This window comes from Pseudopodoces humilis, chromosome 1, assembly GCF_049639895.1.
Source record: "Pseudopodoces humilis isolate 2021_Gansu_Grassland_sample_001 chromosome 1, ASM4963989v1, whole genome shotgun sequence".
In the NCBI taxonomy this organism is placed as follows: domain Eukaryota; kingdom Metazoa; phylum Chordata; class Aves; order Passeriformes; family Paridae; genus Pseudopodoces; species Pseudopodoces humilis.
Window position 1 is genome coordinate 7,376,835 of NC_142200.1, and position 144,179 is coordinate 7,521,013.

General features: G+C 43.7%; 1 protein-coding gene across 2 annotated transcripts; it reads left to right on the forward strand.

Moving 5' to 3' along the window:
* The first annotated feature begins 6,295 nt into the window (after window positions 1-6,295).
* ST3GAL1 (ST3 beta-galactoside alpha-2,3-sialyltransferase 1) lies at window positions 6,296-83,583 on the forward strand. 2 transcript variants are annotated; one of them, XM_005516895.3, is made up of 8 exons: window positions 6,296-6,460; window positions 31,154-31,298; window positions 58,436-59,216; window positions 68,828-69,024; window positions 72,181-72,360; window positions 76,363-76,408; window positions 78,594-78,713; window positions 80,143-83,583. In XM_005516895.3, exons 3-8 carry the CDS (start codon window positions 58,905-58,907, stop codon window positions 80,314-80,316), a joined length of 1,029 nt encoding a protein of 342 aa, XP_005516952.1. In that variant the 5' UTR covers window positions 6,296-6,460; window positions 31,154-31,298; window positions 58,436-58,904; the 3' UTR covers window positions 80,317-83,583. The 2 variants fall into 2 exon arrangements, with proteins under 2 accessions (XP_005516952.1, XP_087919696.1); XM_088063570.1 differs by lacking the exon at window positions 6,296-6,460 and adding an exon at window positions 29,037-29,121.
* Window positions 83,584-144,179: the final 60,596 nt, after the last annotated feature.

Genomic DNA, 144,179 nt, shown 5'->3' on the forward strand with positions numbered 1-144,179 from the left:
AAATTGTTTTTATATTATTTTAATCTTCCTGTATCCTGACAGAGAGAGAATCATAGAATCATTAAGGCTGGAAAAGACCTCCAAGATCATCAAGTCCAATCTTTGAGCCTACCCACTAAGCCATATCAAAAAGTGCCATGATCACTTGTTTCTTGAACATTTTCAAGGGTGGCTATTCCACCCCTTCCTGTGTTATGGTTTTTTTTCTGTTTTCATATCCTATCAGTGCCTTTTTAAATTTTTTTATAAGTGTGTATTATTCCTTTCAGGCTTTATACTGTCCTTATAGCAAAACTTCCATTTATCTAAGAGCAGAAAAGCGAATAAGTATTTCATAGTACAGAGAGGTTTTTATGTGAGTTTGTGGGAGCTCCAGATTTGCTGAATATTTCTGCAAATCCAGCTTTTGGTGTTTACTGTGTGCTTTTGTGTGCTGCAATGCTGAAAGGTTTCTCTGACTTTCACAGACATTTATTGAGAGCAGATTGTACCAAATCACAACCTTTACCCATAGCCAACGCTCCCATATACAGCACTAATGAGTCCTAGCTGGTAAAAACACATCTCTGTGTGATAGTTTGGCCTCACAAGAAATCCTTCCCTGATGTCACAGCTGTCTCTGATGTGTGCCTGCACCCAGGTCCTGCCAAGCAGATGCAGAGACCCCTGACTGTGTTTCAGTACCACTGAGCTCTTACAGCTCCTCACCATTTGAATTCCAGGAGCAAGCAGGGAAAGTTGTTGTTTCTTGTTTCTCTTCTCTTTGCTCTTAATGCACCTCGGTGCCAGAGCCTGGCTGTGTGAAGTGTGGAAGCTGAGGATGTGATCTAAAAGCTTGCTTTAAGCCTGCACTCTTACCACTTGCTTTTAGAAGACTCTGGATCAGGGAAGGCTGTTACAGTCCTGTGATATCTGTTAGAAGTGTGGAATGTGGTCTGCAAAAAAAAAACAGCGAGAAGACCATGCCAAACATGATAAAACCATGTCAGTTATGGCAAAGTGTACAGCCATCAAATAGCCTTATCAAGGTTATTAGCATGGTGTTTAAAAGTGCTACTGTTGCAAGTTACACAAAATAAGGGCAGTGACTCTTCAGGGTTTGAATACAGAACACAATGTACCTCCTCAGTGGAGGTAAGGTAGGTATACACATATCATCTGTCATGTGTATGGATATACATACACCATCTGTCTCTTCTGCCAGACAGAATAAATAAACAGTGCAGTCCATCTGTGTCAATCTTCTTAGTTTCATATCTATAAAGTTTGGAAGTGTTTAATCTCTTCCACACCTAGTCATACTGATCAATAGATGTGCTTCCGTATAGTATAATAATAATAAATATACATTATTATTTATTATTTATAAATATATTAAATAATAATAATAAATAAACATTAATAATTAGCTAATATAAATATAGATTACCAGTAAATCACTTTCAAAGGGAACCAGCTGTGCAGAGCTTGATCCTGACCTGGGGGCACGACCAGGACGGTCAGCAATCACTCCTGCTCTGTTCACTGAGACAGGAACTATCCAATGGCATTTTGGCCTGTGCAAGGAACAGTCCCATTCAACAGAATTAGTGGGAGAAGCTGGGGATGGGGCATTAGTTGCCCCATTATATATAACCCTGGATCTTCTCTTTCTTCCCACTGGGAGCACAGTGCAGTGGTAGCAATAAGTGCATCTTTTAAAGCAAGCCAACAATTTTTGAATGACAATTTATTTACATAGGCGAGGAGAAATAGCTTCTTGGCAACTGTGTACATGCCAAATGCTGATTTTCTATTTTAACTTCTAGACACAATGGCAATTGGCTTATTTGGAAGATGACGGATTATGAACTGAAGGGAGAGCTAATGAGGGAGGAGCAAACATGAGCCCAAATCTGCACTTTCCCAGTGCACCACCTCAATTTACAGCTTGGTGAAACACCTGAAATTGGGTTTGGGTCCATGGAGCTTTTGAAATAACCAAACAAATTTACTTTTAGCTGCAAATATGAAGTAACTTTAAAATAGGAATGACAAGCTGGACAATCCAGGAAAACAAGGAAGAGTGTGGGAACCATTTGTTAAGGCTACCAGGCTACCTTTGAACATCTGCAGGGTAGATGACTCCTCCCTTTTTTGTTACAGGCACTTGGGAAGGGACAAGAAATGAAATCCGTAATAGGTGAATCATTGTTTTTCACCAGCAATTAGCGTTGCCTATTAAAACTGTCAATAATTACTCAGATGGTGTTCCTAGCACAATATTTAGGGAGTTAACAGGAGGTTGGCAAAAAAATACTCCAGCCATCCTTCAAAAAAATAACCCAAAGACAACATGTTTCATGGCTCCTTCTCCGGCATCACCTGGGTCCATCCCTTTTGCAGCCTTACAGCAAACAAAACACAGCTCCTCTATCTCTACCTTGGTATGAGGCTTCTCAAGATGGGAGAGCCATAGTTCTGCCCACATCTGGTTTAGCAGTGTGTTTAAGAGGAAAAAAGTGCTTCAATTGCTTAATTTCTCCTTTTTTCTGATCAGTGCTGGTGATAATGGTTTCCTTGTTATGGCTTGTAGACTCCAGCACACTGCTGTATTGAAGCACAGGAGGGCTCAAATCTGACTCTTAAATAAAAAAGGTTTTGGTTCCAGCACAGCATGTTTGTAAAATATCTACTAACAAGTCAAAAACTGTTCCACATGGCCTGTAAAACATATGTTAAAAATTATGCATCATAGACCAGCTTTAAATTATTCATTTTTAATTCCTTCAGCCTTGAAGGGCCTTTAAACATTGACTACTAAGAAACAATCCTGCCACTGAGGGAACAGCTATAAAATAAAAAACTGGCTACTTGAAAATATAGAGAAAAATGCTTTACCTAGGCACAGTTTCTGAATTTTAAAATATGAATAAAGGTCTGGATCCCCACTTGGTAAAAGCTGATACAGCTCCTTTGAAGTCTGCATAACTATCCCCCATCAGCAGTTGAAAGTCCTGGCCCAGACTTTAGAATAGATATAGTTTCTCTACATAAGACGACAAGCAAGATTTGCATGGTTAGTTCAAACTATTCCATATTCACTGAGCTGTTGAGGAAATACTGTCTGTGAAACAAATCCTGGATTCTTTCCCAAAACCATCTAAATGACACTTGCTAGTGAAATGCTACAGCAGGAGAGGGATCGGATCCAGCACACTGGGCTGGACCCTGCTGTAATTCCGAAGGCATTATCAGAGAGCACTTGTTACCTCCACGCTCATTGGGCTGCATCAGGGAAGTTGAGAGCATCTGAAGGAATTGAGTGTAATACTGATATAAAAAGGAGAAATAGGCTCTACACTTGCTGCTTCATGTGGATTTGATCTTGTTCTCTTCTCTTGGCTCAGCCAGGTGCTGGCAGAGACCTGCAGATCTTCCCCAAGCTCTGCACTTCTCCATGCTACACCAGTATCACTGTGTCATGCCTCCCTAAGGCATCTCTGGGGCAAATACATTCCTCTTCTGCTTTGCTTTACAGAAAGGAGCCTTTCTGAGCAAACCCAGCCACTATCTCCTCCTTGCAACTTGTGACCGAGGTTGTTGTGGCTGGAGAGGTGCACCATATCTTTTCTCTTGTGTGCTTCAGATAAATGGTGCAGAGACAGGACTGAAAACACAGAATAAAATAAAATAAATTTTAAACATATATATTTATATATCACTCCCTTTCTTCAGTCACAGAATCATAGAATAGTTTGGGTTGGAAGGCATCTTAAAGACTATGTCATCTCACCCCCTCTGCCATGGGCAGGGACACCTTCCACTAGACCAGGGTGCTCAAAGCCCCATCCAGCCCAGCCTTGAGCACTGCCAGGGATGGGGCATCCACAGCTTCTCTGGGGAACCTGCACCAGTGTCAACTCGATTAAGGACATTCTTGGCTGCTGGGTCCAGCTTTCCTTGATACAACCTAGTGAAACTTTATATGTTGTATGATGATAAATCAGCTTTTTTACTAGCTACATTTTTTTTTTTTTCTGTTGAACTCATGGAGAGACCAGGTGTGGTACAACAGGCAGTGAAATGCAGAGTGCTCAGACTCTTCTTCCTCATCCCTCTCTCATTCCCTCCCTCCATAAATGCTTGGGAGAAATCTCCAAACCTGATGCACAACCCTATTACTAGTGAGCTGTTCCCCAGAGATTCTTTTTCATAAATAGTCCCACTCACCCATTATTATTGTGAAACAAATGAAGCACCAAATTCAGCCAATTTGCCTGAAAGTATGAGAGAATCAAGGCAAAAAGGTAACAGAGACACTACCAGACGGTCAAATTGGAGCTCCTCATCTCACCTCCAGCAAAATGTCAAGCAGCTCCTGGGAAAAAACAGTGAACAGCTATTTAATAGACTGTTTCCACCACACAGTAATTCCTTGTATTGATACAGTCCTCGTAAAAGAAGACTAATGTGCTTTTTTTTTTCTTTTTTTCTTCTTTTTTTTTTTTTCTTTTAATGCTCATTACTGTAGATTAAATCCCTTCCAAACTCTGTTTATGAAGGATATAACACTATGCTGCTCTTCAGTATTCAGAGGCAGGATTTAGTGACGGGGTGAGTCCCTCGAAGGGCTTGTACAGGCTTATGCTCCCTCAGCAGAAAGCTCAGGCTGTCACAGGTGCTCTCACCCGCATGCAAATGTCTGCACAGCACGGTACACGATGTGACACCGGTCTAAATCCACACTCAAGCTTTTACTAATATAACTCTATGGAAACAAGCTCAGTGGTGATTGATGAATTACAGCTCCCACATAGCACGTTACAGTTTCCAGTGGAAGTACCTTGTGCTGGATTTAATAAACCAACAACGTGGGCAGTTTCAGCAAGTAGATTAATCACCTGTAAACTCGTCTGCCTCACAAAGGGAGTTGTGCACTGGCTGTCCAGTGTTACGGAACATGTTTTTCAGAGCTCAGGAATGCATTCTCCTCTCTGATATGTGCTGTGCATGTTCACTGTGCATATTTGCCTGCCTACGGAAGGGTGGAGGAGAGAAGATCAGAGATCATTTGCTTCTTTGGAGGTGCTATAATCCCCCACTTCTAGTCATGACCCCAGTCTTTAAACATCTCATGGCTCCAGTCTTTACAGATTGACACTAAAAAAGCCAGCATTATGTTGTTAAATAGTTTTAGCAGACACTTTATCACTTGAATGTATCTGTCTGGGGGATTCTTTAATGATGCTGCTTTCTTTTTAATTCTACAGGTTTTTATAGTCACCTTAAAAATGTCTGGTGCGGGACAGAAAGAAGAGGGCTGAAGTACCTGTCCTGTAAAAACAGGCTAAGGGCAGGGATTGTGCAGACCAGAGATGAGAAGTCACTGGGGAAACCTTACAGCACCTTTCAGTAGGGCTGCAAGAAAGCTGGAAATGTTTTTTTTGATTTTTTGTCCCCCCAAGGGAATGTAGTGATAGGACAAGGGGGAATGGCTTTAAAATGAAAGAGAGTAGGTTAAATTAGATATTCAGAAGACATTCTTTCCTGTGAGGGTGGTGAGACATGGGACCAGGTTGCCCATGCCAGTTGCAGATGACCCATCTGCCAAAATGTTCGAGCCCAGGCTGGACGGAGCTCTGAGCAACCTGGTCTAATACAAGGTGTCCCTGTCCGTAACAGGGGGGGTCGAAACTAAATTGTCTTTAAGGTTCCTTCCAACCTAAACCATCCTATGACTCTGTGAATATCGACTATGAGCTATTTTTATTAGCGATGCCACACAGATTTTCTGCCCTGAGAAGCGCCGAATTTCTTTCCACTTTCCCTGCTGCCTTTGGGATCCACGCAGCCCAATTTCAGACACAGCAGTTTGGGGCTTGTGGCAAACACAGACATTCCTGGCAGATGACTCTCGGGAGGACCCGAGAGCCGGATTTCATCGCGGCGGCGCTCGGGGTGAGTCCGGGTTCGCCTCGCACCTCTGAAGAGCCCGGCTCCGCGGCCTGGGGATGGGAGGGGAGCGGGGCGACATGGGGGGCAGCGACCGGGGCAGCGATGGGGGGCACCTGGGGCCTGAGCCGGGGCTGCTGAGGGCTGGAGGGGAGGTGGTGAGGGGAGGCGATGAGGGGAGGCGATGAGGGGAGGCGATGAGGGGAGGCGATGAGGGGAGGTGATGAGGGGGGGCTGGGGGGTCCGCCCCTCCCGGCCCGGCCCCGAGGAGGAGCCGGGGCCCCGCGCAGTCCACGTGGCCGAGGGCGCGCTATATGAGCGGGCAGGAAGCGCCGGGGAGGGAGCGAGGGGAGGGCGCCTGGAGCCGCTCGGCGGGCAGGGCCGGCAGACAGACAGACACACAGACGGACAGACACACGCACACACACACCCAGACAGACAGCCAGCTCGGCGGCAGCCACAGCAGTGACCGTCCGTCCGTCCGTCCCCCCGGCCATGGGGCTCGGCCGGCCCCCCGCACCCCGCCGTGAGTACCACGGGACCCCCTCCTTCCTCCCCGCTTACCTGCGGATCCCCCGCGGCTGCAGAAGGCTCGCTGGGAGCCTCCCAGCCTCCTGACTCCTCGTTCGGCTCTTGAGTTGTTGGGGTTTTTTTAAAAAAAAAAAATATTTCTGTTATTTAGAAGCAGGGGTGGCCCCGGCGCTGGCGGAGCTCGCAGCATCCTCCGGTTCGGTGCCCCGGAGCGGGGAGGCTTCTCCCGATCCAGCCGGGATTTCCCCACTGGAGGGAGGCAGAGGGGAGGCGGCGGGTGCCAGGGTGGGCTCCGGAGCAAAGGGGCCCCTTCGGGCGATGCTCGGGGGGCGACAGCGCCGGGGATCCCCCCTCCAGCTGCCCCTCGGGGACCGCTGGAGACCGGCACCCTGCTTGTTCTGTGCCATTTCTTTCTCCCCTGGGTAAGCTGTGCGCCGAAAGAGTAAAGCCAGCGTTACTCCTTTAGAGGGCAAAAAGCTAGGTGTTTTTGGTATCTGCTCGCACATTCATCCTTGCAGAATTAATTTTTAGAGGAGCATGAATAACTAATCTTCGAGGTCAGCAGTTTGTTTTTATTGTACTTGGTATATTTTTCTCGGTAGCAAACATCCATCCCAGGTCCTTAGAGTGATTGTGTGTAGTCTTGGCACAAATTAAAGCAAGCTAGTAAAAAAAAAAAAAAAAAAATGCCTCGATGTACATTTATTCATTTGAGGCACACAAGATTTTTCAACTCTTTGTAACGATTGTGCTTGTATGTATCCAATATACTGAAATAACACATTCACGTAATTGTAAGTCTAAATTATATATTTGTCTGCTGGGCACATATGTTGAAGGAAAAACCTCCCTAATTATGGATCTTTCAGAGAGATTGGAAGGGTGACAAAGCCCTTGTAATCTTTTGGGTCAATTTTCATAAGCTCCAAAAGCTCCCTTTGAAAAGGAAATTAAATTTCAGTGTACAAAAGGGACAGGAGATTCAAGGATATAAAAAAAGAGTCTCTTATTCTACTTTGATCTTGTCCTCAGGAGTTCATTTACTTTGGTGCTCTTCAGTGACACAAGTTAAAATGAAGAGTTGTCTTTAGCTGGAGTCTTCCTGCCTCTTGGCATTTTGGGAGGTACTCAATTAGCAACACACACTCCTGTATATTATTTACACAGCTTCAGCTGGAGGGGTGGCTCTGTGTGGAGCATCTGCTTGGAAGCACTTGGCTTGTAACATCCACAGCATCCTGTGGCACCCATGCCAGCCAGAGCCTTCCACAAGTGTGCTCACCCCTCCTCAGTTCTTCTGCCCCAGTCTGGAGGCACTGGTGCTCTGCACAATGTCTCGACAGAGCTGCTCTCGTGTTAGAAGCTGGGGGTGGCCCTGAGTTCCTTCTCCTGCTTTCAGCAGAGGCAGAGTGTTATCTGCAGGGCAAGGCTGTGCTGAGGTCCTTTCTGGGCTCGTCTGGGAACCCGACAGTTTTCAATTGAGTGCGTGTCCAGTTGGTAGCTGGGGGTAAAGGAGGGAATGGTTGGATGTGAATGAAATTAATGGATCTGCTTATTAGTTAATTGCATGTGTTTTCTTGATTATCCTGGAAACCAGAAAGACCCAACATAGGTCTATGGTGAACTTGGTGCTCTTTTCCTCTACCAATTTCTCATTTAATTTACTCTGTAGGGTAACATTTCCATGCCAAGAGATTTAAATTCTGTGCCTCAACAAAGTCCCAGTCTATGGTTCTGCCAAACCAGCTTTAAAGTTATCACTAAGTTTTTAAACTACAGTTCTGCTAATACACATTTATTTTACCTTTTTGCTTAGTAGAAGCATTGTCTCTGAAAGTGTAAAAGAAGAGAGAAATTGTATTATTTATTCTTTTGTCTCACTCACTTGGTGCACAATTTGATTCTGCAGGGGAGACACCAAGTTGCTCTGTTTGTATGAGTTGGTCACACATCCTGGCCAGAAACGAACTTGAAACCTTCTTTGCAGTTTTTCTTCCAAACTTGATTATATATTGGTAATGGCCTCTCAATTGAGGAAGGTTGCTTTTCAAACTGAACATAATTTTATATAAGTCTTGGTATGTGCTTATCTTTTTTTTTTTATGTTTATGTAAAACTGGGAGCAACTTGAGAGGAAATTAAGGTCATGCAGATGGCAGTTCCATCTTCTAGGTTATAAAAACATCTTTTATGTCAAGTGAGTTGCAAATGCTGCCATTAAATGATAGTAGAAGTAAATTTTTACTTGGAACATCTTTTGCACCCATTTTTAAAAGCATAGCGAAGCAGAAACCTGCTTTTAAAAAGCAAAGGAGAGAAAGCAAACTCAGCTCCACAGCATATTTCAAGTGCTGTTAATCTCACCACCTGGTGGAGCTTTTCATGGCTCTGGCTGAGGGAACTCTGAAAAAGATGCATTATTTTGTCTTATTTCAACACAATCACATGCCACATGTGGAGTTCCTTCAACTTTTTTCTTATTTATACCCGACTTAATTAATTTTCCATGTCTTCTGTATCTTTTATACTTTGCAGCAGGCAGCATAGGACTGTTGGTGTCTCACCTGAAGCAGCAGATAGATGAACTGGTAAAGCAGGAGATAAAGTTTTCACCTACAAATACTTAAGTGGAAGAATTATTTTTAATAACCAGACCCTCTCCCAGGATACTCAGGTGTAATCTTTCTGTGCAAGCCCAGTTAGCTTTGTACTAATAATTTTTATATTTTTATATAAATATTACTCTAAAATATTTTTATTTACTATAAAATATTTTCTAAACAGCCTGTTTTCAATTAACCTGGCAAGGAGCAGAAAGCAGATGTATGTTGAACTGATCTGAGATTCCTGATGTAGGTAATTAAAACATGGGAATGAATTCCAGGAGATAAGGTGCAGTATGGCAGATACACTTTGCCTCCCTCTGCCACAGTCTTGCTTGACTGCATCAAAACCTGTCTGTTGTGTTTATGGTGTGCCTCCTAAGTGATAAATGAAAATCTAACTCACAGGTATGCAAGCTGAAAGTAAACTCTGGGGTTATCTTTCAGCTCACAATTCAGAGGAATTGCTTACAACAGCGAGAAAGCTCCCTGACCCATGCAGACATTTCCTGCACAAGACATGCAGCCTTGTGGGCAAAACACTGCTCTAAGTGTTTGTATTGCTCTTTTTGCCACAGAGCCTGTGGCAGCAGCCAGCAGACCAGTGGAGGCCGTGGCTAGCCTAGGAATGTGACAGCTGCCATCTGCATCTCCAGTCCTGGCAGCAGTGGTGTGCCTGGTGCCACTGGTGGAAGGGACAGCTGCCTTGCCACCCATGCAGAGCATGTCTGCATCCCTCTCTGGGCTAGCTTGGTGTCTGATCCATTGCCTTGTGGGTATCTGCTCTGTATCACCCAACATGTGTCTGCTCCAGGGAGCTGGGAATCTCCTACCAGGCTTCAGGGATCTTGGTTTCTCAACCATTGTCTCTTAGTGCCAGGTGGTTCAAACAGCACTATCTGCCCTTGTCTTCTGGTGCCAGTACAGAACAACGTGGCTGGCTGACACCTGGGACTGTATTTGAGACTTCAGGAGGGTGGGTTTGAGGTCCAAGGTATCTTCAGTGGCACCTAAAATGTGTTTGGCAACTGAATTGACCCTATGGGAGCTAAGTGTGTTTTCTGAGCACAAACCTCTATGTTATGAAATAGATAATATAAATAGATAACGTTATCTACATAAGCAGTCTCTGTTCAGGCTGTATGTCTGTTAGCATACACTTCTTGTGACCCCTCTTGTCCTGATAAGGCCTCTGAGCTGACCTGGCACTAATTAACAGCAACCACAGAGCAACTGCTGTCACTTTTCTGGTCACCTTTCCCACTCCTATCCCAACCTTCTCTTCCCACTGGTGCCGAGAGTCCCATGCTCTGGTTTGTAAATAGTAAGCTCAAGTCACTTTGTCTAAAATGTCCCATCAAACTTTGAAAAGCTCGTTTAAGTTACACAACACCCTCAAGCTGTGGAATGTGGAAAATGGGGGGTCTTGACAGAAAAAATCACTTGTTAAAAATCTCCCCATAGTATTGGTAGAAGCTTGCTCTGAAGCATGAGTCAAGATTAGGAATGTCATCAATTGTAAAGACTGTAGTAATTGTTAAAATGCAATTCTGGGGGAAAGGAGGGTGGAAAGCAATTCTTTCCTGGCTTTGCTTTAGTTTGAACTGCCTGTGATTAAGTTGCTTCATCTGGACTGACGAGCACGTCCTTCCTCAGGGAGAGGAAGATTTGTGCCCTGTGTACAAGATGACCAAACCTCTGAGCAGAGAGGAGTTGAATTATTTCAGGAAACCTGTTAACCTCATCAAGCTACATCTGTTTCACTGGGCCAGTCCCACAGCTCCTTCTGCCAAGCAATTGCAAGGTATCGTGGAACGCAAGAGACACAAAGAGACGAAGTGGTTGAAACCTGCACCTGGGGACAAATGTTGGAGGTGTAGCTGTCTGTCTCTGAGGACATCATCTCAATAGAACTCCTTTTTGTTTGTTTTTTCTTTTCCATCTCTTTGGAAAGTCCTTTGTCCCAGCAGGTTTTCGGTTCAGGCTCAGCTTTCCATCCCAAGAGATTTGAGGGGAGGACAAAGGAGGAATGGGTGGCAGGTTAGAGCCCACAGGATTCAAGAACAATGTTCCCCACCTTGCTGGTGCCTGACAGAGGACTGCTGCTGGCATGGAGGTGACCACACATACTCTTGGTATCCCCAAAACTCCTGCAGTGGACTCCTTATGCATCCCTTTGGAGGGTTGTTCTGCAGAGTAGAAACTGGCACAGTGACACTGAGGTATTAAATCTGATGCATTTAGAATGTCTCTGGGCTAAATAATTGCACTGACATTTTCCAGGATTCGTGGAGTTTTGGATTTTTTTTTTGTTTTTAGAGCTTTGGTACACCAATACAAAACAAAGGTTTTTCCTTTTAAAGGACACTACATTATTTCTAGAGGCTGGATCTTCAATCAATGACTTAATCTTACTTATCTGAAATACTTTGTCTGCTGACACATCACAGTGCTGTACTAGCTTGAAAAAGAAATCTAATTCTATCAAATCTGCCAGCTCAGTTAATATGACTGCCAGGGAAGCATAAGGCATCACCTCCAGTTCTTTTAGGAAGGTATCAGATTCCTGCTGCCAGCTCAAATTCAAAGCACAGTGCACGTGGCCAGGCTTGGATTTTAAAAATATTTTCTAAGGTACTTCTTGCATCTTGGCATACAGAACTACAGAACAAATTGGACGATATCACCTGAATATTTGGGTTGAAACACAGAAGTTTGAGTCCTACAGACAGTCCTTTGGGATTAGTCTTGAAGCTGAGACCTGTGTTACTTTACCCTGAGACTTCTACAAACCCATGTGTAAAGAACATGGTGTAGGGCTACCTGCAACTTGAATCAGAGCTGACCTTTTGTCTCTTTCTTGACACTCTAAGGTGCATCCAAAGCTGCCAGGGTGTGATAAGGACACCCATGCCTGTACTTTAAATTGCTTTTGCCTGATGGGATATGGTGATGCCATCTAGGGAACCTGCAGCCTGCATGACTGCAAGACTTTCGCTGTAAATGCTGTTGCTATGTGCATTTAATGCTTTCTCTTACTAGAGCTTCACTTAAATCAATTTGTGCAAATTGTCTGACTTGTATTTTTTCTGGTGACAACGCTGAGAAAAATACTCATTTACATTGAATTGAAGCAATTTTTAGTTAAGCAAAGGCAGGTCAAAATAATTATGGTTTTGAGAAAGTGATGCATTGTTGCTTTTGGATTTACTTCGTCTTAATTCCAGGTCCATTTCAAACCTCTCAGGTAGTCAAAATTACTCATTTTGAAAGAACCAAGCTTGTCTTCAGAGATGTCAGAATGATTCCTCTGAATTTGATGTGACCTGCATTGTCACAGTTTGTCAGTCAATGGCAATACTGATATTATAGCTGAATTTGGGGGTTTGTTTCTTTTCTCTTTGAAACTATTTTTGTAGTGAAGTTATTATTCTTTGGAAAGTTTACCCTGTTTTTCTCTTCAGGGACAATTCTATATGTTTCAAGTAAGAAAAGGATCTCTCCTGCTCCTCAGTCTGGTGCTTATTAGAAGAATTAGAACTCTTCCTCCTTGATCTCTCTTCTCTTTTCAGCTCCTGTATCCTCTGCTTTTCCCCTTCAGTTAAAATCTGCCTTTATCGAGAAGCATTGACTTTATGATCAGGTCTCCTGTGGCTTCCCTCTGCCTATTAAAACAGACCTGCAGCTCTTCTCAAGCAGCTGGCTTGATTCTAGCCTAAAAATTTAACCTGAAAAGTGAAGAACTTCTGCTTGGCCCCCATCCCAGTAACAAACATTCAGCTTCAAACTTCAGACTGTGATACTGAGGGCTGCCAGTGTCTGCAGGGGTCTGAGCAGTAGCACTGGTGGGAATATGGAGCATATAGATACTAAATTTGCAGGCAGGACATTGATGCAGCTGAGAATGCCACAGCCATTGGAAATGTGCAAGTTATCTTGGAATCACAGAACATCCTTAGCTGGAAGGGACCCACAAGGATCATTGAACTGGCCCTGTGCAGGACATCCCAAAAAACCCACCCTGTGCCTGAGAATGTTGTCCAAGTGCTTCTTGAGCTCTGTCAGGCTTGGTGTTGTGATCACTTCACTGGAGAGCCTGTTCCAGTGCCCAGCCACTCTCTGGGGGAAGAACCTTTTCCTGCTGTCCAACCTAAACCTCCCCTGACCCAGCTTCAGGCCATTCCCTTGGGTCCTGTCACTGTCACCTGAGAGAACAGATCAGTGCCTGCCCCTCATCTTCCTCTTATGAGGAAGCTGTAACTGCAGAAAAGTCTCCCCTCAGTCTCCTCAAGGCTGAGCAAACCAAGTGACCTCATCTGCTCCTCATACAGCCACTCCTCAAGGCCCTTCACTGTCTTCATAGCTCCTCTCTGGACACTTCCTAATATTTTCCTACATTTCATGTGTTATGTTGCTGCTGTGATGTTACGATAAAGTTCTCTCTTGTGCTCTGGAGATTGTATTTTTGTGTTGCCATTACAGCACAAGGGAAAACTGCATTACCCTTTGTAAAAGGTCAGGAGTTAAACAGACCCTTGCAAAAATTTCTCTTGCTTAGGAAGGCAATATTGAAATGTAAACTGGCTTTTACAAAATATAATAGGGAAACCAAAGTTTGTCTTTTCTGGTGCTAAGAGGAAGAAAACAGTTTGGGAGAGTAGTGTGGGGGTGCTTTATAAATTTGGTAAAAGGCAGCTCCCTTCCCTTGGGCTGCCACAAATGCCTATGGTGTGGCTTGCTGGTGTAAGTGAGGAACTCTACAGTGGATTAATGGAGAAAATCCAGGCAGGGGACACAGCTGTGGGCTCAGGATATGGTTTTGGTGCAAGATCACAGCTACAGGCAAAAAGACATCGGCTCCACCAAGGTTATTCTGATGTCTGCAGTGGGGTGATGTGAAGGGCTCATGGAAGTACAAAGTGTGTGTGAGATACTGAGAGCTTTTTCAGAGCTTAAGGGGAGTTTTTTCTAGTTTAATCTCCATTTCTCTTCTTCCTGAGTAGGTACTGAAATGTCCTTTAGTCCTGCTCTTCAGGCTTTTTTCCCTGTCATGGTTTAACCCCCCAGACAGCAGCTAAACCTCACACAGCCACTCTCACATTCCCTGCAGTGGGAGAGAACTGGAAGGGTAAAAGTGAAAAAACTCACAGGTTGTGAAAAATTTGACATGTAAAGCATAAACTGCACATGGCCAGCAAAGCAAACCAAGGAATTCATTCATCAGTTCCCGTGGGCATTTGTTGCAGTTGTTCAGCCATCCCAGGAAAGCAGGACTCCATCCCACATAATGGTAAATGGGAAGGTAAATGCCATCCCTCTGAAGGTGCCTCCCTTTCTTCTTCTGCTCCCATCTTCATGTGCTGGTCATGATGCTGAATGACCTTGGGTCACTTGGGGTCAGCTGTCCTGGCTGTGTCCCCTTTCAGTTCCTTGTGCACCCCCAGCCTCCTCGTGAGTGGTGTGGGGTGAGGAGCAGAAAAGGCCTTGGCTTTGTGTAAGCTCTGCTCAGCAATAATGAAAACATGCCTGTGTTATCAACAGTGTACCCAACACGAATCTAAAACACAGCCCCAGCTACTGTGAAGAAAATTCACTATCCCAGCCAAAACCAGCAGAGTCCTTCTTTCGCACTTTCTTCCTCTCATCCATCCTTTTTCCACAAATTCTCCTTGCTCAAAGGGACAGGCTATTCCTGTAGCTTCCACCATCCCCCTTCCTCTCTCTTGCTTTGTTCTCTGTGTGCCAGGATCAGAGGGAACCAAGACAACAGGAGAGACAGGGACACTTAAACTTTGCATCTGAGGACAAGTGTGTGGTGTTGGGGGACACACCTGTGGCTGAGAACTTGGAATGAAGGCCTGCCCCTTCTCAGCTCCCTGCTCCAGACTTTTTGGCTGCTAAGGACAGTATTTCTGTTTCCTGGAGGTTCAGCCTGTAAAGTGTTTGGGGATTCCAGCAAAGATGTAAACACTGCCCTTTTGACGAACAGCTTGATTTTTGAACTATGAAAGTAAAAGGAAATCTACCACATGGAGAAAAGAGCTTTAGAGAAGGGATTCACTCTCTGCCACTCCATTGAGTGGTGCAGTCATCAAAGATGTGCAAAAAAAGCACAGCTGATGCAATGTAAATCTATATTTCTGTTTTGTTTACTACAGTGAGGTTATCACCATAGTGCTACAGGATTGTGCAATCTGGTGCTTTATCCATGTTCATGAGCTGATTTTGCTTGCCTGGATCCTACGACCTTACAGAGGAACATAGTGTCATTGACTTACTGTGCCTGTCACAGGAGATTTTTACTGTTAAAAAGTATGCAAAAATAGATAAGCAAGAGTAAAAGCTGCTTCAGACCTGGAGTTATAGAGAAAAAGCCTGTAATGTGGTGGCAGGATGTGTGAAACTGCAGCAGCTTCACAACTTTGTGATAAAACTGTGAGGATGCTGGAGCACAGCTGTCCTGCATCCTGCTGTTAAATCCTGTCTCTCTGGTTCAAAGACAAGGATGTCTTTGATGGGACAGTGTGTCAAATGCTGTGTGCAAGTTCATGTAGATGATGCCAGTGGCTCTTCCCTCATCCCATAGCATTGTAAGACCCTTGTATGCCCATTGTAGAAGGCCACCAAATTTGTCAGGAGCAATTTGATATAATGCTCACAATTCAGACAAGACTGACAAGAGTTGGGTGTTAATGCCCAGCTAAGACACTGGTTTGTAATTCTGCAAAAACTCTGTAACTCTGTTGTGTAAAAAATGCTCAATGCTTTAAACAGAAATTACCTCAAGCATCTGCATAACTGGTTATGAGCTCGAAGAGCAGGAGATGGGTACTGGCTGTTGAAAAATACAAGGTTATTGAAAAACAAAAGGTGATATAGCAATTGCAGAAGTGGCTGAAACACTTGGAAGTAGCAGTGAAAAAAAGGAGTTTAGGATAAGCTGCTTCTCCCCAAGGCCAAAGTCTCCTGTTGATACTGAGTATTGGCAGAGGATGTTGCTATGTAATTGCAGTTCATTTTGCAGTGTTTATAATAGAGGAAAACTATGGAAGTCTGTGGAAAAGAAACAATAGGTTAGAAATACCAATCAAACTCCTTTGGAAGGGGATGTCTCTGTCACAGAACACCAGAAGAGGCTGCTTGTCTCTTCCTCTGCTGCTGCTGATTTTTCTCTGCTCATTTGCTGAGCTTTGTTTCTGCTGTCTTAGGAGGAAACACATTTTTCCTTTGCCTGTAAAAGGTCTGGATGAAGAATTCTGAAGTTGGAAAATATGTCTAAGATCTTCAAGTCCAACCATCAACCCAGCACCACCTTCACCATTAAACCATGTCCTCAAGTGCCACATCCACAAGTTTTTTGAAAAATTGCAGGGATGGTGACTCCACCACTCCCCTGGGCATCCAGTTCCAATGCTTTACAACCCATTTAATAAATAAAAAAAAAAAAAGTCCCAATGTTGAGTGTAAACTTCTGCTGATACAACTTGAGGCCATTTTCTCTCATCTTGTCTCTTTTTACTTGTGAGAAGAGACCGACCTCCAGCTGGCTACAACCCCCTTTCAGGGAAGGTCTCCCCCCAGCCTCCTTTTCTCCAGGTTAAACACCCCCATCTCTCTCAACTCATAAGATTTGTATTCTAGCCCCTACACCAGCTTTATAAAGCTACAATTATACCAGATTAAAGCAGTAGTGCTCAGTGTGGCCACTGTCTCTAATTTTTTTTTTTTGATAAAAGCTTCCCACACTCCAGTGACAGTAGCCCTTTGTCCCTTTGGCTTAAAATCCCCAAGTCCTGTCTGTGGTGACTGTCATCATACTAATTGAGGAACAATCCTAAGAAATTTGCCCCATTTTCAGATTATTTTGGAAAAAGGAGAGTTGTCTTGTGGGAAGCAGCTGGACCAAGAGTAATATCTCAGTGCAGCAGAAAGCAATCCTTACATTCTCCTCAGGCAAGCTGTCAGAGACTCACACACCCAACTTTTCTTCTTTTGTGTGTGCATGTATTTTTAAAGAAGCATTGCTCCAAGTGTGTTTTTTCTGACTTATCTTACCCCATGCAAACTTAGAAGATTTCTGTATTTTATGAAATAAACCCACCAGGCACAGCTCCATTTTGGAAAACAGCTTTTCATTAAGGTGTAACCCTCCCCTGCCTTGCTCTCAGAGCTGCTGACCTTACTTTTTTCATGTCTGTGAATTTGGAAAATAGTATTATGAGTCTGGCTGTTATCTGCCAGTACAATTTTTACACCTTCACTATCTGGCTCTGATGATTAGAAAATATCAGTGTGTCTTCAGTGAGGAGCTTCTCATGGAACAGACTGGAGCTGGAACAAGACCCCAGGGCAGCTTGATGCACTTGCTATGGGAGTCCCAGGCTTGCTTGGCAGAGGGGCTCACCCTGAGGGTGGGATTAGTGGGGTGCCATGTACCCCTTCCCACTCTTGGAAGAGACCAGCTGGCTTTAGGAGGCAGCTCTTCCTCAGGGTGAAACCTGGTGCCATTGGGACTGTGCCACCTGCTGTGCTGCTGCCACCCTCCTCACTTAGTGAGATGTGGCACGCTGCCACCCCTGCCCCAGGGCTGAGGGCAAAACCTGCAGAGATTTGCTTGTTTTGAAAAGTATCTTTCACAGCCCCTCATCCCTACAAAGGGAACCCATCCAAATTTGCCTTTGTTACTTTTGTATCTGATCAGGCTTCAGTTGACAACTCTAGTTCTTGGAGCTGGAAATTCTGTTATTAGGGCACTGACACTTTTCTGAATATTAAAAACCTCTTGCTTTTATAGCTGTCAGAATCAATCTTTCAGATCTCCCCCTCCAGCTGCTGTGCTCTCTTGTGAGCTGATTGCTACTCCTGGGCAGGTAAGTGTCTGCATTATTTTACCTGGCACCAACAATATTGACTTCCAAGGAAAGGAGGGTGTTTCTGCATCTTGGATCAAGTCCTGTGTTTTGTTTTTGATACTCTCTTATGTCAGAAAAAAATGCTGCATAACACTTTCCCCTTTCTCCAAGAGAGAATAGGGTCGTGCTCAGTAACCTTGAGTATAGACTTGTCGTATCGAGTGAGCTCATTAGAGCTTGATCTGCTCATTAACTGGAGACTGTTGAAGGCAAGACCAAAATATTTCAGAATTCAGCGAGGGCAGCATGCTTCCCTCTGAGAGAGCTGGAATGTTGTTCAGCACATGTATTTGAATTGATTGCTGAAGCTGACATCTGCTTTCTGAGGTTTGCAAAGCTTGTGGCTTCTCATAATCTGTAAAACACATGGCATTTGTGTGAGGTTTGTCAGTGATAGTTCCCTTACCCAAAACCAACAGGACTCTTCCTGTATAGCAGAGCCCTTTCCTTAGAGCCATCAGTCATCACTGTCTAAGAGTCTATCTGAAAGTGGGTGAAAGTAAAATTTTCTTTCTTACTCTTCCCTTCCCCAAGGAAATTCTTTCATAGGTGTGACAGCCCTTCACAGTCCACTTATAGCTCCCATTGAATTTAAACTTCCTGTTCAGAATTGTTAGGATATGAGAAAGTTAAGAAGATGTTCTTCCTCAAAGGCCACAGGACGAGGGATCCTTGTCAACAGTACATGGTGAAAATTTTCAGACTTGATGAGTGATCTTTATGGCATGCAGTAGGCACCCAGAGAGTGTCTTGGGTGTTGAGAGTTGAAGTTGGTTTGGATTTCTTTTCAGGAGGTGCAGAACAAAGCCACAGCACTGGCATTAGCATTAAAGATGTCCTTCAGCCTGCCCAGCTGGCTATTTTAGGAAGCACAAGTGATGTAAACGTCATGGCAGAGAGACTGAAACACTTGTGGTTTAACCCCAGCCAGCAACTAAGCACCACTCTCTCACTCCCCTACCAGTGGGACTGGGGGGAGAATCGGAATGGTAAAAGCTGGAAAACTCATGGGCTGTGATAAAGACAGTTTAATAGGGAAAGCAAAAGCCAAGCACACAAACAAAACAAGGAAATAATTTCTTGCTTCCCACGGGCAGGCAGGTGTTCAGTTATCTCCCAAGAGAGCAGGGCCCCGTCACAGGCAGTGGTGACTTAAGAAGACCCTCAACATCACCCCAAGTGTCCCCCCTTCCTCCTTGTTCCCCAGACTTTATATACTGAGCATGATGTCACATGGTCTGGAACATCCCATGGGTCAGTTGGGGGTCACCACTCCTGGCTGTGTCTCCTCCCAGCTTCCCATGGACTCCCAGTCTTCTCACCACCATGGCAGTATGAAAACCACCCAAAACACAGCCCCATACTGGCCCAAATCAGACACCACACCAAATGGAGTACTGTTTATGCAGCAGGATCATGCTACCCTTCTCAGTGGGTGACTTCACAGTTCCCCATCACCTGTGGGATTTGTATCTTTATCTAAACAGGATGGAGATTTGTCACTTGGCTTCTTTCACCAGGATGCTCTAGGTGCACACTGAAAACCGGTGTGTTAGCAGGGCTGTGCCACAGCATCCTGAATGGCCAAAGTTACATCCTTTTGGTTTAGCTGAGCAGAGATGAACCTTTCCTTAAGGTGGTGACTTGATTTCTGATCTTACCTGAAAATAAACAAGGTGCTGACTGACATGGTTATATTTTCATTGCTTGATCCATCAAAGGAGACAGTGGCAGGGAAAGGACACAAGTAACTTTCAGATGACATTGCATTAATTTGTAGCAATGCTGGAATTTCTGTTGAGATGTTTTCTAAAGATGTTGCAGGCAACCGGCAAAGACTCTGCTTGTTCTTTCCCAGAACCAGAGACAGATGCTGTAAAATGGAGTAATTAAATGTGTTGATTTCTTGTAAAAATTGGTTACTGCAGTTCATTTAATAGTTTGGGGGTAAGAGAGATCTTTAAACATATCTTCACTCTGTGTAATTTGAAGGTGGCCTTTTTTCTCTTTTTTTGGTGTTGGTTTGTGGAGGGGTTTTTGGGTTGGATTTTTTTTTTTTTCTTCTCTTTAAAGCACAACGTTTATTTAAGAACTTTGTAGGCAAAAAATATTTTATGATGCCAAACATCTTCTGCTGTGTGTTGAGAGCAGGACTTTCTTTGCTCTTCAGCTCAAAGTGCTTTAGACAGAATGGGAGAAGGACATGGGGGAGAATTGTGTTGTACTTAGTGGAATTAGAATAAGCCCACAAGCACATGGTTTGTACTTGTTAATTCCAAGAGCCTGAATCTGATCTCACTCCTACTAATCTCTAAAGGGATTATTCCTGGTTTACACCATCCTGAATGAAATCAGAATCTGGCCCTGAAAGCCTGTTTGTACTTCAGACATTGTCTCAAGGCAGCTGACCTGCAAATATGAAAAGGAGACCTGACTTCCCGTGGGTTAACTGTTTAAATTTGTCAAGCTAAGTTGACTACAGCTTGTTTAACAGGGAAATGGTACTGCAAAACCTCAGGCTAGAACCCATTTACCTCTATTGGACTAATAAGAGGTAATCAGAGAATCCTTTTTGGTGCAACACAGTGCTCTGTATTTGCACCTTTCATGTGAGGATATTAAATAACTACTTCATTGCACTTCTGGAAGCTGTTCAGACAGACAAATCTCTTTAATGACCTGCCGCGACTCTGGTTGCTAGCAGTGAAGCAAAAGTAAGTTAGTACATTGAGTCTCTGGTCATGAGTGGCATCTGTGAGAAGAGGTCTGCAACCTAGAACAGTGTGAAGCTGTTAGCTGAAAATACTGGGGTTTCTGGAAAAAAGGCTATGTCATACTTAGCTGCTGAGAAGAAAACTGATTTTTATTAGTGCAGGTTCAGTTAGTGTTCGCTGAGACAGGTACCAAAAGCAAATTTACAGTTTCAGGGTGGGAAAGCACAGGTTACCTTTAAGTCATCATGCCAACTCCTTTATGGCCCCAAATTAGTATTCTTTTTGTTCATGTTTTAGTTGTCTACATGCTCATTTTTAAAGCTGTGTTTATACTGCAATTAAGGGAAAGTTGAAAACACCTTTTCACAGGGCTGCTCTAAAGGAAACTGGTATATTATTATATACCTGTGCATATTCTCAAATGAACACATCACTTTTGTCATTCTGCAAAGCACAGTTTTGGTGTAGTGACACATTTGCACAGCATTTGAACATACTAAATGCAGCCATACAGTGGGAACCAGATGGGTAGCCTCATGCAATGGCCCACCTATTTCCTTTTAGATTTTGTTCTTGAATTCTGTTATCAGCTGAAATTTCTTAGTAACTGTCTCTTTGCCATGTCAGTTTGAGATGCTCCAAACTTTAGACCACAGTAGTTGATGACTGTGGATGGTCCTGTCTTTATGGGCTGTAGGATGCCCACATCCCATGATTCACCCAGCACAATGGAAAAACACTGAACTCTGGGACATTTACCGAAAATATTCAGTATAGGAAGACTTTGCTCACACTGCTTCAGTTATCCCATGCAAACATCTGCTCCTGCTGTGGAGCTGAGCTGCTTTTTCCTTTCCAACCTGAAAGCATGGTTATGACATTAAATATATTGAACCAAATTTGACATACACAATCATTTGTCTGGAAAATACCCTTAATTTCCCTTACAATAAGTAAGAAAGTCTTCTACTTCCTCAAAGTTGTATTTAGTTTCACTGCTAGTCACTCCAGGTTGTTAGCCAGGATGTAAACCCTGCCTGCCTATCAGCAGAGACTAGAGGAGCTAATGACTGTATTCCTGGAGGTGAGACTTCATTGATTCAAGCTGAAACAGCTGGTGAGCAATGCTCTGAGGAGTTGGCATTGGAATAAAAAACTCAGTTGGCTTTGTGTCTATAGTTTATATGAGGAATCCAGAAAACTCTGTAGTGAGATCTCTGCATTTTTCTGTTTTCCAAAAAATAATAATCATCATCATGTCAGGTCCACATCTCTCTACTTTTCTGTATTTACCTGATATAAACCAGAGTAAGTGCCATGTAAACAAATGTGGGATTTACTGGGGGAATGAGAACTCCTGGTTAATCTCACACTCTTCAGCAAAGCTCTCCCTTCAGTATTGTCTCTGCAGCAATGTGTGCATCAGCCTGGGTCCTCTTGAGTGAAAAAGAGTGATACTGGACCTTCCTTTAAGCTTTTCCTGTTTTATTGAATCAAATTCTCTAAAAATTCTCTCCATCTATATATCCACTGTAGGGTAAGAGACATTTTTCCCTGTTTGTCTCTGCTCTCTGCTGGTCCCATGAAGTTTGTTGTCACAGCAGATGTAAAGGTGGAGAAATTTTAAAATGCTGCATATACCAGATATAAAATCTACTGCCTTGCTAAACTGGTTAATGTTGCTTAGCTGACATTTCTGCAGTGTAGGAAAAGCTGCATATTACTGGCCAAGCACTTTGTAATTTTCTCTTATTTCTAAAATGGATGCCAGCAATTGGAAATATTGAGCAATTTTTAATTGAAGTGATATGATCAGTGGGTGATTAGTTTTTGGAGTGCCTTGGATGTATGGTATGTTGAAGAGACAAGCCATCTGGAGCAGGGCTGTGGTTTAGCTGCTGTAATGAGTACCCATGGACTGCAGTGCCAAAATGACCAGGTTTATTACATCGATGAAGATCTTGAGTAATTCAATTCATTTTCACAGATCTAAATGAACTAAAATGAGAACATAATTTGGCCTGAAGTTTTAGTTTGATGCTCTTAATTATTAAACCAAGGATCATCGATGTGTTTTCCACTACGCTTAAAATAACCAGCCACAGCAAATCAGGATGTTGAGTTCCTTCCTCTGCCTGCAGCTTTTACCAAATGTACCATGGCCAGGATTTCACCACGTTTTGCCTGGATGGCCAGTGTGACTTCATTAGGTGCTTCTTGTATTTGCTGCTCCTCTGACCTACAAGCATCACACTCTGCCTCTGACCATGGGGATAGGCAGGGGAGAAGAATCATAGAACCACAGAATGATTTGGGTTGGAAAGGACCTTCAGAAGTCATCTTGTCCCACCCCCCTGCAATGTGCAGGGACATCTTCCACTAGATCAGGTTGCTCAGAGCCCAGTCTATGCTGACCTGGGGCGTTTCCAGGTGTGGAGCACCCAGCACTGCTCTGGGCAGCCTGCTGCACTAATGCTCTCACTCCTGGGGATTAGTGGGCAGATGAGTCCCACCATGAATCCCTGACAGTCACAGAGTTTACAGCTTGCAGTGCTGCAGAGTACCTGCAGCAGCCCTGTTTGTGTTGCCAGGCTTGTAGCTGCTGGACTTAATTACTCCAAAATGAAGACTGGTTTTTGGTATCACACCAAAATTAATCTCCCTCTTCCTGAAATTTTCATTACACAGTCTTTTTTGCTGAAGTCTGGTCAGTCATGGTGATGCACAACCCTGAAACTTCAATCTAAAGTGCTGCCCTGTTTTCAGTGTATCGAGGAGTGTTTGGAGCAGTGAGGGTTACTCAAGGAAGTGACTGGAAGTGGCTGAAAGAAAAAAAAAAAAACCAGAAAGCAAACAACCTTTGAGAATGCTTTGATCTGAAATCAAATATCTGCACCAAGGAGGCAGTGTATTTTTAGGAAGAGGGCACAGGCTGCATGTAAGTAGATGCATTCTATTTGATGTGCTGAGATCAAGGTGTTGGAGTCTTTAACTGCTCATCTGGCCATCTTATATTGTGTTTTCCCTCTTAATTTTTCCCTTGTGTTTTAAAATGGTTTTTCCCACTTGTTCTGTGAGATATTCTTATGCAAAGCCAAGTCTCCTGCAACTCAAGCAAGCTTGTTTGTATCACAAGAGCAAAGATGTGTCAGAGTTTTAGTTTTTCATAAAAACACATCACTTATTTCCTTTTTTTTTCTCCCCAAGCTTGTTATTAAATGAGCAGCACTCTAATGAAGCATTTAACGGAGAAAACAAAACAAAACAATTTCTATATCCTCTAGATTGTTCCCAAATCCCTGAATGAAAAATTATTTAGAGATTAAAGCCCTTGCTGTTTCTTGTGTCATTGCAAAGCAGTAATGAGCAGAGCTTGAAAAGCTCTGCTCTCTCCTGGTTTGGAGTACCAGCTTCTATCACAGCATCAAACAGCCATGCCAGCACTTTTTCAAGGTACCAGATGATTAAGTTTCACAGCAGATTCTCCCCTGATTTAATGCTGCTAATGACTATGTGAATGAGACTTACAGTATAAGCACAAGTTTGAAATCTCAGCTTCAGCATTGGAGCTTAAACAATCTGTACAGGAAGAGGCTGTGTGAATGTAAGCATCAGTTTAAAATTGTCAAGTTTTCCAGTTTTTATTGCAATTTCCCCAAAGGCACACAATCCACAGCAGACCCAGGAATAAATTGCAGGAATCAGGTTCTTGCTGTAAGCAGGGACAAGTGGCATGCCCTGAGCACTGGCACATGATGAGCAAGCCTGTGGTCTCTCACTCAGCAAGAGGTGAGTCACTTGGGTAATTCCTACTTTAAACAGCAGATTGGATTCATGCTTCAAGCAGCCTCAGACAGCCAAAGAGGAATAAACTTCAGGTTAAAACCTTGTGTTTTGTGTCATTGCCACCTTCTTCCTTTTTACCCTTGCAGTGACAGTGTGTCAGAGGGTAACAATGGGAAGAGGAGCTTTGCTGCGTGTGGGAATAATAAAAACCAGCAAGGTCTACACTGTGAGGTCCCAATCTGCAACAAGAGAAATAGAGCACTTGTCTTGCCTTGTGATGTACAGGAAAGAAAAACAGAGGCAGCTTTAGATGGAATTTTAACTAAATGGTTTTAGGTTTTGCAAGCTATTTAAATGGCTTGCATGGGAAAATGAATGGCTCATTTACTGTGAGGGTGATGGAACACTGGAACAGGCTGCCCAGAGAAGCTGTGGATGTCACATTCCTGGAAGAGTTCAAGGCCAGGTTGGCTGGGGCTATGACTAACCCACTCTAATGGAAGGTGTTCCTGCCCATGGCACGGGCTTGGAACAAGAATATCTCAAAGGTCCCTTCCACCCCAAGCCATTCTGTGATTAGTAGCTCCTGATACCTAGCAGACATGGTCCCAGATGACAGTATGTGGTTGACAGCGTGCTGATGTTCCTCAGCAGGATTTGCAGTCACTGTGACAAAGATGTGGGACATGGTTTGAGGCACTATCCAAGTGGGATGCTGCCGCCCGCCTGCTGTGAGAGCAGAGCTGAGATCCAGCCAGGATGACCCTGGAGCAGAGAAGGGTGCATTGATGCAGGAGTGAATCAGCCCAGGTGCACAGCAGTGCCCCATGGGATGGGAGCTGGGAGAGCTGCCAGGCCCAAAGTATCTGCAAAAGTGTCATCCTTTTAAGCAGAAAGCCTTGGTGGCCCGAGGAGTTTCTGCTGCCCAGGCAGCTCCATGACCTGAGGTGCTGTACATTCGCAGTGACCCTGGTGACCAGAGATGTTCTCCTACTGTACTAGACATGCAGTGATGGAGAGTGGAGGGAGCTGCCACCATGGAACTCTTCTTTGGCAGGATGAAGCCTGACAGTGTTTTATCTCTGTCTCCTCTTGCTCCCAGTGCTGGGAATGGGGGTTGAAATGTGCAACTGCACCCGTGCCAAGGAAGGTGTTTTTAGGTTTTCAGGGCTTCCTGAACATTGCAGCTTTAGTACATTTTGTCCCCAGACAAGTCTTTATTCTTCATTTCTGCAGCTTTTCAGGCAAGGCGGCTCAGAGCACTGTCCTCCCGGGTGTCCGGGGTTGGGGGTGAGGAGAGAAAGGCACAAGAGAAAGCTGTCAATTGGAGCCAGTGGTCAGAGAAGCCAAGAAAACAAACAGCTAGGAAAAACACCTGGCTTCTGGGACTCATTTCCTTAAGAAGCAAAGTGGAGAGCAAAAACATGTGGGATGACTAAAATACGAAGAAAAACCGTGCTCATGTTTGGCGACAAGCCCTGCCTTTCAGCACTGATGGTAGGGCCTGGTTTCTCCATCTTGCTCCAGGGTTAGGACATATGTGGCTCTCATGGACAAGACTCCCACTCCATCTGCCCCTTCTCCTTACTGCTGGCTGACAGAGCCACTGGCAGAATCAATATTGGGAATAATACCCTGCTGTGACCCTGTAATGTAAAAACAATTTTGCAGAAACAAGTCCTGGAGGGACTTGGTTTTCTTTTAAGAATACTCTAGATTCTCTCAATCAGGACAAAACTGCTCTTCTTATGAAATGAAAGGCAGTGAGTGCATGGAGAACAGGCATGGTGCAAGGTGGAAGCTGTTCATGTTCCTTTTGGAACAAGGAGAGTTTTCCTGTGTTAGAACTTCCTTAGAGTGCAGATCAGTGTTGGGTACATTTGACAGAGTACAAGCATCTGCAGAGCATGTGCTGTTGTTAGACCCGGTAGTCTGTCCTCCTTTTATGGGTCACAACGAGAAATAGTACTTTAATATGTAATTTATATCATTTAGAGGAGACATTGGAAAAATAGGCTCTGGAGGTGGGACTTCCTCCATGCTGACAGTTCAAGAAGCCTTGATGTCTTGCTCTGGCGTTGAGGTGTGACGTGAGATCAGATGGGTCCTGCCCCAGCACAGCTGGGAGTGAGATCCTATTAACATCTTAGCTGGGGATGCAAGTGCCAGAGGGCAGAGGCTGGGGTGTCTAAATGAGGGAGCTAATGCTGGGTCTGTGGTTACCTTCCTCTGTGGAGAGCTGAAGCACCAAGGTAGTGCCCATCTACCTGATGGGAGACTTCCAGAGCCCAGACACCACTGAGTTGTCTGCACTTTAATTAAAGTCAGTGAGGGGCATGCTGCCTTGCTTTTTTTATGTCATTAAAAAAACCCAAACCAACAAAAAACATATATATATATATATATGTGTATGTTATCTATCTAACACATAGGTGTTCCTTTTAGACAAATGTGGAAGAGATGGAGAAGCTTTGTTATGGTCCAAAATGAACAGGATCTGTTCTTCTTTCTGTAGGAAGAAAAAAAAAACCAAGTCACTGGCCTTGTTGACTGAGATGTGTGCTGCAGAACTGAGGACCCAGACTGTTTTCCATAAAACCTAATGCATGAAACAGAGTCAATACCCAAATACTCAGTTGTGCTCAGATCCATGGCTCAGCTGAAAACTGGTTGGTGCCTTCCTGCTGCCTACACCTGTACACAGTCATGGATAGATGGTCCAGACTGACCCGATCCCAAGTGCCCACACATCCAGTGACTGAACCCTTTTCAAAGTGGTTTTTTCCACATGAGGAAACATCTTCCTCAAGTATTTATTACTTTGCCTTGTCCTCTGATTGAAAGGATGCTGTGAGCCCTCTGCACAGGGCAAGTGTTTGGGTGTTCTTTTTTTTTCTCAAATGAAAGAATAGCAACATTCAAGTTCCAGTGGAGCGATGATGCTTCATCAAAGTCTAGTTGACCCTGAAACTTGTGAGTTTTGAGTAAACCAGAAGAGCAGGGTTTCTGATACACCAGGTGCTGTGTCTCATGTCTGGGCTGTATTGCTGCCTCCATAGGGTTAAGGAGGAAATGCCTCTTCCTGCCTGAAAGGGCCTTTCATAACATTCTGCTGGTCTTTTGGAGCACCAGCTGCTGGTGATAACCTGAGGATGGAATTTCTCCTGTACAACCATCTGAACAGTTGTAATTTCAGTGGCAATTTCCCTTTGCTCACACTGCTCAAATGCACTTTTCTGATGATTTGTAGCAGGGGATTCATTGGCTCCTTTTTCAGCAGGACAGCTCTGCTGTGCATGCAAGTCAGTGTTGATATAATTATAACACATTTGTCTTTAATTTGATAGCCCATTGCTCTTATGCATGTTCACTGTCACTGCAAAAGTGTCCTTTTAGGTGGCTTTTGTCAGGAAGGGATGAGGGGATGCAGAAGTGAAATTTGTTCAGTAAAGAAACATTATTTCTGTTCTCTGTTAACAGCTAAGCATGTAAAAGAATAAAGCAAAAAATACTGGTCAGTCATAGAGAAGTAAAAGAAGCAATGCTTTCCAAATGCAGCTGAGGGATGTGAAAACATGATTCATTTTCAGAAGATTTTGTGTTGTAATTCTGCATCACACCTCTGGCTCTCAACACTCTGCTCTCTGTCTCTCTGTGTGTTCAGTTCATAATATTCTGATTATTTGTCACTAGCTGGGCAGCTATAGCCTTAGTTATTATGTGATCTAAAATCCCCTAAGACACCAAAATACTTGAAGACAAGGAAAGATGTTTCTAAATAGCACATGATATAGCTGGAAAATCTGACCACAGAAAGCCCAGATGTCTGCTAGAGGCACAATTTTCTTAATTACCTAGTTTTGGATACTTAAGGAAGTGCATTAAAAATAAATGAAACTAAGTTGTGGGATGTTCTTTTGAGGTCTAACATGACTGGTATGGATGATCCTTAGACTTTCAGATGCTTCCAGAAAAAACAAAGTATGGCCACTGTATGCCATTTTAGCGTGTTTATTATTTTATTTATTAATTTATTTTTAACTCGGGAAGCTTTTAAATCAAAAGTTGCATTTCAGGTTGGGGAGTACTAAGTCTGTTTTGGAATGATGCTTTCCTTATTTGCAAGGTTTTTGCTGAACCTTTTATGAATATTTGACTTTGCAGAAACCCCCAAATTCCCATCCACCCATGTGCAGCTTTGCTCTGAGGTGCTTTTCTGGTGCTCTGGCTGCCCTTTTTCAGTGCCAGGCCTCAGGGAGTCACAACTTCCCAGCACAAAGTACTTACCCTGTAGTTCTGCTTTTGCTTTGTTGTATTCTAGGTTTTTTTTAACTTTTTCCCCTCTGACCTGCTGCTGATGACCTTGCTGAACCTCTGTCCCGATCCGTATCTTATGCTACCCTGAAATATCGTGCACAGGAAGCATCTGGCTGTTCCCCTGCTGTATGGGGCATTTTTTCAGCGGATTATCTCTGTTTCATTCTGCTTCGTTCTGGCACAAAGCCTGCAAAAGTCATTTGACAAACCTAAGCTCTCTGCAGATCCAGATCATCCATCTCTCGCCGCTCCCAAGACGCCAGCGATTCCCGCGGCGTCCACCTGCTCGGAGCTGGCTGCCTTGGGGACGTGGGCATTTGTCAGGTTTGCTTTTTTCCCCTTCTCATTGCTTTGTCAGTCATACCCCCTAGAAAAGGAACTGTGAGTTGCTAGGAGAAGGTGAATCAAAATGTGTTCAACTTTGGGAAGTGAAGTGTGTGATGGAGATGGGATTTTTAAACATCTACTGACAGTCTTCATGGTGGCAAGGAGGGGGTGTATTTCTCACAAGCTTCTGGCTTCTGCGCTTGCAGATTTCCCATTGAGAGGGAAGTTAACTTTGATTTTGCAGGTGCAAGAGAAAACAAGTTTCTGTGGCTTCCTTCCGATTTTACACTGTCTTTTCCTTTTTTAAAATAAATTTTGTTCAGCTGCTACGCACAGCCCTGGCAGGTACCCAGCCCCCTTTGTGTTTCTTTGTTGAGTCAACAATAAATCCAGCCAGAGGAGAACAGCTTAATGGTCTGTAGTAATCATCCATCCAAACTCCTGGCTACAATCTTCATCTCTCCAGCCTGTGTAGCTCCTTTCCTCCCAAAGGGGAACCATTTGTGTGTGTGGTGCATTGCCAGAGGGTCCTTGTGCCTTGGTGAGTGTTCAAGGCTAGGCTGAATGAAGCTTAGAACAGCCTGGTCTAGTGGAAAGTGTCCCTGCTTGCAGCAGGGGGCTGGAATGGGATGATCTTTAAGTGTCCTTCCACCCCAAACCACTCTGATTGTTGATCACAAGTAGTGCAGGTGATGTTGGTGCAGCATAAAATGGCTGGGACCCCTGGGATCCCCACATCCTTGGTGAAGTGTGTGCCTAACATGTCCCCTTTTGGAAAGTCAGGAGAACCTTCAATTGGGATGTAATACCTTTTTCCAGGCTAAAATATAATCTGCTCAGTTCCAGATAAATGGGTTTCACTTTGATGCTGCAGGTCTTGTGCGTTATTGCTGTGTTGATAAGATTAATGATGTTGTCATGGTCATCTTAGTGGTGTTTCACTGAAATGCCTCCTTTTCAGGTTGAGTAGCAATGTGGGAATCTCTCCCTTCATGTTTTAATTTTTTTTCCTGACTTTCCTATTAGCAAGATAAGCATTGAGGTGTGATTCCCAGCGCTGAGACCAGAAGGTCTGTTCAAAGAATTCAAAACCTCATGGTTCCTGAAGGGTATTTAATATTTTGGGGCTGCACCAAACCACTCAGAATAAGCTGCAAGGAACAAAAGCTTCTGAGAAGTGTACTTATTCATTACTGTGTACAGTCATACATTATAAAGTTTAATACTTGCTTGCAGACTGGGTGACAGGGACTCCATTTGCGCTGTGTTTGCCTCTTAATCATTATGATAATTTTTTATACATCATCTCTAAAAGGCAGATTAATTCCAAGCATGACAAAACCTCCCATGGCCTTGCTGCTGAGATCTGCCCAATAAAAGCAGCACTGGGTTTATTTTAATTTTTTTTTTTGAGGCAAAGTTCTTATTTACCTATTATCAAGCCATGCAATTACTTAAAGACATTATTCTTCTGCTCAGTGATGAAATAAGCCCTGAAGTCACACCAGTGAGGTCACCCAGGTACCTGCAAACACGGTGCCTGAGCGTAGCTAGTTTGCTGCTTGCAGCTGGTGCTGTGCCCTGGAAACAGCACTCATGTAGAGTGAGATACATATATATATATATATATTTATATATCTCACTCATCATTAGTGAGATGCTGTTTGGCTGGGGCAGTTCCCAGCCAGGGTGTGTGGCATGCTGAGGCTGTGCTGCTCTCAGCATCACGGAAATCCTGAAGTGAGCCATGTCTCTCCGGTCAGCACACGGGCAGGAGCAGGGCAGACATCCTGACAGAGACCAGACAGCGCTGCTTCGTTCACAGCACACTTCTTGTGAACTGCAAGAATTCATTTTCCCTTTCGGGGCCCCTGAGCTTGAGTTTCAAAACGAGAACCATATTTTGAGCTCTTTGTTCCGATAGAAAGTCAGCTCCTCATCCCTGCTGAAACCCTCTCAGTGCTGCAAAGCTGTAAGAATAAGCCAGGCTCCAGCTCATGCCTTAAATGTCATGTTTTGTGTTTTCCAGATTGGCTCTTTTGGTGGGTCCTGTGCCCCATGCAGGCTGTGGCTGAGCAGGGGAGGTCCTGCAGCCCTGTCACACTGTGCTGAGTGTGGCTGCTCTCCCTGCACAACTCCTTCAGCTCATTTCGTGTGAGATCTCTCTCTTCCAAGTGAGTAAACCGCAGATGCAACTTCCTGCAAAATTACCAACTTTTACGGAACACTTATGGCTCCCTGCATGGTCTCCTCCTCCGCTCCCACTGTGCTGCTGCTTTTCTGAAGGCAAATTAAACAGATCTATTCCAATCTGACTGAAGCCATTGAGTTACTTAAACAGATTGACCTGACTTGGACTTATCAATTTCTTTAATGAGGTGTCCCCTGCAACTTCTGCTTGGCTTTTTGCCATCCTTCTCATTAAAAAATTTATTTTGGAATCTCTTTTTTCCAGGTGGAGTCATTGCCAAATAGTTGGCTGGGTATATGCCTGACCCTTACCCCCTAATAATGCTTTAATTTTCATTTTTAAATCTAGCAAAGGCACTGTGAAATTACCTTGCTTATAGATGTATGATTTGGAAAATGTTTTAACACTAAGTGAGGAGCAGCAGTGAAGAGGGTGCTTCTTCCCTCTGGCTCCATGGAAATAATCCTGCATAACAGTAAGAGTTTCACAATTAAAATGCTGGTTTTTGCAGCCTGGGTGAGATGTCTTTTTATGGTCACCTTTTAAAACAACAACAGTGACAGATTCCACCCAGGCTGGAGGGATAATGATTTCCCATTGAAACTTTATGAAATGGAACCTTCAGGATCAAATGGTGGATCACCTACACCCAAAGTGCAGGGGGAAAAATAAAAATCATTGTTGATTTGTAGAAAAGCTGGTGTGCTTCTTTGGGATGAGTATGCATCAAAAATGGTTGGATTAATCCAGATTTACTCCAATAAAACTGTATTCTGTCCTTGAGCATCCCCCCCAGGCACATCATCCTTGATGCTGATGGTCCTTCCCCTAAAGCTGTTAAATTGGCTGATGTTTCGTGATTGTTTTGGTCTTTTCCTTGAGCCATTAAGATCATTTATGTATTGTACATCAGTCAAGGCCAGATCCTCCACGTGTGCATGAGGTCACAGCTGTTTGAAGGCCTTACTCAGGCCACAAGGACAATGCCTGTTTTGTACTCCAGATCCTTCAACTCGAAGGATCAACTTCACCCAAAAGTACTTCCCAAGTTCTTCCTCCTCTTCAAAAAAAGTAACAAGCTGTGACCTGTCTTCTTTCAGGTCACAGATTATTAATCCTTCAGGTGTAACCTTGACCAGGGCCCCCGGTGGTGGGAAGGGAGGATGTTGAGTTTTCTCAACAAAACTTTCTGCAGCCCATCTTGTCCATGTATGTTGAGCACAAGACATACAATGTGGGAACTCCAAGGAAGCACAGGCAGAGAGAGAAATGAGTGATTTTTGGGTGCCTGCTGTATGCAGCCATGAGGTATAGGGCAAATGCTCACTCTTCCAAGGTGCAGTGTGCACGGACATCACACCAGGGAACATTACCACTGCTACTGCTGCTTTAGGTTTTTATTTTTTACTTTTAAGACAAAGTCTCTGTAGAGTTTAGGTGCCAGTGTGGGAAGAGAGCTACTGACCAGAAGGTGTTTGATGCACAAGTTTGCACCGAGGCATCTTCTTGTTGTTGTCTCTCTGACTCTTTCCCAGAGCAGAGTCCAGAGTTCCATCTGAGCTGACCAGGTTTAGCAGGAACTGGTTTTGCCTTCATCTTCTGCATGTTCTGTCTGTCTTAGTGGGGGCAGGTTCCCAGCTCCACTGAAGTGGTCTGTTCTTTCATCCTGGTAGAAATAAATCCAACTCATGCAAAGTTGCTGCAGAAGAAAAGCCTTCTGCCCTGGCCAATAAACCACTTCTGCTCCTGTCTCTCCTGCTTCAGCCAGCCAGCCTTGCTGCTGACAGTATTTTCATCTCAAATGCACAGTTAGAAAAGCAGGGCAGGGAAACCCAAGATATATCTTGGGAAATAGCTACCTTCTATGCAGAACTACATCTCATTCCCAGACAGAGAGAGGAGGAGGAGGGTGTGTGGCTGTGGGCCCTGGAGTCCAGTGGGATGCAGGGAAGTGGGGGCATCCCAGTGGCATTAGTGAGGACGCTGTTTCAGATCCCAGCAGCGTGCTCCAGCCTCCTGGCTGCAGTCACAGTCACAGTATTTACTACTGACTGCTACTGGATTTTTACAAAACTGATTCAGCAGGGCATCTGCACTATTTAAGGGAGTGGGGAATGACCGTGTGGTTACAAAGTTAGATGTGTGCATAAGTGTCTTGCTGAACTGGTATTAATTTAGAGAAAATAAATAGATACTTCCTGGCTTGAGTCTGGGGCCAGCATGTGCAACCTGGTTAGATTTAGGGTGTTTCAGTTCTGAGTGCCTAACTTAAGATACCTCAACACACAAGTTAATAAAAAAAAAACATGAACACCCACAAGAAAAGCAGAGCCTTAATGGCACTGAACCATATCCAACACTCGTTTACAGAGGGATTTCCAAGGTGTGCAGTCCAAGCAGTTGGATAGTGAATGTAAAGATGTCCAGAGGACCATGTATATTGCATTTGCAGAAGTATTGTTGAGCTGTGGTCAGAATGACCACAGATAGACCCGATGTGACTCAAATAATCAGGTAATAGTCTGCATGGAAGCCACAAGAGTTTGGAGAAGGTGTTTTTTTGTGTGTGCCCAGTGGGCCTGATCCCACATTCCTGTGCTGGTTCTGAGGAACTGACCATTAAAATCAAGGAGGTTTTTGACTGACTAAGGAGTTAGACTGTATTGCTGTGGATTTTAGTTCCTTCCATTCATTTTCCTTTGATTATCAGTACAATGCTTTATTTTTGCACAGTGTAGTATTTTATTAAAGGCACATTTGTAGCTAATAATATTTATGAAGAGGCAGCTTTGACTGAAACTGCATCTGAATGTCACTTGAATAATGAATGGGAATGCCATATAGCCATTAAAATTTCAACAATGATAACTGTATGTCTGTTAGAGTCCCCTTTTTGATGGATATGGCCAGCAGCCATTAAAATACAGTGAGAATCCTTGTTCACAGTCCCATAATGGGTGATAATAACACTCTTGATAAGAATTTGCAGCTTAAGATACCAATTTTACAAAAGGGATTTATTGCAGCTAACAGCAGCTCTGAAGATGAAAATGTAACCATCATTCAGTTCTACTTTTACCTTTTTTTTTTTTTTTTTTTTTAAGTCTCATGTATGTAAAGAAAGGATTTTACTTCCCCATCACTCTCTGGAGTTGGTTTCCTGCTGGCCCTTATTAAAACTTTCTCACTTTTTGAATATAAAATGTTAGCCAAAATCCCCACTGGTTTAAAAGAAAAGAAAACCAAACTTCTCATCCTATTTTTAACACAGAGGGTTTGTAGAATTTAGAAATAGATGTGGCCTACTGTGTCATCCAGTCAATTTTCTACACCCCTCCATTATTTCTTGCAAGCCTTCATGTTTCTGGGCTTTTTAATGTTTATAGATGCATTGCTGCTGCAGCTGTTCTCCAGCTCGGTGACGTGTGGATGTCACTAGGCTCTAACAAGGAGACTCATGTGGCACTTTGAAGTTGGAGGAAAATAGGGAAAAATCTTCTTAATAGAATCTATCCCAGAAAGTGACTTTGCTTAGCTTACAGTAAATAGGGGGTGCTTCAAAAAGTGTATTAACTGTAGGGTAACTGTTTTCTTGGACCTACAAAGCTGATGCAAGAGGCAGTGTAGTACAGTGGCTGAGATGACTGACAAGTTTTTATTCTGTTTTTTGACCTTCAAAAAGTCACTTAATCAAGCTTTTCCTTTACCCCCTCATCCCTTCTGCAGAGCAGGGTTTATCTGAGCAGAAAGTGCTTACTAAGCATCAATTGAACACCTACTGTGCCAGGACCCTGAGCTTTATCTCTCAAGCCTGGTCAAATCCAAAATAATAGGTTGGTCTTCTGAAGAAATAGGTTGTTGAAAGAATCATGTAGGCTTGGGTTTTCGACTGGTACAAAAAACTGGATTTCTTAAGGATTTGGCAAACTGAGTTTAGCTTTCCTTCTATAATTATGGATATAGTTTGTTGACTTTGCTGATTCTTTACCTCCATTCCTGTGTTCAGTTCCGATCTGGCAGCAGGAGCTGGAAGGCTCACATCCTTCTGCATTAAACAGGGTGCAATGCCTAGTTATTATAATGATTAAATTTGGTGATTAAGTGATCTGTAATTGTGTGTAAGCTCAGACATCCCAAGATATTCCTCAAAGCCATGGTGGCTGATCATCTGGTCAGGGTTGGGGTGTCACTGTGTTGATTAAATCTTACTTTAAGGAGAAGCTGGTTCACATCTCTGCAAACACTTAAAGCTCTGTGGAATTTTGCTACATTTCTCTTTGCTGAGCAATACGTGAAAGTACATCAAGTGCAAGGCTAGATAAGTAATAAATGTCAAGAAAGTATCGATAGAAGGATGTATTTGTAAAATAAATTAATGGCTCCTTGTTTAATTTAAGAAGACAGAAAAATATCACATTCATGATAAATTTCTGAAGTACAAAAAAAAAGAGAAAATAAATATATGCCAGTATTATAACTTCCTCTTCATGGCTAAAGCTATGGCATTTTTAAAGCCAGGAATGAAGCAATTTTAGGTATGATTCAATTGAAATTTCTGCCTTTCTCTGTCCTCTTGGAATAAATCAGCCATGCATTTTAAATTTTCCTCCTTTCATATGCTATGGGATATTGATAAAAAATGATAATAACAAAAAAGCAATGCCTTTTATAGCAAAGAAAAGGCAGTCTGGTAGTCAAATGTTTTTCAAGCTTGGTGCAACTTGGACTGAAAGACTGGAATATCACCTAGTAATAAGTTTGTGGAGATGAAATCCACTTGGATAATAAGTACAGAGCTATGCAACTTGACAGGCTGAGTCCTAAAGGGCAGCAGTCTTGGATCCAATAGTCTCTCTCATTTTGAATAATTGCTGTGCAACACACAATCAAACATTTATTGCTGAGTACAGGTGCATTTGCTCTCCCTGGTGACCCTCTATAAGCAAATGTGCAAGACGATTTTATTACCAGGAATGCAATTCACACAAACTGTTTGCTTTAGAGAATTAAATAAACCCAGACAAAGGACAGTCAATACTGTTGTTTTACCTTCTTGCATTTAAATGTCGCCTCCTGCATGGTTCAATAGCAAGCTGGAAGACAGAGAGGTTCTGTGTAATGATTCATGTGAAGAAATTTACCTTTGAGGAAAAGGCACAAGAGCACCAAAATCAAGGGGTTACTTTGCTGTGGACAAATTTAGAGTATCAGCTTCATCTGAGGCTGCTGTGATTGATGACTAGTGAGAATTCGGTTGACTGGAGAAATCTTGGATAAAAAATTTGTTTCCAAACTAGAATGGCCGAGCAGTGGCAAAGCTTTGATTTTTCTGCCAATGCAGCATTTGAAGAGTGAAACCATATTTGTGGCTGTGGTTGAAAGAGCTTCTAGGAGACATTTGAATCCATGCCATGAATTTTTGGACTAGGAGCATTTTTCAGTGCAAGGGAAAATGACATCTCGGAGCAGCACTTGCCTGGGGAGGGGCTGTGATCAGTCCTGCCTTTGGGCAGAGCCTTCCCTGAGACCAGTAATTCTTCAGTGCAATTAAAAATAAAGGCATCTGGTGCCTGGCTTGTAGTGATGACAACACATTACAGGGCTGTGGAGGGACATTAGGAGCCATTTAAAGTGCCAATTAGTGCCTTAGTCGTTATTCTACTGTATTTGTGCAGTGTTGACTATCTCTTGCTAGGACAAAATTAGACCAAGCAGAGTCAGAAAGGTTCACACCTTTGGTCTTCTCCTTTCTATCAGCTTATGAGCACAAGAGGGCTAAGGCATCCCAAGCCTTTGTTGTCTTCATAAACCCCTGAGAACTCCATTGAGAGGTACAGATCCAACACAACACCCAGGATTCTCAAACCTTGTAATTGCTTGCATTCAGATACAGGCTGGTGTTCTCTCCCCCAGCACTGTGTTTTGTACAGTGATAAGTTAAAGAGAAGCACTAGAAAAAATATCTTGGACATGACTGATAGCACCTCATGGAAGCAAGAGTAAATACTGAAATGCTGATTTATCTTTCCAAGACCAGCAGCTGGGCTTTTTATGAGACTTGAACTAAGGAATATAAACACTGGGTGACAGCCACAGTAGGACTGACTACTCAGACTGTACCTCCAGTCTATCCAGTTATTAAGAGCCAGCACAGAGCAGTGCAGAGAAGCCATCAGAACATTGCACAAGTCCTCAGCTGTTGCAGATCTGTTTGTGGGGCAGGGATGAGATCTCCTAGGGCTCAATCCCAGCCAGTATTCTGGTGTGCTCATCCTCTGCAGGGCTCAGCCCCATGGAGCACAAGCATCACAGGCATGGGATGAAAACCATCATGGACCATTTTCTGTGCGTCTAACCCTGGATTTGGAGCAACAGGTGTTGTCCCAAGCAAAGATAGGTGGAAGGAGATGTGTCTTCTCAGCACTCTTGAGAGTGTGTGATCTGGCAGAGGGGTCTTCTCTGCCAAAATTTGCTTTATAATCATTTGTGAGGTAAATAAACTGCAGGTGTCACAGCCAAATTAAATGGAAGCTATGGCAAAGCTGGTCAAGGGCGCTTTCTCCTTCAAAAACTCATGTAATGGGTGACCCAGACTTTTAAGACAAAATATTTGGCAAGTGAGTTCAAACAGAAGAAATTGTCTTATTCACTCAAAAGCTCGTTCTTCTTGCCAACTCAGTAATGTGCTGTTGGGACAGGTAGAAAGGGCTGCTTTCCAAAAATAAGCAGATATTATGCAACAAGCTTAGTTATATTAATAAGTGAAAAAGGGATGTACTAGTCATTATCTGCTTTCAAATCCAAGTAGACAGTCTTACTGATGATTACTGATTATTTTTTTATTCTTACAAAGAGAAATGTTTGAGGGAAGGCAGAACTCAGTCTTTAGCATTCTTTTTATTCCACATTGTAGCTTGGTAATTGATGAAAGATGTTCCATGTGTTGAACACGTTACTTGAAACTTTTCTGTTGGCTTAGTGATCTGAACTAGGTCTGACAAGTTACATCAAGAGTCCTTCACAGGACACTCCCTCTAGCAAGAGTAATACCCTTCTTGCAGGACCTGCTCTGGAGTTCTCGTTGAAGTGAATGGACTTGATGTGGATAGACAACATTTCTCTGTTCTGTTATTTTGGGGGTTTTGTCCCGATTCTGTTGAATATAGGAGCTGTCCTGCATGCAATGTCCACTGTTATAAATAGGAGCAGTACTAAAATTCATCCTTAATTGTTTTTAAAGAAGGATTTTGGATAAAACAGCTGGTGGAAATCATTTGAAAGACTCAGCTGGCTTTGCGTGAAGTTGGAGCAGGCTCAAAATACACTGACAAGCCCAGCAGTGAAAAAAATCTCTTGTCAGCTGATGTATCTCCTTCCCCTGCACTCTGGGTTATTCTCACTGTCTCTCCTTAGGCACTGAATTACAGTGTCTACATTGGGAGCCCAGTAAATGGGAATGCAGGTCTGTTGGGTTTGCCTGGCAAGCTTTTGGCAGTGGGGGGACCACAGAGGTGGCTTCTGTGAGAAGCTTCTGGATGCTTCCCCCTATGTCCAGCTGAGCCAGTGCCAACTGGCTCTAAGATGGACCAAGTCCATCTGCAATGCTGGTAGTGCCTCTGGGATAATGTGTATAAGGGGGGAAAAGTTCTGAGCAGCAGGCAGAGGAGAGTGGAGGGAGCATGTGAGAGCAGCATCTCTGCAGGCACTGAGGTCCTGGAGGATTGTACCCTGTGGAAGGGTCCCATGCTGGGGCAGTTCATGCAGAACTGCAGTCCATGGGAAGGACTCACATTGGAGAAGCCTGTGGAGGTTTGGATCCCTGAGGAGGAGGGAGCAGCAGAGATAAGATGTAGTGACCACAGCCCACATTCCCTGTCTCCCTGCTGCTGGTGGGGTAGTAGGAAGAGAAATCAGGAGTGAAATTGAGCCTCAGAATAAGGGAGGAATGGGGGGAAGATGTTTTAAGATTTGGTTTTATTTCTCATTGTCCTGTTCTGTTTCCCAAACTCAGTCTGTTTTGCCTGTGATGGTAACTAGTGAGTGATCTCTCCCTGCCCTTATTTCAGCCCACAAGTTTTTCATTATATTTTTCTCCCCTGTCCAGCTTAGGAGGGGAGTGACAGAGTGGCTTTGGTGGGCACCTGGCATCCAGCCAGGGTCAACCCAGCACAGTGAGTAGCAGACACATTACTTTGGGTGGCTATCTTATGTGACTCCCCACATTTCCAGTGGTGGGAGTCTCTGCACTGTGATCTCTCAGGGGAAGAATTGAACTCCAAAATTACCAGTGTGCATTGAAAGTGTGAGCTTGAGGCTTCTGTCTCAGAGATGGGCTGGAATTGCACATCCTGGCTCTTACCCTGGGTGCTCATGGGCAGTGACCCAACAGCTTAAACATCTCCATTCACCTGCTCCACCATCACAAGGACACTTACATTACCCTGTGTAGGACTACTTCTCTCTGCACGAGCAGCCTGCTGTTAATATCACACTAAGCACCCAGATTCATGTCTTTGCAACCTCAGTGGCTTAAAAGGGGTTGTGCAAATGTGAATAGCTGCATGTGTTTACTCTGACCCAGGGAAAGGCAGTATGTGAAATTTGGACTTGTATGGCCGTACATAGCTAGAGGAAAACAAACAAGAAACAAGTTGGTAATATGTTCCCGTGTCACACTCAAATGCTCTTGAATAGGGTGGGTGACAATAGCATGGTGTCTTCTAGATGCAGGTGGAGGCAGCAGATAACTGTGGTGACTGGTGCCAGGCGAACCAGCTCCTGCTGCCAGGGCCCAGCATGGAGCCCTGTGGCTCCTTCGCAGGCATCACCGTGGGTCACGGAATCGCTGCCAGGGAACCAGCTGGTAGCTCTCTGCAGCTTTCTTTATCCCATGAAGAGTTTCAAATGCTGCCCCCTGTTCCTTGTTTTTTAACATGACATTGAAGGACTTTCACTTTCCCCACCCAGTTTTTTTTAAGGCTCTCCTTGCCTCAGCATGTCATAGGTGACATCCCTGACACTGATTTCTGCACCACCAAGATTTTCATGGAATCATAGAGGCATTAAGGTTGGAAAAGACCTCTGGGATTATCAGGGTCAGATGTCTGTTTTTCTTGTCCAGAAAGCAATCCGTGGCAGGGCTGCCTGAAGCCCCCTCCTCCCACTGCAGGCACTGAGCCCTCACCCCACCCCAAGCGCCTGCTCCATTCTTCTGCCGAGGCATCAGGGATGGGGCACACCCGGACCCTGGGAACAGCCTCCCTGCTCAGCTGCCCTTGCCAAGCAGAGCTGCAATCTGGCCTCAGTTCCTGAAGCAAAAGGCAGCTGAAGCAGCTCAGTGTTCCCCTCTCCAGAGACCGGCTGCTCTCACCTGGCGCCTCGCAGCTAATCATGGTGACAGCAACCATTGTTTGTTTTCCTCCATCCTTGTCTTCCTTATTTTATGGAAAATTAGAGCAGGCAGGCAAGCCATCCATCAGCCTATAAATGCTGCAGAGTCTTTTGGCTTTGTGCTAAATAATTGTGCATTTTATTGCTATTTACACATTTATTTTCTGAGGCAATAAAATACAAACTGCAGTGCTCAAGACTTTATATTTTGCATCTGTATCGCAGCAGCCGCACAGGCTTCAGCAGCAGCACGCAGCCTGCCTCCATAAATTCACTTTCTTATTTTAGTAGGTCTAACATTTATTTATAATTAATGTCAGAGACCTTACACAGGAATGCCAATTATTGATTTTTTTTCCTTTTTTAAGAAAAAGAAATTACTTTTTTTTCTTATTACTGCCATAGCAGCACAATCAAATTGCAGAGGCTAATCTTGTCCACAACAGTGGAAGAAAAGGCTCTTAAAAACTGAGTTGGTGGTAAAGTTATAAAAAGCATTGTGCAACCCCTTAACTCTGGAGTTTGTATATATGGAGAACGTTGTGTGGGGGGCAGGGGACAGTGATTTAAATCAGCAGCTCTGCTGGTGTCAGTGAAGGTGTGTGGGAATGGGAAAGATCTACAGCAGGAGCCATTGTAACCACTGCAAAATGAGAGCCCTTGGAAGTGGCAGGGGTGCTCAGTGTCCCGTGCAGCTGGGGATGGGGGCACCCAGGGTCTGGGGTGGATCCCCAAACTCCATTGCTGTGATTGAGGAGTGAGAGCTGTGCCTGCAGGTTTGCACTGCCAGCAGTGCCCGTGGGGTTCAGCACTTCCCATACAATGACAGTGCATGGAATGCAGCTCCACTTGCCACAAGCACGTGCATGAGGATGTGAACTGGACCAAGGAAGCCTTGGAATGTATTTTTATGGTTTGACTCTCTCATTACCTGCTTAGTGCTAAGATATCTACCCATGCATTTGAAAACTAAATGGCCCTTACCAGTAGCCCTTGCACAGCTGTGCTTCTCCTCCAGTCCAGCTATGCCAGGAAATCTGCTGAGGGAGGCATCAGACTTGGCAAGGAGTGATGGGAACAGCAGCCAACTCCATCTTAAACTAATTTTTACCCCTGTCAGGGATGGCTGCCTATCAAGTGTTCAGAGGCTGAAACACAGCCCTGAAAAAGCTGCAGGTTGGAGGTGTGAAGGGGCTGCAGAGTAATGTGTATCGTGTCTGCTGCTGCACCAGCTTCCAATTCCCAATGATTTACCTTCAAAATGCTGAGCAGCTGTGGCAAAGGGAAGAAGTGGAGTTAGGAGCAGAGTTGGGACCTAGGGATGGATATTACATTTCTACCTCAAGCTCTGCAAAGGTGAGAATAAAATGGGTGCTTGCAGGCTCACTCACCCCTTCCACATCTACAAAGCAGAGCTGGCAACAGCATGTCTTGTGTATGGTGGTATTTTTGGAGGGGTTAAAGAAAGGGCTTGTCATGAACAGTGGCCATGGGGGTTGAATAACCCACTTGTCTTGTGCCAGCTTTGCCTCCAAGGGGTTCTCCTCCCACAGCAAGTGAACCTCAGTGGGTCAGGAAATAAAAACAGAGGTGATCAGTCCATTTCTTTGACACCTTCCCAAAGAGCTTTGAAAACAGTAAGGAAGCCCTGTGTCAGCTGAGAGGGTTGTGATGTCTGTGCATGAATGTGGCAAGAGATGCTGTCAGAGCAAAGCTGGATGTTGCTGAAAACAGGGGTGAGCTGTGTGATTCAGTCTGAGGAGTAGCAAACCAAACCTGAAGGATTCTGGTCTGCCTTCCTGGGGGCATTGAGTGGCAAAAGTTGTGGAAAATGGTGAGGTGTGGATTCTTAGCATCTCTGGAAACTCATAGCTCAAACATCTCATGTGGAGTACCTCAAATGGAAGCAGTGAGTGCTTTGGCTGTTACTTGTTTGTCATTGCACAGCCACAAATGCAACCTGAATTTCGTCACTTAAAGTCTGGCTTTTTTTTTATTATTATTATTTTTGTCTAGCACAATTAGGGATTTTCTTTATTTGCTTGCTAATCAGGAAGACAGCTCTAATTTCATTTCTTAATTAGCTTGGTATTTCTACACTCATCCAAGGATGTCTGGCCAACTTGAAGTAACCTGCAACTCCTGCCAAACCAAAGGCTTTGCACACCAGGACGGGATAGCCTGGGGACAGGAGAACATGTGCTTTCACAGAGCTGTATTGTCTGGGCTTGGGACAGGTATCCCCCACAGGAACCCCATCTTGCACAGGGGGAATGTTGCTGACAGGCATCTGGACATAAAGGAGATTTATTCTTGCCCAGTGTCACTGGTGGGGCTTCAAAGACTTCTTCATCTGCTCTGTCTGCTGTGACAGTGCTGGGGAGCTTGGCCACCAAATGTGCAGCTCACCTCTGTGGATTTTGTAAAGTTGTTTCTGAAAGCTAATCCTGTTTTCATTCTGCTTGTGTTGAACAAGTTGAGCATTAAATCGTGCTTCACCCCATGGATGCTATTGCAGACCCAGCCCTACTTTTTTGGGTTGGAGAAGGCACCAAAACCATCCAAGGGCCTGCAGGAATGGGACAAGGGGTAATGGTTTTAAACTAAAGGTGTTTAGATTCAGACTAGTTATAAGGAAGAAATGTTTATGAGGAGGGTGGTGAAACGCTGGCAGAGGTTGTCGAGAGAGGTTGTAGATGCCCCATCCCTGGAAACATTCGAGGTTAGGTTGGATGGAGCTCTGAGGAAGCTGATCTTGCTGAAGATGTCCCTGCTTATTGCAGTGGAGTTGGACTAGGTGAGCTTTAAAGGTCCTTTTGAACCCAAACCATTCCATGATTCTAATAAAAGCTATGGGGAGGAAGAAGGGCAGTGTCTCTCTCATTTTTTATCCTTTACTATAGAAGAGGGGTTTTGTCTCAGAGAGAAGTTGGTTATTTCAGACCAGCAGAAGTTTGGACATCCCTGTGTGCCTCCCACCCTCCTTGCATGCAGCAGCATGACCCATATAAAGGTTAATTCCAGCAGTAAGCCCTGTCAGCAGGTCAGTAAACCTGCTCCCAGACCCTTCCTGCTCCCTGCTAATCCAGACAAATCCTCTTTCCGAGTACCTTCTCCTGTTTCTTCCATTACCTTGGAGTAAAAAGGTGAGGATGAAGGAAGGGAAGTTACAGAAATACACTTTTGCCACTTTGGTAGGTGCCTGAGAGCAAAATCAGTCTCCTTGAAGTGCAGGTGACTCCTGCTGTCTCTGTACAGATGTCTGTGTGCAGTCTGCCCACTCTACCTGCTCCTCCCACCATGACTGCCTGGACAATGCCATCCCAGGACTTCCACTGGCTTTCCCAGCACAGTCATTTAAATAAGGTTGAGCTTATTTCCCAGGCTGCCTGTATCTAAAATCAGGGGGACATTCCCTTCTGGGTTCATTTAGACAAGAAAAAAGGAGGCTGAGGGGAGACTTTCTCTGCAACTCCCTGAAAGGAGGCAGTAACCTGGTGGGGTTCAGTCTCTTTGCCCAAGTAACAAGAGATGGAATGAGAAGGAACAGCCTCATGCTCTGCTAGGGCATGTTTAGAGGCGTGTTTAGATTGGATATTAAGAAAAACTTCTTCACCACAAAGGCTGCCTAGAGAAGTAAGGAAATCACCATCCCTGAAAATGTTCAAACAACATATGGATGTGGCACCTGGGGACATGGTTTAATGATGGCTTGACAGTGCTGGGTTAACTGTTGGGCTCTGTGATCTCAGAGGTCTTTTCCAACCTGAGTGGTTCTGTGATTCTGCTGTGCAAGCCAGGGTGCAGCTTCAGCTCATTGACTCTGCAGAGGGATGCTCTGAGGTGATGCCAATGAGTTTGGTTTGTATTCAGGACCAAGAGGATTGCAGCATAGTGTTTAATCTGAAGGCTAGGCTTCTTTCAGTTTCTTCTTTCAGTCCTTTAAGACTATTAATTAAGATTTTGGGGAAGCACATTTTTTGCTGCTGTCTTATGATCTGGTACTGATAACGAGAGAGGCAAGAGAACTTCCTATACTGGTTGTTTGTGGGGAAGAAGTTACAAAGTCATCTATTAGTTATGTGTGACTGGTTGGTACTGCCTTCGCATGGGAGGAAACCTCTCAGTGCCTCACCCAGCTGAGCCTCCCACGAGTCTATGAACAAATGTCCAGGATTAAAGCCAAACCATCTCAGTTTCGGGTGTCAGCCAGGAACTGCCCCTCTCCGAGTGGCTCTGAGGGGTGAGCAGTCTGGTCCTTGGCTGGTAGCTCCATGAGCAGAAATGACTGCAGATATTTGTAGAGCTCAGGGAGGATCACTTTGCCTGCATATGCCGTGTGCTGTCACTGTGAGCCTCACTCTCGCACTTTCCTCGCTGAGGGAATGAGAGATGCACCAAATCTGCCATGCACATAAACCAGAGCAGGGGCAATGAAATTCAGAAGCAAGAAATACAGGAGGCTGCAAAATGAGAACAATTTCCATCAGCTGCAAGTTTGGAAATGTCTTGGCAGCAGTGATGCTGGGAGCTGGAAACTTGGAAACTTCAAAGATCTAGCAATCCAGTGAGGGACAGGAACCCCTGGTATCCATTCCATTTTCTTAAGGATGGAAACTCCCCAGCAATTGCCAAGTACTGGATCGTCCCCCTGTAGCTGAGTGTGACAACACTTCTGGGGATGGGAAATCACATCTCATTTTAGAGGAAATTAAAAACAATGGTGCCCTTCAGCCCATGCATCTCCTCCATAAGAAGTCATAGGTCAGTTCTCCTCTGGGAATGTCTAAGTTCTGTTTGTAATGACTTCCCTTTGGATGCAGTCATTATTTTTCAGCATTCACTTCTTATTTTTGAGCAAGAGAGGCGTAGTAGAAAAAGATTAAAAACTCATATTACCCTGTTTTAAACCAAGCCAAGCAGAACAGCGCATTTCCCAGAGTTTTGTGGTTTACATTTCCTTGCAAATCTTAGAGAGATTTTAATTAAAAGTTTCTTTTTCCTTTCCTTAATAAAAGCAAAACACAAATAAAAATCTTGTAGCTGCCACTTTTTTTTTGGACACAAATTGGTGGCTCATTTAAGGGAAAACCCAAAGCCCCAGGGCACTGCTGCCTGTGGTCACTGGGGATTGTTTTTAACAGTGTGCCCATTAAACTTGCCAGGAGCTTTTTTTGCTAGAGCAAGTGGTGACATTTTCATAAACTCCATTTTAAAAGTTACCAATTTTTCATCTGAGTGAGAGCAGGATCCCACATTCATCACAATACTCATATGCACAAAACCTTGCAATCCCAAAGAGAAGCTTCCCTGTCCCACTGAAAATGGAGGGATGATTTAGGTGGGGAAAGGATATTGCAGTGAGTGTGGGATCCTGTTCTCAGTGTTTGAATGGGAGCTGTGATCTTGAACCCAAGGACAGAATTTCGCTTTAGATGTTGCCCTACTGTGGGTTTTGGGCTGACAAAGGGCTCTTACAGTCATTTCAGGACAGTAACACTGAGGGTGAAGCTGAAGTTTCTGACATGCACCAAACCAGCCCATGCTGGACTGGTGTTTGTCTTTTGTTTAAGCAGCACAAGAAGTTGTTGGTTTTCTAATGTGTCACTATCTGGGAAGATGCTGGAAAGTACTACTGGGGAAAAGTCAGCAGCCAGGGCTTCCCCATCCTGACTCAACAATCAGGAGCCCAAAGGACAGAGATCTCCCTCCCCTCTGCCACTCTTTGTCACAGGTAAAAGGGTAAATTCAGGCTGATGTTTCCACAGCATCTAGCCTGCTACAGCTTGATTTCTAGGTAGCATGCTGGCAGCACTGCAGAAGGCAAGACCAAAACAATATTGAATTGGTCACCACTTTCTTGTGTTAAAATTTCTCCTTTTACAAAATAAATGATACCATTTTAGAATTGAAAATTTAAGTCCTCAATTAATTGAATCTTCCTCTGCTAATTATTTCTGTATGGCTAAGTGATACTTTGAATTTCTCTTTGAACAAGTGTCTTAGTTTAGGGCAAATTAGGAAGGAAAACTCCAAATGGGGATTTCCCCAGGGAAATGCCCCTCCCCACTAACTGGTCCGGGAAAAGAAAAAAATTCCTTAGAGAGAAGTGGAAAAAGCTGTTTATTTAACAGAAATTGAGTAATATTAAATAATAAAACCTCTTGCTGTTCGATGGGATGGCAAGTCTAGGAAGAAAAGTCCTTTTCATGTGGTGTAGCTCGGCTCGCTCAGGTTCTTATCAGTCCCTCCGGCGCTGGAAAGTGCCGAGGCCCAGGCCCCGGTGGGCCACAGGCGTGAGCTCCCGGGGTTTAGCTGGGTGTTCAGTCCAGAGCAGGCTTGCACAGATCCAAGAAAATTGGGAAAAAAAAGACAAACAAAGGTCTAGGGAACTCCTCTGCCTCAGCTAGCTAAAACTAACTAAAATCCAGAGAGAAACTCTGTCCCGCTGTCTGTCCGTGCTGCAGACACCACAGTCCAGGAGCGGGATGTGTGGGAGTGATGTTTTTCCTTAACACAAACTGCGCGCTTCTTCTTCCCCCTCTCTTGCTCTCAAAGCCAGTCTTAAAGGTGCAGAACTTAATATATAACATAAACCAGACGATTGGGGATACCAGTATCATAAAGTCACCCCAGGACAACAAGGAAGCCCTTAAATATTCAATGATTGCTGGCTACCTTAGCAGACTCCCTGTTTGTGTTTTAGCCACCTAAGTAAGGCAAGTGGAAAAGATGCCATAGTTGTGTGCATGTCTGTGTGTGTTTCTCCAGCATTCAATTATCAGCATCCAAAACCTCAGTATTACCATTTTTGATGCAGTTCAGGATGCCCAGCTGAGTGCTGTATGTGTAGCTCTGATGTATGCAAATCCATTTTGCATGCAGCTCTTGACATATTTTCATATTCAGGATTATGGGAAGCTTTTTGTGTGCCACTTTGATGTATGCTAATCTTTGTTTCTCTAAAAACACTTTAAAAAGTCCAGAGAAGTAGACAATATTTCTTCTTCACCAAAACCCTGTGTTTTTTCTGTAGCCAGGCCCTCACACAGCTCAGAGCAAAGCTTCCACCAGTGGTGTGCTGAAGGGCCAAATTCATGTGCTCTGCTCTGGGCAGCTGCTTGTATCCATCAGGTGTGAGACAACCTGAGATCTAGCAGTCCTCTGGAAAAAAGGCAGCCTAAATCATTCATTTCTTCATTGACTGTCACCTCTGTTCCAGATGCAAGGCAAAAGCTGGAATGGGAACCTCACACATGGAGGCTGGGGGATGCCTGGGCTGGTAGCAGGAGCACACAGTGCATGCAGTTGGATCCAAATAGGTCAAGTACCTATTGAGGACATAAATGATCAATCACTTAAAGTGGTTGCCTAATGGCTTTGTCATTCTGGCTTGTAACATAGTATATTAATTATCAAATGTGTTACTTATATCTCTAATATATTTTATTGTATCATTTATAGACTTCTTGTAAACTTTCTGTGGCTGCCAAAACTATCATAGTGTGCACAGTAGATGAAAAACTTGGAAGTATTATTTTGTTCTTGCAAGGTTTGCAGTGGGTGCCAGGTCCAGACTATGCACAGATGCTAAAACACTTCTGAATTTAATTGTGGGTAGTTTAACACCTTTGTAGCACCATAAAGACTAAATGTAAATCCCAGGTTAATGAATGAGAAAATCCCTGTGGTGTCATTAAATCTTCCCCAGAGTGAACTCAGCCTGCCCAATGAATAAATGTTTAATGCAGTGCTGTGTCAGATGGAGCCATCGATTGTGAGAGAAACGCTGTTGGTTTAACGAGGATCCCATCAGCTGATCTCCAGTTAACAACCCCACAGTGCCAGCAACTGCTTGGTATTGCTTCAGGGCAGGAATCCCAGCAAAAAGAGTCAGAGGTGCTCACTTGGGCACAGAAACATTTTTCCTGGATTTTCCTAGAGTTTTGGGATTATTGACAATATCATCAATATTATCATCATTACCATCTAATCCTTCTTGGCATTCAGGATTGTAATGCCATGAGGTTCCCTGCAGTGCATTCATCACTTTCTTAATATCAGAAATTAATGTTCCTCACAACACATTCTTTGAAGTCACGAACAACTGTATTTATAGCCACATGCATTTCCCTACAGCTTTAACCAAGGAATAGATGGGTGAATATTTTTGAGCTGGGTATTCACAGATGGTGTAGCAAAACACCTGTGTTTGGGTTCCATTTTATATTGGGATTGCATGGACAGGTTTTGGTAGTGGGATTTGGGTTGAGGCTACAGGGTTGGCTTCTGTGAGAAGCTTCCAGAAGCTGCCCCCATGTCCAGCGTGGGCACCTGCCATCCAGACAGAGTCAACCCAGTACACACCTTTGGTTCAGAGTATTCTACAGTCTGAAATAATCCTATATCCTCACTTGTAATCCTGTAAAATTAAAACAAATGCAACTACAGGATTTACTTTTCAGTAGTTTTAATTTGCATCTGTTTCTTCTACTGCCACTATTTAATTAGTCACTGTGTACTTGAATTACATTAAAGTAGTTTTCTTATTGTCTTTAGTGAATTAGCAAGACTTTAAAAGCAATCCATAGTCATCCCAACATAAAGCTAAAACCAAAAATTAGAGGTGATTTTTTTTTTCCTTTCTCTTATGAGGAGTAAAAGGAGTGCTTTGTATTTGGAGGGTGGTGGTGTTTTTGTTTGGGTTTTTTTTAATTTCTAAATGTTTTGCTTTCCTTTAATTACCAAAATTACACATTTTCCAGAAAAATCTTTTGCAAAATGAAAAGTAGATTTCTTCATTTAAAATGTCAAAGATGCTTCTTTTTGAAAATTTCTTAATGCAGCAAATCAAGATGAAAAATAGATTTAATTTTGACAAACTGATTTGAAACAAGACAGAAATAAAAATAAATTGTGCTTGAGAAACACCTTACCAGCTCCAATTCTAGACTTGTCCTATCATGAACCACTTAAAAATTCTTCTAGGTGCAAGCACACATAGGTGTCCTGGAAATCCCTTTGATAACTCTTGCAAGCAAAGGGTAGCAGAGCTTTGATCACAGCCCACTAATCACGTAATGGGGACGCATGGGAAGGATGTGGAAGCACAAGGGCAGTCTGTCCACCATGGACTTTGCTATCAAAGTTTGTCAACAGGAATCAAACAGCAATTTTTATGTCTCCAGTTGTCTGCTTGGATGTTTTTAAAGAACTCTTTGAAGTAGACCAATTCACAGAGATAGAGGGAATAAATTTAAGTGAGCGAGTGAATTTTAGTTTAGGATTTTCACCACAGAGTTATTCTTTTCATTGTCCCAGCTTTGGACTCTTGGCATGCAGTCCAAAAAAATCCCAACCCATGGTGAATACTGGCCCACCACAGAAAAGCTCTCATCCATCAGGTTAAACCTATGTGTCTGTCCAACATTGCAAACTACAGCATAAGGAAAGAAAAGAGTATTTTTTAAGAACTTGTAACAATATATTTGCGATTTAAAACATCAATGTGTCTGTGGGAAAGGGGATTTGGAATATATAAAAGAAAATGAAGTACAACCAGGGAAGCAGAGGTGCCATTTTCTGATTAATGGAGTGTGTGCAAAGAGGTAGAGCTCCTCCAAAATCACTTTCTAGCAAGACAGAGGCTGTGGAAGATGTTCTGACTAGCAGCTTATTTTTCCACTGTTGTTTTTCAACACATCCCTGGCTGACCTGGCAGACTCCAGCCTCTTGGCCGTAAATGCTGCTGTTCACGACTTGGCTGGACAGTTGTGTCATTCCGGTGCTCCTATTTTGTCCTGAAAATATTTGAATTGAGGATTAAGCCAGGGGAATGGATCATAAACAGGTCAGCAGCAGAGCTGCGTGTTAAATTTGAATTCACCAACAAATTCAGGCCTTTTCCCTGGCCTTTCCCAGTTTATCTCATGGTTGTTTCATGGAATGAAGATGAGGCTGAGTGCTCCCTTGGCACCGTAATGACCTGGAAAACTTTAGACCAAGCTCCCACTGGCAAGCTGTGGTGCATTACCAGTGTGCTTTTCTTCACTGAACCTGGCATGACACCAAGCCTGGCTGCAGTAACAAAAGGCCATTATATAAATGGTGACTTACATTATAGTTCCCAGTGGAAATAAATTGATCATGAGTTTATCTCCACGGTCCCAGACATTCATGTGTTTCCGAATGATAAGTGATACCCAGGTGAATGTCATCCTTGCAGAGCTGGTGCCACAAGTGGAGGGAGCTGGGCTCTCCCCACCCTCTCCTCTCACCCCAAACCCAGTTTCACACCTCTCTCAAGGCTGGAAGTCATGTGCTGTGTGAAGAGATGATGGCAGGGGACATGGCATTTATCAAATAGGAGGAAATTTTATTGGGATAATAGAGTGATCATAAGCATTTTTAATTCTTAGAATCACAGAATCAGAGTCATAGAATTGGAGTTTGGGTTGGAAAGGACCCTTAAAGATCATCTTGTCCAACGTGGCCTCTCTGCTTTGGGCAGGGATATTTTCAACTAGAAAATCTGGAAAAGAGAAGTGTCTGGGAAACCTGTTCCAGTGTTCCATCACTCTCACTGTAAAAAATTCTACCTTGTATCTAGTATAAATCTACCATCTTTTAGTTTAAAATAATTTTGCCCTATCTTGTCACTACAGACTCTACTAAAGAGTGTCTCCCTACACTTCTTATGCCCCCTTTAAGCACTGTGAAACTGCTCTGAGTTTTCCCAGATGCTTCTCTTTTCCAGGCTAAACAAACCCAGCTCTCTCAGCCTGTTCTTCATAGGAGAGGTCCTTCTTCTCAGATCTGCTCTCAGTGATTTTGTCCCCTTGCCCTTGTTGAACCTCATGAAGGAGATTTTGGAGCCATATAATCCTTCATGGCATTTGCAGTCCCATTCAAAGCAAAATTTCCCACTTGGCATGAAGTCATGAGTACAGAGTGTAGCCCATGGAGGACAGCACAATTAATCCTGGGTGTTAACACTGTGACATCTCCAGCCTTTGCTGGAGTGAACTCTTGGAATGCAAGGGAGGAGGATGTGGTGGATGAAGAAATGTCTTCACCATGGTGAGAGGTGGGATGGCAGTTCTCTGCACACAAGGATAAGGGCAGACTCGTGACCTTTTCCAAGCCAGATCCTCCAGCCCTTTCTTCAAACACTGCAAGGGAGTTTTCATTTCCAGACCACTCAGCAATAAACCTGATAAAGTCTGTTAAGATAAATACTTTTTCTGAGGCAACAGAATGAAAATTCCTCACCCAAGTTTCTGTTGATCCCATAACATCTTGCACAAAAAGGTGCTTGGTTACCCTGACCACGCAGACCTGTTACTCATGTAGGCAGGGCTGGCTGTGTCACAGTACCAGGGAAATTCCCTATTGCCCTGGCCATCCCCAGCCTGCTGCCAAACTGCTCACTGATAAGGCACAAATTGGGTAATGATTTTTTTCAGATCACTGGCACCTAAAATGCTGCACAGGTTATGCTCCATAAACCATCTCCAGTTTTTTTCTATTCACTGTGATGGATGAAACACTGCCCAATAGCTGGCTTCACATTCAAGAAGCACAGAGGAGCTGCTGCATTCAAATCTTTCTGAAGCTACTTTCTCTCATGGCTTAAATGTTCCTGAATGCTTTTGTTTTCCAGGCAGGTCTGATTAGTTTGAGTTGCTTGGAGTGAACGTTTTAATAAATCTGAGAACAATATACCAAGTACCTTGCTGGATTTCAGTGCTGTGATGCCATTTGACAGTGGCAATCAAACAGATTTATGCCTCTCAGCATGGTCAGTGATGGGACAGAAGAGTTACAGATCATTTTCTCCCTGATTAAATGGCAGGTGAGACTTGGGTCTGCCTTTCTGTCTGTGGGCACACAGGAGAGCAACACACATTCCATCTCTGTGAGGACGTACTGATGGACAGAAGAAAGGAGCCAGTGAGCTCTGAGAGACAAAGCACAAGATGATTTGAATTAATCATAGAATGGTTTGTGTTGGGGGGGGACTTCAGAGATCATCTGTTCCAACCCCCCTCTGCTGTGGGCAGGGACACCTTGCACTAGACCAGGCTGCTTGGGGCCCCAGTCACACTGGCCTTGAATACTTCCACACTACATAGAATCCATAATGTAATTAAGGGATGGATGGATGGATGGATGGATGGATGGATGGATGGATGGATGGATGGATGGATGGATGGATGGATGGAAAGGGATGTGGCAGCTTGTGCTTTTCCAAAATTGTGTCATGCGGTGGCTTTTGGTGCCCTATAAAGGCAGGGCTCACCTTTGCCTGCCACAGCATCGAACTGAAGTGGCAGAGGCTGTGCTGGGGCACAAGCAGCACCCTGTCATGTCTCCATGAGGCCTTCAATGCATGGTGAGACTGATCTGCTGGAGCTGGAGGACATGGACCAGAGGTCTGACAGGGGGTCCCAACATCATCTGGGTAATTTCACGCTCCCTCCCCGTGCTCAGCTCTGTCTGCCAGGCTGTCCTGTAATTCACACTCTGTCTCGCGTAGCAGAAGCTCAGAGGTCTCTGGTGAGGTGTCAGACCAATGAAGTGTTTCTTTCTAAATGTCAGCCAGCCCCAGTCAGGGGGGGGCAGGCAGTGATGAGCCAGGGTAGGGCAGACAAGCCTGTGGTTTGGAGCTAAACAGTTCCCTCCATTGTTTCTCTCCAGGCCTAGCACAGACCTGGGGTGTGAATTTATGTGTGTTTTTCCAGGGATGTGCTTTTTGTTTCCCTAGAACGAGATCTTTCACGGCTGCTTTGGGCCCTTGTGGGTACAGTAAGGCAAGATTTAACCTCCCAGGCCAGGGCTTTGAGACCAAGGGTTGCTTGAATAGTTACTCCCAAGAAGTGTGGACAGGAAAAAAGTCCTCAAATGGCAGAAAGGATGCTTAGGGACATACTGTCAGTGTTGCCAAATATATAACAATATAGCTGTCAGTGGCTTAGCTGAGAAACTACTTAATCTCTGTAGGTTTTACAGGGCAGGAATCTGAGCTGTGCTTCTGAAAATGGGCATTTTCAGTTCTATTGCTGAGGCCTTTCTAGCGCAGCACATTCTCTTGAAGTCAAAATTGCAGCAAATCTTGAACCTACTCCTTCAAGTGTAGAGTTTCCAGCTGTAAAATTCTGTGGGATGTCCAAGGGTTGTGTGATGGCCACCATCAGTCAGGAAAGAGCTGCACAGGTCACACTGTCCTTTCCCAGATTCCGACAGGGCAGGTGGATGTGTGAGTTTGGAGTCTAAAGGATTTTGGGACCTTTGAGCTGTTCAAGCCCTGCATGGAACAGTGGCAATGTCTCTGTGCCAGGATGCTGCTGTTCCTTGTTGCCTTTGTGCTCTTCTGCCTGGAATGCTGTGTCTGGAAAATGCTGCCAGTTTCAAACTAGAGAGTGGGTTTCACACCCGGGTTTTAGAGTGAATTACAGACCAGAAAAGCTGGATCCTGAAGAATCTAACACAAGCTAACAGAGATCTCCTCAATGTGGTGCTGGTACAAAGCACCTCTTTGTTAGGAAAGTAGGCATCAGGAAAGGGCCAAACACCAATGTACTGGGACATTTACAGTGTTGGGGGATGAATATGGTGATTTCTTTTTCGATGCTTTTTCACTATTATTTTCTTCACACATTTTGTCTAAGGCCCATCCATTAAAAGAAATCAAAAAAATTAACCATTGTGCTAATGTTGTGTGGCTGACCACAAAGATCTTCTGTAATGCCCAAATGCCCTTCCCCTGCACCCCATAAGCTGTCCCATGTCCAAGGTAGCAACATATCTCAGTCCCAAAGGCAGAGCTGGCTCACCTGGGTGGGTTTCATGCCTGAGGCTGAGGCTGTGCAGGGCCAGCCCTGGAGGGATGCAGGCAGGGTGTCCCTTCTTTGAGGTCTTGTCTCAGGGTCCTTCCTGCCCTTCTGCCCCCGGCTCCTTTGGGCTGGTGCAGCTGATGGCTCCTGGGGTGGGCCTGGGAGCAGCTCCAGCAGGGCCTTATTTAGGTTCCTCTTTTCTTTCTGTGCTCTTTTCTGGGTGTGCAGATGAGCTTTTGTCAGAGAACCTGGTGAGTGCAGTGAGAATACATTGCATTTGTAAGTGGATTTGTAAAAAAAATATTTCCTTAAGGTCTTAAGGATTGCTTTATATTAGTCCATTGTACCAATGTGTTTTTATCTTTGTTAATTACCAGATTGGCAAGGGACCAGGGATATTCTTCAGATCGTGAGTTTACAATGCAAATAAAATCTACCTTGGAGGAGAAGAAAAAAAAAAAACAAAACCTAAAACAAACAAAAAACCCACCTCTCTCCTTGTTCCTTCTTTCTAAAACGAACAGACAATGACGGCAATCACAATTGATTGATCCTGGTATCTTTCACAAGGTAAAATGTAGACAGAAGATTAAGCTCGACTCTCATTATGACCATTTGATCACCCTTGACCCACTCAGGACAGAGTTTGGAGGAACTTGTCTCTTCTGAACCTGCCTCCCTGGTCCTCCTGGGACATGACCCTTTGCATTTTCCCTGAACTGCACATCGCTGGGTATTACCAGCATAAATAAACTGTCCCAGGGAGCACAAAGGTGCCTTACATGGGGACAATGACATCGGTTGAAGGAGGGGGGAGTGGGAAGGTAGCAGACAAAATCCGGACCAGAAATAAGACCTTAAGCACCCAATCACTTAAGGTAGCTTAACCTGCTGCCTGCAGGGGCTGAGCTGGGATCTCTGCACACAGGCACAGCTGCAGGCAGGCACTGTTAAGCTCTGCTTATCTCTCAGGGGACTGTAGCTGGTAGAGGGCTGGGCACTAAATCTCCCTACCTTAAGTCCCCAGAAGTTGTTTCTGGGTCTGAGGCCAAAATAGCCTGTTCACAGAGGTGCTAATGCCGAGGTCATGCCAGGGATGGTGATAAGGGCTGTGGCTGCTATCATGCTTCTTACTTGTAATGGCTTAATTTAATTATCACAAGTAGTGTCCAGAAGTGAAACATTCCCAACACCTGGGGTTGACATCCCTGCATGGTTTCCTACAGCAATCCCTGACCTTCCACTTCCCAGCACCTTGGTGAATCCTATGGAAACACTTTTGCAAATATTTATGCATCTTGTGTGAGCAGAGGGGGCGAGACAGACACAGGGATAATCTGAGATGTGGTACAAGATGCTGTGAAGAATAAAAGTAGTGATGTCTGGGTTGGATCTGCCAGGTGTTCTAAGAAAGAAAACAAAACCAGAAAAAACCCCAAAAAACTCCAAGTCACGCTGAACTGAAAAAAAAAATTAAATTTTGCATTCATTTCAGTCGTCCTTTTCCTCAGGCCATATAGGAAGCATGAACATTCAGAGGAAACTGTAAACAGTAAGAATTAAAATAGAGTATCCTGTCTTCATATCCACAAGGGAAAAGGGCCTTATGAAATCCGGTTTTTCACCTTTCCATCACATGCTAAAAAAGACAGGATGATTAGGAATGTGAAGACATTTTATCCCACTGTGTAAACACTGGTTTGGGTTTTGGTTTTTTCCTCCCTGAGTTATAAATACAAATTTAACCTTAGCTGAGTTACAATAAATAAATAAATCTGGTGAAATGGGTGCTTGTTTTGGAGGGCAGAACAGTTTTATCAACAATACTCCATTTTATAGGCTTTTCCAAGAAAGGCTGGATAATCCCTCTCCCTTCTCTTAAAAATGTAACAGAAGAGCAGGAGCTGTGTTTACAAATACTGATTTGGCCCAGCACTGACAGCAGTGGGGGGTTGACCTGCCAGCATTACAGCTCCTGAATTATCCACTCCATAAATGGAAAATCAATTTGCTTCTGGGATTCAGCATGTTTTCAGGGTTGTTAGAGGCTGTATTTTTGTTTAAACTCACATCCAGGCTAGGAAAGCAAATGTGTTTGGGGCTGTTGTGCAGTGCAGGGCGCAGCTGGCGCGGATGGGGCTGTGTGCTGGGGCTGTTCTCCTGAGCTCCCTTTCTGGACCCCCAAGGCACAGTGGCAGCATCCCCATCGCGTCTCTAAGGCTGGGATTCCTGAATTTTACCCGGGAATACTTCAGAAGATTTCTGCTTAGTGTGAAAACTTCCCTCTGCAACATTAAAAGTGAATGCAGGATGGTTCCCTGATTTACTGGTGCAAGGAGCCCAAGCAGATGTGGTTAATAAAGTCCTTTGTTATCCAGCCTGACCCACTTGTCAGCCCTTGAGCTGCTATAAATGCATGTGGAGGGGCCAGACTTAAAATAAATCTCGAGGCATTTGGCAAACAGCAGCTAATTGAAGGGCACATGCTGCCCATCATGTGCTGAGGAGGAGAAACCTGGGGCAAAGGCTTAAAACCGAGGCCTGAGTCTCCTGTTTTTGGAACTGGCTGTATGGGACTCTGTAAATATTTACACACCACCTTTAAAATCCAAGCTGTTTCCAAGGTGCTGTGTCAAACCCCTTGGAAAAGCGGTTTGTCCTGGGGCAGCTCCTCGCAGATCCCCAGGAGAGGAGCCAGCAGGAAAGCTGGGGATGCTGCAGCTGCACTTCCCTCCTGTCTGGATAAACAGCACATTTGGGAGATGGGGGGGTCCTGCATCCATGCCATGCACAGAATGGGTTAAAATGATGAGGTTTCATGGTAACAATTGCAGTTTTGCTGGCTCTTTGCTGGTCTGAAGCCTTCAGCTGAACGGTGAATGAGGCTTCTCTCGCTGGGTTTTCACTTGTTCATAAATTGCACATATTCTGACGTGGTTGCTTCTTTGATATTTTTCCTACCTTTTTGGGGAAAAAAAAAACCCAAAGAACAACAAAACAAAGAGTGTTATTTAAGCAATGGCACTTTTGGGACTTTTGGTAAACATCTGAAGTTTTATAAACAACATGTTTTTCTTCACACAAAACAAAGCCTGTCCCACAATGGCATTCCCACAAAACACTGTGGGATGAAGGGATTCATTTTATGACTTTTAAAAACTTGTTTAAATCACTGCTGCCAGGCAGGGAACACCAGGAGGGGAAGGGAGAGAAGCTCTGGGTCCCTCTGTACCTCCAAAGCAGCTCTGTGCCTCTCTGCCTAGGCTGGGGTCAAGCAGCTATCACCTACCTTTCCTTGACAGAAAAAAGAGCAATTTTCCATGTCAAACAAAGGCCATTTATACTCTGATTTCCCCTGTTTGTCCCAGGACATATGAGCTGTTTTTGCTTGGCTTTCTCTAATCACAAATCCAATCCCAGTCCTTAAGAAATTAAGCTGGCTGGGGAAAGAAAGAGGAAAGAACTGATTCATCTTCCTCCCTGTGCTGCTCCTCACTCCTTTGCTGGGTGCTTGCTGTTCAGCTGCTCTGAGTTATGAATACTTTGCTCTTGTGGCTATCAAGGTCAGCCTGAAGGAGGGAGGTGAGTCATTGTCATTCAAATAGCAACAAACTGTAATTCAAATAAGGCCAGAGCAGAGACAGGAGGCTGATTCAATACAAAGAGACTCAGTGTCCACAGGTCGATGCTCTGCCCATTCCAAAATTTCACCCTCACATGCCTCAGTCTGCAAATACCAGAACAGAGCTTAAGCCAGGACTGCTGTTTCCAGGGCATCCAGAAGTTCTGGATGGGGAGGGGAAAAGCAGAGAACTTAGGGAGGAATGGAAAAAACAAACAAACAAACAAAAAACCTGACTATTTTTATTTCTTTTTTTTGTCTGTGTGTCTCTAGGTTGCAAACTTCTCTCCATGGCTTAAGCAGATATCAGAGCATGTCCCTCTGATGGAATGTACAACCCTATATGATCCCATCCTTCAGGAACTAAATTCCAAGACAAAGAATACAATTTCTACAGTTTGCTTCTTTTAATATATGGCTTGGTCTCACACACAAAACCTGAATTTTAATTTCTGTACTCAGAAAGACAAGGGTCTGTCTTCAGCAAACCCTCATCAGGAGAGGTTATCAACAGGACAGAGAGGTGGAAGGAACTTTGAAGCACTGTGAGAAGGTGAAAGGAAATACCCAGCTTGTCCTTTTTCAGGCCTGTTTGGGGAAGATGAAGCTTCTCCCTTACGGCTGGCAGTAGTGGGGTCAGTCTGTTCAGCCAGTGCTGACTGCCTGCTGCAGCCTCTCCTTTCTGCCTTACGTTGGAGCCTGCGTTTTTGGCCGGCGGTGGGGCAGAGCCCAAGGGGCAAAGATGGTTGTGGTAAGGAGGAGGAATGTGAAAATGTTCACCTTTGCCTTTTTGCTCATCACGGTGACGTCGTTTCTGCTGAACTACACGCACCAGGTGACCACGACCACCTGGGACCCCAGACATCTCGTCGTGCAGTTTTCAGAGCACGTCCAAAAACTCTTCAGGTACCCCAGGAGACCTTGCAGCTGTCACACGTGCATTTCAGAGCTGGGACATTCCCTCTGGTTCGATCAGAGATTTAACTCAACTATGCAACCTTTCCTGACCTCACAAAATGCCTTGATCCCAGAAGACAGCTACAGGTGGTGGCTGGTAAGTGAGGGGTGTGGATACAGCCTGGGCTTTGGGTGATGGTGGTGGTGTCAGGCTTCCAGGGATGCCAGGCACATAGAAAGAGATGTTTTCTGCCCAAAGCATTTGCTGTCTCAGCTGATGAGGCGGAGGTGGAAGGAAGTGGGTGTTTGTGCTGCTGTTTGGCTCACAGTGCTTGGAGTGCACGTTCACTTGCTCCGAGCTACAGAAGCCCCTGACACAGTTAGATGGTAGATCCAGAATTTCCAAATGTCAATACTGTCATCTTCTCCCTTCTCTTCCAAAGACCAGGCTTCATAACCCCTCTGTTTCTGCTTCAGATGGGCTTTTTGCCATTCGTTAAGGCGGATAATCAAACTAATTGTGAAGTGTGTCATTCCCCCGGGTCTCTCCTTACCATAAGATACATAAATACTTAGCAGGATTAAATGGGAAATTATTAATTCCATGTGTATGAGAACATTCTCTGTTGTGGCTGACAGTGTAAAACAGATTTGGAAAGCTCATGGGTGGCTGTGGGTCACTGGGAAGGAACAGCCCCAAGTGTGTCCTTGAGCAGGGTGGTCCAGCTACCTCTTGAAGCCTGATCAGGAAAGCAAACTGATGCCTTGTTCACAAATCATGGAAGGGAAAAAGATGTGTCCTGTTGTTTTGCCTAACAAAAGCCCCTTTTATGTTCTCTTGAAACAAGACATCAGTTGTTTGATTTACTCATGGCTGTGCTAACGAGGTGCTAAAGTGCAGGTTCTGCTGCAACAACCCCAGTGAAATCGCAGTTTCATTGCACTTGTTTTCCCCCTTTTCCGGAAAAATAGTCCCCTGTGCCTTTCTTTGAACACACAACAGCCTGCAGCTTAATGTCTTGCAGAAGCAAAACCCTTGTTGAATTCTGGGCTATCAGGGCTTCTCTGGCACCCTGAGGGGGCCTCTCCAGCAGGCACCCACTGTTGCAGTGGGGACATTTGGGTTTTGGCGGGGATGTCAAGTGCTGTGGAGATGAGGCTGTATTGGATTTATCACTTCTCACTCCACTGGGTGTTGTATTTAGTGTTGAAAAATAAATGCCACTGAACTCTGTCATCTTTAATTGGTGTGTAAATGATATCATTGTTTTATGATGAGGCCCTCCTTTTTGCAATGACTCAAGTACTGCAGGTGCTGTATCTTTTCACCTTCCCCTTGGCCATGACTTTGATTTCCCATTGCTTGTGGTTTTTCTTGCAGCTTCCAGACACTTTTCCATCTGGTCCCCATGTGTTTTGTCTGGACTTTGCTGGAGCCTTGAGAGGGGAGGATGGCAAGCTCAGGTCCTTGCCCTTGCCCTGGCTTGAGGTTTCACCAGGGAGATGGGCTGATCTAACAACTGGCAGTTTTCAAAGGAGTGGACATTCCCCAGACTGAGCTCAGTAATGAGAGGATGAGGTTACTCATGGACACCATGAGAAAAGCCACTCTGCATTCTGCACTCAGAACTCACTGATTTAAGCATGAGGTTTGAATGCATTCTCTCTTAGGAAAAGAAAATAATAAAAAGAAGAAAAAGCTTGGGACTCAGTACAGAAGGTTGAATATGTAATGTTCCTTCTTGTAGTGAAACAGAAAAAAAAAAAAAGGAAGCAGTGCTTCCTCGATTTACAGAATCAATTAGGTTGGAAAGGACCTCTGAGATTATCAAGTCCAAGCTGTGACTGAACACCACATGGTCAACCAGACCAGGGAACCAGGTGCTACATCCAGTCTTTCCTTAAACACCTCCAGGGGTGGTCGCTCCACCACCTCCCTGGGCAGCCCATTCCAATGTATAATTACCTTTTCTATGAAGAAATTTCTTCTAATGTCCAACTTAAGTCTCCCCAACCATAGTTTTAGACTGTGTCCTCTCGTCCTGTTGCCAGTTCCCTGGGAGAAGAGACTGACCCCCACATGGCCACAACCTCCTTTCAGGGGGTTGTAGAGTGACAAGGACGCTCCTGAGCCTTTTCTCCAGGCTGAACAGCCCCAGCTCCCTCAGCCTCAGTCACCTCATAGGACCTGTGCTCCAGACCCTTCACCAGCTTTGTTGTCTTCTCTGGACTTGCTCCAGCACCTCAGTGTCTTTCTTGAAGTGAGGGGCCCAGAACTGGACACAGCACTCGAGTCGTGCTCTCACCAGTGCATTAAAAATTCAGCTCGACCTGGAACAGATTCTTTCAGAGGAAGTTTGTTTCTTTTTCAGCAAAATGAAAAAACAGACTTTCAGAACAGCTGAAAGTCTCCCCATCCCAAACAAAAGCTGTTCATTAATTTTCAGGGCTGTCTAACCATGTTTTAGTGTTTTCATTCTTTTTTTCTTTTTTTTTTTTATTCAGATCAAGTTCAAAGGGAATATACCACTTCAGAATACAAAATCAAAGCAATTTTTTTTCAGATGGTAAAAATAAATCTTCTAAGATTTCTAGACTTTTTCAATCTTCAAGCAGGTTGTGTGAAATATTTTGATGTCCCCCATAACTGCATTCTGTATTGGAAGTTTTTACTTTCTGAAAGTCTTTGCTCTAATGTGTAAGAGATGGAGAAAGTGCCCTGACTCCACTGAAAGGTGGTTTTGGGTAAACCCCAGGCATGATGTGGCCTTACCTCCTCATTGCAGCTGATTCCTTATGTACATGTTGCTTTGGGTAAGCTTTTCTGAGATGGTGTCATTTCTTCAGTAAATAATTCCCAGGTGCATCCTGAAGGCAGCTCCCTTTTCGCTGTTCATTTTTAGGCTCATCTTCAAAGCAATTCTGAGATTTCAGCCAGTCTTTAAGAAAACATTGCTCATGGCCATGTTTCACTCTTGTGTGCTTTGCCAACTCAGTAATTTGTGACTTTTTGCTGTATTTGTGCATAAAAAGGAGGTATGAGGAAACCTGAGATTGCTCAAACCTCTTTTTGGGTTGGGGGGGAATGACTGGGTACACTCTCAGGAGCTGATTTCAGACAATGTGGCAGTTCTGCTGAGCTGTACCTGAGGCTCTGAGATGCACTGGAGCTTTTTATTACACAGCTGTGGCTCCCCTATCATGGGAGGATGTGCTGCCCTAAAAGCAGGCAGAGCCCTTGCCTGGCCACCAAACTGAGTGTGCCCTCCCTCCCCCTTAACCCATGTTGCTGTAGATGTGCATAAGTGCTGTTCACCCAAACAGTCATGCAGCATTAGTATCCCTCCTACCAGGACACTGAGGACTCATTTCAGAGATTAATGACCAGTATTGGAGACAAAGGGACATTTGGCACCAAAGAATGGGGTGGTTTCCCTTGCTTACAGCTCTTCTCATAGCTACCAGGCTGCTTCATGGTTTATTTGGAGAATATATAGTTTGAACACTTTCAGCCTGGTAGTATGTGACCTTTAGAAGGAAATATTCCTGCTTGCTCTGAATAAAACTGTTTGTGTATAGTGGATTTAGTGCTACCACCTGTGCAGGTGGGGAGGAGCAGGGGAGAGAAGGTCAGTGCCACCATCCCTGCAGTGGCTCCTCTTGCTGCACGGGGCAGGGCTGCTCCAGAGAAAGCCCCTGAAAATGTACCTGGCTGTTTCTTTGTTCATGGAAACAAGGGGGATGTTGTCAGGACTGCTCCCTGCTTCTCATTTGCTTAAATATACACAAGCTGTCCATTATTTTAATCAGGTAGCAAATAATGGCCCAAATTCTCCTCCTGCCTGTACCCCTGCAGCTGTTCTGTACTTTTGGTGACTTAAAGTTGAATTGGAATCTTCTACTTTCAGGGAGGATCTGGGCATTAATAACACTTCATGCTGTGAACATTTTGTTAGAAATTCCTCCCTCCCTCCCTTTTCTCCCTTTCACCCCTCCTGTCTCTCACCTCCTGTCTCCTCCTCTGCCTTCCCTTATGCTCAGGGACTGTGAGAGTGTTTTTGCAGGGTGGCACCTGCTGTTATGTAATACATTCCTTTCTGTTTATATTTTCTTTCCCTGAGCTTGTTCACCTGCAAGTTTTCCATTGTTTTACCATGACACAAAAGCTGTGATGTTCTCACTAAATTTAGTAACCTATATGTAAGGAAACATGGCAAGAATTATATGCTGTAATGAAGCACAGCATTTATTTATCATTTTCTTGTTTTGTTCTAAGGGGTGGATGCGTTGTTCTTGGAGGTCAGAAAGTATAAAAAATAGGAGATTAGAGCCTGCTGTTCTAAACTCAGATGTTGAAGTTGATGGATTGAAGTTGTGATAAGTAAATTTAGGTTCAGAGTTTCCTGGCAATCTTCTCTGTAGCACATTGTTCATAAACTGTCATGTTATGAAAACTTTTATCTTGTCTTATAATGTTGGAGGGTTTTTGCCTTTTCTTTGGAAGAAAGCTCAGATCTTGGGGCCATGTTGTTAGCGTATATAAAAGAAAATATTAGTTTAAATTCATTATGTTGGTAGGAAAAATGTAATATATGGCTTAAAAATTTGCTTTCAGCCAGTGAACAAAGGGGCATCCCCACCCAACATGTGTGCTGAGGAAGTTGGGGCAGCTGCACTGATTTTTAAGGCAGCAGCAGAACTGCTTGGCACCTGAGTCATGCATTTTGAATGCTCTCTGAGGAAAATGTGCAAATACTTTCATCACCAGAAGTTTCCTTTGAAACTGGGAAGCTGTCTGTGACACTTTGAAAGCAATTCAGAGGGCTCAGCACTTTGAAGGTAGCCTGTAGCTACCAGATCACTGTAGAAGGTGGTACCAAATCCCAAATCCAGGCCCCTAGGTGCCTGCCACATGCCCAGTGCCACCTGCAGTTGAGCTGCTTGGTTGTAAGTGTGACATTTAGACCAGATTTGGACCAGATTTTGGCGCTGGGCCCCCTCTTACCCTCACTGGCAGCCCCCATGTAAGTCGAGCTGGGCTGGAGCTGCTCCTCCTGTGGTGAGGACAGATGGATGTGAAGGTGGTCCAAGCTCACAAGTCTCTCTCAGCACAAGGGTCAGAGTAGTGTAGAAGTGACCCATACCAACCATGGAAGTCAGAAATTGTACAACTCAGCATATTATTGTGTGTTATTTACAAAATATATGCACATACATATTTATATTTGAGAAGGAAATTTTCTGACTACACAGATCATTAAACAAAGCCCAAACTCTTGACAGTTCCTCTGTTCTTCCACTTCAACTCTTAGATGCATAGTAATTGAAGGACATTAAATAATAACAGGAATAAAGCCATATTTTCCAGATGAAAGAGGCATTTTTAAAATTTCCTCATGATTTCCTTTTAAACTTTCCTTGAGTCTGTAGAACAGAGATTACCTGGATTTGCCCCACCAGACTGTTGGTAGGATTAGTCTTGTAGCTGGGAAATGTTGCATGGGTGTTAATGCCTCCAAACTGCAGCAGTGAGGCAATTAGTAGCTGTGCAAAAGAGATTCTCATGGAGCTTTATTTGCTCTTTATCTTTTAAAAACAGTTAAAAAAAATTAGAAAAGCCACAAACCCCAGTATTGCTACCCCGACTTCCCCCAGGCTGCCTGGCTGTGTTCTGGGGCTGCCTCACCAGTGCTGGCAGCTGCCAGACCCACAGCTGCACTTGTCTGTCCACCACAAGGGTTCTGCCTTGGTCCATCTTCTGTCTGCATCCACACCACACCAGTGATTGCAGACTAATCTATTCTACCTGATAATGATTTGGGATTTTGAAGATGTGCTTAATGTGCTGGCAGACTTGGCCATGGGTGCAGGATGTACAGCAGGAGAGCTTTCCCTTGTGGTTCTCCTGGCTCCTTTGAGAGGCCCCAAGATAAAAAGGACATGGATGTCTTGGAGCAAGTCCAGAGGAGGCCTGGGAAGATTGCTGGAACACCTTTCTTGTTCAGACAGACTGAGAGAATTGGGGTTGTTGAACTTGGGGAAGAGAAGGCTCTGGGAAAACTTTATTGCCAGCTTTCAGTATCTAAAGGGGCTACAACAGAGCTTGTTACAAGGGACAGGGACTGATAGGACAAGAAGGAATGGCTTTAACCTGGAAGAGGGCAGGTTAAGATCAGTTATTAAGAAGAAATTCTTTCCTTTGAGTGTGGTGAGGCACTGGCACAGGTTGCCCAGAGAAGTAGATGCCCCATTCCTGGTAGTTTTCAAGGCAAGGTTGGATGGGGCTTGGAGCAACCAGGTCTAATGGGACCTGTGCCTGCCCATGGCAGGGGTATTGGAATGAGATGACCTTTAAGGCCTCTTCCAACCCAAACCGTTTTGTGATTGCCTGACTGTAGCTGTGTCCTCACCACTCCAAGCCATTAGCTCTGAGCAGCCTTGGCTGAATTCACAATCTCCCTTTGCAACCCCTTAGCCAAGTTTTGGGTATTTCTGCTTGGTAGTGCTGTCAATGTGATTGTGTTGGAGAACCCAGTAAAACTTTAAACTGAGAAGTTTAAAAAAGCAGCAAATCCCTTGTCCTCCTTAGTGGGAGCGTGCACAGCGATGAGGAGGGAACAACAGGCTCTTCCTTGGAGAGCCATTCATGGGTAAAGAAAGGGAGTGCGTGAACTTTGAGGGTTCTTTTTTCTTGCCTTCTTTGTTTTCTTGCTAGCTCACTTCTGTATGTGAAATGGGGAGTTTCTAAGGCTGGGAGATGATTTAGGAAACTTCTCAGTCTGAACTCCCAAATATAGTTTTTAACAATCTGAGGTGGAGTGTTGACTCTCAAGTGACTCACAAATATTTTATGGAGGGAAGCTGGACTGTTTAGTAATCCAGTGATATTTTCTATGTGGACACAAGATGGGTTAAGATGCTTTATGATCTTGGACAAAAACATGAACTGCTTCTTTAGATACACGTATTACTTGCACAGACTTCTGAGAAAAGCAGCCACTTCACTCAGGACATAGGGGTCAAGTATTTCAGAGTAGTTAAGGCTGCTCTTAGCAGTTATATCCATACACATATCCCTGTGACACATCTACAGCATTTGGAGGGAGGATGCTGCTGTCCTAGCAGAGCCCCAGGCTCTCACTCACAGACTTTCACTCTGTGCTTTTGTTGATTTATGGGAAAGGCCAGACTGGAGAGAGCTTGATAAGGAGGAAAGGAAAAAAAAAAAAAAGAAAAAAGAAAAGTAAACACAATACTAAAAAAAAAAAAAAAAAAAAGACAAAAGTTTGGTGTGGGAAAGTGAACTATAATCGTCTTGTAATTGTAATGCTATTAAAATGGGTTTTTTCAATAAGCCAAGCAAATATTGTGCAATAAGGAACTGTATAAGGAATTGTGCATGCTAAGTCTGAATATTTACAAGCTGAATATGCCTTGGAGTTAACCAGCTTTGTTGCTTCCTCTTCTCTGTTTTGCTGAAACGTCAAAGACTAACCAGTGTTGATAGATTAGTCCTGAAATTTATAGTTCAATCAGATAATCCCTGAGAAATCAGAACAGAGCACTTTAAATGAGTTAAGGACAGATGTGTCATTGTATGGGTGTTCAACACACAATGCAATAAGATCATCACCCTATTAGAGGGCACTGAGAGAATCTCTAACATTAGTAATGGTCTTTCCTATGGAAGTTGTGTACAACAGAAGGATTGTAGGACAGTGGTGTCGTGCTTTCAGGTTGATGTTAGTTCCCATGTTTCAGCTTGGTTGCAGTAGACTTACTCTAGACAGAAGCATAAAAGAACGGTGAATGCCTGAGATCTGTAAATGGAGGAGCCTGTCCAGGATGTTTCTTACTATTTTAATACAGCAAAAATGCATCAATAATCCAGGTCTTTCCCTTTTCTGGTCCTGTCAATCTGAATGAAAAGAAAATTTAACTTAAAAGGGGCACCCAGGTACTTGGACTTTTCTGAAAATTGCCTTCCTGTTCTGAATTTTCTCAGGGAAAATCAGTTCAAGGGTGAGATTTTGATGGGTTTCCTTTTCATTTCTGAAAGACAGTTAAGAATCAGCCCATCTTTACAGAGACAGAGAGTATATATGGATGAATGCAAATGTTTGTTCAAATAACTCAAAATAAGTTCCTTTTTCAGAAAATACTGTATTTTACTACATTATGCACCTGTACTGCACTCTGTGACATCTGTGAAATCTCTAATTGTTTTGAAAGCTGCAGGTTTTCTAACATTGTTTTTCTCATATTCAGAGCAAGATGATGTTAGATTTGATTAATAAAGAACACACAAGAGTTCAGATATGTAGCCATGTGTTTGTTGTTGCATCACACACAGATTCAGAAGATTACCTTTTTCTTATATAATTGAGCCTTGCACTGAATAGTGACACACATGGCCACAATTACAGTGCTTGTCTGGTCATCCTAATTACCTTGCATCCTAATCACCTTGTGCAGTCCATATACAAGTATATAGATTAGAAAGGATTAGTGGGATGATTAAGTCTGTATGTGCTTAAGTCTGCATATGTATATGTATATGATTTCTTTGTCTACTTTGTTTCAATTTCTCAATGTCATCTTCTAGCTCTGAGCTCGAGAGACCTGTTGTTCATTTCAGTGCAAATAAGGTCCTGCAAAAAGCACAGAATTTAAACAAAAAATTACAGTGCTGCACCTGTTTGTGTTTGTGTGAGAGAGGGAGATAGCAGGACAAATTATCAGTTCCTGGTGCAGTCAAGGGAAACACATTAGAAACTAAAGCCAAATTAGCCCAGGCCATTCCTGGGAGTCGTGGGAAAAGGTGTTTCTCTTCTGTCCCTCCCTGTCTTTCCATGCCCTGGGGCTGGCAGAGCAAGACAGAGCCTTTTCGGACTATTTTGTGCTGGAGCCATTCTCCTTTTGTGAGCTTGGAAGCAAGTGGCACCACGAGGGTGGGCAGTGCTGTTTGTGAGCATGCCAGTACTCCCAACCTCTGCAGAAAATGTCTGAGAGCTGAGCCCCAGAACGGGAGTGTGTGACCATCACCTGCCCTGCACCGTGCCTGTACCTTCCCAATCCAGCCATTGTTTCCACCATGCACCACAGAGCTGCAACACAACAGAGTTTCCCTCCATGGCAACAGACACAATGACCAAGGTCCGGGTGGTTTTCTTCATCCTGGAGATTTTTTTTAGGTGATTATACATCTCCAGCCCTCAGGGCTAACTCTACTAGAGTTTCTTATTGCATGAGCAGCTGGTTCCTCCACAGTTCACTTCTCATTTCCCTCTCCCACACCTGGCATATGCCAAAATTTGTGGCAGGGATATCAGCCACGTCTGTCTTCAATCAGCTCCCCTGAGACTTTTCCGTCATTTGTAGGAGAGTTAAAAGAAATCTTACACATATCCTAACAGAAGATACTTGACCCAGAGTGGGTTTAGGCTTATAGAACACCAGAGGAACGTTTATTCTCCTAAGGCCAGCCTTGGGGAAGATGCTTGATCTGTTCTATCATGTCTAGATAGAGACTTGAGGAAGTGTGACAATCTGATGAGAAGGAGAAAAAGGAAGCCAAGTTTAAAAAGTTAAAGGGTTTTCCACTTGATTTTTTTCACACTTCGGCTCCCAACCTGAAGCCTTGTGCTGCAGAAGGCAGCATCTGTGGGTAGATGGAGGAATGCTCTTGGAGGAGACATTTCAAGCCATCTCTAGCTCACAGAAAAGCTGCCTGTGTCGGTAACCTGGAGCGATTTTTCTCCCTGACAGAAACTGCAAGGAGAGAAAGCTCCGAAGAGTTTGAATGCCACTCTCACAGAGCTGTTTGGGCTCATCCCTGGGGACAGGGATCCGCTGCAGGAGCGGGGCTCCTACACCTGCAGGCGCTGCGCCGTCGTGGGCAACTCCGGGAACCTCCGGCAGTCTCAGTACGGCCAGGATATCGACTCCCATGACTTTGTGCTCAGGTGAGTGGAGACCACCTCAGCCACAGATGCCTTTCTTGTCTAAAATTCACACTCTAAATTGGTATTTGGGGAGGTACAAGTGAGTAAACAAGGTTTCAGGGTCTGTCTAGTGAAACCTGGTACTTAACTCAAGCCTAAGTTTCAGGGGCATTAAATTATGAGTGTTGGAGCTAGGACCTCATGTTTTAGCTTGGACAAAGAAACATTAATAGGTATTGATACCGTAGCTTGTTCTGCACAATCTGTAACTGCCTGTGTTAAAAAATGTAGGCGAAAAAAGATTTGCACTTAGGAGTAAAAGTTATTTCTGCAGCCAGTGCTCATGAGCGATCTTTTAGGCATTTAACTGACTGTGTTAGATTTTACTTTCTTGCACCAGCTCACTCTTAAACAGTGGTGAGGTGGGGGAACCAAAGACGCCTTTCAGTGGACCAGAGTCACCTATTTGGCTGCAGGGAATTTGTAAAGGATGGCATTGCCTTTCCCTTTTCAGGCAACAAGGTTGGCCACTTTGTTCCTCTGAACTAGGCAAGCAGGGCTTATCATGCAGAGGGCAGCCAAAATATCTGGACTAAGTTCAGTGTGTCATCTGCCTTTCACACCACAGCTGCCAGCACAGCACAATTTGGGAAGCAATAAGGAGCAGGAAGGGAGGGATTGCTCTTGAAATGCCACATGTGGGATTATTCTCTCAGAAGCAACAAAAGCCTTAGAAGGAAACTGTGCTCTGAAGTCAAGAATAAATCAACAGAGGATCAACACTGTTTGAATTGTTAAGCCACCTTGGCGTCTGATGTGGCTTGAACATGGCATAGAGTCTTCAGATGGCATCTAAATCTTCACAAATCATATCAGGAGTTGCTCCCTGCCAAAAGTACCTCCCCAAAGGCAGAGGCACCAAGCTGTCCTTCAGATCCATGAAGGGAAAGGAAGAGCCCTCAACGTTATTCCTACAGGTTGTAAATGTGGGGCAGCTGCAAATGTGGGATGCTGTGGTGCATTTATGTTTAACTCTGAGTCCTCCCATATGGAGACAGCCCCATTCCTGTGTGGACTTTCTTATATTGCCTGTCCTACATTTCCAGAGTTGTGCAGAAAAGACTTTGCCAGACTCAAAATCTGGTAGTAATAGCTAAGGTGCATGTTACTGCTCCAAGGCCTTGCCTATCCCATAGCCAGCCATCCCTGACAAGGACAAAACTCTTGGTGACTTAGTGAACCTTGCAGTCTCAGATTTATATTTCAGCCATCTTAAGCCAGATCTGAAACAATTGCACAAGGTTTTAGGATTCACCATAGGAATTTGTGCAGGGAAGGTGACACCTCTGTGCATCAAACCCAAAATCTCTGGTGACCTGAAATTCACTTCCACATCCTCTGGCAATACAGCCAAGTGCTGCGGAGAGCCAAGGTGTCTGAGGGGGCACCTTTCCTTCCAAACAGCATGTTCCAGCCCACTTTTATTTGTATAACTAGCTCCTTCCATGACAGAAGGAAGTTCCTGCTTGGTCCTTCCTGCTGAGACTGGGTGTGAACGCTGCCTTCTGCCATCTGGCACCGACAGCCCCACCATGGGTGGCAGGAAAGGCACAGAGACCCAAGGGCAGATTGTAAGATGACCAACATGTCACCCTTGTTTTTGTCTTGATGGAAAGAAACACCCATATTTTATACCTTTGACTACTGACTAATCTCAAGGTAAAACACAGAAAGTCCTGTGCTTTTCCAGTATTTCTACATGGTATGCTGTGGGTCACTGGCAGGGAAGCCAGTAACAGAAAACTCAATAACAAATCCACAAGGCTGGCAGGATATTCTAACTACACTAATAACTCCCTTGAAGGGAGTTAAAAGAAACTTAAGTAATTCACCTGGGGGAGAACTGCAATAACACAGCCTGGCATAGACTTGATAAACAGATTTTGCATCTCCTGTTATCATTAACCAGGGCAGCATGTTGTCTGGCAATGTATGATGCTCCTCATTACCTCCTCAGCTACATCCTTCCTTGTCCTCCCTGTGCTTCTGCCAGGAGCTGATCTAATGTTATTGCAGGAAAAAAAACATTTTGCTCAGAGACAACTGAGGGATTTCTCCATGGTTTTACACAGCACCATGGAGTCATGCAAGTTGCTTCAGGGATCTCTAATGTACAATGTGCTACACCACAGAAATATGCAAATCTCTGCCACTGAGGAGCTAAAGCAGCAGGGAGAGAATTGCTGATGTGTTCCCAGATTGGCTTTCAGAAGTGAACACAGGCACAGAGGCATTTCTGCAGTCCTGAGTTCAGAAATCCCTCTCTGTTCCCTATATGGGCCACTCATTTAAGAGTTGGACTCAATGATCCTTGTGGATCCCTTCCAACTGAGAATATCCTTTGATTCTGTCAATCTGTGATACATCCAACATAAGGTAGGGCAGCCCTTTTTAGCCAACACATCTTAACTGAGCCCTGGAGGCCCTGGGCAGATCTCCATGGACTGACCCCAGGGTTACCTAAAGCACCCCATGTGTGTGCAGAGTGACCCTGAGTATCTGTGGAGTACATCCTACAAAGTAAAAGTAAGGTTTGAGTAAATGAAGGGTCAGCAGCAGGTCCTGTATTTGTGTCTATTTGGCACTGATTTGGTGCCTTTTTGTGGGAGAACCATAAGGATTATTTGCTGCTTCTCATCAAACACAGCATGGTTTATTACCTTGACCCAAGACATTCAAATACACCTGTATGGATAAGGGGGAAATGGAGCTGCAAGAAGTCAAGCTGATGTACTTCAGGGCAATGTTTTTCTCACCAGCTGGAGGATGCAGCTTTAGGATGAAGTGAGATGTGTCCTCATGGGCTCACCACTCTTTTAATGACTGTAAAGGGAATGCAGGGATGTGCTCAGAGATACACCTGCCTGGTAGACACTCCTGTTCAGTCCAAGGAATTCCACACTAAGGCTGAGCTTTCATTTACTGTTCAATCATATGGGTTATGATCATTCCAGCTTGCCTGAGGACACTTACATCTGTCAGGGCTGTCTGAAGTCCCTGCATATAGCACTCCCCTTAGCCACCTGCACCTCAAGCAAATGACTTGGTGAAAATTCACCAAAGTACTTGTACTTACCTAATTCCTCTTCTATCTCAATTCTTATTTTTGGGCTGCAGAATGAATCGTGCCCCCACTGCCGGCTACGAATCAGATGTTGGGAGCAAGACCACTCACCACTTTGTTTATCCTGAGAGCTACAAAGAGCTGGCAGCAAATGTGAGCATGATCCTGATCCCCTTCAAAACCCTGGACCTGCGCTGGGTTGTCACCGCTCTCACCACAGGCACCATCAACTTGTGAGTAAGGGCAGGCACAAGGGGTGGGAGCTCTGTACTTCACGTTGCTGTAGGAGATGTTAGCCTGTGTGGGGCAAGTCCCTGCTTCTCATAAGGCCTAGGGTGCTTTGCAGACCCACTCAAGTCAGAGTTCAGCCCTAAACACTTGATTTCTAGGAAAAGCTTAATGTTATATTGCAGTTGTTGAGGCAAAGATCAAGATCCAGTCTCTTACATCCCTGTGGTCTCAGAGAAATGAAAAGGGGAGGTTTTGCTGGTGGAGATGACCAGTTTGATCAAAAGGCTCATAAGCTTTGGAGTTCACTGCCTCATTTTGGGCTTCTGCTCATCCCTCCTCCTCTCTGGTTTCTTGGGAGTCAGTACAGTTGCAGAAGAGGATGAGGAGTGTGCGGGTTGCTCCCCAAAGAGCAGATGCAGACTGCAGCACTTGAGGATGAGCTCCCCTGGACAGGTTGGTCAGGAGCTTGGTCTGTCTTTCCTGGTGGAACATGACTGAGAACTGTTCAGAAGAAACAATGTTTTATGTGTCACCTCCATGACTTAGCCTAAAATTCAAGACTTCTACTTGGCAATAATGTGACACACTGGAATTTATTCTCCAGTTCTTTTTTGAATGCTGTCAGAAGTAAAGGTTGTCTCCTGCTAGATATATTTATGGCAGCACCAGAATTAGAAATGTGATCAAAATGCATGTTTCTTCTGGAAGCCTGCTAGCAGATTCTCTTCCTTCCTGTAAGCTGGCTTTTCCTAATCCAGAGAATGAAATACGTGACATTTGTACTGTGTGCAAGGTTATCTGCTGGATGTGGAACCACAGCCGTGTGGGATCGCTTGGTGACACTCTGCTACACATAGGCAGCAAGAGCAGATCGGATTGCTTTACTCCAGGGAGAAATATTTCAAGACATTTCAACTTTTTTCCCAATTTCAAAGTCTCAGAAAATTTAAACTTGTAAAAGTGTGTCTTGGGCATGTTGACTGGACATAAGACCCACTTTGCAATTTTAAGTAAAACTCTTTCATGGAAAAACAAACAAAGTTTTATTTTTTCTCTTCATTTTCTTTTCCTTCTTTGTAGATACATGTTAGATTCTTTTTATTTCTTATTAAGATTCCCTTAACTTGTAACAAATCTGTGTTAGCTTTCTTAAACCTTTTTTATCACCAGCATTTAATATATACAGTCATAAACTGGCTTGAATAAAACCCACTTTCAAGACACACTCATAACTTGGGAAAATCAGTACACTTAAAAAAGTGTACCACTCACTACAAGAACATCACTGAGGGGCTGAAGCCTGTCCAGAGAAGGGTCTGCAGCACAAATCTGATGAGTGGGAGCTGGGGGCATTCATCCTGGAGAAAAGGAGGCTCAGGGGGGACCTTACCAGTCTCTACAGCTCCCTGACAGGAGGCTGTAGCCAGGTGAGGGTTCTCCTCTTTTCTCAAGTAACAAGGAAAAGAGGATATGCCTCAAGTTTCACCAGGGAGGTTTAGATTGAATATCAAAAACAATTTCTTTGCCAAAAGAGTTGTCCAGCACTGCAGCAGGCTGTCCATGGGAGTGGTGGTGTCACCATCCCTGAAGGAATTTAAGAAACATATAGGCGTGGCACTTAGGGACATGGTTTGGTGATGACTTGGCAGTGGTGGGTTAACTGTTGGACTCAATGATCTTAGAGGTCTTTCCAACCTGAATGGTTCTATTGTTCTATAATTTACATGGACACAGGTTTTGCAGGCAGGTGCACTGCCTGTCCCTGCCCTGGGGGAAAGCTCTTGGTACTCCCCTGAGCCCTGCTCTGATTTCAAGTGAGCTCTTAGCCTATGAAGAAGGCATAACTGGTTGACCACAATGTGGTCACAGCAAGTGAAAAGGAAAACACCTTTGCTTAATAAATTGCAGGATTTATTATATATTTATAGTTGGATTGTATACAGGGGCTTGGTAAGCATCTGGTATAAATTAGTGAGTATTTAACCACATGAAAGAAATACCACTATTTTAAGATTTGCCATTCTCAAAACAGGGAAATTGTGTAATTAATAAGCTGGAATAATAAAAGCAGAAAATCATAAGCATACAAATCATAGCAATGCACATTGCATAATTTTAGCCTTGTAGAATTAACCTATGAGCACACATTAAACACACAGTGTCAGATAATGGGTATAAGGAAATTGTTGAGTGCACATTTTTAAAGGCGAGAAAGCATGAAATAAAAATAAAAACCATTTGAAAGTCAGTATTTTATAAAGGAAGAAGTACTTATCTCCTTACCCTGGTCTGCTTTGGCATTGTTCCATGTGCACAGGCTGCATAGTGTCAGCTGAGTTTAGGCTAACAAAATCCCAAGTGTACTCATAGATAAAAAAAGATAAGCATCCTGTATTGGTTAGACTTCCACACAGTGTTTAATTTTCTGTAAATTTCCTAAAACTGAAAACCTGTGAGTTAAACATATTCTTCTCTTAGTATTATCATAATTCTTGCAATTTTTAGGATTCAAAACAGAAGTCAAACTTCAGATTGCCTTAATATTAGCTTCAATTAATAGCTGAGTGATTCTCTCAGACATTCTCAGTCCCATTTGACTGATGTATTTCCTGGTTAGATCAGAGATGTCCACAAGTACTGTCATGAACACTGCATATTCGTTTCTTTGGTCTTCTGCTGTATCTATCCATGAAACACAGCTCTCTTGTTCCTTCCACATCACCTTTTTAGAAAAGATTAACTGTTTATTTATATGATATTAAGGAGATTCTACCAGCAAAGAAGCCCTTTTAGACTTTATGAGCACAAAAAGGGCATGGGATCACCAAGACTGTGTTTACTGATTTGCTGATCAAGGTCAGGCATGGGCTGTAGCTGCAAGGGCATGTTTACTGAGACCAGGTTGAGAAGTCTGCATCAGTGTCCCTTTCCCCAGCAGCATCACCTCTTAGGAGTGTTGGAACCACCCATCACCTCTCCCATTGCCTCCAGCCCAGAGCACGGACTGCAGGTCAGGAGAACTTTGCCAGGTCACCACTGGTTTGGGAAGATTTAGACTAAGTTTTAAAAGTGATGATGTTCTGTGGTTCAAAGAAAATAAAACCTTAATGACAGGAACCTTGTCACCAAAACCCAAGCTAAAACATTCATACTGAACTAATGGAAGGCTTTGGTGATTTACCACAACCCATCTAAAAAGTGTGCAGGATATGTTTTGGGATATATTCCAATTCCCAGCTCACCCAAATTCTTTCACTTGAAACAAACTCAGGATGATTTTTTTTCCTTACAGCACTCGTGATGAGTGCAATGCCAGCACACACTGAGCATGAGATACAGGGAATAAAAGTTTCTTTCATTTTCAAGATATGACTCGTGATTTCAACCCAGTCATAAGGTGTAACTTGGAAATTTTATGCTGGCCTTCAGCATCACCCTGGGGAGGAGAGAAATAGCTTTCTGTGAGGGGCTGTGTACTGGGAATACCCGAGTTTCATATAACCAGAGAACTGGTGAGCTCTGCTGCCACCGACTCTGAAAAGCCTGTGGTAGCTCCGAGTGTTAGGAGAGGAAAAGTCTCCCCCTGGTGGGAGAAGGTTTTTCTGCCATGAAATTAAACGGAAAGTCTTTCCCATCATCAAAGAGCCTAGACTGCAGCAATAATGATCCAAGAATTAGAAGTCTCGATCTCCACATAGTATTGACTCTACAGTGTATTCTCAACTCAATCTTTGGTGTCCTACTGTCAATAATTAACTTGAATATTTAAGAACGTAATAGTTTCCTATAAAATTGCTGCAGTGACAACTTACTTCTTTTCCTGCTGTGTTACTTAATTGCAGCCTCATTTTACAACAACTTCTTGAGTTTACTACTGTCTAATAATTGGAATTTATTACTTTACTTGAATAATATTTTTTCTTTGGAATTACACTAAAAGATTAATACGTTGGGCTTTTATTTCTCATGGTGCTCTCTCTTTTTTTTTTTTTTTTCTTTAACAGCACATATGTTCCAGTTCCAAGGAAAATCAAAGTCAAAAAAGAAAAGGTGAGCAATGCTGGCTGGTTGGTGGATTTGTTCTGCTAATTTATTTGTAGGTCTTTTGCCTCTTTGGTAAACTGCAAAAATCCAAGCAAGCCCTTGACATTCATAAAAAGTTGGAGCCAAAATACAGACACTTTATAAGGCTCAGCTAAGCTAAAGATTTGGCTCCTCTGTGCCATTTAGGCCATAGATCAACCACTAAATATCTGTGGTTGGAAAGAAGTTGCTCTTGTGGCTATGCCATTGCATGGACACTGTTCTGAAGGTTGCATCACTTCCTCTGGTGCTGCTCAGGGACATTAAAAGTGCAGCATTGTCCTCCACAGAAACTGCTCTGTTCTTACCCCTTGCAGTCATTTGTATGTAATGATGCTGAGGAGAGACTTCAGAGGTTTTCTTAAACAATTTTAATATTTGAACACCAAGGATGTTTCTCACTCCCAGGTCAGTTCTTTGTAATAAGGAGCTAAATGAACTCTGAACAAATAAAGCTGTGTGTTCCCAAGTCAGTGGAGAATTCCTGGTGTTGGGCTCTTAGCCCACAGCTGCAGTAATTACCTGTAGCCAATTAAACAAGCCTGGAGGCTGAGCTGAAGCCAAGTCCAGGAAGGTTTTGCTCCAGGTGTATTACAGGTCTCACAGGCAATGTTCAAGCACAGTTTGCATGAGAGCACAGACAGGGACAGGCTGGAGGCAGGATTTGCCATGGGGCAGGATGTTAATTCCCATGTAGGAACCTTAGCCACTGTGCAAAGACTTCTGGTGTTGTAGCTGCATGGTTTGAGGATATAACCAAGGCAGGCTGTGTGGGAGAGGAAGAACCTATTCTGTGGAGCTTCCAGAAAAAATAAAGGTCTCATTCTCTCAGCCTTTGGAGAGACTGATTTTCCAAAGAAGTATGGGTGTCTAGTCCCTCAAGGGCTGTTAAAGCATGACATTAGCTCCAGAACATTAAAATTACAAATTGAAGCACATACCTTTCATTCAGGAGGTCAGATTTTGCCAAAGTGAGGTGAGAGCCTGAACTAATATCAGTTTATTTTCCTTTGTTTGAAACCATGGACCTCTAGGGTGCATTAAATCATCCCTTAGCTCATCCTTACCTGTTGTGAGGTACATGATAACCTCTGCAAAAGCCCTGTGAGAAGCACCAGGGCAGGTTGTTAAACTCACATCACAGCTGAGTGGCAGCAGCCCAGGGCATGGTGATATGCAGCAGCTTCCTGAGCATGAGAGGAGAAGCCTGTGTTTCTTCCCACACTGCAATGCAAAACACCCTGTGAGAAGAGATTACACACAGATGCAATATCAGCAATTAACCTCTGACTTTGTAAAAGGAAGAGCCTTGCAGCTAACCAGATAGCACTGAAGTGCTGTCACTCTAATTACAAATGCTGCATGGAGGGAAAAGCCTCTTTCAGGGGAGGGGGTTGAAACCAAGGGCTCCTACCAGTCCTTGGATTTACTGTACTCTCAGGTCTTATCTTAAGTGCTCTGTCTCTGTGATTTAACCTCTGTGAGATAAAAAAATGCATTCTGTGTCTTGTTAGAAAAAAATACACAGAATAGAAAAATTTCGTGTTTGAAAAACAGGATAAAAGAAGCATTCACGACCTGATAGGCTCCCTGATAGTTTAAATTTGGCCCTTGGTTTCCTTAGATCTGTACCTATTGAGGTACCAAAACATGGCTGGCACATTGTGCAGAAGAGGCAGCTGCTCCTATGTTTCTAGTCAAATTACAGCTGAACTGATGATCTTAGGGGTCTTTTCCAACCTAAATTAATCTGTGGCTCTGTGAAACATATCATGGCATCTCATGCTTGCCTTGTTCAGGATTCCACCTCCCCAGAGCTCACCTGCAGGGTGCTGCAGGGAGAGTTGAATGGCTAATGCCAAAGTTCCATCTCACTTGTGTTGTTTCATACCAATTGGTTTCAGTAGGAATCTCCAGGATTTACATTACTGGAAGCAGGAGGGATATCAAGACCAAGGAAGGGCTACTGATATGTGATTGCACATGGGAAATATTCCTGAATGCACTTAATATGTGACTTATTTTTGCCTTTCACCTGCCTTCAAGGAGTAACTATTATTCCTTTCTTACCCAGTGTCCTTTAGGAATTGTGTGCTACCATTGTTTTTTTCCCCAGGGTATTTTACTAATGAGTCTCTCCAATTTTGCCTAGATCCTGGTTTATAATCCAGCTTTTATGAAATACATCTATGAAAACTGGCTGGAGCATCATGGGAGATACCCCTCCACAGGCCTTCTGTCTTTGATGTTTGCTCTCCATGTATGCGATGAGGTAAAGTCCATCTGGTTTTGGATATATGGATAAAAAATCAGGACATTTCACACTGAAGAGCCAGGAACAACCTCTGGCCACTCACTCAGCCTTTGTTTCCCCCTCTCCACCTTCTCTGCTATTTACCTCTTCAAACGTATGCAGACTTCTCAGAAACATGCAGACATGCTCAAGCGACAGTGATGGATTTTTTTAATGTCAGCAAATTGCAGGGTTTACAATGCACTCCAGGAGAATATAATTAAACATAAACAGAGGTTCCAGCTGGTATCAAAAGATATCTAGACATGAATGGTATCTGTGCCCATCTTGCTAGTGAAAATTTGAATTATGTTTTGTCTCATATTTTCAAACTCAGGCTTGTGGGTTTATACTGTAGGTTATAGTAAATGCCTTTGCTCCAGCAGTTACTTGGGGAAATTCTCTGGTTTGAGTGATGTGAGGTGCTCCAAGGTGACTGGAGACTCAGCTGCTTAGAACAAGGTCAGCTCTACAAAATCCTGCAATCATGGGCTTGGCAGCATGGGGGAAAAAAAATCACTTTGCTGGCAAAATCCCTGTCCTGGTCACGTCTGCTGATGAGAGTGTTGGGCACCCCAGCCTGTTTTGCTTGGAGAGGTGATGGAAATACTCCTAAAGATACTGGAAGAAATTCTTATCATAGTCACAGCAGGTTGGATGGAGCCTGTTTTCTGGTAAGCAGGCAATGAACAGGCCTCTGACATTACCAGAAAGAACTTAAAAATAGCTCATATTTGAATGGCCCTGGGTGTGGTTGGTTTAGGGAGCTGGTTTGGGGCTATGGCCCATTCAAATACAGTCAGATATATCACCACTCTGAGCTTAAATAAATCAGTGGTGACGTTTGGACTGTTACCATCAGAGGAGACAGGTGTAGCCATCAACAAACGAGACTTTGGGAGGGGGAGAGGCTGTAGGTGGGTACACATGCAAAGAACATAAAATCCATCTGTCTCTCAAGTAACTGAAAATATCATATAATCAAGCATATAAGTGTGGTCACCATGAGTCATTATTTAGAAGACCAGGACCAGGCCAAATTTTTTTTTCACTCTTTGTGACTTAAATCAGCTACAGAGGAGATTCCCATCCCAAGCCACAGATCTCCTGGGGTCAGTCATGCTTAAGGGATAGGAATGCATTTTCATATTGCTAAATAAGAATTAATGGATGGAAATCTCCTTTTCCCTCTGAGTTCAGGTCTGGAGGTGTCTCAGCACACGTGCCTTGTGTAGGCCCTGGGCTGTTTCTCTGTGGTCACGTCCTGCAGCAGAAGAGCTCAGGACGCCACTGAGGAGCTCAGGTGCTGCTGCCTGTACATACACTGAGAATAAAGATTTTCTTCAGCATTTCAGATGAGGAGCAATTGCTTTCCAGTCCATAACACTGGTTCTCCCTTCCATCCTAGGTGAATGTGTACGGCTTTGGAGCAGACAGCAAAGGACACTGGCATCATTACTGGGAAAACAACACTTCAGGTGGGGCTTTCCGGAAGACAGGCGTCCATGATGGGGATTTCGAGTTCAATATAACTTTGACTCTTGCCTCCATTGAAAAAATAAAATTTTTCAAGGGCAGATGACCCTGGCCACGGGGACAAGTGAGGGCTGCAATTTCCAGCATGCAGCAGAACAGAGCTCAGTGAAGATGATCTGGACACCAGCCAGGTTTGAGTGCGTGGATCTGCGGTGGATTTGGAGCAGCTCACTCTGCAGAGAACGAGGCCAAGGACCGGCTTCCAAGCTGCACACATTTTCCTATCTATGGATAGCCAGGAGCTACCAATCACTTGTGGGAATAAATTAATCTCTGCTTAGGCTCTACAGCTCGATTCTTGAATTACTGATGAAAGATCTGCCTGTTGCAATTAGAGGAAGCCTGAGCACAGGAACTGGTATCTGTGTATCTGTTCTCTCCTCGAGCAAGGCAGGAGATCCTTGAAGAGGAGAGAAAATGACTTCTGGGACTTGAGATCCACTAAGGCAGCTGTGAACATCATAGTAAGGATTACCTCAAAGAAATGAATTCACTTCTGCTGTTGATCTTCTTTTTGAACCACCTCTTCTCTGTTCTCTTACTATTTCCATTTTCATGCTGTATTAAGGAAAAACATGATGAAGTTGCCTGGAGGAGTAAATATTTCAACCATTGCCTCATTTTGCATTGATAGTGTCTAGAAAATCATCTCATGTATTATTTAACATTGTTTCCTACACTTCCTCTGTCCTAATGATGGAGAAAATAATACTGAAAACTCCAGGAAAAAAAAAAATTGGCCTTTTTAGCCACTTGTCTGTTTCATTTGGTTATATGTAGTTTTGGGGGGTTTTGTGCTTTTTTTTTCTTTGTTTTTTTTGTGGGGTTTTTTTTTGGTGGAAAATACTCTGAAATGTTATTTTTTTAAAATTTTTTTATTTAATCAATTTAAGATTGGAAAGTGGACTTTCCTCAAGTCATTTATATGTGCCTTTTATAATTGTGCAACAAATGTGATTTTTTTTTCAAGATGACAAACCCTAAATTAAACATTTTTTTATTAAAAGGGGGAAAAATTAACCAAAGTTTAGCTTCTGTCTGGTATGCTTTTGTAGTCAAAATCAATAATAACAACTCCTATATTGTACTTGAACAAACACAAACAAGACAATTTTTAAAGGTAGCTTTTACCTTTTTTTATGGGAACATATTCAAAAGTCCCAAGGAAAAGTTTCTTCTTAATTTTTTTTTTTACAAGTTTAAAAATGCGATATCTCTTCACAAGCTCTCTATCTGAAATGGAAAAAAAAAATCATGGTTTGGGATATTAACCAGTTATACACTAAGAATCTTTTGTTGTGTAGCAGCACCTACAAAGACACAATCTGCACAAGCTGATCTTAGAGCATGAGACAGACTTCAAAATCATGCACATCTCTGGAGAAATGTGTATTTTGATGTCAGTACCTCCAGGCAGTGAGAGGAGGGGAGGTACAGTGGAGGTTTTATATCCACAGATTTTTGATGGAATCAGTGCATTAAAGCTTCAAGGACAGATAAAGTATAAATCCAAGTTCAGGCAGTGAAGAATGGAAAACAGTGGCCTTTTCTTCTCAATATCATCAAAACAAGACTCGTGAATTATGGATCCACTTTCAGCCTTGGTGAAACAAGGGTAGTTCCTGCCACAGACTTCGAGGGACTTCTGATTAGGCTGGGGAAAAATGGCATATTTAATTTTTAATGTATCACATTGGTTGGAGTTTTTTTTTTTATGTCAAATGAAATCATCATCTAAATGTCCTCTCTTCTATGCACCGGTTGTGGCAGCATGTCCAAGCAGATGAATATTTGAGGTCAGTGAAAGCCCTTCAACAGTGATGTGCTCCATCCAAGATTTATCCCCTAGTCTTTCTGCAGCAGTTGGTACCAGTGAGGTGCCCTCCAAGGCAGCAGTACATGGCACAGTGTCATGGTCAGCTGGAATTTTGGGCCACAGCACCGTGCACCAACATGAATTGCTTTACTCACATGAGCATCACTGGATTTGTGGGGTATAGAGAGCCAAGGATGCCAAATGTCTGTGTGGGCATTGAGCTCCCTCAGCTCGTGTGACCCTTCAGGACAGCAACATGGAAAGGGCAGGATTTTCAAATCCTCATGATGAGACCTGTTCACGATCCTCATGTCAAGAAGCCATTTCCCAGCACGGTGGCCAGCAGAGCTCACCTGCATGTCACAGGCACAGCAGATTTGATGGGCTTACTGTCTTCTACATGTCCTTTGAAAAAGAATGAAGCATTACTGCCTGAACCATGTTTGTTTGCTTTAAGCATTCCTGCTTATTTAAACTGCTGTTAATCAATATGCCTCTTGTGAGATGCTGCAGTAATACAAACAAAGCAAGTTTAAGAGGTAAAAGACTATGTGTGAGATGCCAGTAACAACTTCACAGTGTGGCTGGATTTTGGAGCTTCAAATACTTTTCTTTTTTTCCTCATGGACAAATATTAGTAATTCAGAAACATTGACTGCTCTTTCAGTCATTTTTAGAAAGATTTGGAAGAAAACTCATGGTGGTTTATCCCCTTGATGTTTTGCTTTTGTTTTTGTTTTTAATCATGGGTCAATTTAGAATCAAAAAAAGAAGCCAGCTATATTCTAGCCTGTGTTGTTCTGAAATCTTCCTTTTGCTGTTCTAATAAAATTTCCATTTCCCCTGAACATTCTGCCTCTGACAGCACATATAAAACCTCGTGGCTCATATATGCAGATAGATTTAGTGTCCTCATCATGGAACAAGCTTCAATTCCCATTTAATTTTGTTGTCAACAGCAAGCAGTAACTGTGTACCACTTTGATGTCCATTTTTCAGAGTGTTAGGAGAGCAGAGAATGGATCTCTCCAGGTGTAGGATGAGGAATAGTCTGTGTCATCATGTTTCTATTCCAGGGGAACTTTTTCTAGAGTCCTTCAGGCAGCTAACTATTGTGTTAGATTCTTCTCTCGGTTTCTCCACAATTTTGCTGCTCTTTCAATTGCCTTCAGAATCAGGAGATACCAACAAATGATCCTGAGGGAAGAATTCATTTCCACTGGCATTGTTGAAGGCTGTTTTCCTGCTAGAAACTTTTTGGGGTTTTTTTGGTTTAAAAGAACCAAGGAAAACATTTAACAACATGTTAAGCCTTCAAACTCTTGGACTGTATTTGCCACCACTGCAAAATCTCTGAAGCACTCCTTGAGTGTGTGTTATGTTTTTTACCAAAGCCAAATCTCTTGAGCACTTTTTTCCTCCCATGACCAGGTTTTCTTTGTAATTTTCTCTGACTTCACAATCTATTATGATTTTTTTCTCTAATGGTGGGAAGTCTCATACAATCATTCGTTGATATTTTATTTATTTAATTTTTCAGTATGATATGAATCAAAATAAACTTTTTATTGTAATCAAATCAAAGTGTTTCTGTGCACACTTCTTTTTCCACAGTATTTTCATTAGCTCCTAGAACCTCTTCTGTCACATAACAGTGTAATGAAGCTTATTCCATTTCTTCACACCCATCCAGTCGGACTCAATGATCTTAGAGGTCTTTTCCAACCTTTGTGATTCTGTGATCCCTTGGGTGACCTTGACATGTTTCAGGCTGCTTGTGGTCATGGCATCACACTGCTCACATGGCAGCTCTAGGCCTTTCTGCAGAAAAGAAATTGAACCTAATATGCTTGTGGTCTCCTGATGGATCTATGCTCTATTTAAGAGATAAATAAGGAAAATTAACGCAGACTCGGAAAACAGTGACTTGAGAGAAGATTCAACTTGTCTGACCTGGCTGAGATCAGAGGATCCACCCCAGGTCCCTGTTTTCAGGCCTGCTGTGGTCACACAAGCACTGCAGTCATGGCTGGCTTAGCTGTCCATTGTGAGAACCCCATCCAGGAGATGGATCCCTTTGATCAGGTGTCACTTCAGCAGGTCACACCCACATCTGCTTGACCATGGCTCTACATGTGGGAACACCACCTTGGCTGCTTCTCATGGACCCCATAAACTGCTCACTTTCCTTATCTGTTCTTTCCTTTTCACTGTTTAAGGGGCTGAGATGGGCTGGCAGTGATGCAAGTTGCCCTTTGAAATGCAGCCATCCTGATGGTAGGAGCTCATCAGAGGTCAGCTTGGGAAGCTCCTGTTCAGATACAGGCAGTGGTAAGTTGGTCACAGTAAGACTGCTGTCTAGTGTGACCCTCAGAGCATCAGGTTCTCTGAGTCTGCCTGACACTTTGCTTTTTAACCCAGGCTCTAGATGTGCTGCATCAGTGAGATATTAACCACCATTAATGGATACAGCCCAGCCAGAATCACACTTGTTGAAAATGAGTGGGAAGTAGAGACACACAAGTCTGAGGAGCTATTCCAGTCACTTCAGGTGCAGAGGAGATGCAAAGCACTTGCTCCTCTGCAAAGCAAAATAACACCAAGGAACAGCTTTCTTGGAAATCATTTTGTATTTTGCTTCATGTCCACTCACAAGAGGTGCAATGCAATGCAGCTTCCAGGTCTGAAATGATTTTGTCAGGAAAGTAATTTGCGTAAAATTACAATCTGGAAACCACTTGAAACTAGTAAGACATGCAGCAACAACAACATGCAGACAGATGGACCGACCACAGGACTTGGAAAGAGAACTTTGCTTATACCATCAAATGAAGAACAGTAGTACCCATAGGGGAGCTGTATGGCTTCAGTCCATGGCATGGGTTCCTTTGATGGCTCACAGTCAGAATAGCAATTAAACCCAATGAATAAAAAGGCAAAGGAGTCCCTTGCCACCCTTAAAAATCTGTTCTCCCTTGTCTTTTCTATAGAATTTGAGGGAGTTAATCTCCTTACATTTATTGTCTTGAGACAATATGAAATAAAATAGGGACAGTGAAAAGTTCTTCATGGTCAGGTATTGTATGCAGAGGTAAATCTCTGTGTTTTCAGGTAAATTTTCTCCTGTAGGAAATGTACCATGTTGGTCTATTCCTTAGTTTTCAGCTTCTAAAGTAACCTTTGGCTGGCAGAATATAAATATATCCATGTGTGAGTGTGTCTGTCCCCATGACATTAACACTCCTTCTAAGGACATTTTCCACAATAGTTACTGTTTCCATGTAATTGGAGACTCAGCAGCTACCAGCTGGCCTTCCTGTTCACCCAGACACCAGATCAGTAAGGAAAGCATCCTAACGTGTTCCACAAACACTGCATCACTGCAAACACTGCTGCAGCACCATGGGTCCCCCCAAGGATGCCCTAAATCAAGTGTTACATCAAGAAGCCCCTAATGGCCATGTCTCCCCATGTGCATTTTTGTGTTTCTCTCCTTGCTTTACTGGGGCTGGCCCCAAAGAGCTGCCACCATCCAGGGAAGCTGCACATTTCCCACAGTCTGGGGCTGGGGGTGTGGATGGACTGGCCATACCTGAGCTGTGCTTTGAAGAATTTCCTGTTTACAGCCACATCTGCTCTTCAGCCTGTGCAAAAAAAACAGTGGGTTTCATATGGTAGAAAATAGTGATTTCATAGCTTCAATCATAGAATCATTATGGCCTGGGGTGACTTTATGGTGCTGAATTCTACCCCCATTTGTCTGTTTAGCCCAGAAATAGGTTTTGTGCCTTTAACACTAGATCTGAGAGGGAAGTGGGGGAGAAAGAAAAGCGGTGGAATTTTTTCACAGCTGTATTCAAGAACATAGAATGGTTGGGTTGGAAGAGACCTTCGAGATCATCCAGTTCCAACCCTGCTGCCATGGACAGGAACACCTTCCACTAGACCAGGTGCTCTGAGACCCATCCAACCTGGCCTTGAGGACTTCCAGGGATGGAGCATCCACAACTTCTCAGGGCAACCTGTGCCAGTGTCTCACCACCCTCATAGTAAATAACTTCTTGATAACATCTAATCTAAATCTCTTGTCAATTTAAAACTGTTCCCCCTTGTCCCACCACTATTTCAACTCCTCTTTCTCCTTTAAATGGGGAAGGATGCAGGTATCAGGGAGTGGATAAGTGTGAGCAAGTTCCCCAAGATGCTGATGAGGCACAGAGCTCCTGCCTGCACAGTGGTAGAGTTACAGGAAAGAGGCAGGGGAGAAATTGATGACTGATGGTACTTCACTAAGGACACCAAAGCATTGGCTGCAGGGAGAAACTGCAAGCTGACAGGCTCTATCATTTGAGGGTTAGACTTGAATAGGTAAGGAAATAGAAATAAACAGATTTAAAGGTGAAGACAGGATACATAAAAATAAAGCAAATGGATCTTTTGGAGAACATTTTGAAGAAAGGTAGTTTTACCCATTTTTTTGGTTCATCAAAGTAGGTGGGCCAGGAGTGAATTAAGCTGGTGATGTTTTTGGGCACACACATTGTGATTTGACCCTGGCCAGTAGCCAAGCACCCGCACAGCCAGTTCCCACAGCCACCAATCCAAAGCACAGCACTATGTGGGTGCTAGGAGTAAAACTCCACTCCAGGCAGATTAAAATAAACTAGATACTTGATGAATCCTGTAGATTCCAGGGGATCTCTGGAAGTCTGCAAACATGTATTGCCAACAACACTTGAAATCTAGGTCAAATTTACACCTAACTACCTCAATTGCTGGATGCTTCTAATTACTCATCCATCCCAGAGATATCCCACTGGAATCAGGTGAGATTAATACTGACCACTAGCAATAAAGACAGGAAACTAGCTGAAAAAACTACAAGCTGCTTCAGGAGGAATGCACCTGGGGCATTTGTGGCTCTTCACTTCTTGTTAGTTGTAGTGGCTGAAATAACATTTTAAACCAACAGCCAGGGGCAATGAGAAATCACTTTTATGTGGCTGTGGGCACAGTGTTTGCTTCCTTCCTTCCTCGAAGGTGAGTGCCATTCCACCTCTCTGTGGTGGCTTCCTGTGGGCCAAGGGAATGTCACTGCTTGTCACCAGTCGCAGGTTTTGTAATGTGGCTTTACAGCTTAGCAGAGAGATCCAGGATGCACATAAATGAAGCCAGGGCGATGTTTTTTATTTCCTATAATAAGCAAAGGAATGGGAAACATCAGCATGCACACAGATTAATGGGCCTTTGAGCAGTGAGATGTGATTAACTCATTTCAGTCAGCACTGGGGATCTCAGCACCTCATTAGCTTTTTCATTAATGGTTTCAACTAATATCTGATTAGCGTCTGTTTCACCAGTAATGAGTTCTCCTTCTTAATGGAGAGAGAGTTTTCCACTGTGTGACTGTGAAAGGAAGAGGGAAGGAGCTTGCTAATTACTGTGCTGACGGGGCACTTTGCCATCAAGGTCTGACCCAGCTGTCCCCCCACACCCCTCTTACTGGCCCTGCCACACTGGCACAGGCAAACGTGTCCTGTGCCAAGTGCACTCAGCCAGGCCTAGGGAGAAGACCCAATTTTGGATCCTTAAATCAGCCCAAGCTGTGTGTCAGTAGGTGGGACAACCTTGGAAGGACTGTCCCCCGGCCCAGGCTAGGGGGTACCAGGGGCAACAAGGGACAGGAGATGCACAGTGATGGGAGAAGAAACACTGGATAGAGACAGGGAGCAACAGCTGCTCTCACATGCAGTATTCAGTTCAGGGGTTTGTTTTTTAATAGATTTTTCTAATAGACTTTAATAATTTCCCCACTAGAGCGTGCTGTTTTCCTGTTCCCATGAGTTATCCCGTGGATCCTGGAGCACTCTCACAGCAGTGTGTCACATCACAAGCTCAGAGCATGTTCCCTCCTGGCACTTCTATCTTCACAGCTGTAAGGCTTGGGATTTATTTGCTGAATCTATCTATTTTGGCCTCTGGGTAATAACTAAATACAAGAGCCCACAGGCCATGAGGGAAAACAAGATGAAATTCTGCAAGGCTTCACACCCTAAGGGTTTCAACCAGTGCTGTTTTCTGTGCAGTTTTCCTTTCTGTTTGAAAGGGGACAGCACTCCAAGATATGTTGTGAATTTTTTTTCTTTTTACCGACTCTTTAGAAATGTTCATCATTGAAAAAAAGAAAGAAAGAAAATAATTCTTCTCTTGTAAACTAATTTCCTGATAAAGAACAAATATTTGGGACTTCTGGCTATGTTGTAGTGGTACAAATATTTTATTATGTAAAAGACTTCAGTTATAGCAGATCAAAATGTCCTTTGTGGACCATAAAGTCAACTCAGTTATTTCTAAAAGGGCTTTCATGTTATGCTACCAATACCATCAGCTTGTAGTTTTGGATTTATTTGTTCTCAGCTGTAGTACCCAAAATGTTAAATGAGGCACAGATATATTGTAAAAAACAATCAATGCTGCAAATTAATTATCTGGGTTCAATGAAAACAGAAGGTCTCTCTGGCTGCTGGCTGCCAGCAGTGTGTGAGCTGTTTGCCCAGTGCTTTCTCCATGATAATGGAAAGCACAGCAGGGCTCGTCTACCAGCTCTAGACATCCTTCCAGGAACAGCCAACTCTTCGTTCCTGTGGCTACATCAGCACTGCTCAGACATCATTTTCTGGAGCTGGTCTCACCCCCAGTGCTGAGGACAAGTTCTCTCCAGCTGACTGACCATTTATATGTTCTGATTAGCATCTAACCCTGCATCTCTTGTAGCTTCAAGTACTGTCCCTCTTACCTAAAATAATGTTATTCCTTAAACTCATATATATTTTAAGTGTATGAAATAATGTAAGAGTACTGCCGCAGCACCATCAATGGGATTGCTATGACACGAAGCTGAATGTTTACACTGTGTCCCCAGAGGTGGCAGGAAGGGAATGCTGGACATTGAAAGGTTGAACTGGCAGCTGGTGCTCAAGAGGCATGTTCTGGGACACGTTTATATATGTAGATATATAAACATAAAAGTAGGATATAATAAGATAGGTCATATCCCATTCTTGTGACTGAGGACATGGAGTATGACTGTACAGCTAAACCTCGGTGCCTTAGAAATAGTGGATGGTTTCATCTCTCCTCTCTTTGGGAGCAGTTCTTGGCTGATGTTGTGTCCCAGGCTAAGCCTGAGCACAATCTGTGGGGGGATGAATAGCCATGAGCTAAAAAAGTGCCAGGAAACACACTATGGGCTAAACAACATTCATGATACCAGTCTCTAGCCTGAATGTGTACCAAGAAATACCATCTGGCTTTGATGTCCTTGCCCTTCTGTTAAGGGGAGGTAAAGATGGCTGAGACACTTTTATTTTTGTAGTACCAAATGGCAGTAGAAGTAACAATGGCCATGCACTGCAGCTTGGGAGGTTCAGGCTGGACATTAGGCAAGAAACCTTTCTCACTAGGAGGGTGAGAAGGAAACGGGTCAGCCAGGAGAAGAAATGGGACCTCTGTTCCTGGAGGACATCAGGGCATGGCCCAATAAAGTCATGGCTGGTCTTGTACAGTACTCTGGATTCCCTCTTGGGTCAGACACCTCCAGAGAGTCCTTTGAGCTGAGGTTTCTAGGAAGCTCTGGTGTACAGTGTTTTTCTCTTGATTTGCAAGGCTGAGGTTATGGGGTTATGGCAGTGGGCTGCTCCAGGAGGTGAATGGCTCTGGTGAACCAGCTGACATTGCAGGATTTGGAACAAAAGACAGAAAAATTCCTTTAAACTCATCAGCAAAGAGTCTCTGTCATCCAGGATTTTTGGGGGAGGCTCTATTTTGCAGGAAGGACAGAGAGATTACTGTGCTTACAGTAACAAATGTTGGCCTCATGACTGGTACAGAACAACTTTAGTTCTTTGTGTTTCAATTATTCACTTCCTTTGATAGCGGTGCCTCCTCTCCTGTGCAGTCATACAGCACAGTAACACGGCCATGTTCTCATGGATGTAGACCATCTCCTCCCAGAGGTCAAAGCTACATCCATTTACACCAGGCAGCATGATTTCCCATTAGTCCCAGAAGAAATAAAAAAGGATTTAAAAAATTCCATTTTTCAAATCACCTGTATGCTCTCCTTGAATTTAACTTTCTGGATCCGGATTTATGGAAATACCACGTGGCATTTATAGATATTCCACACTTTGTTTCCATTGCATTCAACTCTTTCAGCTTGTCTATTGTCAAACCTCTGCCTGGAGCTTAGCACAGGAAGATCTGGGTCTTGACCAGACAGTTTTGATGTGTTCAGCAGCCATGAAAAAGAAACCCTGGTAAAACTTGTCTGTCAGACAAAAGTTTTCGTGTACCTCAACAGGTTCCTAAAAATCCTATCACTTAATGCAGCAGGGCCACAGGTTTTCACTAAAATGACAGTGACACAGCAAGTCCTTGTTGCTGCAGCAAAAGTCTTCAGTGTCTTCATAACGGTGTCTGTTCTCATACCAGAAGTATAAATGCAAAACAGAAATGCTTCCTATCCCCAAGACACACAGGATATGTAAATATTTAATATATCTACTGTGCTACCAAGAATAATCAAGAAATGGAATTAATGATTATATAATTTTCAAAATTATTTTAAAACTTATTTTTTATAAAGTGGGTTGTATAGATATATTCATATATTTACACAAAAAAAAATCTAGCTATTCTTGGAGCCTAAGTTTTACTTTTTTTTAACTTGTAGTCCAAATCTTTTTTTCTCCCCTCCAAATTTTTAGTTGTGAAGTAATTTTGAAGGTCAGAGAAAAGAGTAGAAAGCACCTGTGTTTACAGCATAGCAGTAAATTCCAGAACAAAATGCAAACTTTCCTTGGAAAAAATTAAATTTTAAATTAATTAAATTTTTAATTTTTTAATTAATTAAGTTTTTTTAACTTTTGAAGTCCCATTCTGTTTTGAAAGAACCCTCATCTGTGGAGGAAGAGTGCAGCACGGCTGCTTTAAGCATGAGGTTAACAGATTTCAACTACAATAATTTATTCTGTAGGTCGGTCATTAGCCATTATCCAGGCCACTATTGTAAAATTTACCCTGACTGGACTTGTCATGCTCACAGTTATAAACTCCTGGACCTGACAACCAGCATCCATCCTGGCTTTGAGGGAGCCCTCACGGCTCAGCACCAGCCCTGCTGCTGAGAATTCACACCAGGCACGCCACTGACATCAGCCTAAAGCTGCTTAGGCAGTGAGGATGGTCTGATCCCTTGTTGGCCTGAATTCAGTTTAGGACATGACACAGAGGCTGCTGAAGCCACCAGGAGATCTTTCCATTGTCTTTAGGGGGTTTGGATGAGGACTGCAGGTGATGTCCGTGTCAGAAGCCTTTAGCACAGCTCACATCCACCCAGAGGGCTGCATTTAGAACCATGTTCCAGGTGTTCTCTCATGGGAATGGCCCCCCAAAACCAGGCCAGCAAGTGTGCAAACAACCAAGCAGAAAGGACAGCTGTGGGGCAGGGTTTCAGTCTGTGTTTTATTTGTCACTGTGGACCCAACCTGAGTCAGCTCAAAGCCAGGTCCCACCAAAGCACTCCTAAGCAGGAGGAAATGCCACTCTGCCAAGGCAGGTTGAGCCACCCCCATGTTCTTTGCCATCTTCATCGCTGTTTCTCCCCACTGCCAAGCAGGCGTTGGCCACCCACTGTTGGCTTTGACAGAGAGCAGGTTTGGCACTTCTCCTTTATTAGCAAGAGAGATGGCAATAAAAGCTCATACATGTTTTCTTTTCCACTCAGTGGTTGGACAGGAACAATGGAAAGTGATTTATGCTGAAAAAGAGTTGTACAAAGAAAGCGATGCCACAAATGCAGTCCTCACCAAAATGGGAATGGGCAAGGGAAGGGAGTTCACAGCACACAGATCAGTAAAGTAACTTGTCCTGGTTAAAGGGTCAGTTGAGTTGTGGGTCCTGATACTGTGTAAAGGACAGAAATTTCATGACTCATTCACTCTTTCCTATGGAAAGAACTACTTCTCTTGGGAAACTGTAAGTTCATTTCATGGCACTGTTATCTGTGGAAAGACACCCCTGAGCTGGCCCAGGGAATGGAGAGAGAGAGAGGACAAGTGCCCCTATTCTGCCCAACCCCAGTTAAGTCCATGGCTGATACCAGCCTGCTGTCTGGAGGTGACAGTTCCATCATCCCTTCCCACATATTTTCTTACCCATCATCACCAGTGCAGTCAGCTCAGGGAGGAGCAGGCAGCAAGCCCATTGGGGGGTCCTGCTGAGTCAGCCCTCTGTTCTGCCTGATTTTGGGATATTCCTGACCATGGTGAGACAGGAGGTAGTGAACTGAAAGCTGGAAAGCCTCCTGCTCCATTCCTCATCCCCTGCTCCATGCAGTAGCTTCAGGAAAGGCTCTGGCTCATCAGTTCATTATTGATCAATTTCACAGCAGTTGTAATTGCAGGGATGGGAATAACAATTAAAGCAGTGGAAACAGTGTAAGCTGTGGGGGTTTCCAGAGGAGGAACATCTCCCAGGCAGGCGTGGGCAGAGGTGGTGCAGAGACTGCATGGTCAGGTGCACCACACTTGGTCTCTGGTTCCTACTTTGCAATCCTGGATGGAAGCCACCCCATTTTCCCCAACCCACACCTGATCACATGTCCATCCATCTCACTTCTCCTGCCCTGAGGACAAGCAGACCACTTGAACTCTTGAGGGCTGTTCAGAATCCTGGAAGGCAGAACTGAACATCTGTGATGGGCACATAACATTTGGTCAAGGGGACCCCACTCATGAAAGAGGACACACAGCACATTCCAGCAACCCTGAGATGATCTGCACAGTCCATGTGTCCTGCTGCTCTGTGCTGGATAAGAGAGCTCAGCGTCCTAAGATTCTTCCTTTTAAGGAATAATTAAGCAGATTTTAAGCCAGAACAGTTTCACAGAACAGGAACAGACTAGGATCTCCACTGTTTAGAGCTAACAAGCAGAATTTAACACAGTAGCCTTACTGAATTAAAAAAAATTGTTTTACAGAAGCTGGTAGAGCTCCAGCCCCACCGATGTTTATTTTTTTCCCCTTCCCATCCAAGCTACAGCTTGTGCAAGAGGGCAAGATTGCACTGGTACAGCTGTGGGGAGGAAAGGAGAGAGGTAAAAAGAGGGAGCGAGACCTTTCTCTTCCCATCCCCAGGGGTATGCCAGACTGGCTCTCCCATTCTGTGCCACAAGGAAGAGGCTGTGCAGAGGCACAACCAAATCACTGGGCACAAGGGCAAACAGCAGCAGCCACTGCTCATGGGGAGGGGCCCACATCTCCTTTTATTTTCTCTCCTGGTAAATCCATACTGATGTATGGGCTGCTCTGGAGTGAGTGTCCCACACAGCTATAGGAACCAGCAATAACCAATAAACACAATTAACAGATTATGTCGTCCTGCTTCTGGCAAAAAGAACCTCCCCAGCTCTTCATGATCTTTTACTAGAAGGGTAAATAAGGACACATGACATATGTACAACTTCATTTATTGTGTCCCTGGTCTGCATTTTAGTCCTGATCCTAGTAGTTTCTCTACTGACAGCTAATGAAATCCCAAAGTGGGCTTGTTCTGATTTTTCCCACCCCTCCCATCGCTCCTATTTCTGATTTCTGGGATGTTCTGAAAATAATTCTGTTAGCAGGAAAATAAACAGGACATTACTCTTGATGGCATTCAATTGTATTTTCTCTTTCCCTGATGTCAGGCCCTGGCAGAGGGGGGTAAAGAGGAACTCAGGGCCATCAGAAAGCTTTTCTGGCACAGATGAGAAACCTGCATGCTGCCAAACCCTTTGCTATTGTTCAGTGTGCACCCTGCTGTTTGTTTGGGACCTGGAAAATAGAGCCTTACTGTGAAATTAAAGCTGAGCATTGCAAAGGCAGGTCAAGCAGCAGAATGAGCTGGTGCAGCAAATGGGAATTTTTGCCTTCTGTGACAGCTAATGGTGAGAAACAAGAGTTTGGATGTTTTTAATGGCTATTGTTTCTGGCTTATAGATGAGGAGCTTTAAGAGACTGAGCAGAAGTAAGAGAGAACACAAACTAGACTTGGATCTTTCAGACTCCATTCACAGGGCATCCTTTTTCCCCAGAAACACAGCTAGGTCCTCCTTGGCTCAGCTCACCATGGTCTAGAATTCACTTTGAGCCTGATGGGCCCCTGACACGCTGCCCAGTCAGCAAGCCTGTGTCCATCTCTACTGATGGTGCTGAGTGCTTCTGTTGATTTCTTCACATTTGCCACCTCAGAGTGAATTGGGCTGTTGCAGGATCAGGCCCTTGCCAGAGCAACTTTGCATAAGCACAAGCTGAATTAATTAAAAATGCTGTTATTAAACTTTGGGAGGACTTCCTCTGCACCACATGGCAAAGCTGCCCCTCTGCAGGGACTCACATCCTCAGGAGATTTCCTCACATCCCTGCAAGACCTCAGGATGCTCTAGTCAGGTAGCATAAGGAAGAGCCAGCAGCTGAGGAGGCTCAGCTGAGCCCTTGATGGCAGCGAGTGCTGCCATCTCACTTCTCAAACTTCCCTCCAGATGGCAAACAGCTTGTGCTCAGCCAAACCCGAGCCACAGGCTGCAGTAAGGAGCGACAACATCCAGACTGACAGCAAGGGAGAGACATTGCTTGAGGCAACGCTCCAGACTGAATGCAGCTGGTTGGGTGCAGGAGGGGAAACAAGATGCTTCAGGTGGATGAAAGCATCTGAAATCAACCATTTTTTCCTCAGAGATGAGCATCAGCCATCCTGCCAAGCATGTTGCACTGCTTTCACTGCAATTGCTCCTGAAATGTCTAAATTTGCACTTTCTCTTCAAGCCCAGATTTTCCCTGAGAGCCAAAGCCTGGCCACAGAGTGACAGACCAAAGGCTCAGCTGCCCCAGCATCCCATCTGCAATGGACATCCTGCAGCAGATGCCCAAGGATGTGCACACACAGCAAGTCAATTATTCCTTCTCTTCTCTCCCAACTTCTGGCAGTTGACACCCCAAAGAAGAGGTTATACTTCAATCCACCCTGTCCTACATGGATTTCTCTGACTGTTTTGATTCACATTGAAAGGCACTGCCAGTGTTGAAAGAGATCTGAACTCTTCCCATCAAGAGAGGGCAGTGCTGTCCTCACTGTCACAGCCCAGGACACGAGTGCCAAGCAGAGATAAAGTGCATTATAAGTCATTGAAGTGGCACAGCTCAGTGTTTTGGTCTCCCAGTAAGCCAGCTGAAGAACTCTGGGGGTTACAAAAGCCAGGAGTTAATCAGTAACTCACATGTTTATCACCTGCATGTTTAACCATTTTTTTTTCCTCCTTTGCAATGCCTGCTGGTTTGGGTTATTTTTCCTTCTTTTAATGAGTAACTACTGGGAAGGGGATTAAATATACCTGTTCTCTCAAAATATTATTACTTTTGTTGGTGGCCATTTTGACTGTAAGCAGCTGTATCCCCCAGTTATTGGCACGTAGAAATGAATATTCAAGTGCTTCTCAAATTCAAAAAAAGCAAATTCAAAGAAGCAAAAAAAAAAAAATCAGTGCCTTCAGTACACACCATGTCTATTCTGGCATGTTCTCAGTCCAGTGCTGTCCTGCAGGCATCTCCATGCACACTCCAGTATGACTTTACCCCTCATATGGTCTCTCAGCATCTCCTGCCGTCCTTTCTTTTCCACCTGTTCACTCAGAACCACAGCAACATATGGAGAAATGAAATCTCTGAAAGTTTTGTGTCCTACATATCTTCTCTCTGCTCTCTGCCAGTGCTTGCTGGGAGAGGAGCAAGGAAGTGAACAATTTTTTATTGCACAGTGAATTTTGGATTAGGCACTTTCTGTACCTGTGTAGATGAAGGAAGCCAACAATTCTGCCTGCTCCCATGTAACCTGAGGCAGTGTGGTCCTGAGCACTGCAATGCTAAACCAGCTGAGCATGAAGGATTTTGACATCTGTGGGAGTATGTAAAGGCACCATTAAGCATTAATGTGCACTTTTAAGTCAATTCTTCCTCTACAAAGAATGAGCTGATCTCTCTGCACCCCTTCCCACTCTATCGCTCTGATTCCTTCATGTGTTTCATTTCTCCCCAGGTCTTCACTGGGTTTGGTTGCTTTTCTCCCTCTTTTTCTTCAAAATACAGCTTTTAAAGCAACTGTTAAAAAAGTCTATGGTGTCAAAGCTTTGTTCATAATCCACTCTTCTCAATACTGACAACAAGGTGCAATAATCCAAGTTTAACTCCTCTTTGCCCACCAGAAGTGCTACAGCTGCTCTTCCTTAACTCACCTCCAGCTTCCTGGTGGGGGTGTCTGTCCCAGAGCCTCTGCTCACCCACATAACTTTTAGCAGAGAAATAGGCTGTGAGCATGGTCCTGAGCTCACTCAAAATAAAAGCCAGGGGCATATAATTAAATGAAGAAACAATGCTTCTGCAGTACACACTCCTGGTGATGTTGTCAGAGCCTGAAAGCACACAGCTGGATGCCAGCAGCCCAGGCAGCATTTAAAGGAGTGGTACTGAGAAAGGAAGGATGGCTTGATGAATATATTCTTCCTGTAAACTGGAAAAGTCTAATGACAGAAAACCAGAAACAACAAATCCAGAAATGTGCAGGGCAAATTTCATGGTTGCTTTTGAGAGAAGAAACTCTCTTGACTCGGCAATGATGTTACTTGCTTCCTAGCATTGATTCTGAAATCCCCTTTTCTCTTTCCAGCCTACATTAAACACTAATTAAAGCCACCTATTGCAAAAACAGCTCTAGGTTCATTAACCTGCCCGAAAAGCCCCAGCTCCCTAGTGAGATGAGAGAACAATATTTTTGTGTTACCAAATTGTTATTAACTGTTTCAGTTATATGCAGTGAGATGAAAGAGGCAAAAGAAAGGAGTAAGCAAGAAATAGAGATCTCACAAAAAAATAAAAATGGTCAGTAATTTTCCATTTTCCTCTTGCTGGAGGTAGAGCAGTAGTTTGGTCACAAAGAACAGAACAATACAGAGCAAGCAGAGGTCCATGCCCTGCAGCATGAACAGAAATCAGCCTCCACAGAACATGCCAAGAAAACCTGTGACCACAGAGATTAGTGATTAGAGTGAGCTCTAATAGAGTTGCATGGATTGGTTTTCCATAGCAGGTCGCTTGTTGAGCATGAAAATGCCATATAAAGTCATTGGTCAGGCTGAAGAGCTTTGGTCTTATAAAGCACAAGCTTCATATGAAAGCCAGAGTCATTCCTAGATACAAAGGTTTATTTTGCCATTTTCCATAAGGCTCAAGGCAATCCAAACCAGCCTTTTCCAGTGCAAGGGGCTCAGCTGTAAATTACTGCATTTCCTACCAAGGCATCATCCAGGTGTCAAATGCAGTATGGGCTCTCAAAGTGTAAAACCTTAAAATCTTTGCTGCCCCCATTGCACAGTTACCTGCAAATCTGAATTTATGGGGTGAGAGACAACAGTGGGTGCATACACATTTCCTTTGAGTGCAGTATCTCACTTGGCACTGAGAGCTCCCCAGAGCTCCCTGCACAGCTCAAATGTGTTTGCTAATTACATATCCAGGGGGAACTGTTACCACTGAAGATCAATAGATCATGCGAACACAGGTTGAGGTGTGGTGAAGGAAAGAGCAAAATTTATTTTTCCTCCCAGGATTTACAGGCCTCTTACCATGGCCAGGGATTGGATGGTCAGGATAACACTTTCTCACTGCACCGGCCATGAGAAATGCCCATCACAAGACAGAAAGAATGTGTAACAGAAAGAATGCACACACATCCATGTCCACAGTTACTGTCCTGGGAAAGTCCCCAGAAAACTATGCCAGCAAGCTCAGAAGCTGAGTTTTCAGGGCGACAGGGAACCTCCCTGAGCTGAGACATCCAGGCTTGAATTGGCCAGGGGCTGAACAACCACCATATTGCCCTCTTCAGTGATTGTTAACAAGGAAGTGGTCAGTTTTTACATTTCCATCTACATTCAGCTACTCCTTGTGCAACCAATTTGTCTTTTCTGCTCAGTGGCTGATGCATCATCATTTCTGGTGGGTACCTTCAGTCAAGTGGCTGCAGGTGAGAGAAGCACACGTGCTGTGTGCTGGCAGTGGGGACAGGAGAAGGGTTGGATGGTCGGCTGCAGCAGATAAGGGGCAAGACAGCAATTCCCATAGCTGCCCACTAATTTCCCACTAAGTTTTCTGGAGTAGATGTCCTTACACTGAAAACTCTTCTGAAGTCCTCTGATAAACAGTGCTCATGGCAGAACCAGGTATTATAGACACGTAGGGCCTGTGAATCAGGAAAGGCAGTTTTCTCTGTTTGGAAAGCTTTCCTGCAGTTTGCCTTGCCTGAGGACAGATACTCTTTTTATCTGTATTGCAAGAGAAGGCCTTATCTTACAGAAACATATCAATATCTTCACAGGGAAACAAATCACATCCAGACCTGTAGTCAACGGATATGAGCAGAAGCACTTTTTATGACTGCAGACCTTAATTCTCAAAAAAAAAAAAATTAGGGGAAGAGGGGAGATGAAAGAGAATAGCTCATCAGAGGCAATAACATGCTCAGAGCTCATGCAGGTCAAAACATGCCAGGCAGCACTGTTCTTCTTTTAGCACTGAACTCAGGATCACATGGAAGGTGTATGTCCCAGGAAAGGTATCACCCACTCCTCTGAGACGTGATGGACGTGCTTGCAGGGATGTGATGGTAGAGAATTGGTTGCTGATTCACCACTGGGATTTTTGTCTGAGTTAAAATTTTACTTTACTTTCCCGACACTACATGGCCCAGCCTGGAACTCACCAAACCTAGCAAGGTTTATAATCTACTAAACTTCAGCTTTGCCTGCAGTTTTCTCCTTGCTTCCTCTCCTTTGCTACTAATCATTGCTTTATTTCTGGAAAGTGGAAGCCAGACATGGGGAAAAATGACCAATCAAGCAATAATATTCCAGTTCTGGCCAGTGCCAGACACAGAACTTCCTGTGTTCTTACATGTACAAGGCTTTGGAGTCCAAGAGCAGGAGACTGGAGATGACTGCTCCTTATAAACACTTTGAAGGTATTTCTCAGTCCAGTTTTCTTCCTTTCCCCCAGATCAGACACTCAAAAGGCCCAAGGCATTCTCCAGGACTTAATTTAATTTAAACCAAAGTGTATTCTCAGCAGAAATTCATCATCAGTGTTGCCTTGGACTCTGGGCACACCTGGAAAGGCCTAACACAATCCCAGCATTTGTACCTACACCAGCTCCCATGCCTGGAAGGAGCTCCCAGATTGCCCTGCACATTCAGTGTAGCTTTCACCACCATTGCCATTCTGGGAGGTGCACAAGGGAGATTTGCAACACACAAACACACCCAGGCACACAACAGCACCCTGGAGTTCCACAGGAGATTTCTGAGTTCATTGTTTCTCTTCAGTAAAACCACAAACTAGGACCCAAAGGAAATGAAAAGTTGAGGTCTTCAGGTCATGTCCTCCATAAGAGTTCTCAGTATTCTCAGGTGCCTTTCACCTTCTCTGATTTTGGTTCATTGTCTTGATAAAACAATATCTATCTCTTCCTGCTACTGCTAAGAGGTTTCCATGAATCTTGGCAGTCTTTTCTATTTTAAAACACCCTGTATTTCCCTGAGCTTATGTGGGAGATATTTCAGCCTCCAAAATACTTTCCAGCACACAAGGAAAGGAAAGAAAAGAGGTGAACTTCACCCTGCCTTGTGTCTGTGGGAAGAATGAAGTCACCAGATTTGATGACTCACCTTGCTCCTCTACTCAAGGTGAGACATTGTTTTGTCATCAAGGGTGGCTACAAAGAACAATCTTGATTTATACATCAGCTTCCTCATACAAGAACCATGCCTGTGTTCTGTGTGGTGCATGTGTGCTGGTACTCAAACAGCACAGCATGACCCAACTCAGAGCCAAAAGATTAAGACAGTCAGGATTATTCCAGACATAAATTCTTTCTAAGTCACTTCTGAAAATCCTATCCTTGAAGTCTGCAGGCCAGGGGTTAAGAGAGGAAAAAAATAAGTCTAAGCATATGACAAAGAGGAACAGAGGTGATGACCTTAAGGAAATGAGTGTGGACCAGGATATAAGTCTCTTAGTCACACACAGACTGTACAGATGCCAAGAGCATCACCCTTCACACATTGACATAGCAGCACCCTCTCATTTTTGCTGCCATTTATAGTATCAAAAACCAAATCAACCAACCAAAGAAACAAAAACAAACAAAAAAGCAAACCAAACCAACCAAACAAAACAAAACCCTGCCTTGTATTTAATGGTCTGAACACTCTTGCTAGTAGAAGCTAAGAGTGGACCCGGCCAGGATTTGAATGGGAAATCCCTGCTGTGGGTTCACAACAAGGAATGAGAGTTGATCAGTTGAAAGATCAGTAGAAAGACAGTAGAGCAAAACTGAAATGTTCTGTTTGGTACCATCTTCACAGAACAGCAGAAATAAGATAATGGTGATTATCTTACACAAACTGTGCTTCCTCTCAGGTCACCACTAAGAGGAGGGACTTGCATTAGCAGCAGGGAGACTGAGTATGGAGGAGGAGTAAAGGATTTATGAAGAGTCTGAGGAATTATTAACACACTGTAGATTTGATCTTAGAAATTTAGGGGCTCTCTGAGATTGGGATAAGATGCCCTGTATGAAGAAAATACTGTTTTGGTTTCTCCAAGATTTGAGTATGCTCCATCCCCAAACAAATCATAATGAAATTATTGATGTTCCTGACATGGACCACAAAGATGTGTCTGTTCTCACATGCCCAGCTCTATGTTTTTGTGTAGGAAAACAGGCATTACACAGATGAAACTCATGTTGTTACCACTTGTCCTGTACTAAAAACCTTTTTTACTGAAAAGCAGAGATCTTGTGTGTGTTGGGATGGGACCAGATTAACTGAGTGACTGGATGTTAATTCAGTGGGAAAATGTCAATATAAAACTGAATAGCAGGCAGTGGAGTTCTGGCTGAAACTTAAGTTTTCCTTTTGCTGTAAAAGTGTCCAAACACATAATGGAAGCACCAACTTGAAGAACTTCTAAACTCAGTAAAGCCCAGGATGAATCATATCAATTCAGCTATTGGCATAAAACTTTTGTGTCAGCAACTGATTTCTGAGGAGCCCACCAGTTGTTAAGTGTTTTCTTTCTTTTGTTTCTTCACTTAAGGACTGCAGGGTTGAGCTCAGAGCATCCTCCCTGACCAGACAAGCCCTGCCAAAGCTGTGAACCAGCAGGTGTGCTGGAAACTGGTATCAGGAACATCACTGCTACACAGCAGTGTGATTTCTTTAAAATATGCAAGGAGTTCCAGGGTAAAGTATGCCTGAAAAAGGTTTTCTAGAGAGGAAAACACTTAGCCAGGTTCTGGAGAGGATCACTCTGTGTCAGCACTGCCAACAATGTTTCTGGGTGCCAGATTTTCCCCAGACAGCTGCAGTCTCATTGGCACCTAGCTCCTCACAAAGTACTTTACTCCCATCTTGTCCTCCAGAAAGTCCTTTCAAGAGGAGAGAGCTAGGAAGACCTTTCAGAGGATATCTAGCTGAGGTGTCTTCAATACAGTCCCTGTTTCACAGCCATGCAGTTGAGAAACATACCCTTAATCTATGGCAGAAATCAGGAAATGCTAGGATGCAAAGTTCTACACATGCAGACTGTAGTCCTTTAAAGGAATATGGAGGAACAGATGCTTCAGGGAATTACCATGTGAATCCACAGCATGCAAAATGCCATGCAAAAATGCTGTTTATGGTGATTATGTCATTTTTGTGAAAACAAAGCATGCAGCAAATGGGCTAGGATAGCACTATTCAAATATTTCAGAAACGCAAAGCTTCCCCAGTGGTAGTTGTTAGAAGCCTGACCTTTCTGCAATGTAAACACTCTCTGGGAGAATAGAAGATACAAAATATGGCCCCAAGTCTCCCAGTTTGAACTGAGAGTCCAATCTAGGATTAATTAGTGCACCTGTAAATTGAATTTCAGTGACAGAGAAATGTTTAACCTTCAGTGTAAGCAGGCTACAAGCTACCTGCACTAGATGTTATCTAGTAAATAAATCTAGCCTGCAGCAGGCTTTCTCACAAGTTTGTTGGCAGCCATCCTGTTTTCACCCCTCCTAAGAGCTCCACCAGAGAAATTGAAAAGTCATGTGAGGAGAAGCAGAAATCCTCTTTCCCCACCCTCTTTGCAGATTTGCCTTCCATCCAGGCACTTGGAAGTCCCCCACACCTCAGTCCCTAAAACACCAGCAGGTAGTTTTACCACTGCTTCTGGCATGGAGCATCCTGCTGCGCCCAGCTGTGATGAACAAGTCACTTCTGTGGATGCCATGTAGTGCACTGAAAGTGATTCTGTGATACAAAATCCTGGGGCTTTTGCTATCCCTGTCAAAACTCCAAGAAATTTCAAGAGCATTTAGCTCCCTGCAGTGAGGTAAGAATGCAATGCATTACCCAGATTTTTGTAAAATATGTAGCACAAAGGTAAATTCCTAGAGGACATTTCAAATCTTCCTTTCAGGTGTTTAATTTTCTATCAGACTGTCCTGGGGTGACTTTATGATACTGGTATCCCCAATCGTCTGGTTTATGTTATATATTAAGTTCTGCACCTTTAAGACTGGCTTTGAGAGCAAGAGAGGGGGAAGAAGAAGCGCGCAGTTTGTGTTAAGGAAAAACATCACTCCCACACATCCCGCTCCTGGACTGTGGTGTCTGCAGCACGGACAGACAGCGGGACAGAGCTTCTCTCTGGCTTTTAGTTAGTTCTAGCTAGCTGAGGCAGAGGAGTTCCCTGGACCTTTGTTTGTTTTTTTCCCAATTTTCTTGGATCTGTGCAAGCCTGCTCTGGACTGAACACCCAGCCAAACCCCGGGAGCTCACGCCTGGGGCCCACCGGGGCCTGGGCCTCGGCACTTTCCAGCGCCGGAGGGACTGATAAGAACCTGAGCGAGCCGAGCTACACCACATGAAAAGGACTTTTTTCTTCCTAGATTTGCCATCCCATCGAAGTGCAAGAGGTTTTATTATTTAATATTATTCAATTTCTGTTAAATAAACAGCTTTTTCCACTTCTCTGCAAAGAATTTTTTTTCCTTTTCCTGGACCAGTTGGTGGGGAGGGGCATTTCTCTGAGGAAATTCCCATTTAGAGTTTTCCTTCCTAATTTGCCCTAAACTAGGACAAGACCTTAAAGGATTTATTTGCCAAGAGCAAGTCTTTTCAATTCAGTAGAATGTCCTTTTCAGGCTCCAGCTCCTTGGCCTCCTACCCAGGGAACTCTGTCTCATGATTTTTACCATTAAAAGCAGGTTGGGCCTCACCTGATGAGGGCTGGGCTGTTCCCTGCAGGATCCCAAGTGCATTCCTGAAATAGTTATTGGGTGGAAACTTATCCTGGGGTCCATCCTGCTTGAATATGTAAAGGATTCCAGTGTTATCTGGCGGGTTTCCTGCAGGGTACTGCCCTGTGCTCTCCTCTCTTTCCTTATCTGGGGTTTCCAACTCTTTGGGAGCAGCCAGGAGGATTCTGGTGGTGCCCTTTTAGCTACAGCAGTGCCTCCCTCCAGTGGGGTCTCCCCATGAATCCCACTGCACTGGGATGTGTCCACTTGCACACACTTCTATTCCAGCCACAAGCAGTCCACAATGGGTTTTTAAGTCTAGCCCCATCCTCATGAAGACATGACATTAAATACTAATTATTGTTAATAAATAATGTTATTAGTATTTATTTATTATTAATTATTCATTTCCTTGTGGTGTATAGGAGAAATATGCTTTCTGGGTGTTGGTGGGACAGGCGTGTGTGTGGGAATTCTGCAAATACTCTGCACTGGCAGCACACCTCAGGTACTGTGTGGTTGTGATTACAGACTGCTGGTAAACTTCAGAGAAATCTTCATCTTTCGTGGGAAAATGCAGATGCAAATAAACTTATGTATCCTTATGTATAAACAAATGTATCCTAGGAAAGGGTGATTAAAGAATTTGTCATTTCAGACAGAAGTGTCAAGAAAAAAAAAAACAACCCACTTAATCAGCTCCTCAACTGGAAAAATCTGTTCAATTTTCCAGTGAAAAAAATCAGGATTCCAAGTTATAAATGGCCTTTTCTTTCATAATTTAGACTTGCTCAGTGGAGCTGGGGTTGCTTTGTGCAACACCTGGGTAGGAAGAAGTCTTCAGCTGGTTTGTTTGCTTCCCACATTCTGTTTTTATTTATTTTTCTTTTTAAACTCTAAAATACACCTGAAAAATCAAGTGACAGAGGTATACTTTAAAACACAAAGCATCCTGTGCCTTTGTGGGAAACAAGTGGCAAACAAGGCAGAAAAGAGCAAATCTCTGTGACTCAGTGACGAGTCATCCATCTGCCAGCAGTGCAAGTGATAACATTTGGGGAAGTACAAAACTTGAAAGATGGCTGTGGCTGCAGCATTGCTGTTCCAGATTTAGGGATATTTTTAAGAGGCAATCAAACAATCCATCTAGTTAGTAAAACTTGTGACTGGCTTTCTCCCACTCACACACCCCAGAGCCAGCACAGGGTATAATAATGTCCATTGTTTTGATTACAAGTAACGTGGGGGAAGTAATACTTCCCTTTAACCAAGGCAGTCTGAGGCAGCATTTTAAAGAATGCTGAATCGTGTTACAGGACATTTCAACTTCTGAGAAATGCAGTGCAAGGTCTCCATAAATGAATATCTGCTCCCAACAGGCCTCTCAGTAAAGGTCAGTGGGCAGACTGAGTAGCTGTCTGAGGTTTCAAAATACTGGTGTCCTTCAGGAAGGGTTATCTCTGGCCAGACCCTGACAGGTTGGACAGGACGGTGCAGCCTTTGGAGGCAGCACTGCCCCAGTTCATGGTGCAGCTGAGCAATTTGGTGCAGGCTTTCAGCTGCAGGCTGGGATTTGTTTGCTTGGAACAGGGACAGTGACAGACATGAACCAGGCTTCTGCTCACACTGGAGTCCATCCTACCTTGTCTCCTCTCTCAGCCCTTCCCAGCTTGGGTGCCAGGTCCAGGTTGCTGCAGCAGCAGCTGGGTTGTAGCAGTTCTATAGAGAAAGTTTTATTTTTCTGCCATCTTGTTCATCCCTCTCAGGGTCACAGCTGCAAAGCCCTGTCTGTTTTACTGCTGAAGGACATGCTCCCTGCAGTCAGCTGGGTGGTTACTATTATGGCCACTATTAAAACATAAAAGAGAGATAAAGACGTGTTTCAAAGTGACAAAGGGACAGAAAGGCAGATGCACACAAACGGCTGAGCAGTTAGGGTGTATTTCTGGATAAGACTTATCTGAAGTCAGAATTTCATGTTTACATTTTGAGCTCTCATAAACGTCTCCTGAGCAGAAAGCAAAGTACAATAAAGCAATACTTAACTTCAGGATGGTATTGACCAAGCTTTACCACAGTCCCTGCCAAATCCCATCGAGTGTGCCGTGAGCTCCTCAGCACAGTCATCTCTAACAAATGACAAGAATTTAATCAATAACTGAGATTCTGGAGGTTTTCAGCAGACATCACAAGTCAACACTGATCTCTGCTCAAGCACGTGACTGCTCCGAATAAACACGTGCAAGAAAGTGAGTCCAAGTGTGCTGGTAAATAGTGCTTCCAGAACAGTAGCAGCAGCAGTAGTTTATCTCCTGGCTGGTATCAAGGTGGCAGCTCTCATTTTGGAGGTGTGCAAGGTGAGATCAGCAGACACTGATCCCAAAAGGAGGAGGCTCAAGTCTGTAATTAGCATTGTGTCCTTCACAGTTTCTTCAGTGATCTCAGTTAACTCATATTCCTTTGGCACAGGCTCTTTGAGTTGTGGTTACAAACACACATCTTGTGAAAGAAGTTTCCTGCCTTAGGTATGTGGAGGGTACATTTAGGGTCCATCAGACCTGTTGATTTCCATCACTGATGAAGGCTTGTTTTCCTTGTGTGGTGTTGTTTCTAAGGCTGATGACTCCTCCCAAGATGCTATTCCAAGCTGCGATCACTGTAAACAGGCAACATTCAATCTGTCAAAATTTTCATCCTCCTAAAAAGGAAAGGAGACCAGGCTGGGGTCAGAGAGGCACAGGGAGCTGCTGGAAGAAGCTTGGGATTGTAACCATAAGCAGAAGCCCCAGCTCCTGCCACTGCTTGTGAAGAGGGGCTGTGGATTTGTGGTGGTGAGTGGGACAACCAGAGGGGAGTGGAGAGATGCTGGAGAGCCCTCACTGCAGAGTGTGAGTTTCTGAGCTCTACCAGTGTGAAAATAACTGACATCAAAGAAAAAAGTGCTAGTTTTACAAAGACTAAAACTAAAAGGAACCTTAAATATAAGTAGCATTTTCTCATTCCCCCCCCCCAATAATTATATGTATTTCCATAATGCTAAAGTGATCTTTTAATTTCTCTGTCTTGCATTAAAAAACCAGGCAAGGTGTTATGTAAAGCACTTGTTGCATAAACTTCAGTGATTCACCATCTTGGTGAACATCACATTCCCAAATACCAGCCCCCAACATCAGAAAGCCTGGTAAATTGAATAAGATAATTTACAGCAGTACCTTGCTACACCATTCAAAACATCACTTGCATAACTGACTCTTTTTGCAGTTGCCATATTTCTGATGGCATCTTTGCCTTGGCAAAGAAAACAGATGTACTCATATATTCTGTTGAGAAGGTGTAACATGTTGCTACTGGCTTTACCAGACAAGTTTGGAGAAATGGAGGATGTGCTCCACTGATAGGGGAACAAGAAATAATAGCAACAAGATACTGCTCAGATGTGATTCTATTCCTAACAGAGGTGATCAGAGTAAGAGCAGCAGATCTGTGCTTGTCTTTCAATCCCACCACTCTGCCCAAAATGTCTCCTGCACTTTCTTTGAGCCACTCCATTTGGAGCTGTAGATATTCTTCTGTTCCATCTTCTCCAGGCCTTTTATTTTTTTTTTTCTCATATAGCAGAACCAGGAGAGCACATAAGCACCTTTTCTCATGTGCTGCACACTTTCCAGCTGTGCAGATGGTCCACCTCTCAGTCAAGTAAGGCACGGGACACTGCCCTATCCTGAGCCACAAACCCATGCTGAAGAGGATCAGCTCTCAGGTTGCTGGGGGAAAATCATCTGCACCATCAAGGCTGGTTTCCAAACCTTTATCTTACAGCTAATACTTTTGGCCTTGAAAGGTCACGGGGAATGGCTCTGATACGGCCTGGAGGGCTGGGGCAGGAACTTCCCACCCGCTCTCCTGTAGGAGTGCAACCACTTCTCACTCTTATCTCGAATGAGCATTGCCCAGCCCTTAACGCTGGACTTTATCTGACAATATTGGGCAAATCTTGCTCAATTCAAACACTCAGCATAACTCCCGATGTGAGTGGGAGCCCCCCATCAGCACCGAGGTCATTACTGAAGCTATTTAAACACTCCCCACTCCCCTCCCTCCTCCTCCTCCCTCTGCCCACTTTTCCACACTCCAAACCAAACAATTTCCCCTTTCTGTGCTATATTAAGATAATATGCAGAAAATCCAATACATTATCCTCAGGATTAAGTAGCATCAGCAGAGTGTATTCACACGTTGCTGCTGTGCTTATATCAGGGGCACATTTTTTCTCAGCAGGCACTAAATGTTCCCAGCTCTTCCCTGGGCAGGGAAGGTGGGCAGCATACCAAAGCCATGCATTTAGAGGCTGTGGAACAGTTTAACTACAGATATATTAAGGAATTTGCCTCAGGAATGTAAACAGATCCAGAAGGTTTTGCGTGCCAAAGCAATTAATTTTAAGAGTTCCCTTGCATGCACACACATGAGTATGCACACGTACCTGCTCCACCCTCCTGCCTGTACCATATGTAAATATGCAACACAAGCAACATTTCTGAGGCACTAATAATAGTAAATGTTCCTGCCACAGAGATAAAAACCTCATTCTTATTTGGGGTAAAGCTGGAGGTCATTCACTGGTCACACAAGGAGCTGACCATTCATGATACAATATTAAAGGATGACTTGGGCTTAGTTGCAGTGCATGGAGAGTGTACATAAAATACATCTTTGAGGAGGTGAATGTGGTTAAATAAATTTACTGGAGCAAAGAACAGCTTGACCTCAGGAAAGAAAAATCAAATTTAGTCTTGTCACGCATTTATTGGAGGCTTTGGTCATCTTAATCCTTTAGTGCAAATTGTTTACTCTCTGTGCATCTCTCAGACACCCAAATGAAATGTTTTTACATGCCCTGGTCAGTCAATTCTAGGTTTAATCACTGTCATACTCTCCTTTTAGGCATGGACTACTTCAAAGATACACTCAAAACACTGCACCTAAAATTTTTCATGACCCTTTGGTATAAAGGTGTCAAGACATTCAACAGGACTTCAGCATGGATGTTCAATTATGCTCAACCACCTAATTAATCAGTGTACTGATCAGCTTCTGCACATGCACTCAGCGGCCCTGTCCAAGCAATCAGGGACCTGTTCCCCATCTTGACTAGGTTTGGAAACTGTGTTTTCTGCTAGCTCAGTCCCTGAGGGTCCTGCTCCCTTTTTTGTGCTGGTGAGATCATCATCCTGGAAAGATCAGGTCCTTCTCAACATCAAAGTGTGGGCACTTGTTTTTAGAAGTGAGCTTATCACTCTCCACAACTCTCTGAAATGGGGTTGTAGTGAGATGGGGGTCACTTTCTTCTCACAGGTAGCAAGTGACATTTTCTGACATAAATTATTCTATCATTTTATGACCCTAATCACAAATTTTCTTCAGTTTAAGTGTTTGGGATATAAGAGCCCTTCAAACATATTTAGGTCAAGTAATTAAAATTTCAGAATATTTTCTCTGAGGCTTCTCTGTTGAAATAAAGGGTCAAAATATTTACAGTTCAATTCCACCTTTAATTTTAATATGGCCGTTTGGATTCTTAACATGCTTGAATTTTCTTGGGTTTTTTGTTTACTTGTTTATTTGTTTGGGGTTTTTTTTGGTCTGTGGACTTGAGACTTCCGTGTTTAATATACTTTAAATGAAACAAAATAAATATTAAAACAAAATATACTTAAGCAACTAATTATATTGTCAAAAATTTTGCTTACAATTGTTTGGAGATTGTTCCCAAAAACATTACACATCACAAATCACCAAACTGCCATTCTTTCTTGTTCTAACTTGTTCACCTTGTCAAAAGTGTTAAGAAAATTCTTCTTTACAGTTTCAGATAAGAGGTAGAATTTAGTCTAATATAGACTATAGGTATTAGTCTGATTTTATCCAAGTAAAAGCTTATTTTTTTACTCTTTTTTAACTATTATTGAGTTTTTAGATACTGTTGGATGTTTTTTCTAATACAATCCATTGCAGAATCCAATAAAACCCTCATATGAAGCATCCATGCAAATAGAGTGGGAGTGGGAGGAGAAGGGAATTCTGTGCTCCCTGCAAAAGGGAGCGACATAAAAACATAAAAACACTTCTGAAGGAATCTGAGCAGCCTAATTCTACTCCATATGCCCATGGTAGGAGGTTTCCCTAACAGATCCTTCCAGGGGGAGCTGCACCAGACTCCTGGCACCCTTCAGAAGCAGGCTCTGTGTGTCACTGTCCCCGCAGAGCTCAGGACACCTGAGGTGGCACTTGGGGGAACGTGTCAGTGAGAGCTGATGCTGCAACTCCAGCACCTCCACAGCTCCAGATGGAGACCCACGTCCCCTAGTCACGACACAGGGCTCACCCACTGTTTCCTAGTCCAGGGCACTGCTGCACCTACGAGGGCAACTGAAACAAGCTGCATTTTTTTGAGAGTGAAGTTAAGCTTTATGGAGGACACAAAAAATCCACACACTTCCCTGATGCATGACAAAAACCAGTCCGTCTGCTGGCAGCCTCGTTCAAAACCCTCAGATTGTTTTTTCTTGGCAGTAGCAATACAGGCACAAACAAATATAAGTGTAATCACTGGGGTTTTCTTTATTTTTTGTATTTTAGTAAAGCGATGCTTCATTGCTTTACAAGATACTTGGGAATTACGACTAATTGAATCTTGATTTTTAATTAGTTCTGAGGTCATGCCTGACAGTCACAGCCACAGCCCTGTGATCTGGCTGTCCCAGTAGTGACAAGAATGCTGAGGGATGGCACCCTTTGGCTGGCACAGTGCAGTTCTTTGCTGTGGACATGCAGAGTGGGGTGTGGTGGGCTCCACTCAGTTCTCACCGTGTGGGATGCTTGGACTTTTCTAGCAAGAACAAGGAAAGGCTTTCCACAAACCTCTAATAAGCTCTTGCTTAGGTGTGAGGTCTCACTGTGATATCTGCTCTCATAAAAGGGGCTCAGATTTTCTTTTCCTGTTGTTCTCAGAAGATGTTTCAAGGATGGGATTTGCTAATTCTGTCCACCTAAACTTGTGATAGGTAATGCAAACTGATCTTGTACTCTCCCTCTGTAACCAGTGGAGAAAATAAACACATGAGAGGACAATCCACCCCCTCTTAGACACTTCCTTTGAGGATGGGAGGGATGATCTTGCATGGGTCCTTCTGCATTGCCTACAAATGATTGCTGCGCCTTTTAGTAGAGAAGAATTCCACTTTTAAATCACACTGGGGACAAAAAAAGAGACAGTGTCCAGCTACTCTGGCTTTTCCCAACTCTGCATTAAAACTCAGCTGTCTCAGCAGTAAATGGGAAAAACATCTGACTCTGTCAATTGTCAACATCACAGCTCACCCACTGCCTCAGCCTTTATGTGAAATTGTTCTGTCTATTTATAGCTGTTTTTTTATTGAATAGACTCACCTGACCAGAGGGCTGTCACATCACTTCAGTCTTGACACTGTTTTAAAGGGAAAGTTTATATAACCTACAGTAAAAGCCTGTCTTCAGCATGGGCAAGCACAATTTAGGGTGGCTAGTGGTATTTATTAAAGATTAAAGGTCCTTTCCATGTACTGGGATAAGCACGTGAGTAACAGTCAAAGAGCCAAGAGAAGAACCGTTCATTTCAAGAAGAAAATCATTTTGTTTCATCTGAAGTCACAAGGAAGTTCTGGCACTTTGAGTTTTTCATGGATATAAGATATAAATGCTGTCCCATTTAAACTTCTGCTCAGAAGCAGCACGGTGTCATTTGAAATCCAAACTTCATCTAGACTTGCACTGTGAGCAGCTCCTTGTTTTTGTCAGTGGAAGGGTTTGGCTGCACAGGAGACACCCAGAAATCAGTTTCATTGACACCTGCCTGACCAGTGTCCTTGGTATCTCCACAGCCCTTCTTCTTTATTCACTCTCTTTTTCTTAAAAAAAAAAAAATTAAAAAAACAAACCCCCATTAGAAAAAAAGGCAGTATGAATCATCACCTTGAAGTTTCTCTCTGCTTTGGCTTGCTTTGACTGGATGCCAGCCTGAAATTAATCATTTCCAAGCTGCCTTTGCTCTTTAATCAGAAGTTCACTGATTACTGTGATCTAGTCTTTGTCCCTGTTTTCTTCAGAGAGGATTTTAATTAGTAGTCTACAGTGTACTCCCTTGTACAAGTGCTCCAATTATGTTTAATCACTACCACTGTACATACAATAATTAATTAATGTTAAACCAGAGAGAGCTTGGCATTGTGATTCATTGCTTTGGTAACCTTTGGTCCGTTATTTGGCTGCTTTATCTTCTATAGTCTGTGGAGCAAATCCCTTGGGAATCTGGTTCAGTGTGTCAGGACTCTCAGATTCTGTTCCAGTGTTACCAATATGTAGTTCAATATCCAAGATCTCGATGTACCAGCACCCCAAATCTGTTGTGTGGTTGCTGAAACCAAATGAGCTCATGTGGGCTAGAAGTGACCTGGTGTGACGGGGCTGAGCTGCTGAGCAGCTGGAGGAGGGGTGAGTTTTTCCAGACAATCAGTTCACCAAGGAGAAAATCAGGGACATCACAGGCTGTGCAAGCACCCATCCTGCTGAGAAGAAAAGCTTTGCCTAGCCAGGGCACAGCAAACCACAGCAAACACCCCCAAATACAGGCCAGTGACACCACCCCATCTCAGCTCTGAAAAAGGCCACTTCTTCCACTGCAACTGCTGCTCCTGGACTTAAAATGAACCTGACACTTGACAAGAAGCAAAGCAATGGCCTTTGGTTGTCCATGCCTGCTTGAGAAGCCTCCACATCCAAAGACACAGTTTTTGCATAAAATGTGAATTTCTTCCTGTCAGCAAACTAATCAGTGCACAGAAACTCATGATGTTAAAGATGAACAACAGCATGTCCAAAATTTTTGTTATCCTCTTTTGAGAAATGATGTATTAGAGGACAATTTTGTAGATTGAAAGTGGAAAAGGTTTCCAAAGCCCTCAAAGTTAATTTTCTCCCTGAAATCTGATATGGTGCAACACTACCTCACCATGAACACTCAGCATGTAGCAGGAAGGTAGAACAAAATAATGGGCTTTAGACACTTCCCAAAGAAAAATACCATGTGCAATAGCTTTTTGGGTTTCTTTCTTTCATTAAACAGAAAATTTAAGCCACATTTTGCCAGCAAAAATAATTTCAGACTTGAAGGGAAGACTGAGATAAAAATAAGCATCTCAGATTCCCTGTGGCCTTGCTAAAACAATATTCTGTCCTTAATCTTCATTATAGACAGTATAAGAAGCAAAATCCAAAATAAATAGAATTACATATTGATGGTTCATGCAACAAATAGAATTGAGTGAGCACTTCCAAGCCTTTTCTTCTCTACAGGTTTTGATCTCCTGGGCAGTGCTGGGCTGCTGTGGTCCTTCCCCCAGCTGTGTTCTCATGACTGAGCTAAGTTCAAATGTTTATATCTTTAAAAAATGTTAAAGTAAAGAGCTCATCATGTCCAGTTGGCACATCATTTAGTGGCTGTTTGAGCCTTGCAATTTTTGCTTCTGGAACAGAGAGAAATCTCCTGGAGTTGGCGACTTCTTGGGACTATTCTTGTTTATTTTAATGGAGACACAAATATATGATCACCCAGACAGAAGCAAGCACCAGTCCAATCCCTTGCTGAGGCACTCCTTCACCCAGCAGCTTCTGTGCAGGAGGAAACCCACATCTGAGACCCCCTGAGCATCACCTCAGCCTGGGGGTGGTCCTGGAGCCACAGCTCACAGCAAAACACCACTGGAAACTCTCAGCACCAATTTAAGTTCAATATGTTTAGCTGAGAGCTACACCCAGACTCCAAACCCCTGACATCTGGCCAGTGGAGGGTTGAAGTCCAGAATCAAACATCTAAGCCGGGACCAGACAAGTCAAGGTCTTGCATCTTGCACATCAGGAAGCATCACCACGCTCCCCACACTTCCAGCTTAGGGAAGATCTGAAATACAAAGATTTACTTGCATCACTACATTGATCTGGGGTGGGAAAGAATCATAATGTGAACTAAGGCAGCAATATCACAAAACTGTCCACGGAGAGGCAAGATATACACAGAAAAGGAGCCTATTTATACATATTTTTACAGCTGATGTAATCTGAGAGGAAATGTGATCAAATGTTTTTGTCAACATTAGCTGAGTCATCACTGGCTAAAAGAACTGAAACCATGTGTATTGCCTAGTTCTCCTTCCTCTCTCTTAGAATTAACAAGGATCTCAACAGCACGAGCCTTAGAGTTGAAGCTGTATGTCTTCATAGTCACATGTGGCTTTTTAGGTTGAAAGTGGTTATTATTTGTGCAATTGTGCTGTAAGAAAATATTATTATTTTACTCCCCTAGCTCAGCGATTGAAACTGTATCCATCAGACAATAAATCTGCCATTGATACTTATATTTTTCCCCATGGTCTGAAACCTCTTTGCATTGTCTGAAACCTGAGGTCAACATTTGTGTTCTTTGTACTATTATTAGTTCTGCATAGACAACATATTTTGTACTCATTTATGACCCCTTTATGCACTGAAGATTGTGGGAAGGTGGGTAATTGTCTGAGAACTGTACAGACTCAACCTGCCAGCAGCAGCCAGCCCTGTGCACTCATCTCTGTTTAGAGACTGATGGGATCCACCTCCTTCATTACATCCATCATGCAAGTCCACGTAGACAAGCCTGAAGAGTTCTGTTAATTGTGCAACATTGTTCTTTATGCATTTCTTCACTCAAATGAGTTTTGTTAGCTCAGACCTTGATATTCTGCTTTCAGCAGCAGTGCTGTAATCATCTGTGAAAGAGCTTAAGTGGACTGCCACGTCCAATCTTCAGATATCCTCAGGCTGATCATAAATGCACTCCTGTAGGACAGATACAAAATAATCCTGACAAGCAGATCTGGGCTCCAAATTTATCTGTATTTTCTATTATATTTGGTTTAATAATGCAGTGAAAATTGCTCACTGGAATCCCTGGATGGAAAATTAAGCATTTTGCTACTTAAAAAAGAAAAAAAACAACTGAAAAATTTTAATCAAAGACATGTGAAGAAGGAGGGCAGAAAGGGAAGGTTTTGCGGAACTTTTCAACTGGAAAAAATGCAGTTAGCTTTACTAATAATAATAACTAGACACACATGTGATCCCTTTTCAGGAACTACCACCGAGAAAAGAATGGAATAAGGCAGCAGGAGCGCAACCAGAGCCCCCCTCCCTCAGTGGGCAGATTTCTGTGTGGTGGCAGGTTTGAAATGCCCCAACAGCATTTGCCATCACTCAGAGCACCAGTTGCCTCCTCCTAAGCACACAAACAGTCAAAGCATTGCCACCCTTGGTGACAATTTGGCAACAAGAGCTTGATGGAGAGCGAGAGAGGCTGAATTGTCCTGTTTGCTCACAACCTGTTCAGCAGCCTCCTGCTGGCCCTGCTTGAGCTGTTCATCGAGGGAGGGGATTCTGCCCCTCTGCTCTGCTCTCCTCTGCTCTGCTCTCCTCTGCTCTGCTCTGCTCTCCTCTGCTCTCCTCTGCTCTGCTCTGCTCTCTTCTGCTCTGCTCTGCTCTGCTCTCCTCTGCTCTCCTCTGCTCTGCTCTCTTCTGCTCTCCTCTGCTCTGCTCTCTTCTCTCCTCTCCTCTCCTCTGCTCTGTTCTCCTCTGCTCTGCTGAGACCCCACCTGTGCTTCCAGCACCAGGGTCCCAGCACAGGAAGAACACTGACTTGTGTCATCCAGAAGAGGAAATCAGGATGATTATAGGGATGGAACACCTCTCATATATAGAAAGGCTGGGAGAATTTGGGTTATTCAGCCTGGAAAAGGAGAAGGCTTTAGGGTGACCTGGTTGTGGCCTTGCAGTACCTGAAGGGAGCCTACAAGAAAGGTGGAGAGGAACTTTCTACTGTGGTGTGGAGTGACAGAAAAAGGGGAAATTACTTCAAACTTGAAAGGAGTACATTTAAATTAGATGTTAAGAAGATATTATTTACAGTGAGGGTGGTGAGGCACTGGAGCAGGTTACCCAGAGAAGCTGTGGATGCCCCATCCCTGGCAGTGTTCAAGGCCAGACTGGATGAGGCTCTGAGCACCCTGGTCTAGTGGAAGGTGTCCCTGCCCATGACAGCAGCGTTGGAACTGGATGATTGTTAAGGTCCCATCCAACCCAAACCAATCTGTGATTCCAGGTTGGAGTAGGGAACTGTCAAATGTCCTGTGTTTTATCTGGTTCTTTCCTTCAAGGATTAATGAGCAAGAGAGATGGTTTTCGTGTTCATTTATAAAATGCCAACTAATTTATTTTTACTTCTAACCCAAAAACCAAACACCTGTGTTCTGCACTGTGGACTTTTCCATCCAATCACACAATATTACCTAAAATCCAAGAAGAAGGTGAAAGAAGCATAAGGCAAGCTAACATCCTAAAACCTCCACCTTGTTACATATATATTATTATGTTCTAAAACCTTCAAGTCTGAATTTTCCACCAAGTGATATAACACACTTCTATTCAAACTACACACTCACAGTTTCAGTTTTATCTATCGATTTTGGAAACCTTTTCCATGGCCTCATGTCAAACAGTATTCTCTTGTGGGTCTGTGCCTGTCAGCACAGAAAGCCTGGAATTCTCTGTGCCCAGGGTTCCAACATGGAACATCACACTGGAGAAGCCCATAACCTTGGCCCAGGATGTGAGGTTTGATTATTTTGATAGAGGATGGGAAAGATATGAGGACCACCAACACACAATTGCTTTCATGGCACAAAGTATCTGCTGTCTGAGCTCCATGTGTACTGCTACTTTTACAATGTGTATTTTGTAGGGACACAGGCATTCTCTAGCAGAACACCGCTGCCTTCTGGACTGGGAGTCACTGTGGTTCTCAAGGAACCTTTGGCAGGATCTTTTTCTCCTCTTGTGGAGAAGTTGTGGTAAAAATATGCACTAGTAAGGGAGGCCTAGAGGCATGTTGCCTGCAAATGGAAACATTTTTTCCAGACTTAGCAGGATCTGCTTTTCTACTGTGTACATGCATTTATATACACTTAGGAAATGTGATTACAATACATGTTCAAGGTAAGAAGCAAAGCCAGTGATATCCAAATGATTAGCTCTGACTGGTTAATAAGTGCCTACAATGGCAAACATCAAAGTCCAATGGAAAGGACTGTTATATTTGAAAAACATCAAAGATATTGTTAAGTACAGGCTGAGAACAATAAGGTGCTGAAAACAACCGTCACACTTTCTGCTTCAGCTTCCCAAAATTAAATTAGGTAGCTCATGTGCTGGGTGATCAGACCCAGGAAATACCCAGGTATTTCCATCAAATCCCTTAGGAAGCAGTGATGGGTCAAGATGGAACCACTTCTGTTTTTTCAGGTTGACATTTTGGCTCTAAAGCCTTATTTTCAATAATTGTGAATGCTGCTAAATTTCAGAGCACTGGGCTGTAAATTTCCATGTTGTTTCCATGCTTTATGTGAGTCTGAACCTCAAGGTTTGAATCTTAAGATTTTTGGTTTGCTTTTCTTGTGAGCTTAGGATTGCTTTGAGTTTCTTGTAGAAGTATTCAGCCAAAACTATACGGAAGGAAGGAAGTGGAGGGAGGGAAGGAGGGAAGGAAGGAGGGAGGGAAGGAGGGAAGGAGGGAAGGAGGGAAGGAGGGAAGGAGGGAAGGAGGGAAGGAAGGAAGGAAGGAAGGAAGGAAGGAAGGAAGGAAGGAAGGAAGGAAGGAAGGAAGGAAGGAAGGAAGGAAGGAAGGAAGGAAGGAAGGAAGGAAGGAAGGAAGGAAGGAAGGAAGGAAGGAAGGAAGGAAGGAAGGAAGGAAGGAAGGAAGGAAGGAAGGAAGGAAGGAAGGAAGGAAGGAAGGAAGGAAGGAAGGAAGGAAGGAAGGAAGGAAGGAAGGAAGGAAGGAAGGAAGGAAGGAAGGAAGGAAGGAAGGAAGGAAGGAAGGAAGGAAGGAAGGAAGGAAGGAAGGAAGGAAGGAAGGAAGGAAGGAAGGAAGGAAGGAAGGAAGGAAGGAAGGAAGGAAGGAAGGAAGGAAGGAAGGAAAAAACTACCATCCACAGAAAGAGAAGAGATCATAAAAACCCAGAAATAAGAAAAGTTACTACAATGTAGCAAAGAACTTGATGCAAGAAGAAGCCAAGAAAAAACATGGAGTGCCAGGGAGGCAGGGCAAGAGTAGGTTCTTCACCCTCCAGCTCTGTCAAAGCAACAGGAAAGATGAAGTTCATGAAGAATTGAAATGAACTGTCCTATTTATTTTTAAAAAATCAATACCCAGTTGCAACATTCCCTTAAACAAAGATTGCATCAACATTAGGAAATAAAGCTAAGTAACCTACTTAAATTGTGAGGTGAAAGAATATGTGTCCAGGGCCTACAGCGAAAAGAACATGAGAATAATCAAACTTCTGTTTTCTGCTCCAGCATGAATGTGTAAGATGATCTTGAGAAAACCATCTGCAAAAAAAAAAAACCCAACAAAACCATAACCAAAATATTTCAGTATCTCACAGGAAGACTGTCAGGCCATTTGGATGCCAGTTTTTAGTTACTACCATGTTAAATTCCATAGGATAGCTTAAATAATTCTTTTTGCTCTATACATTTTTTTTTTTCCATGACTGCTTTGAATGCTGTCTGACATTATTGCCTTCACATCAGATCAGGTCTGTGATGCTGATTTCTCACATAGGATTGCTTTGGTAAAGGCTGTTCTATCTTTGTATCTCTGGAGATCTAAAAAGGTGAGGTGGGTTCACAGAAACCCTTACATGATACCTTTATTACAGCCCTGATCACGCACCCCTGACCCAAAAAGCCTTGCCAGCATGTACCAACTGCTGCTTACTCTGCAGGAATGAAAGCTGCTGCAGCACAGAGAACTGAAACAACTCTGGAGCCTCTTTTGTTGGACCTGTGGGGCTTATGGCAGTGACCATGGGCTGGAGGCACTTCACCAACCCCCTTTTCCCTGGGTAGGAGTCTTGCAAGCAGCCCTACTACCCAGGCCAGAAGGACACTCAGAAGCAAATTGTCCTATCTGGATCTTTTACAGGTGTCCTTCAGCCTTTCCATCTGCCCAGCAAGCCCCGCTCCCCCAGGACATCACTCCAGCTTGGCCAGGTTGCAGGTGCTTCATGCTGGGAGTGCAAACCCCTCCCTCGTGGGGTGTGCTGGGTTACACATGGGGACATCCCAAACCAGATTCCTGCATCCAGACACGGCATAAAGACACCAGTGGTGCAAAGGAACCTTTCAGATGCCCTCTGCACAGGATTTTGCCTTTCCTTCCTCAAAAGCCTGCTTGAGTTAAATCCTCCCCGGGGGTGGCTGCCCATCCCTTCCTGCTCCTGTTAGAGCAGGGCCCAACCCTTCCTTCGAGAGGCATCGCTGGTGATGAGATTTCCAGCTGAAAGTGGGATTCGGTCCCTTTGTTTAGGAACAGAAACAGAACATGATTCACTGTGCCTCATGAATTCTTCCAACATAAGCATCTTCAGTTATGTTTCTGTAGCTGGACATGCGTGCCTGTCACCACGGCAAGGGAGAGAGGAATTTCCACCAAAGTTAAAGTGTGCTGCTCCCTTTTATCCTGTTCTCATTGTTAAACAAATGAGTTGCCTTTAAAAGCACTGCAAATTATTGATGCCTCCAAAATAGGTTATTTTCACCCTGTCCCAGTTTGCGCTTTAAGTAGCAACGTTCTTTTTACAAGCTCTGTTAATTAAGGGAAATAGTCTTAATTTCATTTAGTAAAATTATTTTGTGTGCATGTGGGTGTGTGAAAATAATACAGTATCTTATTTCAAATCTCATGGGGTTTCAGCAATTATTCCTTTGGCAGAAAATCTCAAAAGTCAACAGCCTTATAATGCCTAACTCCTGGGAACCAGGGTAAGGGGAAATTAAACATCCATCTTTGTGTTTAATGGTGTAAAAACACGTGTGTAGATAACTGCCATTATGTGCATAATTCCCTCCTGCTGAAATGCAGGTTGCAAAATGCTCACCTCACCCAGAGAAGGTTAAGCCAGATCCTACCGCCCCTCCTTGCCCGAATCAGCCTGCAGGGGAACATTGCACATGGGGAGGAGAGGGGGCCGTGCCAGAGCAGACATTTCCAGGTGCAGAGCATCACCTCCCAGGTGAGGAAAGCCTCACCCACTTGTGAATATGCTTTTCCTCTTGGCTGTTCCCTAATCATCCCACCCTTCTTCAGCTCCTGGCCCTTTTTTTTTCCTTTATTTTATTTTTCTTCTGATCAAGGATAGGCAAACACTGCTCTGAGTCATGGCTGCTGCAGTAGGAGTTTCATCTCCTCAGCAGGAGCAGCCCTGGGTGAGTGTGTGCATTTCTGCTGTACGTGATTGTCTGCACACCCCTTGGCAGGCACCGAACGTGTCTCCCAAACCACAGCTCCTGTCTAATCGCTTCCACTCCAGACTCTTGAGGCTGAGTTAGGGACAATATAATAACCAGTTTCTTGCAGGCAACTTGGCAGTGGTCCAGCCAAAAAAGTTCAGTGAAGCTGCTGGCTGACATCTAACTCATCTGAAGTTCAGGTCCACAAATAGTCCTCTACAGACATTTGGAAGAGGTGAGATTCTGAGAGACTTGAGATCTTCTCGGGTTTTCTTGTACTTGGCTCCATAGGAGATCCTGCCCCAAAATTTGGAGGGAGTTAGGGATTGTTAAGCGTTAGGAAAGGCACTCTGCACACTTCTGGAGATTGAAGGCTTGTGTCTGTAAACCAGGCTACCATAATTTGAAATTCATGATTTATTGGCTTTACAGTGAGCTTTGCATTCTGGTTGGCAGAGATTTAAAATTCTTCTAGTCTTGAAATGCTCTAAAATGTTCACACAGTCCAGTTTAATGGGATCTGGTCCCCATTAAGGCCAGTTTAAGTGCACGTAGTAAATAGCCAGGGGGAAATGACAGCAAACAAGACTTTTACATGAGAGCCACTAAAGTGAAACAGCAGTATGTAGACAACAGAGACATTGAGACAAAGACTGGTCCCACAGCCCTATCCTTATCCAGAATCCTTCCCTTCCCGCACCTTCCCGCACCTTCCTGCACCTTCCCTTCCCATTTTCTGGTTTCAGAACATTTCAGGTCCAGCAGAAGGCAAAAGCAGACCTTTGTCCAAATCTGGCACATTGCCTCCAGGAAGATTTTATACAATGCAGGGGTGGGACCAGTGATGCACCTTCCCGTTTCCAATCTCATGTTCACTGCAGTGCACCTGAAGCAGGGGGTGGGTCAGGTATGACAGGGTGTGTGTCATGATGTGGTTTGTGACTTTCAGAGCCACCCATCATTTAGTGTTTCTAAGAAGAGGGTGTGAGGCATGACAGACTCTCCAGACTACTCAGCAATTTTTTATGGTGCATACAATGAATCTTGCTCCTACTTTTCTCTATGTCAGGTGTTCTGTTGCACACTACAGTGTGATCTAGAGTGCACTTCTCTACTAGCCTTGAAAAAGAAACTCATTAATTCTTTGTGAGTACTTAGAGCAATATCTCATCACATAATATTATAATATTTCTATTAAAATGTGGCTTACTATTAAGGTTTTTCTCTTTGGTTATTGGCTTGTTTATTTTCTTGGTTTAGTCATTTAAAAATTATCTCTCACTTAGGAAGAGACTTTGTGACTTTTGTCTGAACCAGTCAGACACTAATCTGGCTCTGTCAGTAGTGAAGGGATGGAGAAGGAAAGATGAGAGGAGATTATTTCTCATTTTACTTTGGCCACATACTGCAAGAGTTTGCAATAGCTGTTTACAGGCAGAACTTGCCAGTTTGCTGGCACATATGAGTCCTATGAGCCAGAGCAGACTCCATTCACAGGTGTTACCCAGTGCTTTACTCTGACAGAGGCCAGGAAAGCCCTGTTGGGATAAAGCTGAGGACAAGCAAAAGTATGATAAAACTCAATGAGAGCTGTCTGTAATTCACCAAGCAGCCCAACACACAAGGCAAAGGCTTGGGCTGGAGCAGTAGCAGGTTGGAAGGGGCACATGCTCCAACTTCTCTTAAATGGAGGCAAATAGAGCCCTGTGTAACAATGGGCTTGCTGCTGGTACCCACAGGGATGGGGCAGGTGCAGTCTGACAGTGTAGGAGGGCAGTGGGCTAGCAGAGAAATCAACTAATTCACTACTCAGCCCTCTCAAAAGGAGATTAAATAAGTCCAAACACTCAGCAAAAGATACTTGAAAACTAGTTATCCTAGTCTGTTTTTGGTTCTTTGCACTGGATAGGGGATGGCTATCTATGGAAGTCATTTTGTTTAAAGAATTAGTGGACAGAACAGTCAGGGAGGTTTAATTCATAAGATTTTTTTAAAGCATTTTTTAATGAGAGAAGTTGGAATGAAGAGAGTGAAAGAGAACTTTGTCTGGGTCACAAACAGATTTTAATGGAAGAAGAACCAATTTTGGTCCATGCCAGCACACAGAGATGTGGGTTTGTGCAAGCATCTTTCTCCAGCACCCCACCATGGGCAGCCTGTTTGGCTGTTCTGGCACAGATGTCTGTTGTTGAACAGATGTTGTCTTGTAAGCTCCCCTAAGCAGCTCCATTTTCCAATCAGAATTGTAACTGGAATTATGTACAGAAGATAATTGCAGCATTTATAAAAGGGGAGTCCAAAAAACTGGCCTTGCAGCTCAGCGAATTGAGGTCACCCATCAAGCTGCTGCCCTCCCCTCCTGCTTGATTCAAAAAGCCAGATGATTTTATTAGTGTCAGCTGCTGAATAGACACTGTTGGCATTACAGTCCAGGAAAGACAGCTAGGATACTCTTGTCACTAACTTATTTCTTGGCCAGAGAACAAACCAATGCTTGCTGTATCGTCAAACAGGTAACGGCCTCTCGTGTAATTAGATCAAATTATTATAACTGTGATTATAATAATTTGTAACTATTTGTCCCTTAAACCAGCTCCTTCATCGTGTATTTCACTGTCTGCTCTGTGACTGTCTTGTTGAAATCATGAGCATTTTGGGCAGGGACTGTATGTGTCATATGCAGGGCTGGTCGCCCTCCTCATGCCTAACGAGCAAGGTTTTGCTAATTATATTGTATCATCACTGAAATCAGCTAACAGTAACAGGAGGCAACAGTGTAGCATCTGGATCAGTACATAATAACTGCAAGGAATCACCATATTATCTTCCTTGCCCTTGCTTTCAAGACCTGTGCAAACTTGTAAATCCACTAGGACTGGGCTGTCTGTGCAGTTGGCTAATGAAACATCGCCAATTAGTTCAGGCCTCAGCTTGTTAGATGTAATGACCCTGCTATTCAGCAGGTGTAAATCGCTACAAAATAGCTGTTGAAAATCTGACCCATAGATAAGAGAGTTATATGTGAAGCCAAGGGATCTTTGGGTATAGGACTTCTTAATTTAAAATTTAAATTTAAAATAAATTTTTAAAAAAGAAAAAAAATGTTTGGATTAAATATTCAGTCTGCAATGATAATATAGTTATAATGTCAGAAAAAATAAAGCATCAACCATGTTAAATAAACATATCCATGGCAGAAAGAACAGAACTTTTTGAATAGACAACATATATTTGCAAGCCAAACAAAGAACTCTTAAGACGTTCTCCAGAGTACTTTTCTTCCAACAACTTAAAAGTTTCTCCATAGCTCCCTTTTTTCTTCCATATCCTAATCACAATAAGATGATCTTCTAATACCAATCTCCGAGCATGGCAAATAGATGAAATATTCCACTGCAGACAAGCTTGTGGTTTGACTAAGTTCCACTGTTTTTGTAAGAGCTTCAGCTTGGCACATAGACTTGATTGCAAAATGTCTGTAGATGCAGAAGTGTGTACATAAAATCCAATGTTAAGATCTAAATGGGGCACTGTGGACCCTTGGATAATGGGCCATGAAACTGAAGTGTGCAAGCTGAGACTTCGTTTCAGCCTCAGCTATTCAAAGACCCTGCAGTGGCAGCAGTTGTGTCCACTGGAAGTTCACTGCAATGATCAGCTCAGATTCTACCAATACTATATAATATACACACATGCACACCCTGAATATACATGTCTATACTTACAACTGAAAGGAACAAATATGAATATTTTGAAAAATGAGGCCTTCATTGTCTTCATAAGTTTTCAATTTCTCTCAACTATAATTTCAACATAAATAATTTTCACAATTTTGACCTCATAAGCAGTCAGACTGATTGGGTTAAACTAGGTTATTTTTCTTGCCCACTTAATACAAGCTCTTAAAGGACAATGTTGGTTAAAGGATAAGTGGTATTCCAAAATACTGGAAGCCACTGGGCCGGTGGATGAGCTGTGAAAACCCAACATTCCCAGCAGAAGAAGGTGAAAAAAGGCCTGTCATACAGGTCTCTGCAGTTTCTTGTGTGCAGTTTTTTGGAGTGTTTGGATTGATGCTATGCAACTCTCATTGTGTGATAGGTATAAGGGACAAACATTCTTAAATATTCTGTGAAATCCTCTAAGTCACATGAGGGATATTTTTCTCCTAAATTCAGAATGAGCTGGTAGCTGGAATTTCACCCACACCTCTTGCCATCATTATGCACAGCAAGTGGTTAAAGCATTCAGAGTCAAAAATACAAGGTAAAAGAAATCACAGCAAAACCAGTCATAACAGAAGGCTGTGTTTGTGATGTACAGCAATTTTAGAATCACTGGGTATTTCAGTTTTATGCTGACCCCAGCAGTTTCTGAGCTCAGCACAGTAGTTGTCTCCCAGCTTGACAGAGGAGCCAAAGCAAGAAGCAGCTCCTCTTCCACAGAACCCTCTGTGCCCCTGCCCCAGAGTTGGTGCGGGGACAGGTCTGGCTGCCCTTGGCAGGGCTGGTTTCCTTCCCCTGCAGTATCCTGGGAAAAAAATTGACTTTAAGGAATGGAGAAGAAAGGTCAGACCCCCTACTTGAAACACAAAAGAAACCATCCCTGCCTGTGTATGTCTTTAACCAAGCCATCTTCTAGAGCTGAGAGCCAACCTCCATCCCCTGAACCAGTGAGGCTGTTGAGGTGGCCATCATTAAATCTACCCTGTGCTTCATTGCAATTCTCTCCCCAGGAGGATGCTTTAGGAATAAAGGTCTTGTGTACAAACCCCTCAAGGTACTCATGGCTCTGTGAGCTGGCTCTGTGAGATGAGGAGCTCAACAGCAGGTGACAAGCAAGAAATCAAAGAGGAATTGGTCCCTGGCTGGCCATCCATGGTCAAGAGAAAACTCTGGCCTTATGACAGCTTAAAAATATGTCAAAGCTTTCTTTTGCTGGCCTGAAGAGGCCTGGGAATTATGGCCTGATGGCCAGGAGATTTGTTGCCTTCTCCAAGAAGTCACAATAAAAAAAGGCTCCCCACCAAAGCAGCCAAGGAGCTTGAGAAGAGCAGAGGAAGCACTTAAATATTTGCTTTCTGGATTTCAACTGCCAGATCTCTCAGGAGAGGTTGGATTCTTCACAAAAATGCTTGATGGGAAGAAACTCCCTAGGAAGGGATTGTTCTGTTTTGTTTTGAACTTAAAGGCCTCCAGTTGACTTGGGACACTGCCACCAGCCACGTAAGGAAAGCTTGAAGCCTTCTTACTCAGAGAGGGGTAAAATCCCACTGTGTGGGTGTACAAAAGGCCTTTAGAGGCACAACTTTCCCTGGGACACAACCTTCTTGCCACAATATATTTTGTGGTTGAATATAAACTGAGTGGTTTGGTGTTTTAATGACAGAATTCTACTGAGGTTTCTCTTTCCCTCCCATCCCCCTGTGACTTTTATTCCAGGTTTTCCGTGGAAATAATTTTTTATGGGTCTTGCGTGCCTGCTATCACTTTTTCTCCCCAATGACTTTTTTAATGAAAAATGCATAAACAATCCAAGAAGCAAATGGAAAACTAGTTTTTGTGCTCAGGGATAGGAACCTTCCCTAGTGGCTTGAATATCTTGCTCTCTTTTAACACTCTCTGTTGCTCCCTGAATATTTCATTTTAGGCAGTACATCCTCACAGGGAGGGCAGAGACTGCTTTACTCCCATTCTTTGTTTATCTTGGTCCCACCTTTAATGCCTCCTCCCATGAGCCTGCCCTCCCCACCAGGGACAGCAGAGTCCCCGTGGGCTGGAGGAGCAGGGATGCTCATGGCTCCTTCTGCACCCTCTGGCACTGGGTTACTGGGCAAAACATGGACTTGTTCATGTCCAGCTTGGTGCTGAGGGCTCTGGCTGCCACAGCAGGGGCTCAGCAGTGCTGGGGTAGGAGCAGTGGGCTGTGGTGACTTGGGTGCCCACTGCCTGCTGCAGACACCCTCAGTCCACAGGGTTGAAGGGCATGTCATGGGAATTCTGGGCTCCAAACCATCAAAGTTACCTAGCAGTTATTTTGTGGATATCTCCTTGAGTTTAACACCCAATTTCTGTCTAAGTTGTCTCTTGGGGAGATAAGTGCTGTTTTGGAATATTGCTGATAAACTGTTCTTGCCTCAGTTACTTTAAGTATATAATGGAGGTTACAGTATCTTCTGGCCTTGGAAGTTTATTGTGATTATGAATATGTTAAAAACAGTTTAAAATGAGGTGAAATTAATTTTCTACATGTCTGTAATAAATAACCTGAACCGTGTTTTTTTTAGTGATTTACAAAAAGACGCTTCTGATCAAAACCCTACACCCTGAGTACAACCTGTATAAGTCTGCAGATACATTTTGTAGGAAGTGCAATAAAACCCAACAGAGCTGTGACTCCTAAAACTTTAGTCTAACTACCAGTTTCTTTAAAGACATCTTCATTAAAGATCAAATCTGTGATAATGTGAAAGATTGCAATGTGCTGTGGTGAAAATTTTCCTTCTCTATAGAAGGAATTATTGAATAAAAGCATAATCTATTACTGACTGTTTGTAACTCTCACAACTTCCAAAGCCAGAGCATGAATTGCCCTTAAATTTGGCTAGCAGCACAAAATGCAAACACAGAGGTAGGCAGAGAAACATAGGCAGAGCCTCCCTTTTTTTGCTTAGTGAGGTGACAATGGGAAACTACCTGCATGATGCACCACAGCAACTCAGCTTCAGAACAGGGCTGGGAGCTTGACCTCTCCAGGTCACAGTGTACAAACCATGCCCATGTCCTATTTAATTGATGTTCTGCTTACCACTCTGTTAAGCACCAGATTTGGAACGTCTCCAGCTGGTGTGGATGAAAGAATGGCATCCATTTGCCCCTATTCATTCCTCCACTGCTATGCAGAAGAAGGTAGGATTTGCATCTCTGTTGGGATTTTAGTCATTACTCTTCAAAATGAGTAGAGAGCATTTATGATTTTGTTTCTGCCTGTTAGGACTGAAGTGTGAACAAAGCAAAGTGTGAACTGCTCTGCTTGTGGCCCTGGAGTAAGAAACTAACTTGTTTCTCATTCAGCAACACTAATCCATTGCAGACATGGAAGTGACATATTTTTAAATAAGATGTCAAGGGAAGGATTTGGTTCACTTCATGTTAGGCACATCCTCCTTTTAAATTATAAATGTCTTTCCTTCCCCCTCCCCAACCCATCCCCAGCGTGCCCAAGAGGGATTAGTATTATATTCTTGAACTACAGAAAAATGGGGCTACTGAGCCAAAATAGTTGTCATTATCAGTGTTCTAGTTTTAGATAAAGAAAGACAAAATTTATTTTAAATTTCTGTAAAATTTATTGACCAGAGGTGATCCACATACAGAAGCAGACTGCTCATGGACATGGAAGGAAATGTGAATGGAAGGAAAAGCTAAGTTTATTTAACATATTAGTGTGCAGATGTTATCTCTGTTTACAGATGGACAAACTGAAACTCATAAGGACTGAATTGCTTGCCAAGAAAAGACAGAAAAAGGCAACAGCATATCTGGGGAAATACTTTGGATCTGCTGTCTCCAAATCATCAGCTCTACTAAGAAACAATTATTGCCTTTAGTTAATAATTATCTTTTAAGGATTTGGAAGCAGCTGAGCAACAAGCATAATACAATAAAAGATGTCTTGGCATCTTTCTGGCATGAAGGATGTGATTTAATATTCCTTCTTTTTGGCATTGAGAAATCCTGTATATGGCAAAGAGCAGCTGTGCCTGGCCTTCATGAGTGATTAAAGGTGAACAATTGATTTACTATTTTTGCTGCAGATCTTGTTGGCAAACATGCAAAATGTGAATTGCCTAACTGTTTTTCCCTCAGTAAATGTAGTGTTTTTAGCATGATAAATATTTTTACTCAAATATTTATCTCTCTGATGACCTTTTCTTTTGCCTTGGCTCTGTTGTGCTAAACCATCACCTCTCTTTTCAACCTTATCTTCCACAGGGAAAATTTCAGACCCTCTTTTCACTCATAAGAGAGAAAAGGGGGAGAAAATCCCTTAGCTGTTTTTGATATACAGAGATCTTCACATCACTGAAAAAAAACAGCAGCTGGAGTACGTCATTAAGCAAATCCTTTCTGCTGGTTAAAACTGCCTCTTGGTACTTGAGTTTAGTGTTGTGTGTTTGGACCTTCCAAGGTCAGGTTCTATGAGCTATCAGCTGTGTCCATCTGAGTCTGGCTGCTTCTCAGGGTGTACCAGGTGCCTTCAAAAGGGATGCTCTGCAGACACCCAGTGTGCAAATGCAGAAACACTTCCCCAGCAGGAGTTAGAGAGGATTAGGGTTAGAGACATCTCAGCTGGGGTCCTTAAACCTATCCAGCTCTTGGGGTTATTTACCCTGGAGGAAAGGAGGCTGAGGGGAAGCTTCTCACTCTCTACAACTCCCTGAAATGAGGTGGTAGCCAGGTCAGAATCAGTTTCTTCTCCCAGATAACAAGTGATAGGACAAGAGGAAACGGCCTCAGGTTGTACCAGGGAAGCTTTAGACAGGGTATTAGGCAAAAATTCTTCACTGAAAGGGTTGCCAAGCATTGGAACATGCTGCCAGGGAAGTAGTAGAGTCACCATCCCTGGAGATGTTCAAAAGACATTTAGACGTGGCACCTATGGACGTGGTTTAGCAACGGACTTGGCAATGCTGGATTAATGGTTGGACTCAATGATCTTGCAGGTCTTTTCCAGTCTAAATGATTCTATGATTTTAGAAGGCTTAATATGGCTTCAGGCAGCCTCAGTGTGCTTTACTTTGCTGAGGCACAGGGTCTGCTTGCAGTCCCATGGTCCATGGTGTTTGTGAAGCCTCCATGTGGATTGAGGTTCCTTGTGCCCATGCTTACCCTGAAGTAGTTCTCTATGGGAAAAAATAGTTCATATCTTACAAACTCCTGCATTTATGTCTAATTTATTTATGCCTGTCTTACACAAACCCTGGACAAACTGCACGTGCCCACCAGATGATGTGACTTTGTCCCTTTGCCAGTGTCACTGCTGTGTAAATATTTTGAGCATTTATTTGGTCTAAGTGTTATTTGTGTGCTACATCCACATCCTACTGAAATCACTGTCCATGAGTCCACTTTCTCTCAGCCTTTCCAAAGTCCAAACACTGACCCTCTTTTGGCCAGGAGAGAAAACATGACCCTGTGTTGCCCACCAGTGTCCACTACCAGATTCCCAAACATGTGAAGTATCTCCAGTGGTGCACTCCCAAGCGCACAGAGAAATGACACACATCCTCTTATAATGCCAATGGGGAAAGCCAGAAGGATTCCTTCTTTTTCACCATCTTCCTGTCCATGTGCTCAAAGCTCTTGCTCCAGTTAGGTTCATTGACCTTGCCTTTCCTGCATTTCTACTCTTGTTTAGCTCATGCTTACCTTCATTTTCTCCCTGTCCCACCCTTTGCCTCCTGACACCTGAGTCATGCAATCATTGAATCACAGAATCATTAAGGCTGGGAAAAACCTGAACTGTCATTGAGTCCAGCTGTTAACCAGCACTGCTATGATCACGTTTGCACCACGTCCCCAAGTGCCACATCTACACATCTTTTAAATACCTTCAAGGACAGGAATAGATTATCATCATAAATTATTCCAAGACAGGTGGTGAGTCAACCCCTTCCCTGGGCAGCCTTTTTCAAGGCTTGACAACCCCTTAAGCAAAGAAATTGTTCCTAATATTCATTCTAAACCTCCTCTGGTGCAAATTGAGGCCACTTCCTCCTGTCTTATTGCTTGCTACTTGGGAGAAGCCAACTCCCACCTCAGCACAACCTCCTTTCAGGGAGTTGTAGCAAGTGATAAGGTCCCCCCAGGGCCTCCTTGTCTACAGAATGAGCACCCCCAGCTCCCTGCAGTGCTCCTCAGAAGACTTACTCTCCAGACCCCTCCCCAGCCCTGTTGCCCTGCCCTGGACACACTCCAGTGTCTCAATATCTTTTTTGTAGTGAGTGGCCCAAAACTGAGCACAGGATTTGAGGTGTGACCTCACCAGTGTCAAGTGTAAGGGGTTGATCACTGCCCTGGTCCTGATACCTGGTCCTGGTCCTGTTTCTGATACAAGGCACTGCTTTAGGGCCCTTCTGGCAAGCTCCTTCTTGTAGGACACTGATTGGTACCATGTCACATCAGCACTGCCTTCAGGTTGCCACCAAATCTCCACTGTTTTCCTTCTTTACCAGGCCTTCTTTGCCTAATTGACCTTTTTCACTTGGGTTTCATGCTTGGCAACTGCAGACAGCATTTCATGCTACCAACCAGCAGTGGCAAAGAGGGTGAAGGTCCTCTTGCTGGAGTAAATTGAATAACTAAATCTGGCATGCCGCTGTCCAAGTGGAAAAAGCCAGGCCTGTGCACAAAATACTGCAGAGCATGGAAGTTCAGTGTGCTGTGCCACTGTGAAAGCCATGACCTGTGCACCTCATGTGATAGCAGTGCTAACTGAGCTCTGACAAGAGATAGCTTTTCTAGCAGCCTCTTAAAGAATGTGGGTGGCAAAACAGCGACAGTAATCAGCAATGCTAATTGCAGTCACACATCAGCTTTCATTGGTGTTTTCCAGCTTTTCATATAAAAGACATTGTTCCACTAGAAAGTGGAGGTCAAGTTAGCTAATCATTCACAGCACGTTACTTTCTCCCAGGATTGTTTAGGATGAATTGTATCTTGTGATTTAAAGCTACTTCAAGCAAAAAGCCTAGAGGAAAATGGTTTAATTTGATTTAAATATTTTTATAGCTGGCCTGCCAACCAAAGGGGTTCAGGTAACTAGCTGGTCTTACTGTCTGGTGAATGAGACTCGACTCTGTTGCACTGATTAATGTGTGGAATATCTCTGAGCAACTGATCTGCTTTTTTCTAAAATGTTGATGCCAGTGAAATGGTGCTACTAGATGTATTTAAAACCATCCATTATGTCTGTTGCTAAAAATCATGGGACTGTGAGTCAGTCATCCTGGATGACTTATGATTCTCTCACTGATTCACTGAAAAAGAATGTCTACACAGCACCCAGCATGAACCAAATGAAAGCTAAGATGCAAAGAGCCATCTACCCAAAGGCCAGAGGGTTTGTCACTGGCTAATTAGGGTGAATTATAAGGCTATAGTTCCATAAGTCTGTTTTATTAGGTTAAGGTGTTTCCAGTTAGGAGACATTCAGAATGGACAGGTTCCTTTGCAGTCATGTGCTCTAGGTTATAATTTGTGAATAATATATTTTCCCAGCTGAGAAATGTGCAGACATGGTAAAGTGTTTTGAAAGGAGTGTTTTAGTCATTGCATTGCAGTGAGGTTTTTTCTCCAAGTTATGGAATATTACTTTAATAGATAAATGGGGGAGGTTACGCTTTCAATCACAACAGGTCTATTTATAGTCTCAATATAGAATGGATTAAAAAACAATCAAGCAAACAAACAGCTATAATTTGTATTCAACTATATGACCTGGTGCAACACTCTGTTAGTGATTCAGCTTTGTCAGCAAGCTAGACATTTTCCAGCCTCATTAATGACCTGGACCTTCTAATGCCACCTTAGGCAGACAAACATACTTGTCCCAAATTTGTCAGCTATTCATTAGCAGTCACTGAAGCCTGGAGAACTCTTGCCTCCAGGACTCTTCCAGGAGTTCAGCACCAGGCCTGGATGCTGCCCCTGTGAAGGGCAAAGCTTCAGGTCAGATCATTGCTGTGGCTTGCCCTCCTTTCGGGGGTGCTCCAGCTCCTGCTTGCCACTCTCTTCCCAAATGCCTGATGTTGCCCCCCAGCACAGCAGAGCCCCACGAGAGAGGGGCTGTGCCCTGGAGAAGCTGCCAGGGCAGCCAGAGGAGCTGTGGGCAGCTCTAACAGCCACGGTGATGAAGCAGCTCTGCAAAGCTGTGGGCAGAGCCAGCACCCAAGAGGTCCTGCTGCTGCCTTGGCACCTCCTTCCTCTGTGTCTGGGGCACTTTGTTCTGCCTTTCTGCAGCAAAGTCATGAATTTTATTATTTTCTTAGATGAATTGGCACAGAGCCCAGCTTCGTGTCCTGCAAAAATGAAACCCTTAAGCTCTGCCTTACTTTAACATCCCTATCACTTGTCCTAGGGAAGTGATGGGTTTTCCCCCCAAGCTGCACACTTTGTTGTGCAACGCCACGGTTACATGCATACACACAGAATAGGGACAGAATTTACACAACATTTTGTAAATTGACATCTTGTCAGGACACAAATAAGGGAAACATTTTGCATCCCTTGGAAATAGCTATATCTTTGCTTGCACCCTTGGTGATGAGTAACTACCTGTGACTGTACTGTTGTCTTTATGTAGCTCCTATATGGACCACCATGAGCAGGGGAGCATGTCCTCCCATGCCACAGAGGAGCAGGAGGCTCTCTGCTAGAGGTTTTTGGTACTGAAAGTCCCTGATGCAAAGGGAACCACCTCTTGGTTTGGCTGGGATCCAGGGCAGATTGGAAGGGCTGGTTTCAGACAAGGTGCCAGGCAACTAAACAGGCACGACTGGAACTTCATGTGCTTTCTTGCTCAAGACTGTGATAAGAGATTTCCTTGCTTGTTCATGTCCCACCTCCATGGGCTGCCAGCACTGCCCTTGGGTTTCCCCAGGACAGGTGAGGGTTGCTGTTGGTACCACACAGTGCTGACTGGGGACTGGTTCTTTACAGCCTCTGTGCTTGCCTGTCACAAGGACCAGTCACTGAACTAGTTCTGTGGTCAGGCTGATTCAGAAAGCAAAACATTGCTACTAAAGGCACCTGTTTGTGTCTGTTTGGCACAATCTTGAGGCAGCACCACCTCCCTGATCTTCTCTTCCCTGCACCTTATTTTTAATGCATTTTTCACTTCCTGTCCTGCCCCCTTCCTTAGTAAACCTCTGATGTTTCATTTCCAGAGAAATGCCATCAATCACATCTTGAATTCAAAATGTATTTTTCTGATTCCAGTGTATTCACCTTGCTCATTACCAAAAGTCCTTTTGACAATCATGAAGATATTGGAGGCTCAGAGGGTAACAAACACACAAAGCTGGACTTTGTAAAAGTGTTACAGGAATCCTTTATCATGGGAAAGGGAAAGAAACCTACTCTTCTACCAGCTTTGGAGATTGGCAGACAAACTGGCATGAACATTCATCTCTGCTCTCAGATAGTCCCTTCTGCGATGCTTTTAAAGCAAATTATGCAGGACAACTCCATATGATTGTCCCTTGTGTTCACACTGGGCTGAGGAATGGATTCCAAATTGCAATGGGAGAGGAGCTGGGTGCTCTTAATGCATTGTGGTTCCCCTTCTTGAACCATTTTGGCCTCAAAAATACAAAAGGTTTTGCTTCACTCAAAAGAGGCAGGACAAATCTCTGAAAAAGGCAAGTTTAAGCCAATATGTGCTAGTTTTAGTATCCAGTGCAGCCCACAATGCAGGGCTTTGTGCAGACTCCAAGGAGAAGAACATATGTGCATGTTTAAATGGGAACTGAAAGAAACTGACCAGGAGCTGGAATGTTTAGGGATCAGTTTCCTAAGTGAGTGCAATGGCATAAGAGCAGCTAGGAGACAATTCAAATCCACAGGTAGAGCAAACCTCTCTGAAAGATTCTTGCCCTGGACAGATGATCTGTAGAATAGATATCAACTGAAATAGATCTCTTTCTGAAGTGTGTTCGAGTAATGAATGCATAGGCAGGAAAGGATCTCTTATCTCTTTTAGGTTTTGCCTCTCCTGGAAACATTCCCATTTAGGCAGAGGACAGGTTGACAGAGACCCAAGCAGAAATGTCCACCTAGTTAGACATGCTCTGGGATGCACTTATATTAGTGGTTGCAGGATGATGCACTTGTGGGACTGTTGTTTCTTTTTCTCATGGAAAATCAGCTGAATTACTTTCATCCTTCAGCTTGTTGGTCTCATCTGGTCTCCATGAGCAGCTGACTGAAGAGTGCTGCCATATACTGTTCTGCCTGTAGGGTAGTTGGCAGCCATTGACAGCCAGGATAGCAGGGGAAGGAAGGTGGAGACAGCAGAGTCCAACAAGAGGCTCTCAAAAACATGTAAAACCACCAGCCAAAGCCTAGAAACCTTTTGTTCCCTCACTTTGCTCAACCACTGCAGCTCCCTAGAGCCTTGTGCACCAAGCTGTGAATGTTGAGCCTTGATAATTGACACAGCAAGGGGAGACTGTGATCTAGAGATCAGGTGGGAATAAGGACACCCCAAGTTCCATTTGGGCCACAGTGGAAAGACAAGACATGCAGGCAATATCTCTCTCAGACTGTTCCATAGCTCTTCTGCACAGCCCTTGTTTGTCCCAGAAATGCTGCTACATCATGAATAATGACAGACATCCTGTATATGGAATACTTTTTGTGTAGCACATCCTCTGCCTGTCTGTAAAGTACCCTAAAATAAGTGAAAGGCATTTTTGAATGGGACATGCTCCAGTACTCCTCTGGAGTGAGGGTACAGCCAAGACCAGAAGGTGCCTGGGTCCAAAAGGAAAGCCCATACACAGGAGTCATCAGCAGTCATCTGCTCTCAGGGGAAGGCTCTTCATCCTCAGCACATGGTGACAACTCCATTTCTCTTCTGCTTCAGGCATAGAAGTCCAGGGTAGGACAGCAGTGCAGAAAACCCATGCATTTCATGTTCCTGTCAGGTAGGCAGTGCTTGTGTCAGATGTCTAGATCATGTTTATGCATTGTTTATGGAAAATTATCTCTGGATTTCATTGTGAGGGTTGTCTTGGCATTCATGAGGCCAGTGCCTGGCCACAGGTCCCCTAAGAGTGGTTTGTTCTGCTGCAGGGTCACCTCTCTCTGCTTGATGAAATGTGCTTTTGCTGCCTTGTGGTAAACACCAGAGTTAAACATGGAATCCCACCATGGAGCATCATGTCTTTGATGGAAAAAACACTGAGATTCAAGTAAAAGTAGAACATATCTCAGTGTGTGATTAATCAGTTACTTTCCACAATATTTCTGCTGTGCATGGAACAATTCTTGTACCTGAAGTATTAAACAGACCAAAAAGTTATTCCTGGCATTTCCTCAAGCATAGGCACCCCTGCCCACCCCCTCAGGGTGTGTGCATATCAGAAAGAGACAAGCCAAGCTGGCAGAAACCATCTTTCACAATTTCATATTTCTCCCAAGCAGTTTGTCTTTCTTGCAACCATCACCACATCAGTCCCATTGTCATTGTGGCATGAACACCACCTCCTTCCCTTGCTGCTCACCTGAGGAATGGGCTTGGCTCCCTTGCATTGCATGGAACAGTCCTGGTAGAAGGACAGGGCTGAGACCAATCCAGCTGATCGCCAGGGGTGTCCCCACCTTGACTCTACACCAACAAATGCTGAGATCCCTGGGCTGCTGTGCCATGGCAATGCTTACCTGCTCATTAGCAACACCATGAGCCAAGGTACCCAAGGGAAAGGGTGTTTCTAAACTCTCTGCAAGCTGTTCTTCTTTCCCAGGCTAACATGTTGTCAATTAAATGGTCTTAAAGCAATGCTGAGAACACCATGTGGTCTGCAGATGTATCTAGCAAGCAGGCAACCCCCACCCCAAACTAGTCTGTTCTTCTTCCCCATGCCTGTGGAAATCTGTTTCTGATTTCTATTAATCGTTTTTCAAAAACATTTGAAAATCACAAGTTCAATATGCTGAGGTTTTTCAGCACCTGGTTTGAGTAACCTGAGGAGCTAACCCCAGATCTGTACACCTTGTTAACCTAGCACATAAAAATGAGGTTATGAGGTTAGCTCTCAAATTTGTGCTTACATGCTTTCCAGAATTCTGTACTTATGTTTGAATGGAAATGCTAGGCTGTTCTTAAAAGACTGAGCCCCTTAAAGGTGTGCAGACACACAAAGGCCACACTCCCTGGGTGCCTTTGTTTGACTTTTAGACAGTTTTCCCCCTTGCATCCCTCCTAGACAACCTTCTGTGGCTGGCAGCAGATGGACAGTTAGAGCTTGTCTTTGTGCCCCACAAATGCCACAATTTCACTGAAAAGTAACCCATGCATCAGGCTGTGCTGCCCTGTGGGGCACTAAAACACTTATTTCCTCTAGGAATTGATTCTTGTCTCCTGTCACAAGGTCCACCAGGGTGGTGGTTTTATAATGTGAACTTGAGGGTGCATTTTCCTGAGGGAAAGCACAAGAGCCTGGGGATTCAAAGATAGCAGGGATGATGCTAAAGGCAGCATAAGGCATCTGGTTTGGTCTCACCCTGCCAGTGGTGAAGGTTTCTGGGGGGAGGTGCCACCCACACCATGCAAAGCTTTTGCCTTGAGCAGAGCTGGTCTCTAACAGATCCTGGGAAAGAAGAAATGGTTTTGCAGTGTGAGCAGTCAGAGGTTGAGCTGCTTCAGTTTCTTCCCTGGATGATTTTTATTTGGCAGGGCAGATATAACCCCAGAGAACAGGTGGGAGATCAAACAGTTCAGAACCCATACTACAGTTCTCTATCTCAGGGACAGAGAAGACTCAGTCCCTGGTTATTGAGGGACACTCTCCTGCTTGCAGTAATCACCCCTCACAGTTTTTAGATTCAGAAACCAAGCACTTTTTTTAGCTCCAAAAAAGCCCACCCTTCATGTTGAAGATGCCCTTCCCTGAAAGATTTTCCTTTCCTCCCTCTTCTGCAGCTGGTTGACAGAAGGCCTTAGAGATTTGCTGCGTTCCTGTGAGCTATTTATACAGAAATATTTTGTGTTGAAAGATGTAAGCCCTTTGTTTCCTCTGTATATACACAGTGATCCCTGCGGGCAAGCAAATCCTGCTTTGTTTTGGATCAGATACTCTGTGAATTGCTGTTGTACAACAGCCCCGAGTGCACTTTCATGAGTCAGTCTCACCTTTTCGCTTCCACATGTCACCAGGCACTCTCAGATGTCTGTGCAGCTTTCCAATTCCAGATTACCCTAGTTAAAACAAGTCTAATCCCCACTTGGGATGATGCTTCCAAAACATTTTCTCTGAAACAATATTTCTTGATAATTTTTCCAGGCAGAGAAAACAGCTTCCTGGTTGAGTAAAATAAGAAAGCCCCCAGTAACATGCTTGGCCAATTTGGCTGGCTGATGTCTTGGATTAGGCAATCCTCATATGTAATGCAGTCCTCAAATCCTAAAATAAAATTTATGGGGTCATACAGTATTATCTTCTCTTGTGAATGGAGAAGGACTGTGCTTCCACTCGCCCCAGGTGAGAGGATCTTGGAAAGAAAATGGAGATGAGAATACCACAAAAATGCAGGCAGACAAACATAAGGATAGATCAGACAGGGATAGGGACCTCAGACATCCCTCCCCTTCCTCGTTTCTCATAGCAGAATATCTCATCTACTGGAGCATGCAGTCAGGCTCTTAGGGTATGAGAAAACTCAGGGATGAGACCCTGGCAGAACTGCCCAGGTGGAGATTTTTCTATATGCCTGCATTGTGGAGAGCACCAGCAATTTGGGAATCTGAAGCACCAGTGAGGTCCATACTGAGCCAGCTTGATGGGACTTGAGACCTTCTAATCCAAACTCTCACAGGCTTTCCAGCCCCATAAGCAAGGACTCTGTCAGGGAAAAATCCAGAAGTATGAAGCCTGAATACTGGGTTTGGAAGAGAAGTCAGCTGGCAATTCAACATGGCCTTTCTAGTCTCCAAGCCTTCTTCTTCTCACTTCTCTCCTCAGTTCTGACAGGAGCAGAGGCAATTGGCACAAACTGAAAGCCAGGAGAATTCAACTGGACACCAGGAAACGCCTCCTTACCATGCAGGTGACTAGGCACTGGCACAGGTTGCCCAGGAGCCTCTCTCCTTAGAGACAATAAAAAGCCAGCCAGATATGATCCTGGGCAACCAGCTCTAGGTGCTCCTGCTTGAGCAGGGGTGGGGACCAGGTGACCTCTGGAAATTCCTTCCTGCCTCCACCATTACTTGTAATTCTGTGAATCCACAGGAAAGCTCCCTTCCCCTGAAGCCTCTCACATTCTGTGTGGTAGCAGGGAAGCTCAGGGCTAGCAGCAGCCCTCTGTTACAGCCTCTAGCTGGGAAACAGTTTTATGTGACCCAGTGTGAGTCACTGGACTTGCAGGTCAATGGCCAAATACTTCATTTTGTTACACCCATTTAGTCCTGTGGGCTTCAGAGAGTGGGAGGGTAATGGAACTGGTCCAGCTACATTTTATTAGAGCAAAACTGCATTTTGGTCCAAGCTGTTTCAAAAACACTCAATAAACAAAGCATACTTTAATATGATGTCCTGAAAAGGTCACAAAAACTTATTCCTTTGGGAAGAGAATTAATTTAAATAAGATTGATTGGGCAAGAATAGCATTCTAAAGGTAACTTTGCTTTTTCTTGAACAGTATAGGTTGCCATCAGTTGCTGAATCCTTCCTCAGTTGCACAATTTAGTGATACAAACATAAACTACTGCTATTTACTGGGCACTATTTACAGTTCTAATTTCTCTGAAATGAGGTTTTATGCTAATGGCTTCCACACTTCACTGGTGCTTGGGTTGTAAGAATTTAAATTTGAAGACTTTTAACCACAGCTTTGATTCAAGGATTTTATTTTTCTTTACTTGCAAGTTATCTGTACCACACTTACTAGGCATGCTGCAGCTTTAAAGGACTCCTTCAGATCAACTCAAAGCACTCTGAACACTTTTCCATATTTTTATTATATCTTTGGAGAGTCAATGATGATTATTTTCCAGATTGAGACAGCAATATGTTCCAAATATCCCCATCCCTCCCAAATAAATATCCCAACCAAACAAAAAAAAATATGTCTATAAATCAAGTTTCATTATATGTTTTTTATGAAACTTTTAAAGGCCAGCACAGATGAAGAAGGATAGCAGATGACTCTGGACTGCAGTGGAATTTTATTCTGCTCTGCAAAGCAGAAGTGCTGTAGGAAAAAATGTCACTGTTGTTGCCAATGTTGCCTTCCAATAACAAAAGTTAAATTTTAACCAATAGATTTGTTAGAATAGATTCTTTTTACATAAACTAATCTAGGGTATGGCTGATTGTTTTGAATCAAGCACATTTATGGAGAGTAAAATAAAAGATTGTTGCGATTTGCAGTTTTTATTTTACTAAGTGGAATATTCATGCTCATTAGATTTCTTATTTCTGTTACTAAGGGAAAATCTTCCACTTTTAAAGATAATAAAGCATATTATTATTATACTATATTATATATAAATATTATTATACTATATTTATACAAAACCCAGACAACAACTCCATATTTTGTCTCTTGAGTTTTTTCCTCTGTCTTCTTCCTACCTCATATATTTCATAGTCTACTAAGTCTAGCTGCCCTGATTGCTGGGAACGTGCTTGGCATTAAACATTTAACAGAGACCTTTTGTTGCTCACTGAAGGGTTATGACAAATGGCAGATTGTTACAGCAGGAGCTCTGTTATCAAAAATCAATCAAGAGTGTGCCAAAAACTCTGACTCCTTTTGCAGAATTCCAGTGTGGAACAGGCATTGTCTTGATTGGAGAAAGGGACAACTCATAAACCCCAGCCAAATAAAAACCTCAGGAAGAATGAGGAACACAGAGATGTCCAGCTGGAGCCAGCAAGTGTGTATCCAACTGTGTTCTTTTTCATTTGCTTTTGCAAGAAAAATCCCTACAAGAGGGAGCCTTTAAAGGCTGACTGCAGTAAGGACCAGTGAGGGTGAGTGTCCTATCTGCGTTTAAGGAGGTGGAAGTAAGAAGAAGAACAAATCCAAGGAATACGGTTGAATGTGGAAAGCTCTTGGAACAAATTATGAAATGGCCTGAGAGCAGTTGGATGAAAAGAGAGCACTCAGAAATGGCCAGCACGGTTTTGTCAGGAGTAAAGCATGTCAATGGAATTCAGTTCCCTCTCTGACGTGGTAACCCAGCGAGCAGGGTTCATGTGGTCAGGTTTTGGTAGCACAGGGTTTGCAGGGGAGGCTTCTGTGAGAAGGTGCCAGAACCTTCCCACATGTCTGACAGAGCCAATGCCAGCCAGCTCCAAGACAGACCCACCACTGGCCAGGCTGAGTCCACCAGCAACAGCAGTAGCACTTCTGGGATAATGAACTAAAAAGGGGGAAAAAACTTCTGTGCAACAGCAGCCAGAGCAAAGAGGAGCAAGAACATGTGAAAAAAACAGTCCTGCAGAAATCCAGAGGAAGGGTGGGAGGAGGTGCTCCAGTCACTGGAGCAGAGTCACATGAAGTTCAGACTTGAAACAGCTCTGTCCCTGCAGCCCATGGAGGTCCATGGGGGAGCAGATATCCACCTGCAGCCTGTGGAGGTCCATGAGAGAACACAGATCCACCTGTAGCCTGTGGAGGTCCATGAGAGAACACAGATCCACCTGCAGCTCATGGGGGTCCATGGGGGAGCACAGATCCACCTGCAGCCCGTGGAGGAGCCCCTGCCAGAGCAAGGGGATGTGTCCTGATGGAAGCTGAAGCCCATGAGGAGATCAGGCTGGAGCAGGTTTCCAGCAGGACCTGTGGCCCAGGGAGAGGAGCCCAGGCTGAAGCAGTCTGACCCTGAAGGACTGCAGGCTGTAGAAAGGAGCCATTCATGACGGATTGTGTAATTGGACTCCACACTGGAGCTGGAGAAGAGCATAAGGAGGAGGTGTGATGAATTGATTACAGCCTCCATTCCCCATCCCCCTGCGCTTCTGGAAGAGCATGAGGTAGAGGAGTCAGCAGTGAGGCTGAGCCTGGCCAGGAGGATGGAGGGAAAGTGCTTTTAGTTTTAATTTCATTTCTCACTGTTACCAATTAACAATAAACTAAATTAATTGTTACCAAGTCAGGTCTGTTTTATCCTGGTGAGTCATCTCCCTGTTCTTAACCCAACCCACAAGATTTTCACCTCATTTTCTCCCCTCCTCCTGCGAAGGAGTGAAAGAGCAGCTTGATGGGCACTTGCTGGCCAGCCAAGGTCAATCCACCACGCTTGCTCAGCTGATGACAGGGAAGTATCTGATGTAATTCATGGCATTAATAATAAAGTTTTGAGATAGATGGTCTACAAAAAAAAATACTATAATGTAACCACAAAATTCAGTGATATGACTCATAGCAGGGTGCAATAATTGCTACCCAACAGAGATGGCATATAAAATAGCTCCTTTCAGATTGTGATTTGTATCACTAAAATAGAAATCCAATTTACATGAGTAACTGGCATCAACATGTGCAGGCAGGTTCAACACTCAAACCGATCTCATTAAGCAGAAGAAATGCCCTAAATTAGTGAATTTGTTAAAAACATAGAAATGAAAAATCATAGACTAATTAGGAAAAAAGAGAACCTCTCAAGGCAGCAGTAACAGAGATTAGGCTCTAGGAGCTGAATATGAAAGAGGCTGGTATTTGGGAAACAAAGCAAACATCACTCTGGGCCATACTAGCAGGACTACTGTAGGTCAGACATAGGAGGTAGACTTTGCCCTTTGTTTATCCCCTTTGAGTAACAAATCCAGAGGACCCTTCAGCACCTCTGACTTCCAGGTTTCAGTGCCAGCTTTGGATACTGCAAGTTAAAAAAGATGTAAAGAAAACAGAGAGTGAAAAACTATGATGCTGGCAAGCCCTTCAAGCAACAGGACTTATGAGGAAATGTTTTAAAAATAAAGTTTGTTATGCTTTTCTATACTAAAAGGGGAAAAGAACCAGTAGAAACACCACAGAAACATACAGAGAAAACTGAAAGCTGCTGGCCTTCCTGTACTTAGAAATGTTATCAATAATGTTACATATTAGAAGGAAAGCTTGTTCTCTAAGTGCCCTTAACCTATGATAAGAAAGAACTAACAGGAAGAAAAAATGAAAAATAATTTCTTACATTAATGTATCTTAGAAGAACCTAGAAAGCCCCCAAATTCTATTTCTGGAGGATTTAAAAATAGGTTAAAAAAGTGTTGATAAGCAATGGTTACATTTAATTGACCCTTGTTCCAAAGAGGCACAGACTCCTGTTCTGTGAAAACTCTAGTTTTCTATAACAAGATATGAAAATACATGTTCTGTTCTTTCCACTAAGAGCTGCTGGCAGCATGCTTACATTAAGAGGAAAAAAAGTAGTATTTGGAACTGCTGTGAATTTCTTTCCAGCTCTGGTTTCCTGTCAGTAGACTAAAGCCTTGATTTTTACTCAAAGCCTCAAGGCTAGTAGCCTGTTTTTTCAAATGTTTACTGTAAAGTCAGTACTTCCAGTAGTGTTTCCATCTCTAAACTTTCTTTAATTCCTTTTTATGCAGCACTACATTGCTTTTGGTACTTTATTTTTTTTCTGAAGTTACTGTTTAAATGGCTACAAAAACAAGAAACCTCCTCAGCTTCCCTAATCCTCTTTCTATAGGAAGCTGGATGAAAACCTTTCAGTCCTTTGCAGGGTCACATCTCATTTTCCAGGATGTCTGAGCCCCCCTTCTCCAATCTTCTGGTGATGTTTTCCTTCTTGATTAATAAACCTCTTGATTAATAAACTAGACACAATGTAATAATTAAATATTTGCACTGTGAGGAGGTTGAGCACAAAGCAAAGCAATATGTAGCTAAAATATTCAGCTTCTAGTTACTTGTGTTTTGCCTACTTAGTATAGTGATGTATGCCCATGCTGCCCAAAGACCTTGCCAGCTGGGCTACCACTTCCTCAGAGGAGCTTCCTAGACTTAAAATTATCTTTAATGCAGTTCAAGTTTCTAAACCCCAGCAGCTATGACATGTGTTTATCCTTTAAGTGAGAAACAGTCTAAAGAAGATGAAGTTGACTTTTACCTCAGCTACCAGATCCCTCCCACCCCTTTGTTTATTCATGCTTTCTGCTACTACATCCCTCCCTCTTATGACCAGGAAAACAGGAATCTGTTCCCATTAAAAATAAAAAATAAAAAAAAAAATAAATAAAAGGGATTGAACAAAGAACATGCTACAATGTACAATGCCCAGGTTTTCCTCCTAACTACAAACACCTTAAATCTTTGGTCAATCAGTCAGACTGGGATAGATGTGCTGTTCCTTTTCTACTTTTATAAACAAACTTCCTATATCAAGGAACAGATTTAAGTATTTAAACAGAAACACACATCAATGGCAACAATGAATCATTATTGTTATTTAACTGCCGGAAGGACTTTGGGGTGTCATAAGTGAATGTTTATGAGAAAGAGGTGTTTTAAAATAGTGGTTAATCCTAACCTTAAATATTTACCAGACCTGCAGACTCAGTGCCACACTCCGTGCCCTGGCTCAGCCTTTCTGCAGTACCAGGGAACATACGAACAGAGGCCCCTCCAGATTATTCCAGGGAGGTTTGATACTTGGCCAGGAAAAGTCTTGAGTACATAACCTCACTGCTGGATGTTGGCAATGGGCACACAGATGATGTGGCTCCAAAAACATCTGTACACTGCAGCAGCTAGGAAAAAAATGACACTTCCCCTTTTGGTGAAGAAAGTTCTGCTTTGACAAACTCCTAACAAGAGGCACTGGCAGAACCCAGGGCACTTTTGGTACCAGCAGCTATCACGAGACACATTGTTTGGGCTTTTTTCCTGCTTGGGCTTTTAGTGTGCTGCTGGTTCTGTGTGATGAGCCAGGCAGAGAACACAAGTTACTCTGCAGCACTACAGTGGTCCCCAAGAGCTGACACTTCTTTGAAGCCACTTGGATATAGGTGAGGACCCATTTTCCACAGCACTTTCCCTAGACCAGAAATTCTGATAACCTACTCTTGCAAATTTGCATGAAGGAGCGGTCCAAACCAAGGATGTGGATTGTCTCATCTAGAAAAAGCCCTGAAGGACTTTATCATGAGGTAGATAGGGTTAAAAATCTCATCCTCTGGTGATAAAACCCACCAGATTCCTCCATCACCTGTTTATCACTCAAGCTTGTAATTACCTGAGCTCTTGCCTGAGGTTAAGGAGAGGTGGTAGATCAGACCTGGGTGGGCTTCCTTCAGGTATCCCAGGAATTCTTTGAGACCCTTCCTGGAAAACCATCATACCCACAGAGAAGGAATGGATGTGGTCTGGCTTTCATGACTGCATCTGGAGATTTCAGCATGGCCAAAACCAGGATTTAGCTAAAACCTGATGAAAGTAAACCAGTAATGGGTCTCAGGCAGCTCAAGTCTGCTTTCAGCTTTTGTCTTGAGTTTCTAATAGTGGCAG

What these genes read in the sequence shown, in the direction of transcription:
- ST3GAL1 (XM_005516895.3), top strand. Translation starts at nt 58,905, where the DNA reads ATGGTTGTGGTAAGGAGGAGGAATGTGAAAATGTTCACCTTTGCCTTT. An exon ending in TCCCATGACTTTGTGCTCAG is followed by an intron (nt 69,025 to 72,180) that starts GTGAGTGGAGAC and finishes TTTGGGCTGCAG; the next exon opens with AATGAATCGTGCCCCCACTG. An exon ending in CTCTCCATGTATGCGATGAG is followed by an intron (nt 78,714 to 80,142) that starts GTAAAGTCCATC and finishes CTTCCATCCTAG; the next exon opens with GTGAATGTGTACGGCTTTGG.